This window comes from Pelophylax lessonae, assembly GCF_965119305.1.
Source record: "Pelophylax lessonae genome assembly, chromosome: 2".
In the NCBI taxonomy this organism is placed as follows: Eukaryota; Metazoa; Chordata; class Amphibia; order Anura; family Ranidae; genus Pelophylax; species Pelophylax lessonae.
Window position 1 is genome coordinate 313,172,361 of NC_138769.1, and position 121,426 is coordinate 313,293,786.

General features: G+C 42.4%; 1 protein-coding gene and 1 pseudogene across 2 annotated transcripts; both read right to left on the reverse strand.

The window, feature by feature from the left end:
• Positions 1-13,126: 13,126 nt before the first annotated feature.
• MYO19 (myosin XIX) lies at positions 13,127-100,730 on the reverse strand. Its single transcript, XM_082244793.1, has 23 exons — positions 100,593-100,730; positions 94,216-94,364; positions 87,340-87,453; positions 84,091-84,220; positions 83,649-83,718; positions 81,159-81,261; positions 80,726-80,822; positions 79,791-79,867; positions 77,317-77,407; positions 66,911-67,079; positions 66,015-66,088; positions 65,600-65,721; positions 62,835-62,948; positions 57,495-57,671; positions 53,811-53,957; positions 53,495-53,602; positions 53,257-53,327; positions 35,879-35,988; positions 32,119-32,267; positions 29,912-30,041; positions 29,653-29,738; positions 21,896-22,225; positions 13,127-13,292 (listed from the first exon to the last, which is right to left on the reverse strand). Exons 1-23 carry the CDS (start codon positions 100,720-100,722, stop codon positions 13,173-13,175), a joined length of 2,868 nt encoding a protein of 955 aa, XP_082100919.1. The 5' UTR covers positions 100,723-100,730; the 3' UTR covers positions 13,127-13,172.
• A 6,431-nt stretch (positions 100,731-107,161) lies between these two features.
• On the reverse strand, positions 107,162-108,842 carry LOC309548083 (zinc finger BED domain-containing protein 4-like; annotated as a pseudogene). Its single transcript has 2 exons — positions 108,252-108,842; positions 107,162-107,176 (listed from the first exon to the last, which is right to left on the reverse strand). The product of its transcript is annotated as a zinc finger BED domain-containing protein 4-like (transcript).
• Between the last annotated feature and the right edge of the window lie 12,584 nt (positions 108,843-121,426).

Below are 121,426 nucleotides of genomic sequence, written 5' to 3' on the forward strand. Positions count from 1 at the left end.
GTATATACTGTGCTAGATCAAAGAAAAATAGTGTTTTAATGTTACCAGCTGCCAGCATAAGAAAGTTGTTGTACCTCAACCCAGTAGAATGAAAACAAGAGTATGCAGCGCTTAGTGAAAAACACACAAAAAATATGAGCAATCTATGGTAGGTACATATTGTCACAATATATCAATGTACACTAGAAAAACAGTGAAAGAAGAGTCCGTGAGGAGGAAAAAAACTTCCAACAGGAAGCTCAGGTGATATGTTGAATAGATGTAACCTTCACCAAAACACCCAAAGTAATAGCCTCTTACCAGACTTATATGATCCCCATGACAGAGATCATATAACGCTTGCAACAAGGACTCCTCACACTCCACAGCACTCTTCAATTCCTGTACATGTAAAGGATCACCTCCAGCAAAGAACTGCCTTAGTACCATCAAGCAATATCCTCTCGTGGGAACATATAGTCATGTCACATGTAGGAAAAAGAGACCTCGCATAGTGTAATACATTCAAGATATTGCTTTAATAAGAAGTAGATATTACACTCACATGTGAATCACGATAAATGGGCATCAAGGTATGGTCTTGCGGGGATCTCCAGATGAAATGTGCAGTAGCTGCAGCCCGGTCTCCTGCGTGAAGTGACAGGACACTAAAGGGTGTGCATAAAGCAGACGATCACCGGTCCCCAATGGTTAAGAAGAATATGGAGCTGTGTCTGTCAATGAACGATAGAAAAATTTGATTTTTGATTTGCCATAAAATCCATTTCTCTGATGTTCATTGACGGACACAGCACCCACCCCTCTGTGGAGTTATAATTCTCCTGACACTGCTTGTGACAAAATTGAGTGAGGGAGTATACCCCCTGGGACTGCCCATGGGTGTAGCCAGAATTATTTTCTGCCTTGTGTCCTACTACTGTAGGGGGCAGTATAACCCAATAGTTATGAATATCAGGAGCTGTCAGTCAATGAACATCAAAGAAAATGGATTTTAACCACTTGCCGACCGCCGCAAGTACATATACTGCGGCGGTCAGCCCCCCCTGGGCAAAGTGACGTACCGGTACGTCACTCGCCCGCGAGCCAATAGGGGGCGAACGCGCGCTGCCGGAGGCGCGCTCCCGCTTGTTCACTGGGATCCCCGCGTGAGTGACCGGAGGGGGAGAGGGAGAAAAGCAGGCAGGTGGCTGATGTAAACAAAGCTGCCTGTCATTCTCCCTGATGTAACAGCAGAGATCATACAATCCTGCTATGCAGGATCGTATGTCTCTGTGGTTACATCAAAAGCCACGCCCCTAGGGACACACTTAACCCCTTGTTCACCAATAAAGTTAACCCCTTCCCTGCCAGTGTCATTTTTACAGTAACAGTGCATATGTATAGCACTGATTACTGTAGTAATGTCACTGGTACCCCCAAAAGTGTCAAATGTCAGTCAGGGGTTCGATCTGTCCACCACATCCCGTAAAAAAAAATGGCAGATCGCTGCCATTACTAGTTAAAAAAAAAACAATAAAAAATTACATAAATCTTTCCCTTTTAGTAAACGCAATAACTTTTGCGCAAACCAATCAAAATACGCTTATTGCAATTTTTTTTTTTCTACCAAAAATATGTAGCAGAAAACAAATTGGCCTAAAATGTTAAAACATTTTGATTTTTACTTTTTGTTTTTTGGGGAATTTCATATAAAAAAAATGTGAAAAATGTTGTTTTTTCAAAATTGACGCATTTTTTTGTTTATAGCGCACAAAATAGAAATCGCACAGGTGATTAAATACCACCAAAAGAGAGCTCTGTTTGTGTGGGAAAAAAAGGACGCCAATTTTGTTTGGGTACAGCGTCGCAACAACCGCGCAATTGTCCGTTAAAATCACGCAGTGCAGAATCACAAAATAGGCCCTGGTCTTAGAGCAGCCAAATCCTCCGGGGCTTAGGTGGTTAAGGTAAGTCAAAAATCCTAAACTTTTTTTGCACTGCCATTCAGCCCACGGGATTAATCTCCATCAAAACTATCTGCAAACAACTACCCAGATTTTTCATGCCTTTGGCTGGGAAAACACTCTTCAAAAGTCTGCTCTCTGGCCCTATTGTAGACGCAGGCCCAGACAAAGGTTTTTCTTCCAGCAACCAAACTTGCCTACATGCTGGATGAGGGAGCAGAGGCCCTTTTGGTCAGCAGCATTGTCAGCTTGGGGGGGGAGAGAGAGAATGTTAGATGCACTAGAAGATTTAAAAATACACAAAAAAAACTGAAGCCAAACTCCAATTAACGCTTTTTAAAGAGAAATGTCATTGGTGAAATAATGTTTTTTTTTACGCCAGACCATTACATTTTTGGGGGAGTGGACACCTGGAATTTACAGGTATCCGCTTGACACTTCTGCTTGGATCCCCAGGCTTTCTTAGTAGAAGTTCTCTCACTTTTACACTGGGAAGCAGGCTGTGAAGCAGCAAGGAGTTACAGCCAACTTTCTCTAGTGAACTTTCTGGCGCCAGGGACTTGAAGACTGGTAAAAAATCGGCCCGGGTGAGGATGCAAATGTAAAAAAAATTTTTCCCATACAGCCTGAGGATCCCTATTCGACATTTACAGCAACAGTTTTGTGATAAAGGTTTTACATAAAAGTTGATCATTGTAAGCACACCTGTCAATGTTAAATGGTTTGTCTCTCCAGTCCCAGAGTGTATGAGGACACAGGGCCACGCAATGAGCTTGGAGGAGAAGAAGTTTAACCTTAAGCTGCTTGGGGGTTTTTCACTGTCACGGCGACAAGGATGTGGAACTCTCTTCAACAATTGGTAGTGGCAGCGGGTATTGATAATTTTAAAAGACTCTTAGACGTGCATCTTAAAGAACACAATATACAGGGATATGGAAAATGATTATTAAAACTGACATACCTACAAAGGTTGAACTGGAGGGACTATTGTCTTCATTCAATCTTGCCTACTATGCAACTATATGTAACCCTTTAACTGAACAGCGTTGTGGTTTTTTTTTTTCCAGACATTTGCTGGCTGGATCAGCAGGTGAAAAAAAAATAAATCTAATGCAATCACCACATCTAAAGATTGCTAAACTGCAATATAATTTGCTTTTGGAAAAAAACATTTTTCATAAGAAAAAAAAAAAAATCCATTGAAATTCTGCATGTGGGTCCTGGACATTATGGCCTTGCACTTATGGCACTTTTCCACTGCAAGTACCGGCTCGGCTCTACTCGGCCCGGTTTGCTTTTCCACTGCTGGTACCGCATGGTATAGTGTTGGAACGGTTCGGTATGGTATGGTATAGGTTTGCTTTTCCACTAAAGTAGTACTAAGTTAAGTGGGTGGGCGGGATTATCTGACCAATCAGTGGCTAGTAGTGACTGCATGCAAAGGATTGTGGGATATGGTACCAGTTTGGTACCTGTTGGAACCACAATCGAGTAGGTACTGTTTTTTCAGAGCCGTACCGTACCGTTCGGTTCCATGCAGTGGAAAAGCAAACCTATACCGTACCGTACCATTCCGACCCTATACCATGCGGTACCAGCAGTGGAAAAGCACAAAAGTGTGCCGAACCGGTACGGTTCCATGCAGTGGAAAAGCGCCTTTAGTTTCATTAAAAACCTCTTTAACACAATCCGTTGGCCTGGGGGAAAAAAAAAATAATTTTTTTATCAATCTTCCTATGCTTCTCTCCAGTCAAGCATGGAACTCCCTAACTTGGCAAATTTCCCCAACCTTGGAAATGGAGAGGTTTCTTCTATGCTTGTGGATGGTGTTGATAAGATGCCAGCCTCACAGGCTGGGGAGGAGTGTTACAATCGCTCATGGTTCAAAGAAACCTCGTCCTTAAAGTGTTTACAACAGTAAAGTCAGTCTGTATATGCAGTAAAGCATGCTTGTTATGCTCACTGTGGACCTAAAGGGGGTAATCCTTTGCATTGTGTATAAAGGCTGTTTGATCATGTCTCTTTGATCCTCTTCTTTCACTGTCTCCAATAATAACCTGATATTTAGAGAGCCAGGGAACAGGCTGAACATGCTTAGTTTGGTGTGTATTGCTAGAGTGTTTTTTTTTTCCTTGAGAGAGTGCATGTGATCAGTATAGGGCCAATCAGCACTGTCCAGACATAGGATCAGGGGGAAATGAAAACTCCTACAAGCTTTACTAGGAACTGATACAAGTCACAAGGCTGCAATGTTTTGCTGATGAGAAAATGTATTTATCCATTTATATTTACTAAAATAATTGCATTTCCATGTTCTGTGTACTGTGGGAGACCAGATATAATGAATGCAGGTTCCTGGATTTAGTAACACTTTTAAAGGAAGAAAAACTCCCCATCAACAAGCTGGAGCTCAAAGCAATAAAGCTAGCTCAAATCACTTGCCACCTTGTCAGGTGATACATTCTCCAAGTTCTATCGGATAGATATTCCACGAGTTGGGTTTTCACCCTTATTTGTATTTCATGGCCTGTTGATATTGCTATGGTTGCAGGTAAGTCCAAATTCCTTTTTTTTTTTTTTTTTTTTCTTTTGTCCACTGAGGACCCCAGAAGACTTCCTGAGGGATGGGGTAACAGAGGAAATAATCACTACCATGTGGGGAGTGAAGGCTTACCTGTGTAATCCACTTTAACAGCTACTGTAGCTTAAATTACAGAAATGGTTATTACTTGTTCAGACAGAAAGGTCTCCGAACACACAGTGCTTCACAGTTTGTTGCACATAGGGCTATATAGCTGCAGACTGGTCAGGGTCCCCATGCTGACTCATGTCCACAGCCCTACGTGCCTACAATAAGCATGTGAGCATCAGAACTGTATCACAGAGCAATGGAAAAAGAGGGCCTGGTTTAATAAATTCAAGAATGGTTGGAGGAACATGAGTTCAAGGTGTTAACTCATGGGCCATACACACTATAAGATTTTCTGAAGACTTTTTCCTTTAGGTTTGACCTCATATTATATGGTTTTGGTAAAGCTAAACACTTTCAATTTGTATGCAATCTGGCAGGCCCTTGCACTACATAGAAAAGGTAAATCTGAAGGAAGAAGTCTTCAGAAAATCTTATAGTGTGTATGGCCCTTTAGCCTCCACATTCTCCAGCTCTCAATCCAATCAAGCATGCGTGGAACGTGCTGGAAAAAAAGTCCAATTCATGGAGGTCCCACCTTGCAATTTACAGGACTTGAAGGAATTGCCACTGACAGTTTAGTGCTACATACCACAGCATACCTTCAGAGGTCTAGTGTAGTCCAGGTCTTGCTTGGTTAATGGTGGTGGATCATAATATTATGGCTGCTAGTACTAACAGTTTGTGGAGTAATTAGAAAAATCAAGGGTTTTGCTGAAAAGTCCAAGAGCCATTTATCGATCTATTAGTTTTTACAGGAAAGAATGGAATTTTAATTAAAAAAAAAAAAAAAAAAAAAAGACAGTCTCAAAAACCCCTTCCTTAAAACTAATACCCAAAATAATTCACAATCCAATAATTAAAAAAAAAAAAAAAAAAGAGTAGAACTGTTCCCTAAAACAATTTATTTCAAAAGTTACAGATTAAAATACCATGGTAAACACACAGATACATAAGAAAAGGGAAGAAAAAAAAAAGCACTGCCACATGCACTAGGTTTATTGGGAATTACTATAATACAATGCTCAGCTGCTATTTAATATGTACTGAATGCTGTTCACAGACAGCCTTACAGATCACAGCTCACGCAATTGCATTATTGGTGGTGTAAAAACTATATCCGCTCTAGAGGGACGGAGACCCCCAAAATAGATAGGTACCACATCTCTAGAAACCTATAACTCTGTATAAAATGCCTCTGCATGGTAAACTGGGCACACTTAACCAATCACCATTTTGAAGTTCCTGGTGAAACATAATAGAAATCACCAGGGTATTACATCACACATATATATATTTATTTATTAAACACACAGTGTGTGTGTAGAGATATATATATATATAATTTTATTTATCGTATTTTTGGCATATAACATGCATTTTTTCCCCCTGAAAATATAGTGCAAACAATGGGTGCGTGTTATATGCCGACATGGGGGGGTCAAGGATCAGCAGTCCGGAGGAGAGGTGTCAGGCCAGCCGCCCTGTGTACTCTGCAGTTAAGAAAAAAATCACCCCCAGCCCCTTTTTTATAGATCCTTCCTACATTATATCACTGTCATTTAAAAACCGTGCCTCTGAATACCTTGTTAGCTTCCTTCTATCTGGCCACTCTCTTCCTCCTCTGTGTAGCTTAAGATTGGTGGAGGAGAGCGATCACATGACAGGCCATTAAACGTCACAGGAGAGCAGTCACATGATCGACCATGAAAGAATGGCGCTAAAAAAAGTATTTAGAGGCATCGATTTACAATGACACAAACAATGTAGGAAGCATCTATGAAAAGGGGCTGGCAGTGATTTTTTATTTTAGAGTATGCTGGCAGGGCTGTCCCAGGAGACTGGGGGTCTCCTTGGAATGCATGGGGGCTGTGCAGTGTAAAGGGGGTATGTACTGTGTAATGTAAAGGGGGGCTGTATACTGTTATTTTTAATTGTTTAAAATGTTTCTTTCCTGAAACTTCCTTCTTAAAATGAAGGTGCGTGTTATACACCAATAAACACGGTATTTATTTTTACTTGAGGACAATTTCATAATGATATATTACTGCAGTTGCAGGCTTCATTGTGTGTGCATAAGGTACAAGAGCTTTGTAGAATACAGTAAACCCCCGCTCCATCGCCGTTCAGTTTTTGCGGTCCTGGTATATTGTGTTTTTTTTTTGTAATGTTATTTTACTATATAAATCATTAAAAATTAAATGTTTGTGTTTTCCATAGCTCTTGCTATGTCTAGAAACTCATTTAAACACATAAAAGATACTGAGAAAGTGTGATTAAAGACCTTAAAATGCTTTTACACGTACAGTGACAGTAAAAAAAAAAAAACATGCCTACAATGCATTTGAATAGGGTTTTTCTATTTTGTGGATTTTCACTTTTCGCAGCTGGGTCCGGAATGTAACCCCCGCAATGGAGGGGGGGTTTACTGTATAGGGATAATAAAATAATCACTATAAGCGCTCAACAATTATCTAGTGTTACAGTTTTAGGTTTCAGTTGTCCCAGGATCAGGAATCCCACACAACATAGGGAAAGCAATAGGAGCAAATAACAGTTCATATAAAGTAAGAAATTGTATAATGCAACTATCCATGGAAGGCACTATTGGTGGTTCATCAAGAGCAAAAAATATGTCAGAGCAACAATCTTGTATGCGAAGGTTGAGATTCTATAGTTCAAATAGTCCAGCCAATATACTTGCAGTACGCCACCCAACAAAAGAGGTGTAATACAGACAGCCAATAGCTGGACCAATAATGCTACTCCTCTTATTCCAGTGTTCATAGCATCAACATACAGTTGTATTCAAAATTATTCAACCCCCCAATGCTGTAAAGGGTTTAGGGAATTTAGTGTACATTTGTAATTGTATTCAGAATGAAATCCTACAAGGCTTCTTAAAGAACCATATGCAACTAAAATGACATCAATTGGTTCTGTAATACAGTAGTAAATGTTTATTTTGTGAATTCTTCATTGACACAATTATTCAACCCCTTAAAGACTACTACTCTGAAGAACAGAGGTTCATTGAAGTGTTTTCAATCAGGTATTGAAAACACCTGTGGGTGTCAGGGAGCAGCAATAAAGCCTAATAAGCACCAATTAGGCAGCTTTAAAATGACTGATACTCAGCTCCTTCTAGACATTTACTGGTGTGGTTACAAACATGGTGAAGTCAAGAGAATAGTCCAAGAAGACAAGAGAAGAGGTGATTACTCTTCACAGGAAGGGCAATGGCTATAAGAAGATTGCAAATATGTTAAACATACCAAGAGACACCATAGGAAGCATCATTCGCAAATTCAAGGCAAAGGGCACTGTTGAAACGCTACCTGGTCGTGGCAGAAAGAAGATGCTGACTTCGACTGCTGTGCGCTACCTGAAGCGTAGAGTGGAGAAAAGTCCCCGTGTGACTGCTGAGGAACTGAGAAAAGATTTGTCAGATGTGGGTACTGAAGTTTCTGCTCAGACAATACGGCGCACACTGCGTAATGAAGGCCTCCATGCCAGAACTCCCAGGCGCACCCCCTTGCTGTCTCCAAAGCAAAAGAGGAGTCGACTGCAGTATGCCAAAAGTCATGTGGACAAACCACAGAAGTTTTGGGATAGTGTTCTGTGGACTGATGAAACAAAATTAGAACTGTTTGGGCCCATGGATCAACGCTGTGTTTGGAGGAGGAAGAACAAGGCCTATGAAGAAAAGAACACCTTGCCTACTGTGAAGCATGGCGGGGGGTCAATCATGCTTTGGGGCTGTTTTGCTTCTGCAGGTACAGGGAAGCTTCAGCGTGTGCAAGGTACCATGAATTCTCTTCAGTACCAGGAGATATTGGATGACAATGTGATGCAGTCCGTCACAAACCTGAGGCTTGGGAGACGTTGGACCTTTCAACAGGACAATGATCCCAAGCATACCTCCAAGTCCACTAGAGCATGGTTGCAGATTAAAGGCTGGAACATTTTGGAGTGGCCATCACAGTCACCAGACTTAAATCTGATTGAGGACATCTGGTGGGACTTAAAGAAAGCAGTTGCAGTGCACAAGCCTAAGAATGTGACTGAACTGGAGGCTTTTGCCCATGACGAATGGGCGAAGATACCCGTAGATCGCTGCAAGACACTTGTGTCAAGCTATGCTTCACGTTTAAAAGCCGTTAGTACTTAGTACAACATCCTTTTACAGTTATAAGATTGAATGTCACTTGGGGGTTGAATAAAACTGATAATGATGTGAGCACAGAAAAGACATTTGTGGTTATTTCATTATAAATGTTATGTTATATTTGTCTGACATACACGTGCCTCTTTGATTTGATTGTAAGCAGGATGACTGAATGATCAAAATCAATGTCAAACTGGCCAAAATAATCAATTACAGTGGGGGGTTGAATAATTTTGAATACAACTGTATATATAATACTGAGGTCCATCTGCAAGACGTTACAGAAATTAAGTAATCATCACAGGGCAGTACTGTATATATCCATCTATGCAGCAATGTTGCATGACTGGGATGAGATTCAACATTTCAAATAGTCCAGGCAGGGTATTTAGACAGTAGGTTTCCCAGCAAAAACAATGACAAAGAACCAAGTACAGCCACCCACTTTTTCCCAGAGATCATAGAATTATAAAAAAAAAAAAAAAAAAATGTATGCAAATATATTAAAACAATTTTAAAATATTAATGGGGTCCATCATCCAACTCTTATGGCCCTTTCACATGGGCAGTAAAAACAGGCAGCTGGGCTGCAGTGTTACTTTCAGCTAGTCATCCACCCGATTGCTAACATTACAGCCTGACAGGGATGTACACATGCCAGTGCTGCAGAAATTTTAGCTGTCAAACTTGCCAGTTGTGCCCGATGCTCGGCTTGCGGTGCTATTTCTTTCCCTGCAAAATCTCCTTTAGAAAAGGAATTAGAAAATAAAGCTAAAGAAAAAAAAAAAAAAAGGGGAAAACCAAAAAATCCCAATGTCTTAATTGTACATCACAGGGCACAGCGGACTTGCTATTAAAGGAGTTGTAAAGTCAGAAGGTTTTTAATCCTAATGTATTCTATGCATTAAGATAAAAAGCCTTCGGTGTGCAGCAGTCACCCTCAGCCCAACTAATACTTACCTGAACTCCCTCTCTAGCAAGCAATGTCCACAAGTGTTTCAGCCATCTGGGACTCTCTCTCCTGATTGGCTGAGACACAGCAGCGCCATTGGCTCCCACTGCTGACAATCAAACTCGGCCAATCAGGAGAGAGAGGGAAGAGCCCGAATTGCAGCTCAGTGTCTGAAGGAATACACAGTGCTGCAACTCGGCTCAGGTGCCCCCAAAGCAAGCTGCTTACTGTGGGGGCACTTAACAGAAGGTAGGGGCAAGGAGCACCGACGAGTGACCCAAGAAGAGGAGGATCTGGGCTGCTCTAAGTAAAACCAATGCACAGGGCAAGTAAATAGAACATGTTTTTTATTTTTATAGAAAAAAAAAAGTCACTTTACAAATACTTTAATGTCTTCATGGAATGTCCTAAAGCACTGAACATGAATGGTTGGCAACATAGCAAAAAAATCAAACACACCCAAAACAGAATAGAGGGACCCCATTAAAAAAAAACCTGCAAGACCTTCATTCCAAAGCTGGCCTCCACAGAGGAGTGAACATCTGCCTGTATAACTTAGTAAAAAGAAGACAGGGTTTTAGCCTTGCAAACTTGAACAGAAGTTTAATGCTGAAATGCCCAGGAAGCACTTGTAATTCTGATGCAATGGTCCTTAACTAGGAAAAGGAGGAACTTTGCTCTTGATACCATAGGCCTGAAAATGGAGCTAATGAATACACTTTAAAATAGTAGATCAAGAATCCGCTTTTATCTTTGTGAGGTCCCTCAGGCAGAACCAAAAAGGGGAATCAAACTGTCGACATTCAAAAGGTAAGAACTGCAAACAAACAAAACCCTTTTCACACATCCCTATTAATATATGGCAGATACTAGGGCAAAAAACTGCCACAAACTGCACCAAAATCCCTTTAAACCCAAAGAACACTGCCAAGGTGGGGCTGCCACCTCTCCATTTACACTGAGGCACTTATCAATACATGTTGCAGGGTTATCAGACACTAGTGCAAAACTGAAGCTTAGTTTAGCTGAACTTGGGTTGGGAAGGGGGGGGGGGGGGTGTCAATGACCATTTACATAAAGTAAGCAGCATAACCAAAGTAGTAATTTATAATAAAAAGCCTTTTTGTCCTAGAAAGTACAATTAAGAATTCATGGGTGCGCACAGTTTTGAGGCTTGACATGTTTGGCATTAATTTACTAAATGCAACCTAATCCTTTACATTTTATCAAAAATCATATTATATTGAGTGTGTGTGTGTATTAAAATTAATTACTTGTATTTTTTTACTGAAAATTAGTGTCTAATAAATAGTTGTGCTAATATTGTGTGACATAAAAAAATTGCTACCAACACCATTTTATTCTACAGGGTGTCTGCTTTCAGAAAAATTAGAATTTTATGCAGGTTTCATTTATTCTCCCAGTATAAAATATGCATTCTAATATGTGCAAAAAAAAAAAAAAAAAATGAAAAGACTGTAAAAATGACTGACAAGAACAGAGGTCAAGAAAAAGCTACCAACTGCTCATTGGTTGGATCCTTAAAGGCAGGTGCATTCTCCACTGGTAACTGAATTCTTTAGACGAGACATGGCCAGATCCACCGGGGAAAACAGACCATTTCTGCACACAATTATGCAACTTAGCCTTGTATCCCATTTGTGAGAAAAGAAGATACAAGGCTAAAAACTGCTTGGGGAAGAAGCAAACAACTTATCGTAGTGCAATCTCCATAGAGAAAGAACTGAAACAGTGGGTTCAAAAAGGTAAGTCTTTACGGCCTTAGGATTTTTAAATGATTCAAGAATGGAAACAGCACTAATAGAAGCAACAGGCTAATCCTCTGGTTTTAGAGTGGTGTATAAAAAGGGTCAAACAGTTTCCAATAATTTTGAAGTGGTGGCAATAGACTGCAACCCCTTAGGGGCAAGCTTATCAGTTTTGGATCTGAGCGATTTAAAATCAAGCGGTGTCTGACTGATGGCTCAAGATAGGTGGAGTCAGCAAATTACTAAGTAACATGGATCATAAAAATCTCTCTGCAAGTATACCTGAAGCAGATAGAAGGTGAGCTGGGTATAACCAGGACTGTCCGTCCCATGTCTAGAACCAGACATTTTGTGGCAGTGTAGCTGTAAGGTAATGTATAGGTTTAGGGTATGAAGCAAGGCTTTGAGTACTTATGAAACCCAGTCAGCGAATACTAGGTGAGAGTCAGATGACCGGATGTGACCATAGTCACTGTAAAGTGGGCAGCAGGAACAGTTCAAAGGTCAATGTAGTTCTTTGCATGCAGGATTATCAGCAGGGAGATACTTTATTGATGCTGTATGTGAGAAAAGCGCACAGGACACCACACAGGAGAGGACCTTAGCGCTTTAGTCCCACAGCACTGACCCCTTCTGTGGGAAAATGAGAATAGCAGCAACCAATGAAAACTAGGTAGCTCCCAGTGCTCAGCCCAACTGGCCTGCTCACAAAGCGAGTCTTCAAAGAAAGGGCAAGCACTGAGGCAATGCCAACAGCTTAAAGCCTCGTACACACGCATCGAAAATTGGCAGGGAATTTTCGTCCAACGTCCGATCTGCCGATTTTCGGCTTGTTAGTATGATGCTTCCGACAACCGACTCCGACTTTTCGGCCGAAAAAAATCTGGTGCGCAGACTATAAAATTTTTGTTGGCCAATTTTTGCGCAGTCAGTACAGATTTTAACAGGGAAAAATCTTATGAGCAAGACTGGGCATGCTCAGATAAGAAAGAACACAAAGAAAGCAAACCAACACATGACATCACTTCAGAAGCAGATTTATGTTGGGCGAGAAAATTCGTGTGCAGTCTAGGCACATTCCAACCAACAAAACACAACTCTGGACAAAAGACGGACGATCGGTCGGCCGATAATCGTTGCGTGTGTAGACCTGGAAAGCACTCCAACCCAACAGAACCCAGTCTAAAATAAATCTACAACTTGTGTTTATCATTTAGGCTTTAAAATACAAATATTTATAGGATTATTTATTATAAATATTTATAATCAGCATATCCAATACACATATATATATACAGTATGTATAGCCAGATAGTGTCAAAAGTGTAGTGTTACAAATCAGAGGCAAACAGAATCCTAAACCCAATCCTGCTTTAGTGCCACTAGGGCCAACTCATTTCAGAAGTAATACAGATATGTCAGTGCAAAACACCCACTTATACACAGTTGGGTAAAGACAAATAATACTTACAAGACTGTACTATACATTATCCAATAATAATTATTGCACATCGATCGAAAAAAAATATTAAAATTTGATGTAAAAATAGTGTTGGAAGTCTTTAAAAAAACATGACAAGGAAAAAAAAAAGCACTTGGAAAAAAGAAAAAAAAAAAAAAAAAAACATTAAAATTGTGCTTATATTAGTTTTTATCTGTCAAATTTTTCCAGCAAGATCACATTCAATCCTGATAGGCCGCAGTCAAATGCCTCAGGACATACATTGGCAAAATGCAGTGGTGACTTCTTGCAATGGAACTTGATGGGTCTCTGATGAGAAACAGAAAAAAAAAAAGTTTAGTCATGCCAATTTACAGTAGATTCGGTTAGAATCAACATCATATTTGGCCATACATGTCTATGGTCAGACCACTGGAACTATTAGCACTCATTTTGTACAACAGTCTAAGCTGCTTGAGAATCCTCTCCACTCTAACTGTACATGGGATCAAAGTGCTATGTAACTAGTCAGTAGCAAGTGCATGGACTTGAATCAGTTGCATTAGAACTGCACTGTCTGGCAGGACTAATGGGCCATACACACTATACAATTGTCTTTAGATTTACCAAAACCATATAATATGAGGTCAAATCTAAACACTTAATTTGTATGCAGTCAGGCAGGCCCTTGCACTACATAGTTGAAGGTAAATCTAACCACAAAAGTTGTATAGTGTATATGCAGCTTTAGGCTTTGCAGGCTGAACATTTTTACCATTTATTTGCTATTCATACCATTTCTTTTCTTGTTTATATACATTATCATGGCTTATCTCTACTATGTTTCACGTTCAGCTGACATTCATATTGACCTTAAAACGTTACCTTTATTTAGGGGCCATAGCACATTTGCGATTCGTTTGTTGGTATATTACACCAGCCTCAGGATCTTTATACAGGGCTCTGTACAGTACTACTGTTTCCTTGCATAAGTCAGCAATGGCGCCCTCTGTATCCTAGCAGAACAAGTTTCCTTTATAATTTACACTCAGCCCAAATCCCAAACCTAAACCCAAGCTTTAACCCTAACCCCTACCTTACCTTAAAGGGAACCGCTCATAAGTGAAACAGAAAGGCTGCTATTGCTGAGTTATCTTCTGAATCATTTCTCAGAACTACCTACAGAATGGTAAATTATGTATGCTGTGATTTGTATAGGACACCCTCCCAGTGTTGTATCATTGGGATATAAACCCTACTTTTTCCAATTATCATTTGTTTTTTTTAAATGTTTTATAATAAAAAATAATAAAGTGCATCTGTAAAAAAAAAAAAAAGGAAGCTATTGTGAATACTTGAGAATACAGTCAGTAAATGGTATCCTTGCTAAATTTTAAAGGTTCTTACACTTTGGTCTAGAAGTAGGATGGAGATCTATCAACACTGATGGATCCCCACCTTGTTTCAGTGTATTCAGAAACTGCAAAATCAATTTTTATCTGCAATAACAAAAGGTGAAACCAGCCAGAAGGTTAGCATTTCAAAACCATAGCAATGGCAGGCTCCATACAGTGCCTTGAAAAAATATTCATACCCCTTTCAATTTTCCACATTTTGTCATGTTACAACCAAAAACGTAAATTTATTAATTTGGGATGTTATGTGATAGACCAACACAAAGTGGCACATAATTGTGAAATGGTGAAATAAAGAGAAAATTATAAATGGTTTTCAAGTTTTTTATTGATATTTTCGTAAAGAAGAGACATACAGAGGTATATTGAAACAATGTAATTTATTGCATGTTACATATATCATACAACAAAGATTAAGCAGATGATTATATAACAAAGATTAAGCAGATGATTACATAAAATAAAGAAAAAAAATCAAGAAGAAACAGCAAAAGACATGCTTGAACTTGAACATTAAGTATAGTACTAGGATTGTTTGAGTGGTAGGGGTATTGTCCCTCTCTCTAGACACCCCTTCTGGGAGCAAACTGTGTCGGAGTAGGGGGCAAGGCTGTCACCTTAATGTATACTATTAGTAGATTTTTACAGAGAAGCTGAGGTTTTGTTTAGTGAGGGGTAAGGTTTGTGATGATTATACATAGTAACTGCCTTATATACTGATAATAATCAGAAACATAGATAAGGTCAGCACCCTTGAATTTAAAATAGGCATATAACAAACCTATATTAAGGGTTCTAGCTTATTTGGGGTTTGTTTTTTCAACAAGGGATTTAGGTGGATTTTTGATTCCTTACAGCGTACCAGTCTGTCCAGGATGCCCACAGTAAACCCTCTGAAATAGCAAACATAAGTTCATAAGAACAGTGTGTGTGAGTCAGCTGGATCACCTCATTCATAGGAATGTGGTCTGGGGATCTCCAGTGACGTACTACTGCCAGTTTGGCTGCTAAGAGGATGTGTGTAATCGAAGGACGGAGGTTGGGGTGATATTTATCGATTCCTATGTTCAAAAGTGCCAATTCTGGGTAAGGAGGTATGAGGGTGTTGGTGATTTCAGAGATTAATTGGAAAATAGCCTTCCAATATGAGGTGATTTGGACATAAGTCCATGTAAGGTGATAAAGGTGTCCTGTCTGTCCACACTGACCCCCACCACATCTCCTATGTGCTGGAGGAAAAGGTGTGGATCTGTGTAGGAGTGATTCACCATCTAAGGTTATATTTGAATGAGGGGTCCCAGAGGTTGGAGGATTTGGTTAGTCGTAGGGTTGAGGTTGGTGTTAGGTATAAGTATACTTTGTTATGCACTGCTTTATGTAGGTGGGGGTTATGGATCAGACAGTGGGTTATTTGAAGTAATCCTTGTCAGGGAGGGAGTGAGACTTTTGTAGAGAAGTAAATGGAATGATAAGGTTTCCTACCTATAGGTCAGATATAAACAGTAGACCTTTGTCTTCCCAACATTTTTTGAAAATGCCGGAGATAAGTTGAGATAATTCTGAGTGGTATGGGGAGTTTGGGAGGGTTGTTTCCTAGGGCTGCATTGGAAATGTAGTATTCAAATGCTTTTTTGGAAGCAATGATGGGGGTGAGAGATGAGAGTTTCTTGTGGTAGGTCGGGGAGCTGAGAAGCCAATTTTTTTTGAGTACTTCCAGGAAATTGTAGAGATTCAATATTACTCCATATGCAAGACAGATTCAGTATAAACCATGTTTTTAGCTGGATCATTATAGAAGCTATGTAATAGTCTTTGAAACCGATAAAACCTATTCCGCCTAATGATCGGTGTTTGGTTAGAGAGTGTGGAGGTAATCTAGGTCTTTTTTTGTTCCATACTAAAATTGACCAAGTAAGGATTGTAGGGAGTTGAAGTAGGATTGTGGGATATAAATAGGCAAGGTTCAAAATAGATATAGGAGTTGTGGTAAGTGTATCATTTTAAAAGGTTGCTAATCTATCTCACCAGGATATTGTGAGTTTTGATATCTTTTCTATTTCTTTAGGGAGATTGTCTAGAAAGGTAATGTAGTTGGTTACAAATAGGGATGATACGGATTTGGTTAGTTTAACCCCTAGTTTTAACCCCTAGGTATGATATCAATTTTTCTGCCCAGACATATGGGTAGGTGCTTGCCAGGGTGGTCTGCAAGTTTGCTGGAACCCCTAATTATAGAGTGTTCACCTTATAGTAGGAAACAGAGCTAAATTCTTCTAATGTTTGTTGTACCAAAGCCAGGGAGTGGGAAGGGTTTGTTAAAATGAGAATCACAATCTGCAAATTGATTTTTTTTGTGTTCTACATCACCTAGTTTGAGTCCAGAGATATGTGGGTAAGTTCTAACTTTTTCTGGTAAGGGTTCGTTAATTAAGTTAATTATAAGTGGAGATAGAGGCATCCTTGTCTTGTGCCGGGAAGGGTTTAGATAATATTACAGAGCTGTATACCTGGGCAGAAGGGCATGAGTATAAGGCCATAATAGCCAAGAGAATATGACCTTGAAAGCCAAAATTTATGAAGAGGTTGATCTAAGTAATGCCAGTAGACTCTATTGAATGCCTTCTCTACATCTAAGGAAATAAGCAGAGAAGACATTTCCATTTTCTCAGTGTGATGAATGATATTGATCATTCGTCGTGTGGCTCCTGAAGTCTGGCTTCCTTTAGTAAATTCGACTAGTCAGGATGTAGAAGTGTGGGTAGAATGTCAACTAGTCTATTGGCTACAACTTTGGCATAAAGTTTAGGGTCGTGATTGAGTAGGGAAATAGGTCGGAAATTCTGGGGGTTGGTAGACTCCTTCCCTGACTTCAGTATGGTAATGATCAGAGCTTTTAGCATTTCTTGCGAGAAAGAAGCTGAGGAAGCAGCAGCATTGAACACTTCAGCAATGTGATCTCTGAGAATAGATTTACATTTTTGGTAATATTACCCTACTATGCCATCTGGGGTGGGAGCTTTATTTTTTTTTCTGGAGAGAATCTATTGCAATCTCCACTTCAGAGCTGGCGAATGGGGTGTTAAGGCTTTCCAGTTGGTCTGAGGTTAGTCATGGCAGGCGGACTGATTCCAGGAAGGTTTGGATGCGGGTATTATCAGGATGGATTATTTTGATGTCGTTTTTAAGGTTGTATAGGGAGCTGTAATAAGCACTGAACGCATCTGCTATGTCCGGAGGATCTATTACTTTCGATTTAGTTGTGGGGTGGTAAAAAAATGGTATGGGAGTTTTAGTGCGGAAACCTTGGATTTGGTGGGCCAGGAGCTTCCCTAGTTTGTTCCTGAGGGCATAAAAGCACATTTCAAGTCGCTTTTGTTGTTGGACAACATTTTCTAGGAGGAAGGATCTCAGTTCCAGGTGTAATTTCATCAATTTAGATTTTAGGTCATCAGATGGCAAAGTTTTGTTTAATGAATCTGTGGACTGTATTTCTGTGAGAAGAGAATCTAGGCACTGCTTCGTTCGCTTCTTTTCCCTAGCCCCAAATTTAATGAAGTGACCTCGCATAAAGGCTTATATGTGGCCCACATTGTAGAGGGGTCTTTAAAGGAGTTCACATTGGTTACAAAGAGGTTCTCAAGGTGGGTACAGAGAGATTCCACATATGGAGTGGATTGTAGGATGTTTAAGTGTCACAAGTAAGCGGTAGAAGACAATGTGGAGCCCTCTATGGCATACAAATGGGAGAGTGGTCTGACCATGTCGTGGGAAGTATAGATGAGGACACTTTTTAAAGAGTCAATTGATCTGTGAGAAAGAGGCCTATTCTAGAGTAGGAGCTGTGACGGGGGGGGGGGGGGGTAGTCCAACGGTAGACTGCACCAAATGATCGCTCCTTGTTGAATCTTGGTCTTTTTGTGCAGTTTACGGAAAAAAAGTAGTTGGGTATTTGGGAGCGTAGACAGACACTGTAGTGTAGGGAGCATCTTTTATCATGCAGCGTAGAATAATATAGCGGCCTTCATGATCTGGTATGAATTCTTGTAGTTGGAAGGGTAGAGAGTTGTTGATCGCTAAAGGAACACCTTTCTTTTCACTGGGGCTGATGCTGTGAAGATGGTAGTAAAATTTTTGTTGGTGCATGTAGGTGGGCGGGAGGCTTGAAAGTGGGTTTCTTGTACAAATAGGATAATCACAATGGCTAAATTCCATAGCGACGCTCTTTTTGCAAGATGGTTAAGTCCTTTTGCATTAATTGATAGTAGTTTGATGGTCATGTCTTTGAGGTGTTCCGTTGGTGGTTGTGGCTAAGGGCTGAAGGTTCTCCCGCTTCTGTCATTATGGGTGGCATCTCTATTGGGTGCAGGGAGGAGAGGGTCCCGGGTTGCAGTGCGGTAGACTCAGCTGCGGCGCCATCAAGGATGTGCCTCCTGGCCGGCTAAAACATGAAGGCCGTGAGCTCTCTCGGGAGGTGAGACTCCTTCCTAATCGTCGGCATGATGGCGCTGTGAAGGGGCAAGTGTTGGCGGGTGTTCAGAGAGCTGTGTGTGTCTTGTGGGTGCAGAGAGACTCTAGCTTGTGTCCCATGTGAGGAACTCTGTACTCATGCGTCAATCTTGTCTACGTGTCGGCCACGCCCTCCCGTTTTCAAACTTTATTACAAATAAATATGTGAAAAGGGAGGCGTGCATTTGTATTCAGCCCCCCGATTCAAAACTTTGTAGAACCACCTTTCCCTGCAATTACAGCTGAAAGTCATTTTGGGTATGTCTCTACCAGCTTTGCACATCTAGGAAGTGTACATTTTGCCCATTCGTCTTTGCAAAATAACTCAAGCTCTGTCAGATTGGATGGAAAGCATCTGTGAACAGCAATTTTCAAGTCCTGCCACAGATTATCAAATGGATTTAGGTATGGGCTTTGATTGGGCCATTCTAACACATAAATATGCTTTGATCTAAACCATTCAATTGTAGCGCTGGCTGTATGTTTAGGATCATTGGCCTGCTGGAAGGTGAACAACTACCCCAGTCTCAAGTCTTTTGCAGACTCTAACAGGTTTTCTTTTAAGATTGCCCTGTATTTGGCTCCATCCATCTTTCCATCAACTCTGAACAAGCTGCCCTGTACCTGCTGAAGAAAAGCATCCCCACAACATAATGCTGCCACCACCACCATGTTTCACAGTGGGGATGGTGTGTTCAGGGTGATGTACAGTGTTCGTTTTCCACCACACATAGTGTTTTGCTTTGAAGCCAAAAAGTTCAATTTTGGTCTCATCTGACCTGAGCGTACTAATTAGTTGACTTCTGAAAGCTTTGGTTCCACTAGATTTTAGTTAGGGGTATCAGAATAAAGAGGGCTGAATACAAATGCACGCCACACTTCTCAGATATCTGTTAGGACAATGATAAATGATTTTCAAACACTTCACAATTATATGACACTTTGTATTGGTCGATCACATAAAATCCCCAATAAAATACATATACGTCTTTGGTTGTAACATGACAAAATGTGGAAAATTTCATATGAATATTTTTCAAGGAGTCATTTGAAACCATCAAGAGTGGTGAGTTGTAAAATCAGAAGGTTTTTTTATGTTAATGCATTCTATGCAGCAGCCTCCCTCGGCCCCCCCCCCCTAACACTTACCTGAGGTCCCTCTCTGTCCAGCGATGTCCACGAGTGTCTCAGCCGTCCGAGATTCTCCCTCCTGAATGGCTGAGACACAGCAGTGGTGCCATTGGCTGCCGCTGATGTCAATCATAGTCAGCTAGCCAATCAGGAGAGAAGAGAGAGTTTGGGGCCAGGTCAGGGCTCAGTGTCTGAATGGACACAGGGAGCTGTGACTCGGCTCGGGTGCCCCCCCCCCCCCCCCAGCAAGCTGCTTGCTTTAGGGGCACTCAAAAGGAGGGAGGCGCCAGGATAGCAAAAGAGGGACCAGAGAAGATGAGGATCTGGGCTGCTCTGTGCAAAACCAACTGCACAGAGCAGGTAAGTAGAACATAAAAATGTTTATTTTTATAGGAGAAAAAAAAAAGACTTTACAATCACTTTAGGAGTCTCTGTCACAAAGTTCCTACTTGAAACCATCTTAAAATACAGAAAAAAATAGATTTTTGTGTTGCTATGGGTTTTCTGATCTACCTATGCAACTTGAAATTACAAGCAATGCAAAGGCAACAGGAATTCAACAATTCACATTTCCTATCATCTACCGGCTCCCCCGCCATCTCACTTTGCTCCCTAGATCGGTCCCAGCAAAACCCAGCACTAAAGCCTTGTACACAATCCAATTTTTTTTTTTTCGTTCACCCAAGCGGGTTGAACAGAAAAAAATTTGACCGCTCAGGTCATAGCTGCTGTACTAACAACCTAATATTAGTACAGCGATCTCCCCCGCTGTGCCACAGTGTTCTGTGTCCCCCGACCAGAACACTCTGGTCAGAAAGCCGGTCGGGAGACCTTGTTCAGTCATGACTCTTTGACAGAAGCCGGCCAAACAGCCGTCTTCTGTGGGACCGGCTGCAGTACACACCGACCTAATGTCGCCCAATTTCTTTTGAACCAGCTGATGCGGCCCGACATTCTGTCTGCGTGTACTAGGCTTTAGAGGGCTCAGACAGCTCCAGTGCTTGCAGCAATAACAATCAAAAGGCTCTGCAGCAATGCTGATAAGAGTCTCTGACCCCTGTTAACTTCGCATTGCTTAGAATTTCACAAGAAAAGTGTATATTAAAGAACAAGAGGTGTTACAACTATCTATTTCTGCTGTATTGAAGGGCAGTTTAAAATGAAGAAGTGCAAACTGGTGACAGGATCTCTTTAATCTAGACTTAAAGCGGTAGTAAACTCTGCTTTGTGGTTTTTACCTACAGGTAAGCTTATAATAAAAGCTTACCTATAGGTAAAATCAATATAATAAAACGGTGCACATTTAGGCAATATTTGCTCCTTTGGCAGCAGATGATGTCACCGGCGCATGCGCTCTGAGGGAAAGGCATGCTGTTCCTTCAGAGTGCTGTACCATGGCTGTGACTACCACGCCATCATCTAGACTCGGCCATTCAAGCTGCCAGAGCCCACCAAACGGAAGACCAGGTGAAGATGGAAGCCCTGTGACGGCGACAATGCACCACTTGAGGGCTTTGATCGAAAGTATTTCACAATGTGCTAGTTTGCCATTGTCTTGCAGTGGATTTTTTTTTTTTTTAAATGCCATGGTTTACTACGGCTTTATTTAATGTGCTGCATGAGCTTTCCAGGTCTGTAATTTTCACATGACCGGAATGAGAAACTCCATATTTTTCTTCATACAGGTTTTTTTAAGACACAATTACATTTGATGCCAAGATTATTTAGAAATGCAGTGGTGAAGAGACTGCTCTATGTTACTACCTAAAAGCAGTCTTAAGCGGAGGCAGACTTTTTAAAGCAGAAACCACCTTGTAGAATTTAAACAATTAAAAAAAAAAAAACAAACATACATTTTTATAAAGTGTATAACATTTTTACCTGAGGTAATGCTCGGATGGATGCTATGCCACGTTCGGATTGATTTAACTCTACCTTGTAACCCTTATATTTGTTAAGCACATTTAAGCATGCCAGGAGATTCCGATGCTTGTGAAACCCATCAGCTACCACGGTCTTCCTAATTGGTGGGGCAAGAGACAACACAAAACCAAGATTCCAGGATTGAAACACTTCCTTTGTGATCAATGGGCTGTCTTGCGTGGAATTTTTTATTGAGGTATTGAGAACTAGAGACCCGGATAACAATTGTTCATTTTCCATCTCTGAAATATCATCCAGCTCAATTGCCGCTAAGGCTTCCAGTTTTTCCTAAAGAAAATGCAAGAACATGTCAAAACAAATGCATAATACAGTTATGGCTAAATGAGCCCTTACATCTTAAAGTAGAACGAAAGGTAAAACTTTTTTCTTTTTAGTTTTGGATAGAGTGGAGAGGGATTAGAATGCTTGTCAGTTTTTATTGCTGTCTGCGCCCATGTAAAGAAGATTTATCCTCTCGATTTGTCCCGTTAGGTGTTATCATTGAAAGTGACAAATTTTGGGTTGTCCCCAGAAAAGTAATAGAGGGGAAATCTTCCAATGGAGGCACTAGTTCTGGTGACCTGGGGGTCTCCAAAGAATTCCCTCTCACTTCCTGTGTGGCTATTGGACAGGAAATTAGGGAAATCTCAGCAATGGTGCACAAATGGCGGGAAAAAGAAAATCTGTCAGGGGTTAAAATCCTCCCTTTCTCTATCCAAAATGAATAAAAAAAGTTCTACTTCAAAGCAGTAAAGCTAAGACAGGCTCAACTTTTTTAATGCTATGCAGTCCTATTTAATGGGACATTACACTAATAATTAGGTATAAAGCGAATAAAAGATGATGTCGCTTATAAAATTTGCATATTTGAGTCAAATTTTCTAAACATCTTTCTTAAAAGGAATGTTGCAAGAATTAAATTGATTTGTAGAGCTGAAGTTTTTTTGGCATTTTTTGACAATTACGTTTTCCATATCTACATTGCTGTCATAAAGAAGAACTTCAGGAAGGCATAAACACAGTGGTTTCAAGGGTAGGTGTAATGAGCAATTACAGTGCATCCACGAAAGTATTCACAGCGCTTTACTTTTTCCACATTTTGTTATGTTACAGCCTTCCAAAATGGTCTAAATTCATTATTTTCCTCAAAATTCTACAAACAATACCCCATAATGACAATGTGAAAGGAGTTTGTTTTAAATATTTGCAAACGTAAAAATAAGAAACAAAAAAACAAAAACACACATGTATATAAGTATTAACAGCCTTTGCTCAATACTTTATTGAAGCACCTTTGGCACCAATTACAGCCTCAAGTTTTTTGATGATCTTATAAGCTTGGCACACCTATTTTGGGCAGTTTCTCCCATTCTTTTTTGCAGGACCTCTCAAGCTCCATCAGGTTGGACCAGCTATCGGAGCGTCCATGCACAGCCATTTTCAGAACTCTCCAGAGATGTTCAACCGGGTTCAAGTCTGGGCTCTGACTGGGCCACTCAAGGACATTTACAGAGTTGTCCTGTAGCTACTCCTTTGTTATCTTGGCTGTGTGCTTAGGGACGTTGTCCTGTTGGAAGATAAACCTTCGCCCCAGTCAGGTCCAGAGTGCTCTGGAGCAGGTTTTGATAAAGGATGTCTCTGTACATTGCTGCATTCATCTTTCCCTCTATCTTGACTAGTAGCCTAGTTCCTGCCACTAAAAAACATGCCCACAGCATGATGCTGCCATCACCATGCTTCACTGTAGGGATGGTATTGGCCAGGGGATGGGAGGTGCCTGGTTTCCTTCAGACATGATGCTTGCCATTCAGGCCAAAGAGTTCAAGCTCTGTTTCTTCAGACCAAAGAATTTTGTTTCTCGTGGTCAGAGTCATTCAGGTGCCTTTTGGCAAACTTCAGGCAGGCTGTTATGTGCCTTTTTACTGAGTGACGGCTTCTGTCTGGCTGCAGAGATGGTTTTTCTGCAAGGTTCTCCTCTATCCACAGAGAAATGCTGGAGCTCTGTCAGGTGACCACTGGGTTCCTGGTCACCTCCCTGACTAAGGCCTTTCTCCCCTGATCGCTCAGTTTGGCAGGGTGGCGCTCTCTAGGAAGAGTCCTGGTGGTTCTAAACTTCCATTTACAGGGGATAGAGGCCACTGTGCTCATTAGGACCTTTAATGCTGCAAAAGATTTTCTGTACCCTTACCCAGATCTTTGCTTCAATACAATCATGTCTCCGAGGTCTACAGACAATTCCTTGGCCTTCATGTCTTGGTTTGTGCTCCGACATGCAATGTTAACTGTGGGACCTTATATAGACAGGTGTGTGCCTTTCCAAATCATGTCCAATCAACTGAATTTACCATAGGTGGACTCCAATCAAGTTGTAGAAACATCAAGGATGATCAGTGGAAACAGGATGCACCTGAGCTAAATTTTGAGTGTCATGGCAAACGCTGGGAATTGTTATGTACATGTGATTTTTTTTCCATTTTTTTTATTTTTAATACATTTGCAAAGATTTCAAACAAACTTTCACAATGTCATTATGGGGTATGGTTTGTAGAATTTTTAAAGGAAAATAATGAGTTTAATCCATTTTAGAGTAAGGCTGTAACATAACAAAATGTGGAAAAAGTGAAGCGCTGTGAATACTTTCCGGATGCACTGTATCTCCATGGTGTCCTTCAATTGATATCTCCATGCAAAAAAACAAACAAGCTGCCAGTGGTATTCCTCCAGTTGCCTGCAGCTTTTAATTCCAAATCATTATCTGAACTTCAGTAGTCTGCCTTATATACTGTACAAATAATATAGTTTGATTAGTGTATAGGAACCAGAAGCTTTGGCCAATTGTACACATGCCAATGGCAGCTGGGTTTTTGCAGCAGAATGTCATTTGAATGACATCAAGAAGTGTAAATCGCACATAATATTTACCTCTGAGTGCGTTATTTCTTACACCTTCTCAGACTGCTTTAAAATGATCAGGTCATACGCAATATGCATATTTACCTCCTGTACCTGTAAGCATAATTGTGATAAGATCTGGGAAGGTCCAAACAAGTTTCTCAGTATACAAAAAGAGTAACTTCAAAGATTTTTCACATTTGATAGCTTGGCGCATCCTCCTAAAATTCTGGCAAGCACTTATTCACACTGCTTAGGATTTACATTTTCACTTTAATATTCTGCTTATGCACACATTGTTTGTGCATACCCCAGGTGTGCCTACAGACATCAGAGAATATTTGGGCAATCAGGCCATTTACAGTCATATTGTGGGGGGGGGGGATTTATATGTCCATGGGCCATCATGAATGGCAGCAGACATCCCTGACTAAGCCTTCATATGGGGAGGAGTATAGACTGGCCAGGTTGGAGGAATCAGGCACTAGCTGGTGAAAAACAATCTCTTTTGAGAAGATCTATCCTGACTGATCAATTCCTCCCGGGTTTTGGAGGTCACCACAGTGTTTTCTCATAACTGATAAGTTGCTGATATTTTCTATCTAGGTCAAATAATTTGTGCTGGTTAGTGTGCTTCCTACAATCAGCTTCAAACCCCCCTATAGAAGTTTTTACAATAACTCCCGCCCACCCGAAATTGCACATAATCCTTACATCACTAATGCTTCATGCATCTACTGGGAACAAAAAGAAGCTATGTGTAAGCTCCAAGTAGTGACTTTAAGTATACACAGAGCTACGGATGCTCTCCTATCCATATGAGAGCTGACCACAAAGTACCAAGGGCTTTCATATGGGTGGAAAGGAGAGTGGGACATGCTCCCCTAATTTGGAAGTACCAGGTATTTCACTTTGCTTCTGGTCCAAACAGAATAGTGGAGAGAGGGAAAGACGGGTCAATGTGTGCTTCTGGGGTGGGGGAGAGAGATAAATTACCTGTAACTTTGGGGGGGGGGGGGGACTATTCCTTTTCACATGTACACTGATTTATTCTCAGCTATTCTGTTGAAAAAAAATAGGATTTGACTCTGATATTCATTGACGGACACACCCCCTGATATTCATAACCACTGGGTTATACTGCCTGCTATAGGAGTAGGACACTAGGCAGAAAAATCTGGCTACACCCATGGGCAGTCCCAGGGGGTATACTCCCTCTCTCTGCTATAGCCACTCAGTTTTGTTACAAGCAGTGTCAGGAGAAATATAACTCCACAGAGGGTTGGGTGCTGTGTCCGTCAATAAACATCAGCGAAATGGATTTTATGGTACGTCAAAAATCCCATTTTCTCTTTTGTTCATTGACAGACAGAGCTCCTGATATGCATACCCATTGGGACGTCCCAAAGCAGCGTTAAACTTGAGGGGTGGGAACTTAAAAATAACATTCCCAAGGCTAAACATTAGCCAAGCAGGCAGCAGGAGCTCAACCAAACTGGAGCCCACCTGAAAAAAACAGCATACTCTAAAAGAGGATCAGGTCCTCTTAAATAGCAGCCTGCAAACCTTGGGGCCAAAAGAAGCATCCGCAGATGCCCACATATCCACTTTATAAAAACGTTGTAAAAGTGTGCACCGACGACCAGGGGGCCGCCTTGCAAACCTGCATCACTGACTCCGGATGACGGAAGGCCCAGGAGACAACAAGCGCCCTAGTAGAGTGCACCTTGACAGGGAAAGGAGGAACCTGACCCCTGATGGAATAGGCATGAACCATAGTCTGTCTGATCCATATGGAAATGGTCGCAGATGAAGCGAACAACCCTTTGAGGTCCATCCGTAAGCACAAAGAGAGTCTGACTTTCTGAAAGACTCCGTAGCTGCCAGGTACACCCTAATTGCCCAGACCACATCAAGGCATGCAAGGCAATTTCCTTCAGGTGTTTAGGCCTGGGACACAGGGAAGGCAACACAATATCTTCATTCAAATGAAAATTAGAGACAACCTTTGGAAGGAACGACTGACAGGGGCGAAGAACCACCTTATCCCTGTGAATCACCAGGTAAGGTGAACGACAGGATAACGCTGCCAGTTTAGAGACCCTGCGCACAGAGGTGATGGCCACTAAAAAGGCCACCTTCTGGGACAGCGTAAGCAGGGGAATCCCCCGAATATTTTCAAAGGAAGGCTTCTGTAGAGCTGAGAGCACCAAATTGAGATCCCAAGGCGGCAACGGAGTACGCACTGGAGGGACCAAATGTCGGACACTCTAAAGAAAAGTACGCACCAGGGAGTGTGTGGCTAAAGGTCATTGGAAGAAGACCGCCAAAGCCGACACCTGGCCCTTGATGGTACTCAAGGCCAACTTCTGTTCAACTCTCCCGTTGAAGGTAGGTTAAGATCCGAGCCACCAAGACGGAGCGAGGATGAACCCAAAGCGACTCACACCACGCAATGTACGTCTTCCACGTACAATGGTAAATTTTCCTAGCAAGTAGATTTCCTAGCTGTCAACAGTGACAGAATCACTAATTCAGATAAACCCCTATCCTTCAGCACCTGACATTCAAAAGCCAAGCCGTCAAAAACAGCGACTGTAAACCAGGATGGAAGATCGGTCCTTGGGACAGCAGATCCTCCCTGAGAGATCGTCCAAGTAGCCCAGTACCGCAATCCCCCGTTGGCGTACCAAAGCTCGCACCCAGTCTAACACTTTTGTGAAGACCCGAGGAGCAGAGGAGAGACCAAAGGATAAACGCCACAAACTGATTCAGGTCTTCCTTGAAAAGGAGGATCAGTCAAGGCCTTTATTGAAGTCTGATCCGCAGACCAGCACTTAAGCCAAAAGACACACTGAAGGACCACTGCCAAAACAGAGAGGCGAGCCATCAGGGGAGCCACATTTAAAGAGGCCCCTGGACCAGCTGGTCTGCCAGCTCGGCAAAGGCAGGGGGGAGCTGTTCCCCCCCCCTCCCCTCCAGGTCACGGGGTAAAAGCTTAGCCCACTCGGTTAGAGTTTGCGACGCTAGGGCAATGGTGAATACTGGCCTCATAGCCGAACCAGCCAGAGTGTACATATTGCGGGCCACAGCCTCCTCCTTCCGGTCAGCTGGATCCTTAAAGGCCGGGGACTCTTCAACCGGAATCATGGTTGCCTTGTTTAATCTGGAAACCGGAGGGTACACCACTGGTGGCACAGTCCACTTCTTAAGAAGAGACTCCTCATAGGGGTAACGTCTAGTAAAGTGCTTAGGAACCCCACAGGGACGCTTTGGTCGTCCCCACTCTTTAGCGACAATTCTGTAAAAATAGGCAGGGAAAGGAAACCCCTTTGCCGCTCTGGATGGCTTGTGAGTGCCAAGGGGTACCTGCGCCTCTGTCGCAGCTTCAGCTGTGTCTTCCATCTTTAGGGTCTTACACACAGATACAATCAGTGCATCCACCAGCGCTTTTTCGTGCGCGGTCGCAGATGTGGAGGAATCATCCTCACTATCAGAGCATTCCAGGTGTGTGGTTGCAAACCCAGCAGGGAGACCCACGTCTGCGGCGGCCAAATCAGATTCAGGATCCGATGAGAGAGATGAGGCAGGGGAAGACCGAGGGTGCTTCTTGCTAGCCCGTTGCCCGAAAGCCACCTCCACCCGAGACACAAGGGACTTCAGGACCGCCGTCCTTGCATGGATGGATGGTTGGGACCCGGAGGGACCCGCAGCCTCAGAGAGGTGATCAGATGGGGAAATGTGCCCCAAAGACTCCATGAATCACCAGGGGGACCCCACAAAAGGTGTAAAAGTGACAACCCCCACCGCGCTGGCAGCACCCCCTGGTTGCCAGGCACAAAGCGATACCTCAGCAGAGAAAGAGAGGACCCCACCAGACTCACCACCTGCAGAAGCAAGCACGTGCAGCCACCAGAATAATGCACTACACATGCAGCGATCAGGAAGTAAAATACAGGAGTCAGCACCAGGGGATAAGGAGGGGCTCCCACCACCAACAGGGCTTCACTGTCATGGCCGCTGCTATTTTCAATGGCAAACCACAGCAAAATGGCTGCCAGACTACACAAACATGGCCACTGTGTATAGGAATACATGAGGCATGCAGAGACCCAGGAGGGAGACCAGACCTTAAGGACAGGTCCGGGTAGAATGGGGGGCCCTGGCAGGAGCCCCCACCAGGTACAACACCTCCCGCACACAGTCAATAGTCCGGACGCCGGCAGGGCACCCACCATCGCTAGCAGGCGCCCTACCCCCACCCCAGGAACAGTGGCCAGACCACCCATAGGCGATATCCCAAAGGGGTCTGTAACACTAATATTAGTGAAGATCAAAAGGTGCTGAAAATTGTATATAAATATATAAGAATCTTGATACAACTACAAATAAATAAATCACAATGATGTATCACATCTATAGTAGAGTGCAAATCTGGTCATTCACACTTTAGTCCCCTCCCCTTTTTACAGCCACAAATTTGGTAGTGCATTGGTTTCCTTTACCAAGATGTAACACATGTATACTTCAATTATCTAAAACCATTCCCTTCAGTGGAAATCTGATTTGTGAGACAATGCAGGCTGCCATTGTTGCCCTCCAAATGGTTAGTTACCTGGCAGACATACTATTTCAATGGCTTCACTACTTTTTTAGTAGCTGACTGGTGAAGGCAGAGCTCAAGATCCTAATACATGTTCCAGGTCAGCATGACAGCCAGGCAACTAGCAACAGCAGCCTAAATATTTCTCAGATTCCTTTAACAAATGCAAATGCCTAGTATCATGCAGTGCTAAAACATGTATTTCTAAATCTATTGTTACCTTCCATTTCTTCCATGCCCTTTTAATGACAGCTGCAGCCTGGTGCATTCTTTCAATGTGCTTCCTTGTAAGCCAGCCCCTGGCAACTAGAAAACAATGAAATAAACGTGTGAATGTTGTGCATGCAGCAGAGCCGACTGTGCAGAGAAACTGTCACATAAGCAAAATTCTGTCAGAAAAAAAAAAAAAAAAAAAAAAACAGGCGCCTTTGAGCAATCAGTGTATAAAGACAATATAAAGATCAAGCCCATCATACTACCTGCTTGGATAGCTGTAGCCGCCCGCCTTTGCCTTGCCAGCTTCCTCTGTCTGTATCTTCTCCAGCAGCACTGAATACAGAATGCTCTCTGGGAAAAAGCTTGCTCCCTTTGCTTTTCAAGTATGTCTATCTATTAAATATTAAAAGAAATTATCATAACATGCAAACCAAGGCCTGCGTATGACAGAATCATTTAAAAGTGAGAAGCTAAAAGGTGACTAGTATAATAAAGCAAGATTTACAGACCTTACACTAAAGAACCCATCTCTAAGGAACATATAAAATTCACAATGTGAATCAGTGGTATATATTCATGGGCAGAAAACAAAAAGGAGGAACATTTTTTTCTGATATAGACCCTGCTGTCTTCAGTGGAAATCAGACTCCGTTATTTTTTAAGCTTTGTTTATAGATGATCAGATGTAACTATCCGTAAATGTGTTTTGCTTGCCAATTGATTCCTACTGTGAGCTAAAAGTGGGTTTTGATTAGCAATAGGTAATGCACTGTGGAAAGTTAGGTGTTCAGCAGGATTGACCCTGTCAAAAAAGTCCAGCCATAACTGCCTATATTAGTGAATTTTTGATATTGAGCTTTAAGAAATTATTTGATTAACCTCTTCAAAACCAAAATCAAGAGAATGGTATAGAGCACAGAGGACACTCAAATGATATCTATTTATGACAGGTCAAGCCAATTTCTGGCAAACTTGCCCCCACTGGCAATTACAAAATCACAACTGTTCAGCTAAAACAAGAACATGTACCTGGTCTTTCCTGGAGGGGAAAGAAACTTAAGATATTATATGGTGAGGGTAAGAGGACTAGGGCCACACACACAACCTTTCCAAGAGGAGAAAGACACTTTGGATGTTACATGGTGAGGTTAGAAAGACTAGGGTCATATATATATATATATATATATATATATATATATATATATATATATATATATAACCTTTCCTAGGAGGTAAAACACTTTTATACACTGGGTTAAGATGAGAAAAAAATTACCATGACTCCTAAAGCAGCAGATTGGTATTGCATGATCTTTCTAAGGCCTCATGCACACTGAGCATTTGCGCAGTGTTTGCTTAAAAAAAGCACACGGTAAAAGATGCATACTGCACATGCATTTACGCATGTTCGAATGTTAATGCATTCTACCAGCCAGAATATTTGTTTATTAAAAGCATTAGATAGCATTAATGTTCAAATGCACTTTTTTTTTCTGCTCAAAAGCTCCTCTCCTGAACGTGCGTGTGATGTTTTTTTTTTTTCTTCCTATAAAAACAGACTTTTCTAATTCGCCTATAAACGTCTAGGACAAATAACATAGGACAACATAAAAGGTGCATGTACTGGCAGAAGAAAAACAAGCCAAAGTGGTAAACTGTTTTTTAAGCCCAGTGTGCATGAGACCCGAGTCTTTGGCCTCAACTAAGGTAAAAAACACTGGGGGACTGAATTACCCTTTGGCCTTTAATATCTTCTTTGAAAAGATTTTTCTGTAATATTCCATGCCTTTGCCATATCACACAAGCATTAGGAGAGATGTTTTGCCTAATATCTTTCTACTTTACAACCCTCTATCAAAGAGGCACAAGGATCTTTTGATTTTTATTGGCAATTGTGGTTAGGTGGAACTGAGAACAATTGATTTATTATGGTTCTGGAGTTTCAGAGGGGTAGAGGAAACCAACAAGCCTACTTAAAGATGTGTTGGATTTTAATGACAAGAAAAATCCTAGCACCATTGTACTGGAATTCTCCTGACCTGGCTGCTAGTAAATATAATAAAAATATTGTATAAAAAAAAAAGGTGTCCATTTATTAAGCAGAGATAAAACTACGATCGTAACTATCACGGCTTATCTCCACTGTGCAGTGGTTTATTAAGCTGTGATGAGGAGTGGAGATGATGTTCTCCCCTTCTTATCTCAGCTCATTGAGAAGCTGAAAGTGGTTCCTATACAAACAGCAAGTTTAATAAAAGGTGCAAAGTAAGCACCTCACTGGCTGTTTGTGTAACTTATCTCCCTCCTTGCTTCTCCACCTCAGAGGTGTTGATAGCAGGGAGAGAAGTGGGAAATGGTTATGATGTGAGGAGGAAACAGGTGAATTAGGTCTCTCTCTCTCTCATCTTGGTTTATTAAATGTACACCAAAGTTTATAACAATAAAAAAAAAAAAAAAGTTAGTTTCTTACCACTGTATGTGTCAGGAACACTTTTGTAGTACCACAGTGGGCTAGTGTGTTGGTTGATGTAGTGTCTACATATAATTTTGGCAAAGCAGCTTCCAGGATCTTTTGTGAATTAATTTGCAATTCGTTGCTCCCCTCCTCTAAATCAGGACCTGAAAGAAGCAGAGACCATCTAAGTACTGTATCTTTATATGCTTACTTCTCAGTTTCTGGTGGGACATACGTGAATTGTTTCTTTTGTAAAGCATTTAGCCATTTCAAATCAAACATGGTTAAAGGAAACCTATATTGAGAAATTATAGAGACTGCCATTGCTTACTTCTCTTGTGAAAGGCTAATTTCCTGGCTGTCATGCTGGCTTAGTACATTCTAAATCACTTATTAGAACAAGTATGCAGATTACAAGTACCAATTTCATTCAGATTTTTTCTGACCCGTAGACCTGTTCCAAGTCAGTGTTTTGGAAGCTACTGGAATTTAATAGAAATGGGTTTTGGATCCGAGGAGGTCTGAATTTTTGAGCCATTTTTGAGCCATCACATTGAGCCATCACTGTGGCAAATAGGCTGCTCATACACCATGTCTGCCCTCTACCAAGTTGAGGTGACCTTGGGTTAAACTTGAGGTGTCAAAGGAAGTGGATTGCCAAAAAAGGTAAATCAGGGAGTCAAGTTAAGTGCAATCAAATCACATTTATTAATAGGTCATATACAAAACATTTCAAAGGTTACAGAATCCTGCTTTTTCAGGGATAACATGTAAAATTGCCCATCTGCATTCACACGTTAGCCCTGATTGCCCTGATAAATACAATTGTTTTCACTTGACCAATTAATCTTTCTGGTACTCCTTCTCTTTTGACACTTCAGAACGTACTGAAAACTGAGGCAGCCAGGAAGCTAGTGTTTTAAGAAAGAGGTTTGCAAGGAATGCGCCACATTACTCTCAGTACCAAAAGGTACTTAGCAAGTTTGTGACCCAAAAATACAGGCTGCTCATCTGGAGGGCAATCGTATGAACATTCCAAAGCCTATTTTTTAAATGTATTTTTTATTTTTAATCTGGCCTGATTTATTTGGGTTATTGTACAAAACTAGTCCTAACACTTTTTTTACACTGTATAAACCAATTAGTGCATGTACTGTACACAGCAAATCATTCACAATGTAAATAGTATAGTGTATTTAATGTGTAGAGCAACATACATTTACGATGTATATATTGGGTTGGTAGGTACCTCAAGCCAAGTTATGGTGGGACACATACTTTTGCCCTATAGAGATCAAAACCAACCCCATACATTTACGATGCAACATTGTCAACATAAGTGAGTGTTTTTCAGATGTGTTCCAGTGTCTACTGCATACTATAATAAATACAATGCTGAAAATAGAATATGCTATGGTAAAATAGATAGGAAAAAACCCAAATCCTGTAAGGCAAGCCAAAGATTTACCTCAACTTCATGTCATTTTAAAAAGGCTTGATCCACTCAGGAGGTACACAGGATAGTAACTAGTAAGAGAAGCAGGAACAAAAGAAAATGAAAACAGTAAAGAGAAAGTGACAGAAGACAGTATGATAAGAGAAGTAAAGTCATGAGCATGCAGATTTTACTTTCCGTGTTCGTTGTTTTCGATGCACTAAATAAAGTCATTTGTATCTGGTACAAGACTACCATGTTACAAAAACTGTGTTAGATTTAATACAGAAAAGCATGAATTACATAGGTGTAAGCTCTAAAGATAATGTTTAATTAAACCACAATGCGTTTAAAACTGAAGACCGATATAGAAGTGCCATTTAGTATAGTTCGGTTATCATTAAATTGTATGTCAAGCCAAAATCCTTAATTATAGTTTTGGATAGCGTGGGAAACCCTTGTTGGTTTTTTACTGTTGTTTGAAGCTCAGAGAGATGTAACCTCACTTCCTGTCCTAACGACAAGGTTTTACCAGACAGGAATTAAGGGAAAAAAGGGCACAGACAGAAATAAAAATCTGACAGGGGTTCTTGCCTTTCCCTACTTTACAAAAGGAAAAAACTTTTTTTTCTGTATTGTGGTTGGTGAAGTACTGACTTGCGATCTGTTAAAAACATTGTCAGCAGAACAGAAAATGACAGTATGTTGTAAATCTCTCAAATGGAGCCCCAGATAGCAGTATGAATCTACATGGGTTCCAATTCTTCCCCACTCTATTCAAAACTTCAAAAAAAAAAAAAAGTTTTGGCTGAACACTTTAAAAGAACTATATGCATCTTAAAATTTATAAAGATACGAGTTCCCAAATGTGTCTTATATCCGTTTCCTAAAACTTCTTGCACAGCAAATCTCAGGGAACCCTCATTACCTTGGAAACCCATAGTTATAAGACTTGATTGAGCTGAAAAATAAGAAAAAGCATTTAAAGCTGCAGTTTACTTATTTTTGGCTCCAGCTTTATGCAAGTTGATTACATTTATACAGGAGGGCAGCTTTCACTTACTTTTTACATTTTGTATGTATTTTTATTAGAAAGTTTTTACAGGTTACAATACACAATACATGGTATAGTATTCAGTTTAGAAATCAATCAATACAAGGTTGAGTTAAAGTGATATTAAAAGGCTTTTTTTTTTTTTTTTTTTTAGAACAAAGAAAACTAAACAAGCATGTTATACTTACCTGCTCTGTGCAACGGTTCTACAGAGAGCAGCCTCAATCCTCAACTACTCGGGTCCTCCTCCCTGCTGAGTGCACCTACAGTAAGCCGCACTCTGTGTTCATAAAAACACACAGAACAGGGTTCGGCCCCCGCCTCACTGGCTGTGATTCACACCAGCGGGAGTGGCTCCTGCTGCTGTGTCTCAGCCAATGAGGTGGCAGAACTGGAAGAGCAGTCGCTCTCATGCACATCACTGGATCAGGATCAAGCAAGGGATGGGGGGGGGCAGCAGGGGGAGATGCATACTGAAGATTTTTTACCTTTGTGCATAGAATGCATGAAGGTAAAAAACCTTCAGGCTTTACAACGATTTTAAAGAAAGCCACATACAATATGCACAAGGTTATTAAAGTATCCAACATGAAACATGGTGTTCAAAATGCAAGTAGTACTGGCATTATCCTGGTGCCATGGAGCTATGGTCTTGAAGAGAGTTTTTTTTTTCTTTTTTAGGTGAATGTTTTCCTGACTTATTCACTAAGGAAGTGCACAATACAGTGCAAACGTTACCAAATGCAGTTAAAGTGGAACATCATTCTCTCAGTCAACATTGACTAATTTTAATCCTTATGTTGCTAGCATTAGTAAATAGATAGGAAAGTATATCATATTTTCTAGTTTTAAATGTCTTTTTTTAAATTTCTTAAGTTACTTCCTGATTTCCATGCCAAGGCAAATAATGTCATACATCCCAGTAGTCTTTAGGAGGGGTTCTCTCAGCTAAGTACAACCTCCTGTCTGCATGCCTGACATAAAGCCAGATGTACTCCAGGAAGTAAATGCTACATAAATCATCTGTCCTCTGGCAAGAAATGCTAGGGGAACATTCTCAAAGTTATTTCTCAGCAAAATGGATGGAGACATAGATGGATGTGGGAGTTTGCTTTGAATAATAAAAATGAATTAGAGTTTTTGGTTTGTGGTGCTCAGATACAGTGTAGTTCCGCTTTAAGATAGAATGGCGTTGGTTGCTACAATTTTCCCTTTGTCAGTGTTCTCTAATACTTTACTGCATAAGTCTACCTGACAAACAATTGCATTTTAGTGTGTAATATTACCTCGCCTTTTCTTAGCAGGTGAAAGGCCATTAACGTGGTTCTGCATTTCTGTCCTGTGTTGACTGGGTGCCACCAAACCATAGCGCTCCACAAAACTTTGGAAAGAAATCCTTAGAAAGGAGATTTGTAATAGAATTGTTATTAAATATTTGTGTATTACAATTTCTAAGTATAGTATAAACTGTAGCATAGAGATCTTCTTAGAAAGACAACCACCGCATTGTTGACAACCATCATTTGTCAAAATTAAATGAAATCCTTCTCCATGACTTGGACTATTTTGCCCTTTTATATGTATAAATTCTCTAGCTGTCTCCACACCAATAACAGTATTAACATTCTTCTCTGCATCCATTCCTCTACAAATGCTGGCCTTGTTAAAGCCACTTAAGCATTGAAATATTTTATTTATAATGTTCAGTACTAAAATAAAAGTAAAGATTTTTAAGCAGGTAAATTTGAACTAATCAAGCAAGACAATCTAGATATTCCAACTCATCAGATAGGCTTCACCACGCTGGGCGGAACTCTCCGTCAGAACGAGCAGATGCCGGAGAGTGACAGGAGTGCGAGATGTGAAGGTTTTTACACTGGAGTCCTTAACTGTGAAGCCAATGTTCATCTGTTTTAAATGTAAGTGCATTTTATTTGTGCTGCTAATAAATTGTGAAACATACTACACTATTAGTGATATCTATCTACGGTATCTCACAAAAGTAAATACACCCCTCACATTTTTGTAAATATTTTATTATATTTTTTCATGTGACAACACTAAAGAAATGACACTTTGCTACAATGTAAAAGTACTGAGTGTACAGCTTGTATAACAGTGTAAATTTGATGTCCCTTCAAAATAACTCAACACACCCCCATTAATGTGTAAAAGGCTGGCAACAAAAGTGATTACACCCCTAAATGACAATGTCCAAATTGGGCCCAAAGTGTCAATATTTTGTGTGGCCACCACTATTTTCCAGCACTGCCTTAACCCTCTTGGGCATGGAGTTCACCAGAGCTTCACAAGTTGCCACTGCAGTCCTCTTCCACTCCTCCATGACGACGTCACAGAGCTGGTGGATGTTAGAGACCTTGCGATCCTACACCCTTCGTTTGAGGATTCCCCACAGATGCTCAATAGGGTTTAGGTCTGGAGACATGCTTGGCCAGTCCATCAACTTTACCCTCATTTTCTTTAGCAAGGCAGTGGTCATCTTGGAGGTGTGTTTGGGGTCATTATGTTCGAATACTGCCCTGCGGCTCAGTCTCTGAAGGGCAGGGATCATGCTCTGTTTCAATATGTCACAGTACATGTTGGCATTCATGGCTCCCTCAAACTGTAGCTCCCCAGTGTCAGCAGCACTCATGCAGCCCCAGACCATGACACTCCTACCACCATGCTTGACTGTAGACAAGACACACTTGTCTTTGTACTCCTCACCTGGTTGCCACCACACATGCTTGACACTATCTGAACCAAATACGTTTATCTTTGTCTCATCAGACCACAGGACATGGTTCCAGTAATTCATGTTCTTAGTCTGCTTGTCTTCAGCAAACTGTTTGCGAGCTTTCTTGTGCATTATCTTTAGAAGAGGCTTCCTTCTAGGGTGACAGCCATGCAGACCAATTTGATGCAGTGTGGTCTGAGCGCTGACAGGCTGATCCCCCACCCCTTCAATCTCTGCAGCAATGCTGGCAGCACTCATGTCTATTTCCCAAAGACAACCTCTGGATAGGACGCTAAGCACGTGCACTCAACTTATTTGGTCGACCATGACGAGGCCGGTTTTGAGTGGAATCTGTCCTGTTAAACCACTGTATGGTCTCGGCCACAGTGCTGCAGCTCAATTTCAGGGTCTTGGCAATCCTCTTATAGCCTAGGCCATTTTTATGTAGAGCAAAAAAAATTTTTTCAGATCCTCAGAGTTCTTCGCCATGAGGTGCCGTGTTGAGCTTCCAGTGACCAGTATGAGAGAGTGAGAGCGATAAACACCAACATATAACATGCCTGTTCCCCATTCACACCTGAGACCTTGTAACACTAAAGAGTCACATAACACCAGGGAGGGAAAATGGCTAATTGGGCCCAATATGAACATTTTCACTTAGGGGTGTACTCATTTTTGTTGCCAGGGGGTTTAGACATTAATGGCTGTGTGTTGAGTCATTTTGAGGGGACACACAATTTACACTGTTATACAAGCTGTACACTCACTACTTTACATTGTAGCAAAGTGTCATTTCGTCAGTGTTGTCACATGAAAAGATATAATAAAATATTTACAAAAATTTGGAGGGGTGTACTCACTTTTGCGAGATACTGTATCTCTACTGTGGAGAAAAAAATGTATGCTTGATTTAAGCCTCTTAAAGTGATTTTCTTTTTTTCCCCATTAAATAACAAACCTAACTTATTTGTACTATTGCATATTGTTCAATAGTTTCGGCTTACTGGAAGGGGAGTTGTTTGATAGATTTACACTGGTGAATGGCAGATGGACTTTGCTTTCACACACAGGATTTCACCATGTTTTGAAGTTGATAGTATAAGGGAAAATCACTGGATTGAAATATTGTATCATATGAGAACTTTGAGGTTTTATACCACTAAAAATTAGTGGGATTAATGCAGAAATGTTTTGGTACTGTGGGGAGGTTAATATTTTCTGAACATTTTTAAAGATAACTAAGAAAAGCACTACACACTATATTTTGTCCTGACACCTTTCAACAAAAAGATCCCTTTGATGCTTTGTAAGCTCATTGCAGACCATGTTTTTTGCTGTAAAAGGCAACTGAATAAAAGTCAGAAAAATCCTACTAGAACAGCCAAACTTTATATGGACTTAATCCTAGTCACTTTCATTGATAACAGCCATGTACTGACTACTATTTAAAGGGTAACTCCACTTTTGAGGGGGAAAAAAAATAGTAAAAAAAAAAAAGTAATAAATTATATAGCGTATACAATTGCGACTTAAGAAATATTGTAATTAAATGCTATTAAAAATTACATTTCCTTTTCAATCTGCTGCGCTGTAATTTTCTGTAAAATGCAATGCAATATGGCTACCTGGAGGTGTTCTGTACACAGATCGTATACAGAACGCCCCCAGACACAACATTTCCTGCTTGTGTGATTGGCTCACTGACTTTCCCAAAAGTCTACACTAAAATACAAGCAACCCCTGTAACAAAAATGTAATTTTTGGTGATATACTCCCAATAGGAAATCACGTCTAAAAAGGGATGCAGGCCCAGAAATTTTCCTCATTAGAGGACTGCAGGCGCAGCAGCTGATTGACAATTATGAAACCACTCCCATTAGATTCACTTACCACACTGACAAAAACACACAAGGATTTCTTCAGAATAATAAAAAGGTAGGAATCTGTAACAAAGTTTGTTGAAATCATTGTAATGTACATAGATGACACAGAGGGGAATGTTTTTTTCTCAACAAAAGTGGAGTTACTCTTTAACATCAGTTTAAATGTGATGCTTTAGAACACAGCTATATCCCCAATTATGGGAGTGTGTTTACACCTATGCAACCACATTACTTTTTTTTTTTTCGCCTCTAAACAATATCAGTATGCTTTTAAATTGATTTGCACAGATTGTAGGTCACATTAAAATCTGTAAATTTGCTGCCCCCTCAAAATAACTCAACACACACCCATTAATGTCTAATCAGCTGGCAACAAAAGTGAGTACACCCCTAAGTAACAATGTCCAAATTGGGCCCAATGAGCCATTTTCCCTCCCTGGTGTCATGTGACTCGTTAGTGTTACAAGGTCTCAGGTGTGAATGGGGAGCAGGTGTGTTAAATTTGGGGTTATTGCTCTCACTCTCTCATAATGGTCACTGTAAGTTCAACATGGCACCTCATGGCAAAGAACTCTGAGGATCTGAAAAAAAAAAAAAGCCTGTCAGTTCTCAGACCATATCCTGCACACTGCATCAAATTGGTCTGCATGGCTGTGGTCCAATAAGGCAGTCTCTTCTAAAGATGATGCACAAGAAAGCCCGCAAACAGTTTGCTGAAGACAAGCAGACTAAGGACATGGATTATTCGAACCATGTCATATGGTCTGATGAGACCAAGATAACCTTATTTGGTTCAGATGTGTCAAGTATGATGGTGGGATGGTCATGGTCTGGGGCTGCCGGCACTGGGGAGCTAGTTGTTCATTGAGGGAACCTTGAATGCCAACATGTACTTTGACATACTGAAGCTGAGCATGATCCCCCTCCCTTCGGAGACTGGGCCGCAGGGCAGTATTCCAATGACCCCATAATCCCTATTGAGCATCTGTGGGGCATACTCAAATGGAGGAGGAGCGCAAGGTCTCCAACATCCACCAGCTCCGTGATGTCATCATGGAGGAGTGTAAGAGGACTGCAGTGGCAACCTGTGAAGCTCTGGTGAACTTCATGCCCAAGAGGGTTAAGGCAGTGCTGGAAAATAATGGTGGCCACACAAAATATTGACACTTTGGGCCCAATTTGGACATTTCCACTTAGGGGTGTACTCACTTTTGTTGCCAGCGGTTTAGACAATAATGGCTGTGTGTTGAGTTATTTTGAGGGGACAGCAAATTTACACTGTTATACAAGCTGTACACTCAGTACTTTACATTGTAGCAAAGTGTCATTTCTTCAGAGTTGTCACATGAAAAGATATAATAAAATATTTACAAAATGTGAGGGGTGTACTCACTTTTGTGAGATACTGTATATATTAGTGATCGACCGATATCGTTTTTTCATTGCCGATACGGATATTTTGGTCATCACATATCGTATTGGCCGATATTTTCGTACATTTAAAAAATGTTTTTATTTCTTTACTTCACAGGTACTCATGTGGAGGGACCTAGGGACCCCAAACCCCTACTCTGCACTTAAAAGCATTCAAAACGCCAAGTTTGGCTGTTTTGAATGCTGTCATTTTTTTTTAATCTGGCGCCAGTACCCGGAAGTGATGTCATGACATCACTTCCGGGTTTTTGCATGGAGACCAGTCCCCTTCCGCTCCTTGTAATGACAGCCGAGCGGCTTCTCAGCCGCATCGGTTGTCATTATAAGACAGCTGACTGTCGGCTATGGACGCAGGTACCGGGGTGATGACTCTAGCTGCAGGCATCACTCCAGTACATTCACTTTTCGAAATATCGCAATATCGGTAACCTCGTGGGCAGATTCCGATATATCGGGGAAAGTGCTTATCGGCCCTTGATATATCGGCTTTGCCGATAAATCGGTCGATCCCTAATATACAGCAGCAAGAAAAAGTATGTGAACCCTTTGGAATGATATGGATTGCTGCAGAAATTGGTCATAAAATGTGATCTGATCATTCATCCAAGTCACAACAATAGACAATCACAGTTTGCTTAAACTAATAACTCACAAAGAATGAAATGTTGCCATGTTTTTATTGAACACACCATGTAAACAGTCACAGTGCAGGTGGAAAACGTATGTGAACCCCTAGACTAATGACATCTCCAAGAGCTAATTGGAGTGAGATGTCAGCCAACTGGAGTCCAATCAATGAGATGACATTGGAGGTTTTGGTTACAGCTGCCCTGCCCTATAAAAAACACACATAAGTTCTGGGTTTGCTTTTAACAAGAAGCATTGCCTGATGTGAATGATGCCTCGCACAAAAGAGCTCTCAGAAGACCTACGATTAAGAATTGTTGACTTGCATAAAGCTCGAAAGGGTTATAAAAGTATCTCCAAAAGCCTTACTGTTCATCAGTCCACGGTAAGACAAATGGTCTATAGATGGAGAAAGTTCAGCCATGCTGCTACTATCCCTAGGAGTGGCCGTCCTGTAAAGAGGACTGCAAAAAGGTTTGCTGCACGTTTACAGTTTGCACAAGAGCACCTGGATGTTCCACAGCAGTACTGGCAAAATATTCTGTGGAAAGATGAAACCAAAGTTGATTTGTTGGAAGAAACACACAACACTATGTGTGGCAAAAAAGAGGCACAGCACACCAACATCAAAACCTCATCCCGACTGTGAAGTATGGTGGTGGGGGCATTATGGTTTGGGGATGCTTTGCTGCGTCAGGGCCTGGACAGATTGCTATCATCAAAGGAAAAATTAATTCCCAAGTTTAATCAAGACATTTTGCAGGAGAACTTAAGGCCATCTGTCTACCAGCTGAAGCTCAACAGAAGATGGTTGTTGCAACAGGGCAATGACCCAAAGCATAGAAGTAAATCAACAACAGAATGGCTTAAACAGAAGAAAATACGCCTTCTGAAGTGGCCCAGTCAGAGTCCTGACCTCAACCCTATTGAGATGCTGTGGCATGACCTCAAGAAAGCGATTCACACCAGACATCCCAAGAATATTGCTGAACTGAAACAGTTCTGTAAAGAGGAATGGTCAAGAATTACTCCTGACCATTGTGCACGTCTGATCTGCAACTACAGGAAACGTTTGGTTGAAGTTATTGCTGCCAAAGGTCGTTCAACCAGTTATTAAATCCAAGGGTTCACATACTTTTTCCACCTGCACTGTGAATGTTTACATGGTGTGTTCAATAAAAACATGGCAACATTTCATTCTTTGTGTGTTATTAGTTTAAGCAGACTGTGATTGTCTATTGTTGTGACTTAGATGATTATCAGATCACATTTTATGACCGATTTGTGCAGAAATCCATATCATTCTAAAGGGTTCACATACTTTTTCTTGCAGCTGTGTGTATATATTTATATATATATATATATATATATATATATATATATATATATATATATATATATATATATATACACACACACACACATACACATACACACACAGTGATATATTTCAAGCATTTCTTCTTTTAAATTTTGATGATTTTGGCTTACAGGTAGTGAAAACTCAAAATTCTGTATCTCAGAAAACTAGAATATTACATAAAACCAATAAAAAATAAAAAAAAAAAAGATTTTTAATACCGAAATGTTGGCTTACTGAAAAGTATGTCCAAGTATGCACTTAATACTTGGTGTTAAACAACCCCCAAATTACCCCTTTTTGGAAAGTAGATACTTCAAGCAATTTGCTGAGAGGCATGTTGAGTCCATGGAAAATTTCACCACAAGTTTTGGGAACATGACCATTTTGTTTTTTTTTGTTTTTTTACACAAAGTTGTCACTAAATGATATATTGCTCACACATGCCATGGGTTTATGTAGAATGACACCCCAAAATACATTCTGCTGTTTTTCCCGAGTACAGGTATACCACATATGTGGGACTTTTTGGGAGCCTAGCTGTGTACGGGACCCCGAAAACCAATCCCCGCCTTCAGGTTTTCTAAGGGCGTAAATTGGTTCTTTAACTTCCTCACTACCTATCACAGTTTCAGAGGCCCTGAAATGTAAAGATAGCACAAAACCCCCCCAAATTACCCCATTTAGGAAAGTAGACACTCCAAGCATTTTGCTGAGAGGCATATTGAGTTCATGGAATAATGGGATTTTTGACTTACCGTAAAAATGGATTTTTGTAAAATCTTACCGTAAAATCCTTTTCTCTTAAGCTCATTGACAGACGTAGTCCTTGTTGATTAATAACAACTCGGGTTATACTGCCCTCTACAGGAGTAGGACTAGACAGGAAAGAAAACGTTCTGGCCACACCCTAGGGGCAGTCCCAGAGGGTATATCCTCTCACTTCCTGCTACAGCAAATCAGTTATGTCACAAAGCAGTGTTTAGAGAATTTAACCCAACCCAACTCAAAAACAGAGGGGCGGGTACTATGTCTGTCAATGAGCTTAAGAGAAAAGGATTTTACGGTAAGATTTTACAAAAATCCATTTTTCTCTGTCGCTCATTGACAGACGTAGTCCTCGTTGATTAATAACAACTCGGGACGTCCCAAAGCAGTGCCACAAATGAGGGGTGGGATAACAGAAATCAAAATCCAGAAGGCCCAACCGGAGCCAACCAGAAGCATCAAGGACTCATCGAGCAAAAAGATGAGACCTAAGTGAAAAAACCCAACAAACCCTCGAGGTAGACCAACGGTCTCCTCAAATTGTGGCCCGCAAAACCTTGCGGCCAAATGAGGCATCCGACGATGCCATCACATCAACTTATAAAATTTTGTAAAGGTATGAACCGACGATCAAGTATTCGCCTTGAAAACCTGGACCCCTGACGCCTGATGGCGGTAGGCCCAGGAAGTACTGAGCGCCCGAATAGAGTGCGCCTTAACAGGGAACGGAGGATTCCGACCCTTACATAGAATAAGCCTGTACCACCGTCTGTCTAACCCATTTGGAGATAGTCGCGGCAGACGCAGGCAACCCCTTTCTGGGGCCATCCGTGATCCCAAAAAGTGAATCCGTTTCACGGAACGATTCCGTAGTCTTCAGGTATACCCTGATTGCCCGAACTACATCCAAGGAATGCAACGCACATTCCTGAGGATGATTGGGCTTAGGACACAAGGAAGGTAGCACAATATCTTCATTCAGATGAAAATCTGAAATCACCCTAGGAAGAAAGGATGGCTTCGGATGAAGAACTACCTTATCCCTATTAACCACTAGGTATGGGGAATGGCATGATAATGCAGCCAGTTCTGACACCCTGCGTGCAGAAGTGATAGCCACCAAGAAGGCCACATTCTGGGATAATGTAAGCAAGGGAATCTCCCTGATCTTTTAAAAGGGAGGTTTCTGCAGAACCGACAAAACCAAATTAAGATCCCAGGGCGGTAAGGGCGCGCGCACTGGTGGAGCTAAGTGCCGCACCCCCTGGATGAAATTCCGCACCAAGGAATGAGTAGCCAGCGGCTTCTGAAAGAAGATTGTGAACGCTGAAAACCTGACCCTTGATAGTGCTCAAGGATAGTTTCTGCTCAACCCCCTTTTGCAGAAAAGCCAAAATTCGGGTCACCAAATAGGTACGTGGGGGAAATCCCAACGATTCACACCACACAATAGAAGTCTTCCATGTGCGATAATTTTGCGAATTTGCTAGAAGTCGCTTTCCTTGCTTTAATTAGAGTAGGAATAACTGAAGCTGACAACCCCTTGTCCTTCAGAACCTGGGTCTCAATAGCCAGGCCGTTAAAACCAGCGACTGTAAAGCACGATGGAAGATCCGTCCTTGAGACCGCAGATCCTCCCTGAGAAGAAGTCTCCAAGGAGCGTCTGCGACTAGCCTGCCCAAGTCAGCGTACCCGGCTTGACGAGGCCAGCCCGGAATTACCAGGATAACTGGAGTTCCCTCCACCTCTATCCTGCAGAGAAATCTCAGCAGTAACTTGAGAGGGGGGAAGACATACAGTAGCTGATACTTCCCCTACGGGGCGCTCAGCGCGTCTGCTGCGTCCGCTAGAGGATCGCGGGCGCGAGCCCTGTTGAGCCAACCTGCCAACAGATCCATATCCGGGGTGCCCCAATGAAGGGACAGCTGGTGAAATACCTCTGGATGAAGAGACTATTCCTCTTGATCCAGAATCTGACGGCTGAAATAATCTGCCTGTCCACCCCCGTGATAAATATCGCAGAGAGAACTGGAACAACTGTTCCCCCAATAAAGAATGTTGGCCACTTCTATGGCCGCCAGGGCACTCTTGGTGCCCCTTGGTGATTGACATAAGTCATGACCGTGGCATAGTCCGATTGGATCCGAACCGGACTGCCCTGGAGCTGCTCGGTCCAGTAAATCAGACAAAGTCTGATCGCTCTCAGTTCCAACACCTTTATCGGTAACCTGGAATTTATCAGAAGAAATGACTTCCCCTGGCTGAGCATCGGAGACCGAAGCCACCAGACCAGAGCCTCCCTGGTCTGCTCGCTCAATCGGATCCGATTGTCCAGGGAATCGGGATTCCGATTTCATATGAGAAGAATCTCCTCTTTGGAGAATTTGGGTATGAGACTGGGCAAACGGTACTGCCTCTAAGGAGGCGACCATCAATCCCAGCCAGTTGACGGACAGCAACATCCGAATCATTGACTGAATCTTCTGGAGTTTCTCCGCCTGGAGAAACACTCTTGCCAAGGATGTATCCAAAATTAGGTCCAGATAGTTCAGTCTCCTGGTGGGAACCAGGGATGATCTTTGGGAAAAGCAAAGAAAACGCTGATGTCCTGCAAAGATGGGGATATGAAGATAGGCATCCTAAATGTCTATGGACGCCAGGAAATCCCCCTGATGCAGGGAGGCCACCACTGTATGAATGGACTCCATCTCTTCCGAGACCAGAATTGGACGCACCTAGCCCTTTTTCCTGGGCATTGTGAACAGGTTCGACTCATAGGTGTGCGCAGCCTATTGCATTAGGGTGTGCACCCCAAAGTTTAAATACACATGCATGTGTTTGCCTACATGTACATGGCCCCGATACATTACTCTCCCTGCTGGCAAAGTGAAATAGAAGTGTGTGGCACTTCTCTTATGGCAGAGCAGGTCCGAGGGAGATCTTTCCCATCTCCTAACTGGCAAACAGAGCGATAATGCTAATGTGCCCTAGGTGATTAGGGTGTGCCCGGGCACACCCGACACACCCTGTGCGCACGCCTATGGTTCGACTAGAACTCTTCCAAGGAATGAGAACCACCACTGCTTGTTGCATCAAGCTGTTCCCCGCAAAGCGTTTTAAGCGACCCGGGGATGTCGAATATTGGAAGGGAAGAATCGCACCGGTGGAAGTGATCGAAACTCGATCTTGTATCCCGACCATATGACCTTGCGAACCCCTTTATCCGGGATTCTGGAAAGCCCTGGATCCGAAAACCGGTGAAGACGTCACCCCACCCTAGAGATGGGTGGGGCCCATTCTGTCAATCCAACGAGATAACAGTGGCTTTATTTAGTCTGGAAATCGGTGAGTCCACTATTGGTGGTACCGTCCATCTTTGTAATGAGGGATTCCTCAAAATGATAGCGCCTAGCAATGAGTTTGGAAATAGCAGGGGCTCGTTACGGAAGACCCCATTTGGGCAAGGGAAACCCTTCGCCATTTTGGTAGGTTTGCTAGTACCAAAAAAGGAATACGAGTCTCAGCTACCTCTGCCGGTGTAACCTCAAGATTCAAGGTTTCCTGGCAATGACCAGCTCAGAATCCGTATCTGAAGTATCAGATGACATAGGGGTAGGCGGGAGTCGCTTTTCTTGACCCCCGTCCCTGACAGGCTACCTCCACCCGGGATACCAAAGACTCCAAAACTGCTGATAATGCATCATCACAAGTGGGGTACTGGAGGGTCCTGCGGCCACCCCGAGGGGATCAGGTGGGGATACATGAGTGGCAGGGTTCATGTAACAAGACACTTGCCAGCAAACACAAAAAAAATTGCAAGAAAAAAACATTTTTTTTTTTTAAACTTAGTCCCCCAGCGCAGTAGTGCCCCTCAGTCTACCTGCTTGGACCCCTCAGAAAGAGAGAGAGAGAGACCCCAAGGCTCACCTGATGCACAGAAGTTTCTTATCAACCTGCTTCCAGCACTGTCTGTTACAGACAGGAAGTCTTTGGCTTGCTTTCCCTGGGCCAAGGAGGCGGCTCCGCCCCTTTACACGCCTTCCGGCGCCTCCCAATTACTCCACGAGGTGTTTGGTCACCTCAAACATGGCCGCCCCCATGCTGGAGACACGAGGCTACGCCAATATGGCGGCCTCATGCGATCTGCAGGAAGATGGCGGCGGCCTGTGTAGGATAGCGGCGGCTTGCAAGCGGCCTGCGGGATGTGTGCATTCGGCCTGTGCGGCCTGCGGAAGTGCCTCGGCCTGCGGGAGGCTGTGTGGCCTGTGGAAGTGACCGGCTTTCTGGAGGGATGGCGATCTGTGGCTGCAGTAACTCAGGCATAGGCATCGGCCTGTGTACACACTAGACAGGTAGGATACCTCTATACCTCAATAGTAATGCCTTTTAGTAGTCTGCCACTGACTTCAGTCACCCTTACAGTCATATAGTGACTTTAGATAGTCAGCTCCCAAACCAAGCCTCCTGGTTTCTATTCACAAAAATCACACTCAAATTGGGGGATCTGTGACCTGTTAGAGGGTAGAGGGGAGACCCAGAAAACCGAGTGTCCGACCATCCCAGAGAGGGGCCCGCGTCCACCAACAACCCGACAGGGGGAGAGGGGGAACATTCTACTCACCATACCGGAACCAGGCGGGCGCCAACTCCTGACAGAACCCCTCTCCACCGGGGTGGGGGGGCTGTCGACCAATACGGACGCCGTGACTCTGTAGGTCATTGGCGTCCAGGCGAGACGTTTAACTCGCAGGGTCAGTCCCCGTCCAGTGGGACTATGTCGCGGCCGACCCAGCGCGGAGCTATGGCCTGCACGTGCTCGTAGGCTGAACTGGGGTGACCACTGGATCTCAACATCCAGCCCGTCGCCCAGTTTCAGCGTACTTGCTTGAAGATCTCACAGGAACACTGGAGAAAAAAAGCTGTCTAAAAAAGTATTTCTAAAAAAAAATCTTGCCAGGACCCAAGATCCTAGCAAGGAATCTAGGTCCTTACTCCTAACTAGACAGAAAAAAACTGATTTTCTGTAGCAGGAAGTGAGAGGATATACCCTCTGGGACTACCCCTAGGGTGTGGCCAGAACGTTTTCTTTCCTGTCTAGTCCTACTCCTGTAGAGGACAGTATAACCCGAGTTGTTATTAATCAACGAGGACTACGTCTGTCAATGAGCGACAGAGAAAATCCATTTCTCTGATGTTCATTGACGGACAGTCATCTTCAGGACTATATGGGTTATACTGCCCCCTAGAGGAGTAGGACAGTAGGCAGACAAAAACTTGACTACGCCTACAGGGCAGTCCCAAGGAGTTTTGTTACAAGCAGTGTTAAAGAGAAAAACCCAACTCCATAGAGGGGCGGCTGCTGTGTCCCATCAATGAACATTAGAGAAATTGATTTTACGGTTAGTCAAAAATCCCATTTTCTCTGTTGTTCATTGGTGGATACCGCTCCTCATCTTCATGACTATATGGGACGTCCTAAAGCAGTGTCAAACATGAGGAGTGGGAACAGTAAGAAAAAATCCTTTCCCAAGGCTAAACATAACCCACCAGGAAACATGGAGCTCAACTATCAACAACTGGAGCTCATCTGAAAAAAATATAAAAAAAACACCCTCAAAGAGGACAAGTCCTCTAAACAGCAACCTGCAAAACCTTGCGGCTGAAGGAAGCATCTGCAGATGACAACACATTCACCTTAGAAAACTTTGTGAACGTGTACACAGACGACCAGTTGGCCGCCTTGCAAACCTGCAGCACTGACGCCTGATGATGGAAGGCCCAGGAGGCACCACGCGCCCGAGTAGAGTGCGTCTTAACAGGGAAAGGAAGAACCTGACCCTTAATGGAGTAAGCCTGAACCACAGTCTGTCTGATCCATTTGGAAATGGTCGCAGCAGACACAGCCAGCCCTTTGCGAGGTCCATCCGTGAGGACAAATAGTGAGTCTGACTTTCTAAAAGACTCCGTAGCTGCCAGGTACACCCTTATTGCCCGAACCATATCCAGGGAATGCAGCTTAGGCCTGGGGACGCAACACAATGTCAGAGACGACCTTCAGAAGGAACGAAGGACATAGAGGAAGAACCACCAGGTAAGGTGAACGACAAGACATCCCCACCAGGTCAGACACCCTGCGCGCAGAAGTGATAGCCACCAAAAAGGCCACCTTCTGGGATAACGCAAGCAGGGGAACCTCCCAAATATCTTCAAAAGGAGGCTTCTGGAAAACTACAACACTAAATTGAGGTCTCATGGCAGTGACAGAGACCGCACTGGAGGAGTCAAGTGTCTCACTCCCTGGATAAAAGGAACGCACCAAGGAATGTGTGGCCAAGAAACGTTGAAAGAAAACCGCCAAGGCCGAGACCTAGCCCTTGATGGTACTCAAGGCCAGGCACTGCTCAACCCCTCTTTGGAGGAAAGCCAAGATCAGAGTCACCGAAAAGGAGCGAGGGTGAGCCCTGAGGGATTCACACCACGCAATGCATGTCTTCCAAGTACGATGGTAAATCTTCCTAGAAGTAGATTTTCTAGCTTTTAACAGTGTACAAATCACCGACAAACCTCTATCATTCAGCACCTGGCTTTCAACAGCCAAGCCGTCAAAGCCAGCGACTGTAAAGCAGGATACAAGATTGGCCCATGGGACAGCAGATCTTCCCTGAGAGGAAGTTTCAAAGGGGCATCGGAGACCAGTCGTACCAGATGGGCATATCAAGACCAGCGAGGCCAGTCTCGAGCCACCAGGATTACCGGAATCCCTTCTGCCTCGATCCTGCGTATGAGTTTTGGCAGAAGCTTGAGAGGAGGAAAGGCGTAAATCAGATGATACTGTCTCCAAGGAGCCAATAATGCGTCTGTGGCATCGGCCAGAGGATCCTGAGACCATGCCACAAGCCTCTGCAATTTCCTGTTGAGGCGAGAAGCCAACAGATCCACCTCGGGAGTACCCCACCGGAGACACAACTGATGAAACACGTCCGGATGAAGTGACCATTCCCCCCTGGTTCAACGCCTGTCGACTGCGGTAATCCGCCTGCCAATTTTCCACCCCTGGAATATGTACAGCAGAGAGGGCTGGAACGAATCGTTCTGCCCACCTGAGAATGCCGGTTACTACCAGAGCCGCCAGGACACTTCTTGTGCCCCCTTGGTGATTGACATATGCCACGGCCGTGGCATTGTCTGATTGAATCCGTACCAGACACCCCTGGAGATGACTTGTCCAATGAGCCAGACAAAGTCTGATCACTTGGAGTTCCAGTACATTGTTCAGTAGCCTGGACTCTTCCGGTGTTCAGACCCCCTGAGCACATTCTGTGCCAAGGACAGGAGCCAGCGCGGATTTCTTGAAATTTATGCTCCAACCGAACTCTTGTAGAGTCCTGACCGTGATCTCCAAACAGGAGATTGTCCAGGTACCCTAGTACCGCAATCCCCTGCTGGCATAGCAATGCAATACTGGAGCTAGAACATTGGTAAACACTCTGGGAGCAGAGGTGAGAACAAAGGGTAACGCCACAAATTGATACTGTTCCTCTGCTACTGCAAAGCCAAGAAACCACCAGTGTCCAGCGTAAATAGGGATGTGTAGATATGCGTCCTTGATATCTATGGAGGCTAAGAACTCTCCCTGATGAAGAGACGCCACTGTGCAGATGAATTCCATCCGAAACCTCTGTACTCGCACAAAGCAACTCAGAGCCTAGAGATCCAGAATGGGATGCACCTTGCCCTCCTTTCAGGGTACTGTGAATAGGTTTGATTAAAACCCTTGAAATTGTTCCTGAGATAGAACCGGTACAATCACTCCTTGCGAAAGCAAATCTTGTACCGCCCCACGCAGGTCCCGTAACCGGACTGGGGATAATTGTAGATTGGACAGGAAGAACCTGTCCAACGGATGAGACCGGAATTTGATCTTGTACCCTGATGGGATCAGTTTGTGAACCCACTTGTCCTGAATCAAGGAAGTCCAAGGTTCCTGAAAGAAACAAAGACATCCCCCCACCCCAGAATCGGGTGAGGGCGCCCCTTCATGCAGCTGAGGACTTGTCGGCAGGTCCATATTTTCCAGACTTAGTCTTTCCCGACAATGGCTTCTTGGGACCCCCAGAAGACCTGAACAATTTTAATTTCTCTTGCGACCCGGAGGCACGAGAAAGACGTTTATGAGCATTAAAGAAAGGCCCCCGCCTTGTACGTGACGCCTTACCTTTAGAAAATTGGGGCAGATTAGTGCTTTTACTCCCCGTGATACCTTTGATCAACTCGTCCAGTGAGGATATAAACAGCCTCTCCCCTGTACACGGAAGATCAGCCACAGCCTTTTTGAAGCCTGTTCAGCCGACCAGCATTTCAGCCATACCAAGCGCCTAATCGCAATCCCCACTGCTGACGTTCTGGCCTCGAATGGAGCTGAATCCAGGGACGTATCACTCATGAATACCAGAGCTTGAGCCAACTGGTCCAGTAATTCCAGGACCGCAGGGGGAGCCATGCAGTTTCCAAGTTACTTTTAAGTAACTTCACCCATTCAGTAGTGGTCTGCGCCACCAGAACATTCACAAAGGTATCCCCGTGGCGCGCCATGCAGTCTCCAGGACCCCCAAAAGGGGTCCCAAAACAATAGGCATCTAAAAGTCCCTGACCAGGGACCCAATCAGGACAATCCACCCCCCTGAAAAAAGCATCATAACAACCGCATTATTACCCCCCCCCCCCCCCCAAGGTGAAAACCTGCTGGGGGTAGGAGAATGCCAAAGGGGTATCCATATATGTCCTCTGAGGTGCCAGGGAACTGAGGGAGCCCCTAAGGTCCGACCGTTATAGGGAGGGCCCACGGCCGCCCCGATACCTCCAGAGTTTTTGGGGGTCAATATTTACTCACCATACCACGGTACTAGGTGGGCGCCACTCCGAGACAGATCCCCTCCCACCCGGGATGGGGGTGCTGTCAGGCAAGGGGAAGCTGCGACTCTGGGCGTTCCAGGTCGTGTGAGTCCCAGTGAGACTGTCCACTCGCAGGTTCGTCCCCATCCATGGGGGCACTGTCGTGGCGAGGCCTAGTTCTGGACTATAACCTGCTCATGCTCGATGGCCAGGCTGGGAGACCTTAAGGATCTAGATTATCCAGTGCACAAACCACAGCTGGCTGTTGCTTGTAGTTCATCAGACCAAAGTCCCAACAGGGCTAGGTCCTATTCCTAACACTAGGCAGAACAAACTGATTAATGATAGCAGAGTGTGAGGGGTTATGCCTGCAGGGAGGACAGCCCCCATAGGTGTGGTTAAGCCTTTTGCCTGCCTACTGTCTATTCCTGATGGGAGGAGCATAACCCTACTAGTGATGAAGATGGAGCTGCATCCGTTAATGAAAGATAGATGATAGAGAAATCTTTTTTTTCTTTTTTTTTTTTTAATTGGTCTTATATAATATTCAAATTTTCTGGGATACTGAATTTTGGGTTCTCACTAGCTGTAAGCCATAATTATCAAAATTAAAAGAAAACATGCTTGAAATGTATCACTCTATGTGTAACACCTCTATATAAAATATGTTTCACTTTTTGAATTAAATTACTGAAATAAATTCACTTTATGATATTTTAATTTTATGAGATGCACCTGTACAGGCAGTGCTGGATTTTCTTCCTAAAATGCCCAGAATGCTTTTCAAGCTGAGCCGTGTATCAACCATGAAATAAAACCTTTCTAAAAAAGTAATAAAAGTAAAAACTGTAAAAGACAAGACATCAGTTCGTAAAAATTGGAAACCTTCAAAAAATAATGAAAATAAAAATGTACCAAGAACCATTTTAGTTTTCTTTTACACCTGTAGGAAAAAGTTTATACCTGATAGGAAAGCCTGCTGCACTTATGTTAATAGTTTCCACAATGCCACAAGCTTCTAGCTGACTAAGAACCTGCAATAAAACCATAATAATTAAGATTATGCCACAGGAAAGAAACCTGCTACCAGTCTTTAATACAAAGCATGAAATTCTCTGGCAGGTGCCACATTATATTTGAAATAGGATGTATGGAATTCATGATTTGAAAGACTGCTTCTTAAAAAATGGGTATAGCATACCTCTTCCTTTCGAAAATCCAGTGCTCTGCAGCCCATGTTTGGCTTAATACATCGAATATAGTGTGGGGTTGTATTGTGCAAAATGTGCATCAAGCTTTCAAGCGATCCCTTGAAATAAAATAGACACAGTATTGGTGGTGACCTAGAGGGCTATGTAATGTATAAGAACCAAAATGGCAATTGTTTTTCACTAGCTAGTCACATTTCCTACAGATATTTAAGTCACTCTCGAAGCGCTATAATGCATATACTAACTATGCGACTTGTACTATCATTCCCAGTATAGGTCAGACTAAATAACATTAGTGCAACATACCTTAAATTTAGAGACAACCGTTGTAGGTAACGTCCTGCTGTATGTGGTAGTATCAGGTGGTTTATTGTTTTCCATTGGGAATAGCTTTTGAAGCAGGCTGTCTGTGGACTCTTGTAGAAGCTGGATAAGTTCTGGGGGAACAGGATCCTAAATGGGAAATAAAAAATAAAAAAAATTTCAACATCAAAACAACCATATAGTAGTCAGAGTCCAAACAATTACCAGTTTCCGAGGCGCTTTGGTGAGAAAGAATTGACCTGGTCCTTGGTCACTCTGTTGCCTATGGAACAATACTTTTTTTTTTTTTTTTTTCCCTTTTTCCCAAATGATAAACTAGAAAACTCACTCATGCAGCGAGAATCAGTTTAGACAAGGTTACTTATGCTCTGGTTTTGCTTAAACATAAGTGGTCTACACCATTTCAAATGAGATGACGTGGCAAATGCTCCAGCTTTCAGTTATACGCCTGGCACCACAGTGAACTTAGAGAACTACTTTATGCAGAAAAAGTATTTCTGTGCATTGTATACAATTTTATGCTTTTTAAAGCCCCGTACACACGTACCGATCGTCGGCCGAACGATCAGCCGTCTTTTGTCCAGGGCTGTCTTGTCTGTTGAAAACTGCAAAAGACTGCACACGAATTTTGTCGGCCAACAACAGCCGACTGCAGAAGTGATGTCATGTGATGGTTAACTTTCCTTGTCTTTTTTCTTTTCTGAGCATGCCCAGTCATGCTAATCTGCTGTCTGTCGGCCGAAATCTGTACTGACTGGCGAACAATCGGCCGTTCTGGTGACGGCCAACAAAAATTTTAATGCCTGCACGACAGATTCTGTTCGGCCGAAAATGCGCTGTCGGCTGTCGGAAGCATCATACTAACAAGCTGACAATCGGCCGACCGAATATTTGCGGCCGACAATCGCTAAGTGTGTACGGGGCTTAAGAGATAGGAGGGTTGTTAGAATATGGGCAAGGAGTGCAATTTTATCAACGAGTGACAATTATCATAATTACCGCCAGAAACAGGAAAAGACTTTCACGGTATAAGGAATGCCCATTGTGAATACCTTTTTATGAGACAATACCCACTCTGCAAGTTTTACTTTATGTTCTGCAAGGTATTTGTCTTGTCCTAGCTTTTGGAAGGGACTCCTAAATTTGTTTAGCTTTGCCCTAAGTTGAAATAGAAGGATACTGTCTCAATGAAGAGGTGTCTAGGTTACCTCCGGCACCCATTCTGATTTTCTATTTTATAATTCCTGTGCATGAAAAACAGAATCTGAATGGTTGCAAGGGTAAATGCACACGGCCTATTTTGAATAAATAAGACTCTTGGTAACTTCAAAAATTCATGAAATATAGCACTTTTATTCGCCCCACCAATTTGAAAGATACAGTGGTCCTTTTTTTTTTTATTTTCTTTTTTTGAGAGAACAGCAAGCTAGCCAATACTCTTTAGTTTACAGTGCAAATAGGGAGCATTGTATGATCAATCAGTTTCCTTCAAACATTAACAAGTAGCAGTAGCAGAGGCTGGAAGTTGCAGAATAGCAACCTACTATGTCTTATGGACCCAATGTAGTTCATTGAAATCTCTCTGCTTGTGATGTACCTTTTAACCAGGGGTATTAAATTCAAAAATTCAGGGAGGTCCGAATCGCATGTTTGTCCACATATCACAGCCCCCTCTCTCCTCTTGCATCAATAATAACAATAATCCCATTGTTACTCCATTGTCATCTGCCCCCTTTACAGTAGTGTTCTGAAGACCCCCCCCCTCCCAAAACCACTCACAGCACTGTCCTCTGCCCTGCTCACATTACCCCCACGGCAGTGTACTCTGCCCCTCTCACATCACTTCCTATAGAAGCATCCTCTGCCCCCTTCACATCACCCCCCCCCCCACACCCAGACACAGCGCTGTCCCCCACAGCAGTGTCCTCTGCCCATCTCACATCACCCCTACAGTAGTGTCCCCTGCCCTACTCACATCATCACCCACAGTAGGGTTCTCCTGTGCCCCCTTCACATCATCCCCCTTTACATTAGCTCCTCAACAGCACTGCTCCCCTACACCCCCCACCAGTGCTCTCTGTTCTTTTACATCACCCCCCCCCCCCCTCCACACAGTAGGGTCCCCTGCCCTACTCACATCATCACCCACAGTAGGGTTCTCCTGTGCCCCCTTCACATCACCCCCCTTTACATTAGCTCCTCAACAGCACTGCTCCCCTACACCCCCCACCAGTGCTCTCTGTTCTTTTACATCACCAACCCCTTCACACAGTAGGGCTCTCTGTCCCTCCACCCCCCCCCCACATACACACACAGATAACTCTCTATTGATCACATATCAAGCATCCCCAGCTCCCCCACCCTTCAATGTCAGGTCCTCTGAAGTTAACTGCATATTAAGAAGCTGGTGATTGATTGTTAGGACCGCTCTCTGTCCTAGCAACCAATCATCTAATAGTTAATATGCAAAGTTATCTCGGGGAGCTCCTGCCCTCCTTGCAGTGTTACTGCAGTGTTTGCAGTGTTACTGTGCTTCTTAATCTTGATCTGTCCCTCCTCCTGCTCTACTCTCTACTGCAATAGTGACAGTGGTAGAGTCTGAAGGAAGAAAAAGGCTCCTAAATGGCGCCAATTGTGGGTCTGAATGGGACAGTGACTCGGTACGGGTCCATAACGTGGTCTGACATTTAGTGATGCCTGCTCTAAACTGTGTGGCAGTAGGATACTCTGTAGGTTAGAGACTGTTCTTGCTCCAATGGCGCAAGTGAATCAATTACTGCTTGTCATGTTTGCAAACATTATGTACAAACTATGCTTCTGAATTTTTGTGGTGATATTATATGGTTAAAGGGTTAAAAGGGATTGTAAAGTCTAATTTTTTTTTCCAATAAAAATAATAAACATGTTATGTTATGCTTACCTGCTCTGTGCAGTTGGTTTTGCACAGAGCAGCCCCGATCCTCCTCTTCTCAGGTCCCTCTTCATCTCTCCTGGCCCCTCCCTCCCTTTGAGCGCCCCCACAGCAAGCAGCTTGTTATGGGGGCACTCGAGCCGAGTCACAGCTCCCTGTATCCATTCAGATATGGAGCTGCGGTTTGGCCGTACCCCCTCTCTCTCCTCATTGGCTAACTGACTGATTGACAGCAGTGGGATCCAATGGCGCTGCTGCTGTGTCTTAGCCAATGAGGAGGGGAGTCCTGGATGGCGGAGACAGTTGTGGACATCTCTGAATCGAGAGAGGGCTCAGGTAAGCATTAGGGGGGACTTCTGCACACTGAAGGTTTTTCATCCTAATGCATAAAATGCATTAAGATAAAAAAAAACCTGACTTTACAACCCCTTTAAAAGTTACTAAAATCTCTTCCACACATTTTACAATGTTCAAATCTAGGTTTTAGCTTATCCAGCACTATTCTGGTTACAAACAACGTAGAAGACAACATAGCATAGATCGTACAAAGCAAATTTAAAAAAAGTTCAATAACTAAAAGTTCCTTGGAAGCAAGCAATTATAAAAAGGTCAGTGAGTGCATCTAGTTGTTGCCTTGAAGCTGAAAAATATGAAAAGAGGTCAAGGTCCACAGCATATTTTCACCAGTGAATTGTCATATACCAGCAATATTATTCTAAATACATATATACAGTACATATACACGAGTTAAGCACCTTGTTCTTTTCCACCATATCTTCAATCTGGTAAGTCACTTTCCCAGCATAGTGAGATACAATAAAATTAGGTTTTCCACTAAATTTATCCCTTCCAAAACACTTATTGAGGGAAAGGGATTTTTCAAACCGAGACTGCAGCTGGCTGGTGTCTGAAGATCGATTCAAACGACATTCCTACAAAGAAATATCAAATTAAGATATTAATCAATACTGTATACATTTCAGTAGACAGGGAAGAAGAAAATGGAACCAAGAGAGGGGAATAACCATCTCAGCCTCCTTTATATAAACTGACTTTATTAGCATACCACGAGACAATAATAGAATTCAGTTCATTACAACATCATTAAATTATAACCCCACATATTAGTAAGACAAATATTTAGGGATCAACACCCTAGACAATTTAAAAACATAGAATACCCTCTTCTCTCTTTTTTCTGCTCCTTGGTACTGATATTTTTCCCTTTTTCCTACTGTTCTCCTGTTGTACTAGCTTGCTTTTCTTTTTAACACTTCCACACTGAGGGTGTTCTCCACTGCACCAAAAAGAGCACAGTGGACAGTTACATAGTTAGTCAGGGTGAAAAAAGACCATCTAGTTCAGCTTGCAGAGGCGGAGCAGCCTGACGTCATGGGTTGCCATGGCGTCGGCGACTCTGGTCTGATAGCGTCCCCGGTTACTAGGTGATCACCGGCCGCATTGCGCATGAGCGACTGACAATTGCGGTTTTGATTGGATTAGGTTTGATTGCCTGGCAAATCCCTCTATACCAGTGTTAATTTCGTCTACTAAAACCGACTAAAATGTTTTCGTCTACTAAATTAACACAATTTTAGTCGACTAAAATACGACTAAAACTAAAACAATTCAGATGACTAAAATAAGACTAAAACTAAAATGGCATTTTAGTCAAAAGACTAACTAAAACTAAATTGAAATTTGCTGCCAAAATTAACACTGGTGCATGCTCAAAGCTTAATACCATAAATAATATCATATTCGATTTTTCACTCCAGGACCAGCAGTAGTATATAATGAGTTTGGAAATTGTAGAGAAATGCTTAAACAATGCATTACAAACTACAATTGAACTACACCCATTCGATTATAGATGACTGAAATGTAGGACGTTTTAGTCGACTGAAATGTAGGACGTTTTAGTCGACTAAAATGTAGGACGTTTTAGTCGACTAAAATGTAGGACGTTTTAGTCGACTAAAATGTAGGACGTTTTAGTCGACTAAAATTTAGGACGTGTTAGTCGACTAAAATGTAGGACGTTTTAGTCGACTAAAATGTAGGACGTTTTAGTCGACTAAATACGACTAAAACCAAAACACTTGCAGAAGACTAAAATGGGACTAAAACTAAAATGCCATTTTAGTCCTAAGACTAAAACTAAATTGAAATTTGCTGGCAAAATTAACACTGCTCTATACTGTGCACTGGTCTCATTTCAAAGCCCTAAATGCAACATCTGTCTGCTCCTTTGTTCCTCAGCTATCAGCATGAATCACTTCTGACAAGTTTTCCTGACACCAAGAACAAAATTGTGAAAGGGGAAGGACCTCCAGCAGATTGACAGCCTCAGCTCTGTTTCTGTGTGAAAGGGGGGTGGGTCTCTTCCCTTCAATCAGCTCTTAGGGCTCTCCCCACTGAGCTCTGCAGAGTGGGACTTCAGCTCCCCGCTGCCTTTTTTTCCTGACAGCTCAGATAACCTTTATAAATTCAGGACTTTGAACAGATGTAGAAAAGAGAAGACTGCAAATAAACAAGTATAAAATTGTGCTGGACGATTTGTTTAATCTCTGTGTATCACCTAAAGAGAGTAGGTAAATGGGTACCTGGGTAAGCGCCGGTTCACATACACGCTACTTCCCGGGGCGACCTCCGAGATCGCGGTGCGAGCAGCGCGCCGCGACCTCGGAGCGGCCGCCACGGACTTCATAACATTGAAGTCTATGGCGGTCGCCTCCTGGTCGCCCCAAAGAAGCTCCGGACCCTTTTTCTAAGTCGGAGCGACTTGTGTCGCTCCTATTAGAACGGGTGCGCAGCTTCCCTATGGGAGGCGACCTGCGGCGACCTGTGAGGCGACCAGGTCGCCTCACAGGTCGCCTTAGTGTGAACGGGGGCTAAATGTAAGGGTTTATGACCACTTTCATGGCATCACCAATATTTATGTGATAAAGCTTATTTAGGCAATATTAAAGCCAGTGCTTAAATATCACATACAGAGGGGAAAATAATATGATCTCCTGCATATTTGTAAGTTTGCCCACTTATAAAGAAAAGAAGGGTCTAGAATTTTTATCATAGGTGTATTTTAAACAATAGAATTGTCAAAGGATGTCAGGGACAAGAATGTAGCAAACAACTGAATCACCCAAGCGCTAACTCCAATGGGAATAGTAGGTGTGCTGCTCTCCTCAGGTGGGGAACTCCAATCAGAAGTGCATAGGAAAGAAAAAAGGAGGTACAAACACCTAGTGCATTACCCTTGGACACCTTTAAAACTTTTTGTTAAAATGCCAAAAACATACTCACGAACATGAAGAGCAAAAATTGCATTGAATGAATCCACCACATGTGGAGGTGTTCATCCCTGTAATTGGACCGCCGACGCGTTTTGGGAGACATGCTCCCTTCCTCAGAGCTAGTCCACCTTTCAGCAGTCAGATTTATACTGGATGTGCCAAGTGTGCCGACACCAGTCCCTCCCCCTCCCACCCCATGTGCACTGGGCGGGGCCAATAAGTAACCAGATCCCCAAGCAGTAAAAAAAAAAAGATGTCCAAGGGTAATGCACTAGGTGTTTGCGCCTCCTTTTTTCTTTCCTATGCACAAGAATGTAGACCTGCACAGGGCTGGAATGGGCTACAAGACCATCAGCAAGAAGCTTGGGGAGAAGGAGACAACTGTTGGATCGATTATTCACAAATGGAAGAAATACAAAAAAAACATCAATTGCCTTGGTCCGGAGCGCTATGCAAGATTTGATCTTATGGGGTAAGGATGATCATGAGAAAAGAGAGGGATCAGCCCAGAACTACAGAGGAGCTTGTGAACCATCTCAAGGCAGTTGGGACCACAGTCACCAAACAAACCATTGCTAACACAATACGCCACCATGGATTGAAATCCTGCAGCGCCTGCAAGGTCCCCCTCCTCAAAAAGGCACATGTACAGGCCTGTCTGACGTTTGCTAATAAACATTTAAATGATTCAAAGAAGGATTGGGAGAAATTGCTGTGGTCAGATGAGAGCAAAATTGAGCTCTTTGGCAATAACTCTTCTTGCTATGTTTGGAGGAGAAAAAATGCTGACTGTGACCCTAAGAACACCATCCCTACAGTCAAGCATGGAGTTGGAAACATTATGCTTTGGGGCGTTTCTCTGCTAAAGGAACAGGCCGACTTTGCCGCACTGAGGGGCCAATGGACAGGGCCATGTATTGTAAAATCTTGGATGAGAACCTTCTTCGCTCTGCCAGAACACTTAAGATGGGTCGTGGATGGGTCTTCCAGCATGACAATGACCCAAAACATACCGCCAAGGCAACAAAGAAGTGGGTCGAAAGAAGCACATTAAGGTTATGGAGTGGCCTAGCCAGTCTCCACACATTAATCCTATAGAAAATGTATGGCGGGAGCTAAAACTTTGAGTTGCCAAACAACACCCAAGAAACTTTAAGGATTTAGAGAAGATCTGTAAAGAACAGTGAACCAAAATCCCTCCTGAGATGTGTGCAAACCTGGTCACCAACTACAAGAAATGTCCTACCTTTGTGCTTGCCAACAAAGGTTTCTCCACTAAGTATTAAAGCGGAGTTCCATCCAAAAGTGGAACTTCCCCTTTAGGTGGTCCTAACCCCCTGACATGCCACATTTGGCATGTCATTTTTTGGGGGGGGGGGGGGAGCGGGTACCTAGTTTTGACAGGTACCCGCTCCCACTTCTGCTCGGAGCGCCGCGGCGCCCTGAGCGGAAGTTCTCCTCTCCCCCTCCCTCCCTGCAATCTTCTGGGACATGTCAGAGGTCCCAGAAGATTGCCGGCCAATCACGGCGCGCAGCGCGACTCGCGCATGCGCAGTGGGTACCCGGCTGTGAAGCCGCAAACTGTCACAGCCGGGTGCCCACAGCAGTGATGCCGGCGCCGAGGGAGAGGATCGAGGCTTCGGGCGGCCGCATCGCTGGACCGTTGGACAGGTGAGTGAAATGGCTGGAACTCCGCTTTAAGTCATGTTTTGCTTGGGGATCACATATTTTACTCACTGAACTGCAACTCAGTTTATAACATTTGTATTATTTCTGCACGATTCTGGATAAAATAAGAATCAGGATTTTTTTTTTTTTTTGAGAAGATCACGATTCTTGGCATAACATCTTTTACATTATACAAAAAAATATAAAACGTTACAATCTCGTTTTTTTTTTTTTTGAAATTCATTAAAGTGTATTTTTTCCCCAAAAACTGCATTTGAAAGACTTTTGCGCAAATACAGTGTGACATAAAAAGATCGCAACGATCGCCATTTAATTCTATGGTCTCTGCTAAAAAAAAAAGAAAAATATATATATATATATCTCACGTCCAAGAATTAGATGGTGACCCATCCTGGATGGTGACTAAACAAAGATGGTGCTGTAATTCTGGGAGACAAAAGCAGTCGGAGGCATTGATTTTTTTTTGAGAGTTAATAGATGCCAGGAAGTATTACACTTACACATTACTTAGCATGGAGGCACTAAAAAAAAAAAAAAAAAAAAACACGGAGGTCCAACTTTAGAAACATGTTAACCTAATATTTTTTATTCCTAGTGTGTGCCTGCTGTACTATGTACTTGTAAAAAAAAAATGTATTCTGTGGTCTTTATATTGCTAGCTTCATATTTGAAATACCTGGTGTTCCTGCCAGTGCCTCCGCTTCCCAATAAAAACTGACCATGCTAGACATGAGAGCAAAGCATGGTAATTTTTCTGTGCTGAGAACTCCGCCTGCTCTCCTCCAATAATCAGACAGGTGCTCATATGAGACACACACACACTGGACAGTTAAGTGTGCTGCTTTTTCTTCCCCCTTGCTCTCGGAGTTCCTTATGCAGCAGAGAACAGATTATCTGAGCGCTTAAAAAAAGTTATTGATAAAACGTATATTTAAACACACACACATGCGATTTGCCTTTCATTTCTATTTCAAACTGAATGGGTTGTTTTACAAGGTGAAGATTTACCTATACTTTAGCACCAAGAGGGTGCAAGTAATAGCATGAACGTTCTATAGTGATGCTGTTTGCTCAGACAAATTACTGAGAAAATTGACTTGTAACACATACCTCATTAATTAAAGAGAATATACTAACTGGACCTCCTTCTATAAGATCTACACAGTCCTGGTTGTCTTGATAACTTATAAAAGACCATTCCAGCCCCTCTGCTGCATATTCATCCTACAGGAAAAAGACATTGAATTGTGAGCTTTAAACAGGATAAAAGTTTGACTTAAATAAGCAATAGCTAGATAATGTAAATATTCTCATTGGGCATTCTGTCAGCAAGATGTGATATTCAGGTTATAGTTCTAACAGAAGAAAACAACGTGTTCGGCCTTCCAAACTTTAAAAAAGTCCCCAGTATTTAATCAAGATAGCCAAGCCAACAAATGTCCCCTTTTAGCGCACAAAGTTTACAGGTAGACACTACCCTTCACCACCAAGGAGCCTTGGCATTAGGGCATGGCTTAACAGCCTTATTCAAGAAAAAATGTTAAGTGCATCAACATATGGCAACCAATCAGAATCCTTGTACTTCTATCTTCAGCTGAGAAAATTCTGATATGCTGCTAATGGCTACAGCTAAAACTAGTACTTAAAGGGTTACTAAAGGACATTTAAAAAACTTCATACACACACACACACACACTCACTTACCTGCTCTGTGCAGCCTCCTCTTCTCAGGTCCCCCGCTTGGGCTGCCTGTGCCTCCTCATCAATGTCTACCTCCATAGCAAGTGCTTGGGCCATTGAGCTAGAAAACCTTTGGCCTTTACAACCATTTTAAAGTAGATCAGATCTAAACCCAATCATCCAATCTCTTATGAGCTTTAACATGTTATTGTACTTTCAAAAGTGGTTTTCAATTTACTAAAATCTGCAGCTTCAATTAGAATACCTGGTGGTCCTACTATTTAGTTTCTTGATCAGGCACTTCCTGTTATAGGGTGACAACTGGCTCCCAACTGCGCTTTTGCATTGGCACTCTGTCTCACGTGTTTCCAATGGAGACAAGTGGCTGTGCCAACACACATTGTGCAGACCACTATTATCATTTCAGGAAATGTCCAGAGCAGAGAAGTGCAGCCAAAGTATGAGTGAGTGCAGGTAGACCGGAAGTAAATAAAAGACTGGAGAGGGATCATCACCATAAAAAGGTGAAAAAAGTATTTTATGGAAAAAACATAGCAAAAGCTTATGATACACTGGTTTATCAAAGTAAATCTTGTCCAGTTAGGGTTTGGATCTACTTTAGCAGTAACTACTTCTAAAATGGAACTAAACCCGTCAAATTCAACTTACCAAAACAGTTAGGCCTGGTTTGTACAATCACATCTGTTCCCGAACCTGCAACCACCAAAACGTGCAGTTTAAAAATGCCCCGGGCTGCCATTCATTCTTCATGGCATCCCCACTCATCTAAAAATGCAGTGCATTTGTGGGTACCGCCAGAAAATGGTGCAGAAAACTTTTTCCTGCATGGAATGCAGGCACAGCCGCCCATTCAAATGAATGGGCGGCTGTGCCCACGCAAACACGGCCCGCAGACCCATAATAGTGTGTACCAGGCCTTACATTCAAGGCATACTGTGAATGATGACATCTTTACAACTGAACTGTCAAGCCATCTAATGGCTGATGTCATAAGCATAAGCAGCACCATGGCAACTGCAGATCTAATAGAGGCCAAGAGGGCAGCTTCCTTGGCTGTAAAGGAATTGGGGGTTTAGTTCTGCTTTAACCTTAAACTGTTTAAAAGTCTTTTCAGTTACATTTTCTGTCCTTGCTGAGGGGACTGCATACTGAGAATTCTCTGTAATATCTATGAACGATCCATTGCAAGTGTAGCTTTTTTTTACTGCTGGTTATACTGATTTGAGTAATTGTCATTTTCAAAAAGAAGAAAAAAAAAAATTATGGTTTTACAATTATTTGGTTTTAGCCATTACCACAGGTAAAATACTTTATTTGTGTATTCTCCATATCTCCCGTATAAAAAGGGAGAACCCACTTGCTATGCTACGATTATTTCTTCATCATTTAGAGCAAATCAAAGACTTTACATTGTTTGTCCATTTTTTTTAATTGCTCTAGATTTAAAAAAATCAGCTTATCAATCTCAATTAGTAAAAATTTGCTTCATAAAAAAACAGTACATAATAAAGAAGTTGTAGAGGCAAGACATTTTTACCTTAATGTATTCCCTACATGAAGGTAAAAATTGGGATTTACTAAAGGCAAATCCACTGTGCACTACAAGTGAGCTGCAAGGGCAGTCGCTGTAGATCTGAGAAGGGGCATGCAAGGAAAAAATAAAATAAATAAATTTTGCTTGCAAGTGATTTGATGATAGAAATCAGCTGATCTTCCACTCAGATCTACAGTGACTGCACTTCCAACTGCACTTGTGGATTTGCCTCTAGTAAATAAATCCCAGTGTCTCAGTATTTTTATAGTTCCATTTAAATACCTACCTGAGCCCTCACACGATCCAATGCTGTGCCCATCTGTAGCGGCTTTCTCCTCTCTCCCTGCATTCACAGGACAGAGAGGCAGTAGAGGGAGCGATTGACTCCTGCCAATCGAATCCTGTGAGCAGTGGGTAGGTGGCAGAGTTCATTAATGCTCTGTGTGTCTATAAAAGACACAGCCCGACTCGAATTGAGCCTGCATGTGCACCCACACAGGGAGCAGCTTTCTATGGTGGCACACAGAGAAGAGGAGGAGCCAAGAGCGTCGGCAGAAGACTACAGTAAAGAGGGTTCGGGCCACAGATACCAACAAAAATTTGAGTTTCAAGAATCTGGACAACAATAAATAAAATATACCTGTTGAATTTTTAGGTAGTGGGTCACAAAATGCTGCTGAAGCTTCTCATTGGCATAGTTTATACACAATTGCTCCAAGTTGTTTTGTGGAAAAGATTCAAATCCATAAACATCCAATAAACCTGGGAAAGGAAAAAAGGGAACACATTTTCTAAACAGATACAGATATGCACATGCATATGAATATTTCATATTTCAAAAACTGCTGACAACCAAGTTATCCTGATACAATTATCGTGATATCCTAAAAAAAAAGGGCATAAATCTGTAAATAAACTACTGCTACACAGGTGTATACAGAAATTATTTCAGACATACTAGTGTTCTGTGTACATGGACAACCACTGATTCTAATATTTGTATTTGGCACTTCCATTTTCTTGAAAGCAATATTAACAAACATATTTATAAATACCAATAAAATTGCTCCAATTAGTTGACCCATCACAAATGCTTGCGTTTATTACGGTCACCAGCCAGTCAAATAATCTGCAATGAAAGGGACAGGTTAAATTAATAAATGGTTTGGCACAAAAGGCTATTAAAGGTACCCGTACTCATTCATAAAACAAGGTCCTGGTGGAAGCAGCCTTTCCCAGTCTTAGTGTGCCTTATAGTAGTAATTTAATGTAATGGCTGTTTCCATTAGACTTTATTTAATCAGGTTTTTCCTTCCCGAGAGACTCACTTTAAAATACTGGCACTACAAATCAACTCCAGGCTTGTGCTGCAAGAATATAAAGGGTTCTTTTTCAGCTTTACAACTTCAGAAAATTGAGGTCAGCACAGAAAATTGAGGTGTACACCTTAAAGACAATGGGCTGTATGCACTCATTTTCTAAGCACCAACTAAAAAACAGTGTTAACAGTACTGTTGCCTGCAAAATGTATTTTCAGTATGATGTGCTTTGTTTTTCTGCCTGTAGAGAGCTATTGACTGTCAGTCACTGGGGCACTGGGTTGTGGAGGGGGCGGGAGAGGCTGGTTCAGGCTCTCGGTGGCATGCTTAGAGACTGAGTCCGCTGGCGGTACAGGCATCTGGGCGCATCCCGACTGTAATGTAGGGATCTTTCCCAAGCCTGGACTGTCTGAGTGACGTCTGCCGACAACGGACTTTAGCCCACTGTTGGCTGAAAACGGGTCACAGGAGTGCAGAACGAACTGCACTCCTGTGATTTATAAGATAAGTAGGGCCAAATCAGATTGGCTATACTTATCCTTTAAAGATCAATTCTTTCTTTAGACATGTTCATTCACAATCTCCAGTATATTCAGAATGTCCATATTCAGCTCCTCTGTTTAGTACCTTACCTGGCATAGATAGATTTGGCTAAACAATCTCTTCGCGAGTCACACTCTGCCTTCTTGCAGGGTTTCTTTAATGCTTGCTGTTTTCCCGCTATTATAGTACGGTAGCAGAGCCTGTCCAGCAGGTGCTCAGCAGGAATCTTCAGCAGATTTGAAGTAGAGTAAAGGAACACTAAAATACAGTTATGTGTACAGATAGTTAACAAGCATTCCTAATGATTCTATGCATCTCAATAAAAATAAAAAAGGTTACATGTGTGCTTTACTTTTATGGCAGCTTTTAATGTTAACCCCTTCCCACCCAGCATTCCTTTTGTAGGGTCTGTATGCCCCGGGCGATCACAATTTATTACTGTGCTGGGAGTGCGCAGTGAGCATTCTCACAGCATGAAAAGCTCCGCCGTCAAATGACAAATATGTGCAGTGTGTGGGTGTTAAAGCATACCCTCCATGCCACCACAGACATGCATTATGTGGGCAGGAAGAAGTTACATTGTTTTTTTAACAATTTTTTTTTTACATGCATTAAAAACCGGGGCAACAAAATCAAGTTGATGCGTACAAACAGCTTTTATGCCATAATAATGGGTAATAAAAGATCAGTGGATGACTAGGCTAGGCATGATTCTATTTAGGCAAAAATGGATGTGTGTGTTTTTTTTTTTAAGCGTTTCTGTCTGTGCAGTGCCTTCTGGGCTTTCTAAAAGAGAGTCCAACACTAGCTTTGCATCGGCTTACATTTCTGTACATATAAATTAATGTGGAAAACACTATCAATTTCCCTTTATCAATATTTTATTACTGTGGTTGAATCATCAGATTTTGGTGCTGTACAATAGTTGATCACCCAGTGTTCCATTACCACCACTTAAAAATTGGATAGAGAAAACAGAAAGGATTTATAACTATAAAGTATTACATAGTTACATAGTTACATAGTTAGTGAGGTTGAAAAAAGACACAAGTCCATCCAGTTCAACCCATGATGCGTGTGTGTTTGCTTTTAACCGTACATTGTGTACCCCTGTATGTTGTGGTCTTTAAGGTGTACATCTAATAGTTTTTTGAAACTATCTATGCTCCCCGCTGATACGACTGCTTGTGGAAGAGAATTCCACATCCTTACCGCTCTTACAGTGAAGAACCCCTTACGCACTTTAAGGTTAAACCGCCTTTCCTCAAGTTTTAGTGAGTGGCCACGTGTCTTATTGTATTCCCTTTCTCTGAATAGTTTGTTCCTTATGCTAGGGTCGCCAGTACAGTATTTGTACATTGATATCATATCCCCCCTCAATCGTCTCTTCTCCAGAGAGAATAGGTTCAGTGCTTGTAGTCTTTCCTCATAGCCGATGTCCTCCATTCCCCTAATTATTTTTGTTGCCCTCCTCTGGACTTTCTCCAGTTCCAGCACATCCTTCCTGCGGACCGGTGCCCAGAACTGGACAGCATACTCCAGATGTGGCCGGACCAGAGTCTTGTAGAGCGGGAGAATAATCTCTTTATTTCTGGAGTGAATCCCCCTTTTTATACATCCCAGTATTCTGTTGGCTTTGCTTGCGGCGGCTTGGCATTGCATGCCACTGCCAAGCCTGTTGTCTACCAGTACCCCCAAGTCCTTTTCCATCCTAGACTCACCCAGAGGTTCACCCCCTAGTGAATAGCTTGCTTTCTGGTTTCTGGCACCCAAGTGCATTACTTTACATTTTTCTACATTAAACCTCATCTGCCATGTGGTTGCCCACCCCGTTATTTTGTTCAGGTCTGCTTGCAAGATTTCCACATCCTGCATAGAAGATATTGGCATGCCTAATTTAGTATCATCTGCAAATACTGAGATTGTACTAGATATCCCCTCCTCTAGATCATTTATGAATAAATTAAACAGGATTGGTCCCAGGACAGAACCCTGGGGGACCCCACTTTCCACACCCGCCCAATCCGAGTACTCCCCATTAATCACCACCCTCTGGACTCTCCCCTGGAGCCAGGTCTCTATCCAGGTACTCACCTTATGATCCATACCTACCTTCCTTAGTTTGTACAGTAAGCGTTTGTGAGGAACGGTGTCAAAGGCCTTTGCGAAGTCCAGATACACCACATCCACAGGCTTACCTTTATCTAGGTGGCAGCTCACTTCATCGTAGAAGGTTAACAGATTGGTTTGGCACGAACGATTTTTCATGAATCCATGCTGATTTCTACTTATAATACCATTTTCATTACTAAAGTCTTGTATGTGGTCCCTTATCATCCCCTCCAAAATTTTGCAGACTACTGATGTTAGGCTGACCGGCCTATAGTTACCCGGGATATATCTCGGCCCCTTTTTAAATATTGGTACCACGTTGGCTTTTTTCCAATCAGCTGGCACCATACCCGTCTGTAAACTATCCTTAAAGATCAAGAATAATGGTCTGGCAATCACCTGGCTGAGCTCATTAAGAACCCTCGGGTGCAAGCCATCCGGTCCCGGGGATTTATTTATGTTAAGTTTCTCTAGTTTAGCTCTAAGTCTATCCTCTGTTAGCCATGGCGGCACTTCCTGAGGTGTATTATTTAGTTCGGCCTTACAAGCGGGTTTCGTGTAGCCCCCCGATTCCTTTGTGAAGACTGAAGAAAAGAAATTATTTAACACTTCCGCCTTTTCTCTGTCCTCAGTGGCCATTTTTCCTTTATCATCTTTTATGGGGCCAATGTGCTCTGGCCTGGCTTTCTTACTGTTTATATACTTAAAGAACTTCTTGGGGTTCTTTTTGCTCTCCTCCGCTATATGTCTCTCGTGTTCTATTTTAGCCGCCCTGATTTCATCTTTACATTTCTTATTACACTCTTTGTAGTGCTTAAATGCTGCCAATGACCCCTCAGTCTTGTATTTTTTGAAGACCTTTTCTTTAGCTCTAATATACATTTTAATGTTGGTGTTTAGCCACCCAGGGTTTAGTTTTGTTCTTTTAAATTTATTTCCCTGTGGAATGCACTGGCCCACTCCCTTGTTAAGTATGCTCTTGAAGCACTCCCATTTTTCCTCCGTGTTCTTTGTTCCCAGGGTTCTATCCCATTTGATATTTTCTAGCAGCGAGCGCAGTTTAGGGAAATTGGCTCTTGTGAAATTCAGCGTCCTTATATTACCCTTGTGTTTCCTATTACTGTAATTAATACTGAAACCAATTGACCTATGGTCACTGTTCCCTAAGTTGTCCCGTATTTCTATATCCGTGATCAGGTCTGTATTGTTGGTAATCAGTAGGTCAAGTACCGCATTGCTTCTTGTCGGTGCATTCACCATCTGACCCATGAAATTGTCCTGCAAAACATTTAGGAACTGCCGAGCCTTGGCTGAGTGTGCGGTTCCTTCTGCCCAGTCTATATCTGGATAATTAAAGTCCCCCATTATAATGACATTTCCCATCCTTGCTGCCAATCCTATCTGTAACATGAGGTCCGCCTCACCCTCCTCCCTCTGGTTGGGGGGCCTATAGCATACGCCCAATATTACCTTCCCCGCCGTGCCTTCCCTTTGAAGCTCTACCCATAGGGATTCTGCCTCGTCCATAGCTCCATTATTAATATCATCCCTCATATTTACCTGTATACTGTTCTTAATATACAAACATACCCCTCCCCCTTTTTTACTTTCTCTATCTCTGCGATAAAGGGAATACCCCTGAATGGACGCCATCCAGTCATGAGAGCTGTCAAACCAAGTCTCAGTTATCCCCACAAAATCTAAGTCCTCCTCAAATATCAGCAGCTCCAGCTCTCCCATCTTGTTGGCCAGGCTTTTGGCATTGGTATACAAACCTCGTAATTTTGATCGGTTATATTTATCCTCTTTTGATGTTTTTAGGCTGCTCTCTTGATTTTTCCCCGTACCCACCCTGGGTATAGGAGCTCCGCACACCCTATCGCTAATGCCCCCATTTCTGCCCTCTGAAACTTGCTTTCCACTGGGTAATTCTACATCTGTACCCTCCCCCCCATTCCCTAGTTTAAAAGCCCCTCTAACTTTTCGGCCATCCTCGCACCCAGTACGGCTGCACCCACCCCATTTAGGTGCAATCCGTCCCTACCAAAGAGCCGGTGACCGACTGAGAAGTCGGCCCAGTTCTCCAGGAACCCGAAACCCTCCTTACTACACCAGCTCCTCAGCCACTCGTTAACTTCCCTAATCTCCCGCTGCCTCTCTGGTGTGGCTCGAGGTACAGGTAGTATTTCGGAAAATATTACCTTGGAGGTCCTAGTCCTCAACTTAGCGCCTAAGTCCCTGAAATCGTTTAGGACTCTCCGTCTTCCTCTGCCTATGTCATTGGTACCCACGTGTACCATGACAGCTGGGTCTTCCCCAGCCCCACCCAATAATCTGTCCACCCGATCCGCTATGTGCCGAACCCGAGCGCCCGGCAAACAACAGACTGTTCGGCGCACACGGTCTTGGTCACAGATTACACTGTCTGCCCTTCTAATAATTGAGTCCCCTACCACCAGCACCTGTCTTTCCTTTCCCTTTCTCCCAGCCTCACTGGAGGAGTTCTTCCCCTGGCAGCTAGGGGCGTCGCTCTGCTCCAGCAATGCTGGTCCCTGACTGGTTTCCCCAACATCACTCAACGGGGCGAATCTGTTGGGGTGCTCCAGCCCAGGATCAGCCTCCTTGCCTTGTTCCCTTCTACCCCTCCTAACTGTCACCCCTCTACTCTGCTCTGATGCCTGCACCTCCGATACTCCGCCCACCTCTGTGCAGACCCCTGCCTGCACCTGATTGGTACAATCCTGGCTCTCCTCCGGCATGGACATTCGTCTCAGTGTTGCCAGCTGCTTCCCTAGATTCAGGACCTGAGCTTCCAGGGAAGCAACGTGCTCACATTTTGCACATTTGTATTCGCCTTCGATCACATGATCGAGGAACGCATACATATCACAAGATGTACACCGAGTCGCATCTCCACACCCGCCGGGCATTGTACCTACTATCTAATCTAATGGGGATTCAGTAATTTAAGCCTATCCTATGTGGCTATTTCCTGGCTTCCTAACGCTACCTTCTCACCCTCTGGTATTCCGCTCCACTCACTTGACACTCAGTTGCACAACACTCACAATCTCACAGCCAGGTCAGACGCACAACACTGAGTCGCACCGCCCGGTCAGACGCACAACCCTCAGTCGCACAGCCCGGTCAGACGCACAACACTAAGTCGCACAGCCCAGTCAGACGCACAACACTAAGTCGCACAGCCCGGTCAGACGCACAACACTAAGTCGCACAGCCCGGTCAGACGCACAACACTAAGTCGCACAGCCCGGTCAGACGCACAACACTAAGTCGCACAGCCCGGTCAGACGCACAACACTAAGTCGCACAGCCCAGTCAGACGCACAACACTAAGTCGCACAGCCCGGTCAGACGCACAACACTAAGTCGCACAGCCCGGTCAGACGCACAACGCTGAGTCGCACAGCCCGGTCAGACGCACAACACCGAGTCGCACAGCCCGGTCAGACGCACAACACCGAGTCGCACAGCCCAGTCAGATGCACAACGCCGAGTCGCACAGCCCGGTCAGACGCACAACACTAAGTCGCACAGCCCGGTCAGACGCACAACACCGAGTCGCACAGCCCGGTCAGACGCACAACACCGAGTCGCACAGCCCGGTCAGACGCACAACACCGAGTCGCACAGCCCGGTCAGACGCACAACACCGAGTCGCACAGCCCGGTCAGACGCACAACACCGAGTCGCACAGCCCGGTCAGACGCACAACGCCGAGTCGCACAGCCCGGTCAGACGCACAACACCGAGTCGCACAGCCCAGTCAGATGCACAACGCTGAGTCGCACAGCCCGGTCAGACGCACAACGCTGAGTCGCACAGCCTGGTCAGACGCACAACACCAAGTCGCACAGCCCGGTCAGACGCACAACACTGAGTCGCACAGCCCGGTCAGACGCACCACGCTGAGTCGCACAGCCCGGTCAGACGCACAATGCTGAGTCGCACAGCCCGGTCAGACGCACAACACTAAGTCGCACAGCCCGGTCAGACGCACAACACCGAGTCGCACAGCCCGGTCAGACGCACAACACTGAGTCTCACAGCCCGGTCAGACGCACAACACTGAGTCGCACAGCCCGGTCAGACGCACAACCCCTATCGCACAGCCCGGTCAGACGCACAACCCCGAGTCGCACAGCCCGGTCAGACGCACAACCCCGAGTCGCACAGCCCGGTCAGACGCACAACGCTCAGGTAGTAACAGGTACTCCCAGATACTCAGGTACTCACAGATACTCAGGTACTCACAGGTACTCACAGATACTCAGGTACTCACAGATACTCAGGTACTCACAGGTACTCCCAGATACTCAGGTACTCACAGGTACTCAGGTACTCACAGGTACTCAGGTACTCACAGGTACTCAGGTACTCAGGTACTCACAGATACTCCCAGATACTCAGGTACTCACAGGTACTCACAGGTACTCACAGGTACTCAGGTACTCACAGATACTCCCAGATACTCAGGTACTCACAGATACTCCCAGATACTCAGGTACTCACAGATACTCAGGTACTCACAGGTACTCCCAAATACTCAGGTACTCACAGATACTCACAGGTACTCACAGATACTCAGGTAGTAACAGGTACTCACAGGTACTACACTACACCCTCAGTCAGTGTACAATCTCAGTCACCAGTCTTACTTACCTAGTGTATGTCCCTTTAAGTCTGACTCTAGCAGTTCCTGGCTTTTTTTTTTTTTTTTCCCTCAGACGGTCAGTCTCCGCTCTGCACCCGCCTCCCTCTGTCACTTCCCGGTCAGCCTTTGCTCCGCTAGTCTCCTCTGCTCCCTCTCTGTCAGGGGGGGGGGGGGGGGGTCCGCACCACTCGCCGCCCGCCGCAAAAAAAAAAAAAAAAAAAAAAAAAAGGGGGGGGGGGGTTTACTGTACCGCTCGCCACCCGCGATAAGAGAGGGGGGGGTCCCGACCCGCTTGCCGCTCGCTTGCCGCTCGCTTCTGGGGGGGGGGGGGGGGTTCGAGCGGTACAACCTCTCACAAGACTTACTTTTGCTAAAGAGGAAAGAAATACAAACCCCCGGGGCAACAGTTGGTAACTCCTTTCCAACCCTAAAAGGGAACCCTGATCAATTCCCTGGATCAAAATACCCCCATGCTTATTCTTTAGTATTTAAGCTGCGGATACCATTAGCTTAAAGTGTTTTTTTTTTGTTTTTTTTTTAATTTTTTTGTTTTTTTTCTAGTGTAACAAAGAAGCTCCTGTAATGTATGAATAACAGCACAGTGCTTGTGCTATGTAATTTGGTTCCTTTTAGCACCTGAAAAACCTGGCTGATCTTGCCTGGTTCTGCCTTCCACCACGTACACTGACCACTGTTTACCATAGCTGCTAAGCCCTGACACTGTGGTAAGTTTACGTGCCTCCTCCCCCCTCCCCTCCCTGCCTGTCAGCTCTGTGTCAGGGCCTGCCCGCCCTCCCCTCCTGCTGCTAAAATAAGTTAGTATTATGAAAAACAGGGGATTGAATGATAATTACTAAGTGCCCTGTATATGTGCCTTATTAAAAATATGCTATTCTTTACCGGATTTCCTAGCGCCTCTCATGTGACCGGCTGGCTCTCTCCTCTTTCCTACTGACGTCAGCGGGGGATTCTCAACCACTCATGCTCTAGCGATCAGATCGGGAGAGGGGGGGAGACAGCCAGTCACGTGAGTGCCGAGCGGCGCTAGGAAATAAGGTATAGAACAGCATATTTTTAATAAGGTACATATACAGGGCACTTAGTATTATGAAAGACAGAGGATTGTGTAATAATTACTAAGTAGGTTTACAACCACATTAAGTCATCTAGCCCTTAAATTCCATTACCGATTTTGCCATTACAACCTTATGCAGTTAAGTATTTCATCATTTAATTACTTCTGCTGAAAAGAACCCCAAAAAAGACAATTACATTATCCTTATATACAACTGTTATTATTTGCCATTTGCACATTCTGTGGGATAAAATGTTAAAAACAAACTATAGGCAAACAGCTAAATATTGAATTATTCAAAGAAATGCCAGCAAAGGCCAAGCATGGATGCTGAGTAAATAGCTTTGTCGCTCTGCTCCCATTTTCCTTTGCACTGCAATATAACTGATTGGCTATTTGTGTCATGTCTGCCTCCCCCTACCTCAGCTCTGCTGTGTATTAGCCTACAAAAAACGAATACCAAGTCAAAATTCAGATACTTACACCGCTTGTATTAAAGAAAAAAAAAAAAAAAAACACGTCATGTGTGCCATTTATATCTGGAGTTCATTATTTTTGCCAGATCTTTATCCTGATCTTGGATATATTTAACCACTTAAAGCCTAAGGGTTCCTTAGTGCGAGAGTTCCGTCTGATGAATGAAAAATGGGCAAACAGATCACCATACACTTACATCCTTGTCCACAGGAAACAGACCTAAATAGATGTAAGTGAACAAACTGACCATTTTTGAATAGGTTGTTAGGAGCCTAACGACCAGTGACTCATCCCTGCTGTCAGCAGAATCTCTTAAGGGAGTCACGTGGTGAGACAATACGCGTGGAGCGGTTGCTGGGTAACGCGACAGCTGAACCGGAAGTGACGTGGGAGCCGTGGCCCGGCAGTCTTTCAAAAATGCAATTTTTACTAAAATAAAGCGGTTTTAAAAGCTAGTACACCATGTGGGGTCCTTGTTTTTTCTGAGCTGTTTACAGAGCACAGAGGAACGCTGACCCAAGGTCTTTAAAGAACTGCGTACTTGATTAATGCAAAATGATCCAGAGGCTTTGATTCTTGCAAAGGAAAATGCTGTGGATATTGTTGGAGGCAATACTGGATTGATCCCCAGTGAGAAAAAAGTGCACTCCTAAAATCCTTTAGGTTCATGAGCTGAGGTGAGCGCATAAATAGTGGTGGTAGGTAATCACTATAGGAAGAGGGAAGGCACAAGTAAAAAGTTTACATGGTGCAAGGCAGTCACTGAAGATTTATTCGCAGAAAACACCAAATATAGACTGTTCTAAAAATCACTGTTATAGTGTTATTTGCTTTGGACTATATTGCGCATTTTGTTTGATATATTTATACGCTCTTGTAGGATTTAGATTTGTTTTTAGTAATTTGAGTGGATAAGAGTAGTGCAGTGTTTGCACATGCACATTTTTTGCTTGAGGGGTGCAGGCGTACACTACATATTTTTTAGGGAGGTTGGCGCAACATATTTGTGTGTAAATGGGAAACACAAAAATAATTTTATTCACTGGCACTTTGTGTGAATGGTATATGTTTGCGCCCACCAGTTTATTTACCTATTATTTATTGATTATATAGGCATTGGTAGGGGGAGAGTGGATTTGTTCTAAAATAATATTCTAGCTGTCAGCAGCATGGATTAGTCATTGGTTGTGTCAGCACCCATCGACTTGAATGGAACTTGGATGTAAACAGATGTAAATGGTTTACACCCGTTTGCCCACAGGAATGCATTGCTGTGCGTTTTTCATCCATCAACAAAATTAATGAAGAACGGCTCATGTGAAAGGACCCTAAGTGCAGCCAAAAGCAAAAACTGAAAAGGGATTTAACTTATGGTGAGTAGAATGTTCATATTATTGATATGGGTCAACAAAAATCATCAACATAAATGTATAGTGCTGTCCCTTTAAGAGTGATATCTTAACAACAGTGCAAAAACTAAACCCACACACAATATTTTATCAAACAAATCACATTTAAAGTGACAGTACCATATATTTGATATAATATTGCGAGTTGGGTTAGTTTTTGCACGGTTGTGAGAATATCACTCTTAAAGGGACAGCACTATACAATTACATAGTTACTAGTTAGTCAGGTTGAAAAACAACACCAGTCCATCTAGCTCAACCAATTTATGTTGATAATTTTTGTTGACACATTTTATAGACCATCAAATATAAAAGTGCTGCGCTTGCTGTAATAAAACCTAATGGTTAAGTGCAATACAGTACATACTGTATATGTTGATAATTATTGTTCGATGATTTAATCTTAACTTTAGCTTCATCATTGCTATACAGTAAGAAAATGTTTCAAGTCTCAGAAGAGATTTTAATTTTCTATTTAACCCCTTAAAAACCTTTGTCCACCAGATATGCCCTAACCTTTTCCTCCCTCTTTTCCTTAAACTCATTTAGTATGATACAATATGGTAGTTGCTGGTAAAATGAACAGCTGTCCTAACCAACTGAATACAAGGGCAAACTGTAGACCATTTAGATCTGCTCTTGTAGGTTTCATTTACATTTATTCTGCCTAGGCATGCACATCATTTTGAGAAAGTTGTAAACTCTTTGGAGCTGAAAGTATTTTTTAAGTAAAAAAAATTAACTGACCTTTAGCATTGCTTAAAACTTCACATGGCTGGCTTTCATCCAGAGAATCACAAAAGCTGACATTCCCCAGATGCAAAAGACCTGATAAAATCTGTCATAAAATGGAACAATACAGGTGAGATGGGAGCCATATAACAAAGATAATACACATCTTATTCACACCATCCTAGCTAGTCTATTTATTGTTAATATCACATATTATCAAGAATACAGTAGTAGGAGGAGTAAGTTTTGGTAGAAGCACCCAAACAGAGCCTAGGACTATGGCCAGAAAATCTCCAGAAACTGGCCAAACTCCTCTTCAATTCAGACTGGCCCTTTAATCTTTCCTAAAGGAAATATGTTGGCTGCCATTGCCAACATACTTTTGAAAATACTTCTTGCCTGGCTATTTATGGTGTCACCGATTTTCAGGTGACTGACCCGAAACAGGCATGCAGCAAAAGAACTATGTACTTATTAAGGTCAGATGTTCAAAGTGGCAAATTTATTTCTGTGAAAAAATAGCAAAAAAACTGGTGTTTTTGCACATACAGGCCAATCAGAATAGTTTCATAGATTAAAAGGGTGACTTGTTGCTATTGCCAACAGCTGCAAAGTTTGCATTTCTTTTCTTTATTTTTAATATATAATTCCAAAGTAATGAAGCCAATAAATGACATACAACATATAACATGACAGGCAGGCAAGTTGATTTTTTAATGGAAAGTCAATAATAGCAGCTCAAATATCTTTAAAAAGACAGGTTTACTTGGGTTTTGGCCCAGTTTGAGTTACAGAAGGAGAGTAAGGCCCCTTTCACACTTATGCGACCTAAAAGTCGGGCAATTTTGCCACAATTTTGACTGGTTTTTAAACAATGCCTGTGTAATCTTGAAGTCTATGGACCTCAAAAAACAGCAAAGTCGGACCAAAGTAGTGCAGGGTCTACTTTGAAGTGGTTGCGACTTGAAGTTGCACAGATATGAACGGTACTCATTGGAAATCATAGAGTACGACTTGCACTCTCAAGTCGCACAAGTGTGAAAGGGGCCATAGCTGATTAAAACAAAGTAAAGCATTGGTTTATTAAAAAATAGGGGTATATTTCGGATTTAAAAATATTGTAATGGAGACCTAATTATTTCTCTATGCTGTGGCCTATTGTGCATCAAGAAAAAAAATTTCACCCACAAATTATTACATGAGGAATTCATCTGGACTTTTATTTTGGATTTGTGTGTAGAACTAAAAGGCAAAACATTTTTTTCAGGTTTTTTTGCCATCAGTGTACCATTGGGAAGATTTCCCTTCATTTCCTGACCCATAGCCAAAACAAAAAGTGAGAAGAAATCCCCCCAGAGTGAGGGAATCCCTGGTTATCATCAGAACTATTGTCTCTCTTTTAGACCATTTCCCCCTCTACTACTACAGTTCTCGGGACAACCCAAAATGTCAGATTTTCTTCACTTTCATAGAGAGGGTGGATCTCCCTAACATGAGCAAAGGCAGAAATAAGAACCTGACAGGTGATCTAATCCCTTCCTTGTCCGAAACTAAAGAATACAAAAAGGGTTTTGCCTTTAGGCCCCTTTCACACAGGGCGGACTCAGTAAAGCCAATCTGCCTGCTCATTGGGGGATCTCTCTGCTGATCCTAGCTAAGCAGGCAGATGACAGGTCCGTATATGATCCACTATGCAGAATGGACACAGACACAGCCCCCTCTTCTCTATAGAGCAGTCGGATAGAAATGGACTGCCTGCACCCTTATCCTAACAAATGGGTAAAGATCTCAAAGCTTAGGTGCTACATTGTATGTTAATGGAATGTTACAGTGTATGTCTGGAACAGGCTCATTTTTTTGGCTTCTAAATGGGTGGGTAACCATGGCCCAAGTCTTCTCTCCCTCCCTTCCTCCCTATTTCTTTATACTGTACTAATTCAGGTGATAGCCCTTCCCTTTTCCTTATCCCTAACCCCACCTCACTGGGACAGGTTTTTTTACTCCAGTTTTTGTAACATGCTTTAAACAGTCTACGACTTTTACATGTAGCCATTACCTATAATGCTGGTTATCATATCTGTGCCTAAACCCACTCAGTTTGATCTTTGTTGTAAAGGGTTTGAAAACTGTGAAGGGCTCTGTAATATTTTTTTCTTTTAACCAAATCCCATAAAGAAATCTGTCCCTCAGTTGGTCTAAAAGAATGATCAATTTGAATGATAAATGTATAAAGTTAGTGGGGCTAAAATTACATGTGTTCACTTTAAGAAGGCAATGCTGTACTGTAAAGTACTATATACTATGGTATATTGTACTGCTCAATCAAAGGACATATACACAAATTAGTCAGGCAGATGTTCCTGTCATCGCAATGGTCTTTTCCTTATATGCACAGACATGCAGGTCCATTATTTTAGTGTATTATTTCTAAATAAAATAACATCACAGCATTAAATATGTGAGAAAGGTGCAAGATTGTTGTAACTGACCTTAAATATGTTACTCTGTTTTGATGGATCAATTCCCAAATGTGTCATTGCATTTTTAGTGACTTTAAAGCAATCCTCTAGATAAAATAAAAGTAAAAAAAAAACAAACAAAAATTGAATTGAACTAAAAAAAGCAGCAATTTTCAGTTTTATGTAAACTTCCTAAGAACAAAAGAAATAATGCTAAACTAAAACAAGACATATCTCCTGCCACTAGCAAAGTAATTTAACAGCAGTAGTTCCATATTTTTAAATATGCACATTTTGTGTATATTTACAGTACAGCAATCAAGTATCACAAATGATTTTCATGATAATTCACAAAGGACTTCTTTGCAGCAGTAACATCCATTTTGCCAATCATCACAAAAAAAAAAAAAAAAATCCACCTTCTGAAAGTAATGCCTAGTACACACTATCAGTTCATTTTTGTTCAAACCAGCAGACTGGAAAAAAAAAAAAACACTAAGGAGCTTGCTGTACTACCTATCTGATGTCTTCCTAATGAGCCATTATGTTCTGACAGGGGGACACCCCCCCTCCCCCCGTAAGTGCTCATTAGATCGGCAGATGTTTTTGGGTCATGCCCCACATGGGCCGAACGTCGGTTAGTTTCTGCTGAACCAGCCATTACCAGTTGATATTTTGCCCGTGTGTACCAGGCTTAAGGATGGCTGTATGAAGTGTATCTGAATAACTTGGACCACCATCCAGCTTACAGATAGCTATCTCACAATGGTGCAAGTAAGGGCATAAAAGAAAGGTTTGAATATATCCTAATTAAATGTGAGAAGAGGGAAGGAAAAGGGTGAAAAACTGCCTGATCCTTATGCAAAACCAAGTAAGGAGGTATCAGAAAGACAGTAGCCATTTCCAGCATTATTTAAGTTGACATAATGGTTTAAAGCTCAGGTCATGAAACCAACTGCTCTTACCCTCAAGGTTCTTATCAGAATTTGGGAGCCAAGAGAACTGTGCATTTTCTGGGAGATCCCATTCATCTCTTTCATTTGGAGAAGCACCTTTGAAAATCTGAAAATAAATAAGTAATTACCAGATGTTACAAAATCACTCTTGATTTGGAAAACTAAAGAAGCAAAACAAAAAAAAAAAAATAATTTTATAAATAGGAACTGAAACAAAAAGATCCTTAGACATTTAAGAATGTGTCTGTGCTGTGGCTAAAAACCAGAGCGCAGTTCTCATTTTTTTTTTCTTTTTTTTTTTAGGACACAATGGAACACAAAAAAAAAAAAAAACTGGTAAAGGTACTGCAAGCAATATATACACTTTTCCATAAACCCAACTAAAATTATTCTTTTTTTTTTTATAAATAGAATATTAGGAAAGATTTTTTTCTTGACACACCTGATAAAATATATGGAAATTTCTTTCTGAAGGAGCTTGATGAGCTACACGTGTCTTCTCAAGAAGGTAAGTCTGGATAGAAGCACCAGTGATTTGCTGAGTTCTAAAATTGAGGAAATGAAAAGAAAACAAAAAGTCAACTTGCTCAAGCATAATGCTACTGATTTTAATGTTAAAATACACAAACGTAAATAATCTTCCCACCAACTGTTACCCAAAAAAAAAAAAAAACTAAAAATTTGGTGCAGCTGTGCATGGTAGCCAATCAGCTTCAAACTTTAGCTTGTTCAATTAAGCTTTGACAAAGAAACATGGAAGCCAATAAGTTTATATGCATAGCTAGACCAGATTTTGCACTCTCTAGTGTTATTAAAACATGTTGGGGATCTGCAAAACATATTAAGACTGCAATTCTGCAAACAGTTACACTATATTGAACACGAAAAGCACTTAATAATCCACATTAAAATGCACAAAGGAAATGTCAGATATTAGAGGCTGTTGATCCTGGTGTGATTAGGTTAAATCTTTTTTTTTTTCACCAACAAAAGGGAAAAAAAATTAAAAAAAAAAAAAAAAAAAGAGTCTGGTTCTTCTTTCTGGCAGGACCAGCACAAGAAAAGATTGTGTAAAATGAGCATGAGGTGTGGCCACCAACCCCTACATACAATGGTGGGTGGGGACAATTAGACTAAATTGTTCCTGTTGTCACAATAAAGTCTTTAAAAACATTCAAGCACCTGCTCTACCATCAACTGTTACAGTTTGCTATCAATGTTTTGGCCTTTTTCCGATACCGGATGCACTTCAAAGAAGTAATAGCATCAGGTTTGCAGGGATAAGGCCACTGAAGTAAGGTAGATTTACACTCCACCCCTGCACTTTTCATTTCACCCTAAAGCTTCTTTTTGATGCGTATAATAACACATTTCCTAAATCGTACATCACAGGACACAAAGCAGCCATATTCATTACTATCTGGGTTATACGCAACATATAGGTGAATGGACACTGGCAACCAATAAAGACAGGAAGTCCCCCTCTATATAACCCCTTCTATATAGGAAGTACCTCGGTTTTTTCTCCAGTGTCTTAAAGGTGATGGTCAAGGTTGGAGAAGCTCTCCATGTTTTTTTCAAAGAAGAAGAAAGAAGATTATGCCACAAACCCCAATCAAGATCTGTGATCTATGGGGATTAGCAATCAGATCCCTACAAAAGTAGAAGACTAAAAAGGATGGTACCGGAGCCTCGGTAAAGGAAGAAGAACGAGGTTTTTGTATGTAATTTGACCTTTTTGGGCACTGGACTTTGGGATCTGGACCCTTGGTAAGACCAACCCCAAAGGCATTCTGGCAGAGTGCTCTACAGGTCCAAGGGAGTGGCCCCTTAAAAAACAAGGGGACCTAGTGCTTGAAGGTCGACAAATGACAGAAACCTGATGGGTGAAGATTGGATTCTTGTTCTAAGCAGAATTCTGCGGCAAGAATTGTAATTTAAGTTTAAAAATATTTGTAAAAAATAATTTTATGCACTGTTCCCTTCTGAGTTTCAGATACAGAGTGCCATGGTTAGGTCTCCACCTAAAACAGTAAGTGTATCAGCTGTGACAAAGCGTACCTTGTTTGCGTACATTCTGCTCTCACCCCTAAAGATTGGCGTGCAGCTTTTCGCCTGGGCGCAGACGCGCCCGTGCAATCGTCCCCTCTGTGTCTCCAGGTCAGAGAGCACCCTTGATGGTATCCATGTGGCGAAGAATTGTACGCATGCGAATATTCGCCATTTACAGGCATAAGCATGTACATGGAGCCGGGAGGGGGCGTGTCATGACACAATTGGCGTGCACGTTGATGTGGACATGCACGCAGTAACAAACGCGAACGGTGCGACTTTTAAGGAAGTGTTTTCAGCGCTCAAACTTCTGTCAGAGGCTGGAGGGGATGCAGAGCAGCAGCAGCTGGGTGCGTGAGTCACTGTGGGTAAATGTTTATAGGCACGGACACGGACAGGTTCTGTTACTTTGAAATAAGCAGTGCTGTGTGTGATAAGCTGAATAGCTTGGCACAAGGCTTGAGTACACTAAAGTTAGTACCTCAAGTTTTCTTGCCTGGAGAAATGTCCTCTCGAAAGAGGAGTGGGTGGGGCACAGCTGGAAGGGGCACTAGTGTGCCGCTGTCAGGATTAGAAGATCCTAGCCGTGCTTCCTCCTATACTTTTTTAGCCTGTAAACTCTCCTCCTCTAATACGCCTGTAAAAGCTTGTGTGTGCATGCATGGCCACACAAGCTAACAAAGAGGTACTTTTACAAAAAGAAAAAAAAAAAAAAAAAACACACACACACACAGCAAATGCCTTTAAGAGCCTTTTTTTTGATTACTGTGTACATGAGCCCTTACATGTTACACCCCAAACACGGGTGCAATATTTAACATGTTTAAAAGGTGAACTTATCCTTTAACACTAAAAAAAAATTATTTGACGATACTTTTACCTGCTTAACTGTAGTTGAATGTATTTTCCAAATCGACTACTGTTGTTGTTCCTTAAAGTGCAGGCATTACCTGGACATAAAAGAGGTAGGAGACATGCAATTTTAGTAATTTTTTTCACTGTAAAGTCAATCTCAAGATCATGCAATAAGTGGCATTAGGATATTCATTTAACATTGTGAAGCCTTTACTACGACGTACAGTTGACTGGAATGTTCTGCTTTTTTTGAGGTCGATTTTTAAATTTGCTTTCTTTTCCCCCACAAATATGGAGGTACTATATAATGATTGCTGTATCATCATAGTGTGAAAATCAAGATAATACTGCAATCTGAATTAAAATGTTTGTTCAGACTCCTGCAGTATCTATATTAAGGTAACATGGACATATAAAGCATAATAAACTGGGTAGTACTAAAAATATGAAAAGATATGAACACTTACCAAATGCTTCCATTAAGGGATTAGAATCAAGAACTCGGCTTTCTATTCTCTCCACTGTCTGACTGGACCACTGTGAATTACTAGCAGCCACTGTGGCATAAAACTTCATTAGGCAACGTGAACTCCATGTCTAAAAAGAGAGAAGCATCTGTTTAATCAAAGTATCAGAAATGAAATATGTGATTTTATTAATATTTTTTTCTTACAATGGGCCACAGTATTTAAAACACTTAGACAGGACAAGTTTTGTTTTGGGAGGCCGCACTAGTATGTTCCCCCCAGAAGCGTGCCTCGTGCACACCCCCAGGTTCGCACAGCAGCTTGATTTGTGACCAGATCATCGATAACAGTACCAGTCCCCTGTGTTTGGCCCTGGTACCATGTCCAGTAGTAAACAATGGCTTTTATTCACAATGCTATTGCTTACTACTGTACTGGGGCCAATCACAGCTATAGTATTACAATTGTAAACAATGGAATCATAAATGGATGTCAAAACAGTTAAAATGATTGCTTATGCAGTGATCATCACTGTAATAAGCAATCAATCAGTGTAAAAAAAAATTCTAATTACCCCCAGAGCAGTACAGTGTCACTTTGGTAACACTGCACTGCTTTGGAGACAGTATGTAAAAAAAAAAAAAAAAATTATAAAAAGATTTTTTTATTTTTTTTTTTTTAAATACGGTTACCAGAGCAAGTGCAGAGTCAGCAGGGTAATATTGAACTGCTCTGGTAATGATCATGTACAATGTCTGGCTGCTTTGATACTACTGTAGGTCAGTGCCTACAGCCATTGTCTCCGATCAAACAGACTAGTGCTGCCAGTCAGTGTCCCTAATTATCACCGTCCACTTTCAGTGTCCTTAATCACCACCACACCAGTCCCAGTGTTCCCGATATTCGACACACCAGTCATATTGTCCCTGATCACTGTCACACCAGTTACAGTATCCCTGACTCCTGCCACACCAATCATATTGTCCTTGATCCCTGCCACACCAGTATGACACCGGATGAATTTATGCCAGCAACAGTATTCCTTTTCACTGCCACACCAGTCACAGCATCACCACACTAGTGTAAGCTAGCGCCATTGTCTCTGATGGTCACCACACCAGTGCCAGTGCCTCCAGACCAGTGTAGGTCAGAAACAGTGTTCCTGATTCTTGCAACACCAGTGCAGCGTTGCTTTTGCCTGCTGCCTGTACTAACCTTGGCCTATTTATTGAATATTTAAATAATATTCACTGATTTTGGGTTATTTTTACCAAACAATTGTAGCATAATACATTTTGGCCTAAATGTATAAAGAAAGATTATTAATACATTTTAAAACGCTTATATAGCAAGTAAATAACCCCAGTGGTGATTAGATACCACGAAAAAAAAAAAAAAAAAAAACGTCTCAAAAAATTATTAAAATCTCATTACAGTGTTGCAATTACTGAATAAATATCTTTCCAAGCGTGGCAGCAGTGAAAGCTGGAAAACTGCCTGGGCAGGAAGGGGTTGAAAGTGTCTGGTCTTGAGGTGGTTTAAGAAGGACTCCAAACGTTAAAGACCATTACACGGGGGTAATGTAGGTGTAATTACAACATATATGCATTACATTTATCTTGTGCCACCTTTTTACCTTGTTCACAATTTATTGGTGCTTCAACTTTTGTGCTCAAGTCAGCACCATGCAGTGCACTGCTCAGTAGGCAGCCAGCAAAATCCTCAGACTTCTATGGAGGGTGTTTTTTTTTTTTTTTTTTTTTTTTTTTTGGGGGGGGGGGGGGGAGGGGGGGGAACAACTAGATCTTGGCATTGGCAGTTCATTGCACTGGTAGCAAGAGATTTGTGGTCCTCAGTACAAGCTAAATGCTTTTCTATTACAAGCTGATTTCAAACTTCAAGGCAGCCACCATTCAAACAATAATGCGGTCCTGGAATTAGCATGCGGACATTGACAGCCTCCTTTAGGAAAATATTTTGTGAAATGACAGATCTCTTTGTCATAAGAGAAACACAATGGCTGCCATTTAGGATCTCCTTGTGATGATGCTTGCTGGCGATTATCCTGACCCACTGACTTTTTAACCATTTAAGCCCCGGAAGATTTTACCCCCTTCCTGACCAGGGCCTATTTTGCGATTCGGCACTGCGTGAATCGGAAATCGTTAACTGCGTTTAACGGACAATTGCGCGGTCGTGCGACGCTGTACCCAAATGAAATTGACGTCCTTTTTTTCCCACAAACAGAGCTTTCTTTTGGTGGTATTTGATCGCTATAAACAAAAAAAGGAGCGACAATTTTGCAAAAATAACAATATTTTTCACATTTTTTATATGAAATTCCCCCCAAAAAATGTAAAAAAATCAAAATTTAACATTTTAGGCCAATTTGTTTTCTGCTACATATGTTTGGTAAAAAAAAAAAAAAAAAAAAAAAAATCGCAAAAAGGCGTATTTTGATTGGTTTGCGCAAAAGTTATTGCGTTTACTAACTAAGGGAAAGATTGTTGTCATTTTTATTGTTTTTTTTTTTTTAACGAGTAATGGCGGCGATCTGCGTTTTTTTTTGCAGGACTGCGACATTGCGGCGGACAGATCGGACCCTTGACTGACATTTTTGACACTTTTGGGGTTACCAGTGACATTACTACAGTAATCAGTGCTATACATATGCACTGTTACTGTAAAAATTACACTGGGAGGGAAGGGGTTAACTTTATTGGAGAGGGAGGGGTTAAGTGTGTCCCTAGGGGCGTGCTAACTGTGATTAGATGTGGCTGTGTGTGTAACAGCAGAGATCAACGGTCCTACATAGCAGGACCGTATGATCTGTGCTGTTACACAGGGGAGAATGACAGGCGGCTGTGTTAACATTAGCCACCTGCCTTTCTCCCGTTGTAACCTACGATCGCGAGTGATGTCCGCCGGTCACTCGCGCGCGGCGGGGGGGTCCGTGATCGAGCGGGAGCACGCCTAGAGCCTCACAGGCAAGGGACGTACCCATACGTCACTTTGCCTGTGAGGGGCTGACTGCCGCCGTATATAGTCGCGCAGCAGTCGGCAAGTGGTAAAATAGCCGGTAACAACTATGAAGATCAGAAAAGTAGAAGAGAAGTCAGAAGTCCTCATCTGGATGCTTATTACTAGATCAGCGATTCAAAAGCACCAAGTGTGACAGCCAGGAACTAGCAATAGAGATAGATCTACTTTGTTTTTTATAAATCACTAGAACAAACGTTTGGCTCTTACCTTTCCAGCCCCGCTTTCCCCACTGACAATTATAGATTGGTTTACTGGTTGAAGCTGACACTGTACATTTCTGTAGGCTTGTTCGGCAACTGTGAAGATGTGTGGCTTATAGTTCTAAAAGATTGAGCAAAATACAATAAAATAGTTCATACTTTATTTATCCAGTACAATCATCCAAAATGCAGCAAATATTATACTAGTTTATCATTTGTCAACAGTCACTATTCCTTCATTAATTGTAAAGCTGATGCAATGAAACAATGCAATGCCCCCTGAGTGCTTAAGAAATACCTGGTTCTTCAGGAGATATAGTAACATGCAATACCGCCCTCAGCCTTTCACAATACAGCAACCTGTACCTATTGCCTGGATAAAGGTTAGGGATATACCTACCTGCAAACCTTTGACTTTCTCTATATTGAAACTTAAAGTGTTTTGTTACCCCCAACACATTCCTGATAGGTCTATGTTGTATTATGTACTTGTGTTAAAAAGGTATCCTGTTCTCTTTGTATTTCTTCCTTTGTGTGAAATACCTGGTGATTCTTCCAGTCTCCCTGTTCTTATTTCAAACTCATCCTGGGACATGGAAGCACATTCATCCCAGTGTGATCAGTTTCCTAGCAGTGCTGAAAGAACAGACTGCCTGTCCTCCAATGGCCAAGACTTGTGCTGACACGTCCTCCTCGCCTCCTTTCACAGCTCTTCACTTGGAAGATCAGTGCATTGCGCGCTCTGCCTCATGCTGACACCACCTGCAGTCTCCACCCCCACCTCTCCAAGCCCCTGCTGAGAACAGAGATCATGTACCACTTACAGACAAAAAAAAAAAAAAAAAAGGATTTATAATGTGTGTGTGTGTAGTACTTAAAGTGTCCGCCCTTTTCTTTTTTAACTCTATTAACCACTTGACCTCCAGAAAAGATACCCCCCCCCTTCATGACCAGGCCATTATTTGCAATACAGCACTGCGTTACTTTAACCACTAATTGTGCGGTCATGCGACGCTGTACCCAAATAAAATTTCTTCATCATTTTAGGTCAATATGTATTCTGCTACATATTTTTGGTAAAAAAAATCCCAATAAGTGTGTTTTAATTGGTTTGCGCAAAAGTTATAGCCTCTACAAACTACAGGATATATTTATGGATTTATTTATTTTTTGCTAGTAATGACTTATAGTGGGACTGCGATATTTCAGCAGAAAAATTGGACACCTGACACTTTGAGGAACCAGTGACACTAATCCAGTGATCAGACCTAAAATATATGCACTGCCACTGTACTAATGACACTGGCTGGGAAGGGGTTAACATCAGGGGTGACCAAAGAGCTAACGGTGTGCCTAGTCAGTGCTTGTGTACAGCGTGGGAGGTACTTTTACTGGGGGGAGGGCATTAAACCATGTTTCTTCTTTGCAGGAACACAGGATTAATGCCTTCCCTACTGACAGAACAGCAAGCCACATTGTTTATATAGGCAGTTTGCCATTCTAGCTCTCTACCTGATGATCGGCGGGTGCCGGCTGACATCAAGTCCACAGTAACCGCAGATCAGCTCCCGCTGTGTATAACCACTGCAGTAATGGGTCGCCGGTGGCGCGCATGCGTGAAGAAAGAAGAGAGAAGAAGAAACTTTTTGAAGACCCATCGTATGTAAATACAGTGCCTTGCAAAAGTATTCGGCCCCCTTGAACTTTGAGACCTTTTGCCACATTTCAGGCTTCAAACATAAGGATATAAAACTGTAATTTTTTGTGAGGAATCAACAACAAGTGGGACACAATCATGAAGTGGAACGAAATTTATTTGATATTTCAAACTTTGTTAAATAAAAAAACTGAAAAATTGGGCGTGCAAAATTATTCAGCCCCTTTACTTTCAGTGCAGCAAACTCTCTCCAGAAGTTCAATGAAGATCTCTGAATGATCCAATGTTGACCTAAATGACTAATGATGATAAATAGAATCCACCTGTGTGTAATCAAGTCTCCGTATAAATGCACCTGCACTGGGATAGTCTCAGAGGTCCGTTTAAAGCGCAGAGAGCATCACGAAGAACAAGGAACACACCAGGCAGGTCCGAGATACTGTTGTGGAGAAGTTTAAAGCTGGATTTGGATACAAAAAGATTTCCCAAGCTTTAAACATCCCAAGGAGCACTGTGCAAGCGATAATATTGAAATGGAAGGAGTATCAGACCACTGCAAATCTACGAAGACCTGGCCGTCCCTCTAAACTTTCAGCTCATACAAGGAGAAGACTGATCAGAGATGCAGCCAAGAGGCCCATGATCACTCTGGATGAACTGCAGAGATCTACAGCTGAGGTGGGAGACTCTGTCCATAGGACAACAATCAGTCTTTTACTGCACAAATCTGGCCTTTATGGAAGAGTGGCAAGAAGAAAGCCATTTCTTAAAGATTTTAAATAAAAAGTGTCGTTTAAAGTTTGCCACAAGCCACCTGGGAGACACACCAAACATGTGGAAGAAGGTGCTCTGGTCAAATGAAACCAAAATCAAACTTTTTGGCAACAATGCAAAACGTTATGTTTGGCGTAAAAGCAACACAGCTAATCACCCTGAACACACCATCCCCACTGTCAAACATGGTGGTGGCAGCATCATGGTTTGGGCCTGCTTTACTTCAGCAGGGACAGGGAAGATGGTTAAAATTGATGGGAAAGTGGATGGAGCCAAATATAGGACCATTCTGGAAGAAAACCTGATGGGAGTCTGCAAAAGACCTGAGACTGGGACAGAGATTTGTCTTCCAACAAGACAATGAACCAAAACATAAAGCAAAATCTACAATGGAATGGTTCACAAATAAACATTTCCAGGTGTTAGAATGGCCAAGTCAAAGTCCAGACCTGAATCCAATCGAGAATCTGTGGAAAACTGCTGTTCACAAACGCTCTCCATCCAACCTCACTGAGCTCGAGCGGTTTTGCAAGGAGGAATGGGCAAAAATTTCAGTCTCTCGATGTGCAAAACTGATAGAGACATACCCCAAGAGACTTACAGCTGTAATCGCAGCAAAAGATGGCGCTACAAAGTATTAACTTAAGGGGGCTTAATAATTTTGCAAGCCCAATTTTCCAGTTTTTTGTTAAAAAAGTTTGAAATATCCAATAAATTTCGTTCCACTTCATGATTGTGTCCCACTTGTTGTTGATTGTTCAAAAAAAATTACAGTTTTATATCTTTATGTTTGAAGCCTGAAATGTGGCAAAAAGGTCGCAAAGTTCAAGGGGGCCAAATACTTTTGCAAGGCACTGTATACATATACATACATACATACACACACTGTACATAGCCATGAGGTGCCATGTTGAACTTCTAGTGACCAGTATGAGAGTAATAACATCAAATTTAACAGCTTGACATCAATTTTCCCGTAGTTAGTAGACGTGACAACTTTTGCGCAAACCAATCAAAATACGCTTATTGCAATTTTTTTTTTTAAATATGTAGCAGAAAACAAATTGGCCTAAAATGTTAAAATTTAGATTTTTTTTTTTTTTGGCAGCTGTGAGTGAGCAGAGAACAGCTTTGTAAGAATTATTTCTGTATATTATTTATGTTCTTTATATATTATTATATGTGTTCTGTATAGTTTGACCTGTTTAGTTGCCTGGGTCCAGAGGAAGCCAAACCTTTGGTAAAACACTTTGACCTTACAGGCACTAGGAGAACCTCTCTCACCTATACTGGACTGTTACCATGACTGTATAGGAGTATTCATCGGGCGGTCATTCACATTAAGAGGATTTAACTTCCCCAAAACATGTGCAACTATTATTCTTTTTATTCTTTTTTAACATTGTAAAAAAAAAAAAAAAAAAAAAGGCTATAATTTTATCTTTTTGGTTTTTGTCTCATATGCTGTGCTGCTATAGTCCTCATTCATAGGCAACAGAAATCTTTTTTCAGGTAAATAAAGTAGATATTTTCTGCAAATGTAACAATAAGGCTCCATGCACACAGGGCGTCATAAAAACGTGCTCCAAAGCTGTTTACATAACGCCGGGAAACAGCAGCTGTAAAAACGTGCTTTCAGTAGCTTTTTCTACTAGCGTTATTGCACGTTTGGCCACAGTAGCTGTTAGCAGCGTTTTTTTCTGCCTCCATTCAAAATCAATGGTTCCCTATGGGAGCCTATTGATTTGAATGGAAGTCACACCGCAGGTCGGATCGGGGTGATCCGACTTGCGGTGCGACCTGCACTGTGAGAATCTTGAGGGGGAACTCCACGCCAAAATGGGGAAAAAAACGGCGTGGGGTTCCCCCCCAGGTTCCAAACCAGGCCCTTCGGATCTGGTATGGAATTTGAGGGTAGCCCCGCGCCGAAAAAACGGCGTGGGGTCCCCCCCAAAATCCATACCAGACCCTTATCCGAGCATGCAGTCCGGCATGCCAGGAAAGGGGAGGGGACGAGCGAGCGGCCCCACCCCCCCTGGATCATACCAGGCCACACGCCCTCAACATGGGGGGGTGTGGGTGCTTTGGGGCAGGGGGGGCTCTGCACCCCGCACCTCAAAGCACCTTGCCCCCATGTTGATGAGGACAAGGGCCTCATCCCCACAACCCTGGCCGGTGGTTGTGGGGGTCTGCGGGCAGGGGGCTCATCGGAATCTGGAAGCCCCCTTTAACAAGGGGGCCCCCGATCCCGGACCCCCTCCCTATGTGAATGGGTATGGGGTACACTGTACCCCTACTCATTCACCCCATAAAAAGCAGTGTATGGAAATAACGACAGGAGACGTTTTGGAAAATTTATTAAAAATCTTCATCCGACTCTTGTCCTCTCCGGGGGTCTTCTCCTCTCCGAGGGTCTTCTGCTCTTTTGCTGTCCGCCCTTCTTGTCTTGTCTTCTCCTCTCCGGGGTCTTCTGCTGTCTTCTGCTCTTTTGCTGTCCGCCCTTCTTGTCTTCTCCTCTCCGGGGGTCTTCTGCTGTCTTCTCCTCTCCGGGGGTCTTCTGCTGTCCGCCCTTCTGCTGTCCAATCTTCTTGTCTTCTCCTCTCCGGTCTTCTGCTCTTTTGCTGTCGGCTGTCGGCTGTCCTTCTTCCTCCGGTCCTCCTCCTCCGACGTCTTCAGCGATTATGCCGGCCTCTGGTCTCTGCAGCTTATTATATAGCCATTAGGGGCGTGGTCGCCAGATGACGTCATCGGGAGACCACGCCCCCTTGTGTCACAGATGACGTCATCTGTGACACAAGGGGGCGTGGTCTCCAGATGACGTCATCTGGCGACCACGCCCCTAATGGCTATATAATAAGCTGCAGAGACCAGAGGCCGGCATAATCGCTGAAGACGTCGGAGGAGGAGGACCGGAGGAAGAAGGACAGCCGACAGCAAAAGAGCAGAAGACTGGAGAGGAGAAGACAAGAAGATTGGACAGCAGAAGGGCGGACAGCAGAAGACCCCCGGAGAGGAGAAGACAGCAGAAGACCCCCGGAGAGGAGAAGACAAGAAGGGCGGACAGCAAAAGAGCAGAAGACAGCAGAAGACCCCGGAGAGGAGAAGACAAGAAGGGCGGACAGCAAAAGAGCAGAAGACCCTCGGAGAGGAGAAGACCCCCGGAGAGGACAAGAGCCGGATGAAGATTTTTAATACATTTTCCAAAACGTCTCCTGTCGTTATTTCCATACACTGCATTTTATGGGGTGAATGAGTAGGGGTACAGTGTACCCCATACCCATTCACATAGGGAGGGGGTCCGGGATCGGGGGCCCCCTTGTTAAAGGGGGCTTCCAGATTCCGATGAGCCCCCTGCCCGCAGACCCCCACAACCACCGGCCAGGGTTGTGGGGATGAGGCCCTTGTCCTCATCAACATGGGGGCAAGGTGCTTTGAGGTGCGGGGTGCAGAGCCCCCCCTGCCCCAAAGCACCCACACCCCCCCATGTTGAGGGCGTGTGGCCTGGTATGATCCAGGGGGGGTGGGGCCGCTCACTCGTCCCCTCCCCTTTCCTGGCATGCCGGACTGCATGCTCGGATAAGGGTCTGGTATGGATTTTGGGGGGGACCGCACGCCGTTTTTTCGGCGCGGGGCTACCCTCAAATTCCATACCAGATCCGAAGGGCCTGGTTTGGAACCTGGGGGGGAACACCACGCCGTTTTTTTTCCCCATTTTGGCGTGGAGTTCCCCCTCAAGATTCTCACAGTGCAGGTCGCACCGCAAGTCGGATCACCCCGATACGACCTGCGGTGTGACTTCCATTCAAATCAATAGGCTCCCATAGGGAACCATTGATTTTGAATGGAAGAAAAAAAACGTATAACGTGGCTTAACGCACGTTAAGCAACGTTATGGAGCCTTATGGAGCCTTTAGCAGCGTCAGACGTTTTTTGCAGCTTGACGCTGGAGCTCCTGAACCCACAGTTCCTGGGATTTTTTTGGAGCTGTAAAACGCCTATGCCACTTGGAGCTCCTAAAAGCTCTATGTGTGCATGAGGCCATAGAATAACATGGATGGGCGTTCTGCAGCTGCAAAAAAAAACGTCTGACGCTGCTAACAGCAGCTGTAAAAACGTCCAGTGTGCATGAGGCCTAAATCAAAGGACAGTGCAGAAGCCTACATGCTCCAAATATATTACATGCTAGTTTAGAGTTGTATAAATTACCATACTGCAATGCAGCCATGAAAGTAGATAGATCGTTTCCCAACACAAACATGAATAACACAGAAACGTTTTAACAATTAATTAAAAACGAGTAGAGAACTATGGCTAAAGGCATTGCCAGCCAGCCATAGGGAGACTTAGCCCATTCTACTTCACCTATAAATAAAACAAGACAAGACTTTTGGGTGGATAAGTTCTTTAAAATCAGTTGCTGTAAGGAATAAAAAAAAGTGGATTTATAATTACCTGAGGCTGAGGTGCACTGTGATACTGCTTCATGACTTCATTACTGTACAATTTATTTACTGGCTGAAAAGGATTAACTGCAATAACTGTACACCCAGCATTGGTATAGAACAGTTCTGCTGCATATCTTGCTTGAAGACATTTCAATACTGAAAGAAAACACAAGTCTCTAAAAAAAAAAAACCTTTAAAATATACATTACAGTAGTTCACCAGCAAGAGAAAATCATCTTCATCCCAGTCTAGCCATGTTCACAGTGACATAAAAATTGTTGATTTCTATGGGGAATGTAGGTAGCAGGGACCATTTGCAAAACCAGATCTGATTAGTTTGTTCCTGCTGCAAATCGGTACCACAGCAGGCACCATATGGTCACTCATCAATTAATTCAGTAGTTCAAACGGAGGTAAAAGTTAGGCCCCTTTCACACTTGTGGACCGTTCAGATCCGCCTGTCAGTTTTTCAGGCGGATCTGAACGGATGTCCCTTGCATCTCTATGGGGCAACGGATGTCAGCGGAGACATGTCCGCTGAAAATCGATCCGATCCTTCAAATCCGGGCGGATGGAAACCCTATTTTCCATCTGTCTGGCGAATCGGATCAGATGAGAACGGCCAGGCAGTCCGTTCCCATTCCCCCATAGAGAACAGCGGGGACCTGACAGCTCTGTCTCTGCACACAGCGTGGCGACAGAGCTGCCATCCGCCTGCTCAGTGGGGGATCAGCGGATCGATCCCCCGTTGAGATAAACGGAGTCCGCCGACAGAGCGGCAAGTTTGAAAGGGGCCTTAAAGTATAAATAAAGGCAATGATTTCCCTTAATTTGCAGGGATGTCCTCTCACATCCGGTTTGGCTATCGGCCAGAAAGTGAAGGGAAATCTCTGCATTGGGGTACAGATGTCGAAAACAAATCTGACAGGGGTTATAACTTATAACCCTCCCTTGCTCTATCCAAAATGAAAAAAAAAAAAGTTTTGTCTATAGTTCTACTTTAAGGTTTTGTCTAAAAGAAGAAATATCTGTGTTGCCTACAGCTAACACATTTTTCCATTCCTTTACATGTTAAACTTATGCCCATTTTTATGAAACTAGCTGTGCTTGGTATTAATAGAATAAAATTAATAAACCATACTTTTTATAAAACACTGCTCAAAAACGAGATCAAGAAATACAAAGTAACAATATTGTTACACTGTATTTATTCTATTACATTCAACTGCAGATCAAAGGAGTGACATATGATTCCAGTTAAAGTGACCTCACCAGTTAAAAAAATAAAATAGATTTTAAAAATAAATAGAAAAATTTGTTTCTAGTTCACCCCTTATTAACCCTTGGTTTACCGTAATGAACTCCTTTTTCCCTCTCCTCCCCTTAATTTTTTTCTGCCTATTTCCATTTTTTTAACCATTAATATTTTTCAGTTTTTGTTTTTTTCTTTTTTTTTATCCGACACAAAAAAAAACATATTATATTTTAGGTGTGTGTGTATATATATATATATATATATATATATATATATATATATATATATATATATATATATATATATATATATATATATATATATATATATACACACACACACACACATATACATACATACACACACACACACACACACACATTTCGTTTACCCAATTATGTTTTTTGTCAATGGATTCCATGCAAAAATGTAATAGTATTTCTTTTAAAACAATATCACCAAACATTACAGTTTATGTTTGTTTAGTGCATTTTACAGCGCATCCGGAAAGTATTCACAGCTCTTTACTTTTCCAAATTTTGTTATGTTACAGCCTTATTCCAAAATGGATTAAATTCATTATTTTCCTTACAAATTCTACATACGATACCCCATAATGACAACGTGAAAGAGGTTTGTTTGAAATCTTTACAAATTTATAAAAAAAAAAAAAAAAACTATATATTATATTATATATATATATATATATATATATATATATATATATATACACATACATACATACATATACATACATATATATATATATATATATCACATGTACATAAGTATTCACAGCCTTTGCCATGACACTCAAAACTGAGATCAAGTGCATCCTGTTTCCACTCATCATCCTTGAGAGGTTTCTACAACTTGATTGGAGTCCACCTGTGGTAAATTCAGTTGATTGGACAGGATTTGGAAAGGCACACACCTGTCTATATAAAAGGTCCCACAGTTAACAGTGCATGTCAGAGTACAAACCAAACCAAGAAGTCTAAAGCCCCGTACACACGTACCGATGGTCGGCATACAAATGTTCCTCTTTTCTCCCCGGGATGTCGGTGTCTGCTGAAAAGTGCAAAGACAGCACAAGGACAGCACAAGAATTTTGTCCGCCGACTGCAGAAGTGATGTCATGTAATGGTTAACTTTCCCTGTGTTTTCTATTTTCTGAGCATGCCCAGTCTTGCAAATCTGCGGTCTGTCGGCCGAATTGTGTACTGACAGGCGAACAATCGTCCGTTCTGGTGTCGGCATACAAAAATTTTCATGTTTGCAAGAAAGACTTTTGTCCGCGGATTGTGCGCAGACATCTGTCGGAGGCACCATACTAACACGCGTACAATCGGCAGATCCTTCGTCCACCGACGTTTGTATGCCGACGATCGGTACGTGTGTACGGGCCTTAAGGGATTGTATCGAGGCACAGATTTGGGGAAGGGTACAGAAAAAATTCTGCAGCATTGAAGGTTCCAATGAGCACAGTGGCCTCCATCATCTGTAAATGTAAGAAGTTTGGAACCACCAGGACTCTTCCTAGAGCAGGTCACGCAGCCAAACTGAGCGATCGGGGTAAAAGGGCCTTAGTCAGAGAGGTGACCAAGAACCCGATGGGGACTCTGACAGAGCTCAAGCATTTCTCTGTGGAGAGAGGAGAACCTTCCAGAAGAACAACCATCTCTGCAGCACTCTACCAATCAGGCCTGTTTGATAGAGTGGCCAGAGAGAAGCCACTCCTCAGTAAAAGGCACATGACAGCCTGCCTGGAGTTTGCCAAAAGGCACCTGAAGGACTTTCAGACCATGCGAAGCAAAATTCTCTGGTCTGATGAAACAAAGATTGAACTCTTTGGACTAAATGGCAAGCATCATGTCTGGAGGAAACCAGGCACCGCTCATAACCTGGGCAATAACATCCCTAAAGTGAAGCATGGTGGTGGCAGCATCATGCTGTGGGGATTTTCTTCAGCAGCAGGAACTGGAGGACTAGTCAGGATCGAGGGAAAGATGAAGATAACAATGTACGGAGACATTCTTGATGAAAACCTGCTCCAAAGCGCTATGGACCTCAGACTTGGGTAAAGGTTCATCTTTCAACAGGACAATGACCCTAAGCACAGAGCCAAGATAACAAAGAAGTGGCTAGGGGACAACTGTGTGAATGTCCTTAAGTGGCCCAACCAGAGCCCAGCCTTGAACATCTCTGGAAAGATCTAAAATGCACCAATGCTCCTCATCCAACTTGATGAAGCTTGAGAGGTCCTGCAAAGAAGAATGGCAGAATCTGCCCAAAAATAGGTGTGCCAAGCTTGTAGCATCATACTCAAAAAAGACTTGAGGTTGTAATTAGTGCCAAAGGTGATTCCAAAAGTAGCAAAGGCTGTGAATACTTATGTACATGTGATTTTTTTTCGTTTTTTATTTTTAATAAATTTGCAAAAATGTAAAAAACAAAAAAACAAAAAAAAAAAAAACTTCTTTTATGTTGTCATTATGGTTTGTAGAATTTTGATGAAAAAAATGAATTTAATCTAATTTGGAATAAGGCTGTAACATAATGTGAAAAAGTAAAGCGCTGTGAATACTTTCCGGATGCACTGTAGTGCACACCGAAATTGCACAGGAAATCACATTCCTGTGCTATGCAGCATGATGAGATTTTCCCTCCATTTATTTGAATGTGCTGAAATTGCAGTGGATCGCAGCAAAAGTAGTGCTTGCACTGCTTTTAAAAATTCACTGCAACCCGATTGCATGGTATTGCGATAGCATGTGATCCGGCGCAGGCAAATGCACCATCTGCATTTGAGGTGTCATTAGGAATCTACTGGCACCTGCAGCAGTTTGCACACCCAGTGCATTTGGAATTACATGCACAGAATGTTTCCCACGCCGTGTTCCGGTGTGAACGAGCCCTTAACCACTTGCCGACTGCGCACAGTATATTTACTGCGGCAGTCGGCCCCGGCCAGGCAGAGTGACGTAGGTCTACGTCACTCGCCTGTCACTCCTTCTAGAGCCAATAGCGGGCGGGCGCGCGCCCGCTGAGGCGGGCGGGCGCGCGCCCGCTGAGGCGCGCGCCCGCTGAGGCGCGCGCCCACCTCGGCTCGTTCACGGAGGAGTGCGGGAGTGTGACTGGCGGACCCGATATCCGCCGGTCACACTACGATCGCCGGTACAGCCGGAGAAAGACAGAGCGGCTTATGTAAACAAGCCGCCTGTCTGTTCTCCCTGTGTAAAAGTGAAGATCTGACAGTTCTACTATGTAGAACTGTTGATCTTTGTTTTTACACTAGTAGACCTGTCCCTGCACAGTTAGAATCACGCCCCTAGGACACACTTAACCCCTCCCTGTCCAATAAAGTTAACCCCTTCCCTGCCAGTGTCATTTTTGCAGTAACAGTGCATATATATAGCACTGATTACTGCAGTAATGTCACTGGTACCCCCAAAAGTGTCAAAAATGTCAGTCAAGGGTCCGATCTGTCCGCCGCAATGTCGCAGTACCGCAAAAAAAAACGCAGATCGCCGCCATTACTCGTTAAAAAAAAAAAACACCAAAAATGACAAAAATCTTTCCCTTTGTTAGTAAACGCGATAACTTTTGCGCAAACCAATCAAAATACGCTTTTTGCGATTTTTTTTACCAAACATAGGTAGCGTAAAACAAATTGGCCGGAAATGTTAAAAAATTTTGATTTTTACATTTTTTTGGGGGGGAATTTCATATAAAAAAAAGTGAAAAATATTGTTGTTTTTGCAAAAATTACGCTCTTTTTTTGTTTATAGCGCGTGATCAAAAAATCGCACAGGTGATCAAATACCACCAAAAGAAAGCTCTGTTTGTGGGAAAAAAAGGACGTGAAATTCGTTTAGGTACAGCGTCGCACGACCGCGCAATTGTCCGTTAAAGTCACGCAGTAAAAAAATCGCAAAAAAACCCCTGGTCTTTTAGCAGGAAAATCCTCCGGTGGTAAAGTGGTTAAAGAATGTTAGAACATTTCATATTCTAGATGCCTGTTGTACCATGTACTTGTGTTAAAAAGTAACCTGCTGTTTTTGCATTTCTTTCTTTATGTGGAATACCTGGTGCTCCTGCCAGTCCTTTGTTTTCCTATTGCAAACGAACCACGCTAGGCATGACAGTACATCCATCTCAGCATGACCAGTTTTTGTGGCTATGCTGGGAGAACAGCCTGCTTGTCCCCCAATTCTCCCCCCTCCACACACAAATAGCCAATCGCTGGGAAGATCAGTGTACTACCCTCCCTCTGCCTCTTGCCGACACACTCCTCTGCAGTCTCCATTCTTAGTTATTTACTGATTTATTTTGGGTACTTTTATAGCACCACCAACTTGTGCAGCGCTTTACATATAGATTGTACATTTACATCAGTCCCTGCCCTCAAGGAGCTTACAATCTAAAAAGGTCCTTAAGGCACATTTACATACTAGAGCCAATTTAAAGTTGGAGTAAACTCCCATCTCTGAATTTTACCTACAGGTAAGCCTGTAAGGCTTACCTATAGCTACTGTAAAGATCTCCTAAACGTGCACTGTTTAGGAAATATTTATGGTGCATTCAGCCAATGACATCACTGATGCCATTCGGGCTGTTCCTTCAGAGTCCTGTGGCGTAAATGGCGGCTTCAATGCGCATGCGTGGCAGTGACATCATCACGGCTCTGACCAGTCACACAGCCGGAGTCGAGAAACCTAGAAGGAAGACTGAGTGAAGATGGGAGCTGGAAGTGCTTAGTTTTCAGGGAAGTTTAACATATCAATAGCAACCACCTCTTGCTTTTGATATAGAGATGAGGGGAGAAGGTGGTGTTCTGTAGTCCTGCAGGGAAACCTAAACAGGGATGACAACACAGCCCTGGATTTCAGTGCAGCCGTGGTAGTGCTGTTATCGCACTACTGGTACCTAGGAGCTCACTAGATTGCTAGCAAGATCAAAAATTATTTTTTAGTACTTGCAATGTTTTAAATGGGATATCACTCGGAGTAATAAAGTGAATGTTTGCAGAGATGTACTGAATGTTATTTTATCTTCTTAGTTTGCCCAGACATACTACACATTTTGCATGTCTGTATTACTACATTATTAAAACATGAATGTTTTACCTGTTTTAGTGGTCACAGGGTTTACTTTGGTAAGGTCATCATAGGTGTAAAGCTCTTTTTCATCAATTAAAAATGCATTTATTTCTTCCCCAAACGATTCATTGAGATGGACAGGGATGGATGGTTTCATGTCTCCATTGGGCTACAAAAATAAATAAATACATACATAAATAATCAAATGAATGTAGAAATAAAAATGTAATTCTTTAGACTATAGTAGATGTCATTTTTCCTCAGTCTATCTCCAATTACTACTCCTATACCTGAATATCTTTGTCCATCTATGCTTGTTTTTTAACCACAAGACATCCAATTACCAGAATTACAGCATTGACCACATTAACAGCAGTTTGTACAAATAAAATGCTTTTACATTTGATGGTACTACAAGTGTGATAGCTTTGTAAATAATATCCATCATTTACCGACGACCCCCCTATTACATGATCTACCGGTAATACTTATACTTAGGTTACCTTGGAGATATTATACCCGGCGTATAAGACGACCTCCCATTTTTGGGGGATTTTTTTGATGTTCAAAAGTAGTCATACGCCAGAAAATACAGTATATATTCCCATAATGCCAAAGCTTAAAAAACTCCTCACTGGAAAGAATAGATATTTTAAAGTTTGTAAGTTAACCTTCTAAACCAATCAACTGAATTTCCACTTAGCAATCTCGTATCTACTGTGCCCCCATGAAAACAATTTACCACCTCAGCAGATTGTGCATGTATGGTGTGAAGATACGTTATTGGTTACCAGCATTAGTTTGAGCTGTCAAGCAATTTGAGAGGAGGGGGGAGGGAGGAGGAGCCACATCTCAAAAGTGAAAGCGAATTTTTGTTAGTGAGCCCTTATGGACTATAGACACCAAAGTACACAAAAGTCTCAAAGTATAAATTTTATTGCAAATTGATTAAAGCATAGTGGTGTAAATTAAAATTCACACAATAGCATACTACTCCAAATAAGGCATAGCCTTCAACAAAACAACCAACAAAGCCCCAACATAACTATAATCAATGCGCCAGTGAATTGTGGCCATCAGTGTCTGGACGGGCTCAGTGTTTGAGGTTGGGGCAGATTGGAGCTCTACATGTTTTGCACCAAAGTGCTTCTTCAGGAGCTTAAAGTAAGTTATAGTATAGGTTAACGTGTGAAGGAGTCAATGTAGTAGCTTTAAAAACAATCAGAGGAGGATACAGTGCTACAGGGACCCCAAATCCTGGTAGCCCTTGGCAGGAACTGTGCTGCCTTAATTACTTGGAGCTTCCAAAGACGTCAACGTAATGACGAAACATGTCAAGTTGTGGATTATAGCCGTGGAACGCACGCCGGGTGTCGGACCGTACTCCAGGAAGAAACAAACTTTGCATCCTGAAGAGCTCGGTGTACCCTCCATCCGGTAATGGTGCATTCCGCTGTCTAGCTACATGTTGCCGTTAGGGCATTGATACATTGTTGGTTACATGCTTTTAAATTAATTTAATAAATGGATTAGACATATGAAAAATACTACACCATGAGAAGTCCCTTGTTTTTGCTTTAATACCCACCCCGAGATATACAGGTCACCCCGATACCCAGGAGAGTGGACAAGAGTGTACCCTAACATTGGAATACTTAAACAAGCGTTATATGATCCAGGTTGCCATATGGTAACAGGGATCAACTACATCTGGTAAGCTTTAACTCCGGCCATCCCTGCACGAGTGACTAGAAGATACTCACCATCACTGCTCCCCTGCATGGTTGGGATTATTTCACTGGGACATTATAGGTTATATATGCACTGGACTTTGAGTGAATAACCTGAGTTGCACGGAGCACAGAAGCACTTTATTGGAAAATTCTGCACGATTATTTATGATTATTTATTTTTATTTATTTCTGTAAAGGGTTGGTATGTCACAAAAAAGCTCTAATATTTGAGAATTGCACAGTATTGTATTTGAGTCTTAGCATTTGGATATATGGTTCATAAAAAAGGGGGTGACCTCTCATTTTTCACTAGGGCACTTTAAAACGCACAGGAGTATTATTTTATATTAGTCACGAATGCACTTTATTGTATGGTAGGATTTTGCGCTGCTAGAATTGAGGTCGTAAACTTCCAGATGAGAACACAGTGTGATCAGTTTTCTAGCTGTGCTGGGAGCTAATCCAATGATACAATTTTTTTTATTTTTTTATATAAAAAGGAGGGGGGGGGGGGAATTTATAATGTTTTTATATTTTGCCTTTCATTCTGATTTTTAACTGAACGTGTTTTATAAAAGGTGAGAATTTACATAAACTTTAAAGTGGACCTACTTTGTCAAATGGCTGAAACCATATTTTTAGGGTCAGGATCTTCTTTTTAGACCAAAAATGACTCCCCTGGATCTTATGGTCACATCAGTCCATTTTTTTTGTTCAACCTAGTGGGCGAGGCGCTCGCTGTACTTATTTTTCGATGATAGTACAACGGGCAGGGCGGGTAACAAGGCATGTGACGTCATCGCGCTGGAGGACGCAGCGGCCATCTTCTTGGAAGGAAACCACCTATGCACACTTAAGTAATCCTGAATTATGAGAGTGCATGTATTTTTGTTTTAATAAATTATGGTTGATTTACATACTGCACTATGAGCTCTCTTTTTCCCCTTTGGGGCCATCTTTAAGGATCATGATTCATCTGTCCACTATCCTGTGTGTTTACTGATCATCGGTGGAAACTCAGGGATAATCTGGAGTCAGCGTGTGGGATTGTCGTCTGGTCTAGTCTTTACAGTCTGATGGTAAGGGTCAGTTTTTTTGGTGCTATTGGTGGTGGGGACACCTTTTTCCAATCCAGCCAGACCACCTTTGTAGCATGGACACTTACTGATACAACCAGCAGGACTATATGCAGACTCTCTTTTTTGGATATTTATACTTTGGCACTTTAGCGCTGCACCCATTCTTTTAACGATCTCCACCGCTAAGCTATTGTGTTCTGACAGGGGGACGCCCCCCTGCCAGAACACACTGGTCAACGCTCACAGAACACACCAGGCAGCGCTGGAGACACGGGGCTGCAAGCGCTGATCCGATGCTGATCGGCAGCTGTTTTTCCAGAATGCTCGTCAGGCCGGCTTCTATCGGGCAGGCTGTTGTACATACTGGCCAAATGTTGGATGGTTTCTGTTGAACCAGGCAATACTGGCTGATAGTGGGCCAGTGTGTACCAGAAATAATACAGTGCAGTAATTTAACATTCTATGCTGTGTGTACACATGCTGATCTCAAATTCTCAAATGCTTCTTCCTGCCTGCAGCTAACATGTTCACTCGATTTTCTAATTGTTAGCGAGGTCAAATCGATAGTCATTTTATACTGTAGTAAAATTCAAGGGAGTAGAGTGGATTATTTTTCTAGAACAGATTTCTAACAGTATATGTTGTTCTGTTTGGGAAATTGCATCTGTTCCAAAAGAAAATGCTAAAAGCAAACAATTTGAAATCACTTTCTAATGATGCTCATCAAGTTGTCGAATGTACTGAGAAAAATCTACTAGTGTATGGCCGGCCTTAGCATTTCACTAGAGTTCAAGGCCTGCTTTTATATTAGATCATGTATTGTTGCTTTACATAGTGATATTATGGCAATGTAGTAGTTAATGGGATATTCACTGCAGGTGAATCAATCACTAGTGTAAAACACATGCCCCGGGGAGATTTACCTGCAGTAAGGCCCCTTTCACACAGGCTTTCCGATCAGGTCCGGTTTTTCAGGCGGACCTCATTGGATCCTCCATTCACCCCTATGGAGTAGCGGATGTCAGCGGTGACATGTCTGCTGACACCTAATCCGATCCCGTCTGTGAAATCCAGACGGATGGAAACCCAATTTTCCATCCGTCTGGAGGATAGGATCGGATGAAAACCGACAGGCGGTCCGTTTTCAACCGATCTCCCATACAGGAGAGAGAGGGGATCTTAAAAGTCTATCTCAGCACAGTGAGCGGAGACGGACCTGTCATCCACTTGCTTATCGGGGATCGGCGGAGCAAAACGGAGTCCGTCGGGCGGAAAGCCTGTGTGAAAAGGACCCTATTTTTTTTTTTCAGGGTTTATTTTACAATTTTCCAAAAAACAGTCCAACAGAGATTCTATGCATTATACAGAGGTAGATGCATATGGGGATAGAGAACACAAGGATCAGTACAAAGCCAATAAGTAACCAACGTGCTGAAATGAGAGGATTGCTTCCCCCTCCGGGAGGTATAATACACAATGTTGTTAGGGCCGCAACTGGCCCAAAAAAATAGCACTACCATCTGTTGTATCTACAGATTAAGTGAAACAAGACAACCAACCATCCTAGCACATATACATGATACACAAAACATTTACACACCACCCTCCACACCTCCCAATGCTCCCACCGGGGGAGATGAGAAACTACCTTTTAGATGGTATTACCCAGAGGACTCGTCTCGACCATACTCTAGTCATTACGTGTATTGAGATAATGGAGAATCTTTCGAAAAGGAATGCGCAATATCCAACCAGGACTGCCAGATCTTAGAGAACTTATTAGGGCAAGCCTTATATATCAACTTATAAAATCGGTATGTCTCAGTTCACCAGACTATAAAAATGTTGTACCCTAGGTTTCTTAGCAGAATCAATTTCCTAGCATAGAATAACAACACACGGATTAATGTTCTAGCATGTGTCCGATGAACAAGTCATTGAGGATACCCAACAGTCAAACTTACGGGGTATGAGGCACAGGCAGATGAAGTGTGTTGTTGAAAAAAAGCAAATACTGTTATTTGAGGTCCAGAACATATGTAAAAGATCCGCTCCCAAACAACCACATCGGGGGCAAGCAGTCACAGGGTCAACGCCCATGCGAACCAACTTCTTAGGGGATCAACTCCGTCCGCTCATCTCCGTTGTGCCAGGTGGAAGGGGTCAATCCCAGCAGCCTGCACGCGTGAATAAATGGTAGTAACTAGTTTAGTTATGTCGGGGCAAGAGGACCCTAAATGTTTGGTGAAGGTCATAAATTACTGCTTAACCACTTTACCACCGGAGGATTTTGCCGTCTTCCGTCCAGGCCACTTTTTGCGATTCGGCGCTGTGCGACTTCAACTGACAATTGCGCGGTCGTGCGACGCCGTACCCAAACGAAATTTACGTCCTTTTTTTCCCACAAACAGAGCTTTCTTTTGGTGGTATTTGATCACCTGTGCGATTTTTACTTTTTGCGCTATAAACAAAAAAAGAGCGTTTATTTTGAAAAAATAACAATATTTTTAACATTTTTTTATATGAAATTCCCCCCAAAAAAGATGTAAAAACCAATTTTTTTAAAAATTTTTGGCCAATTTGTTTTATGCTACATATGTTTGGTAAAAAAAAATCGCAATAAGCGTATTTTGATTGGTTTGCGCAAAAGTTATTGCGTTTACTAACAAAGGGAAAGATTTCTGTCATTTTTGGTGTTTTTTTTTTAACGCGTAATGGCGGCGATCTGCGATTTTTTTTGCGGGACTGCGACATTGCGGCGGACAGACCGGACCCCTGACTGACATTTTTGACACTTTTGGGGGTACCAGTGACATTACTGCAGTAATCAGTGCTATAAATATGCACTGTTACTGTAAAAATGACACTGGCAGGGAAGGGGTTAATTTTATTGGAGAGGGAGGGGTTAATGTATGCCTGGTGCTTACTGACGTGTAGGGGGGGAGGTGACTGAGTGAGTCATGGACAGATCGGATGTCCAGCTATGCTGAACAGTCCGATCTGTCACTCCCTGTCACTATGGAGATCCGCCCGCTGTGTTTACACACAGCGGGCGGATCTCCAGACTCGATCCCCGACGATCGGGTAAGAGCAGCGGCGATCGCCGCTGCTCCTCCCCTGGCCCGACTCCCGCTGTGAATGAAAACAGCGGGAGCGAGCCTCCGGCGGCGCGCAAGCGCCGCCCAGAAGGGGGAGTGTCCAATCACGTTAATACTACGTGGCTGGACGATAACGAACCACTCTGCCGCAGTAGTATTACTGTGAGCGGTTGTAGAGTGGTTAATAAATAGATATACTGTATGTTTGGAATTTATTCAAGTAGACTTGAAAATTTTACAACAGGTTCACCTCAACTCATGCATAAAAAAAAAAAAAAAAAAAAAAAAAAAAAAAAGGGAGGTCAACCACTACTGAGCACATAAAGCAGGTAATCTTAACATTCAATGCAGGGGAATCTTCCTTGTGCATGTGTTAAAAAATGGCAGTGACTGATCCACCACCAGTGAATGTGTGATGGAATGTCACCTTCACTGCTTTACACATGCTCTTTTGTGCTTTCCGCTTACAAAGACATTTACAAGTTTCACTCCTAACTGAAAAATGCAGCACAAACAGGTAGGACCAGTTCAAATGTTGGCAAATTTCCAAGCTGAGACAGTGGCAAAGAAACTTTTAAATAAAGCAATTAAAAAGTTCAAAACTGTCTTTTTCTATTAATCTATGCTGATTCCAAAAAACTTTAAATAAAATAAATGGTAACAGATATTCCACACCTGAAGCTAGATTACCATGTTGTAAACTGATAAAAACAAAAACGGTAAATTATTTTAGGTTCATGAATAAAACAACAAAGTGGGTTTGCTATCTAAATTTTCATCAAGGAATATGGGTATATGGCCAGCGGTTACCCATTTCATCTCATAGGGTCTGCATGCGGGACAAACAGCGAATTCCTAGTAAATTGTAGTTCAGTTAATCACCCCCTTCAAGCACCCAATGACCCTTTCAATAAACCCAAATTAAAAAAAAAACATATATAATATTTTTCTTTAATTTGCAATCCCCAGTTTCTATAAGAAAAGCAAGCGTAATGGAAGCGTTGCGTATTTTATATATAATTATTGTTGCTCTTAAAAGGCAGTAATTAAACAAATTACATAGTATAAGTATAAACTCTGTTAATGGCACAGTGGATGGTACTGCTGGCTCTGTATTTAGAGAGCCATTACATGCTTGCCGTTAATTTTTTTATATTCCCTTAAGCCCCGTGTGGTCTCCAAAATACTGTCTGGTTATCCACCAATAAGTGACAACAGGACTGAATTCTGGAATTTTCTGTCTCAGCAGCAGTTAAACATGCATTTTTAACTTTTATTGTTCTATATACAGTGCATCCGGAAAGTATTCACAGTGCTTCACTTTATTCCACATTTTGTTATGTTACAGCCCTATTCCAAAATGGATAAAATTCATTATTTTCTTCAAAATTCTACAAACAATAACCCATATGAAGTTTCTCTTCTGTCCGTTGTCTTTTTGGACATTTTTCTCCTGCATCCTGCTCTTCCACATTAGAAACCTTCTCTTCTTGACTTTTCTTTTCGGCAGGAGGAACCTACTGGACCTTCTGTCAGCCATTGTTTTGCCTTGGCCAATACATCAGAAGAGAAAGGATGGTTCTTGTATCGAGGATCCACAAAGACATGCAAGCACAACATTTTTATTCTCTTCATGCTTCTCAAAACGTTTGGCGAGGCTGTCCCTCATGGCCTGCCTACATGTTTTAATGCCACGTGTGTTGGTCCTTCATTCTGTTGAAGAAGCATCTTCAGCATTCTCACACATGGGATCACAGATGAGTCGTAATGACTCACCTCTAGTGTCACTTCCTCTATGGGGAGGAGGGTCTCAATGACATTGGCTACAATGTCCCACTGATCAGCAGTAGGACAAGAATGTCCTCCAAGTCCATATTCACCTGAATATATGGTAAGAGCTTGCTTCTGCTCAAGCATTCTTTGCAGCATGTGAAGTATTGAGTTCAATCGTGTTGGAACAGCCTGAATTAAGTCGTTTTTAGGTAGGCCAAGGTCTTCCTGATTGCACCTCAGTCGCTGCTTGGCAAGGATTGAATGGTGGAAATGGCCTGCGCACTTCTTCAGCATGCCAATTATGTCAAGCAAAGCTTTCTAGTTTGACAGACCATTATTTACCACAAGTTGGAGGGTGTGTGCCATCCAACTGAGGTCTGACACTTCAGCAAGTCTCATACCTTTAACCATGTTCGCTCCGCTGTCTCGAAGAATAAGCATCACTCAGTCTTTGGTGATTCCCCATTCTTATAGCATGCCTGGAAACATTTCTCTAATGTAATCCCCAGTGTGGGATCCTTGCATCACTTTTGTATTCAACACCAAATGCCTTCTTGTCCATCCACGGTCAATGAAGTGGCATGTAAGACTCATTCGTGATTCTGTTTATCCTGAGTCAGTCGTGAATGAGAGTGAGGGGCCAGCATTCTCTGCTTGCAGCATAGCCTTTACTTTCTCAATGACCTTTTGGTGAATCTTTTCCAGCATTTCAGTCCGATAAAATTTGTCACTCTTCAGTGTGTACCTTGGCTCAACTATGGATATCAACCGCTTAAATCCAGAGTCAGACACTATTGTAAATGGCTGGTTATCATTCACCATCATCTCTATGATTATTCTGTCCAGCAGTTGGGATCTTCCATCAGATTTTAGCCACCTGTTTTTTTTCTGAAACATATCTGTTATTGTTGCCTGGGATAGTGAGGTTTCACCTTGTGATTCATTTTGTTTTTTTCTGTGCTGCATGACATAATTCAACATGATGAACTCTTGGCCCCAAAGATTTGACGTATTTTTGGTTTTTGCAGTTATTGATCCCATGCTTACATTGTTTTTGCTTTATATATTTAAAGCACAACTTTACAGAAACAGACCTTTGTGCTCTTATCTCTTGTGGTTGACATATCATGTTAGAATTTGGTAGCCAGACAGTCCAGGACCAATATGCAGCTTTTAAAAGACAAGTTATTGCATTTATAAAAACAGAAAGGCCTCATAGGAGTTAAAGTGGTTGTAAACCCTTACAAATAAACTGAATTGACTAGCCTTAGGTGATACATAGAGATAAAGCAAATCCCCCTATAATTTGTACCTGTTTATCTGCTGTACTTTCTTCCCTATTGCCATTCAAAGTGTACCTTTCACACAGCATTCCTGACCTTTAGAAGGCAGGGATCGGATGTCACACACTGCACAGCACAGAGCTGAGTGTAATCTGAGACCTGAGTGGAGGGAATAAACACCCCACTCTACACAGTCTCATAGGGAAACTTGCATAAATAGGGCTGTCAATCCCCTGCTGTGTGCTCAAGGGGAAGCATGTCATCTCTAAGGATTTGGTGTTATGATAAATGATCAGAAGCGGCTCATGCAGAAAGAAGATAGAAATGATACTTGGTGCTTTGGATTAAGGCATTAATCCAAGGATTAAGTACACACTATAGAAGGATATGCTTTGTTAATTTCTCATTCAATGGTTTACAACCACTTTAAAAGCTAGGCTCCAGCTGTCATTATTTTGCATGCTGACAACCTGGTCCCCAAGAAAACACCTTTTAAAATTAACCAATGTAATTTCCTGAAATATTTCCTAATACTAAATTGCTACAAATGAAACCCAGTTTGAAGAGACAGCTATTTTTCTAAAATGCTAAAGTGGTGGGAATGTTTATATTATATATACATACATACATACACACACACACACACACACACACACACATATATAGTTTCTGTTTTCATTATATAATATTTAAAAAAGAGTAAACACATTTGGGTGATAATAAATGGCTTCAGCCAAACACTAACCATGAGTGAAAGAAAAGTTTTTGTTTTTTATCATCCATATTCTCTGAAAAATAAATCATAAATTCTGCCAGGGTATGTAAACCTATGAGCACAACTGTATATAGCTCAGTGTATGTCACACACAGGAGTGATGTTTACAAGTTGTCCATAAATCAAGTGGAGAGCAGGGCAGTTCCATTTGTTTGTCCAAATTATAGATTTTCAGCCCCCTCATGTTTTCTGAACATATACCAGCGGTGAATGGGCAGTAAGGCCCCTTTCACACTTGTGCAGCTTGCCCTGCAATTTGGGACTGCAAAGTCGCATGACAAGTTGTACTCCATGATTTACAATGAGTACCGTCTTCAAAGAAGTCGCAATGACTTCAAAGAAGTCCCTGCGGGCCGATTTTGAAGCGTTTTGAGGTCCATAGCATAGGAATTGCTTCAAGTCCAGTCAAAATCGCGGCAATAAAAATTGCGGTAAAATTGCGTGACTTTTAGACCGCATAAGTGTGAAAGGGGCCTAACCAGGAATACACAGTTCTGTGAATGGCCAAGGGGGGCATACAAATGACAATCCCTTTTTTGTATAACAGCTGCAGGTAGAGCGAGAGCAGGTACAGTGAGACTGTACCATCTGGGTAACTAAAATATGTGATATCAAAAAAAGACAGAGCAGTGATCCAGCCATGAAAAAAAAAAAAAAAAAAAAAAAAAAAGAGTCCGGAGTTCTGCTTTAAGTTCTTTCTCAAATCAGGACAAGTGCTGTTGAAGTTTTCAAATGGCCTATCTGTCCTAAGCAAAAAGAAAAGACACACTTTCATCAGAGATTGATTTCGGAGATATGATCACATGAGAAACTTGCATTCATCATAATAGTTACATGCTGTTACACCTCATATGAATAATAATTCTGAAAAAGTACTGTATCCTTGAATGCTTGCACTATAAAGAAAGGTGAAAGATACTGTAAATAAACAGGGGTAATGCCAGTCTACAGCACTATTTGCATTGTACAGATTAGATGTGAAGTTAGCTGGTAATGCAACCTTATCTGCAATGTCAAATTAAAACAGGACCAGGAATGGGCATATGATTCTGAATCTCCAGTTTGAAACAGTTAAAATACTGCAGTCCTACCCCTCTTCATCTAGTTTCGACTGATGTTTGGATATACAATTGCTGGGTTGCTTTATTCTTTTTCTATGCTCGCTAGGATTTCGGGAACGATCGACTCAGGCGAAAAGGGCTATACTGTAGTCACAAAGTCCCTAGCTGGTACGGGAGTGTCTGAAAGAATGGGAATTCATTCAGGATAGCAGCCCTCTTTACACTTCCCAATAGGAAATCATGTCTAAAAGGGAAAACCCTGCCACTTTTCTCATTAGAGCCCTGCAGGTGCAGCAGCTGATTGATAATTTTGAAACCACTCCCATTAGATTCACTTTCCACATGGACACAGACAAACAGTGATTTCTTCAGAATAACAAAAAGATAGAAATCTGCAACAGTTTGTTAAAATCCTTGCAAGGTACATGGGTCACCTAGAGGGGAATGTTTTTTTCCTCTCAACAAAAGGAGGAGTTACTCTTTAAGAGGCCAACACATAGCAAAGCATAACCAAGCAGCTAAATTTGTACACATTAAAAAAAATAAAAAAAAAATAAAAAATAGAAAATTCACTCTTTGGCATCTAAATGTTGCGTTAGACAAGACTGAATAAGATTCCTTCTGAAAACGAAAAGAAAAGCAACAAACCTATATTGCACTGCAAAATTATTTACAGAAAAAATACATTATATTAGGGATTCTTACAAACAGGCTATATGTTGGAAAATTGGATTTGTTAAACATACCTGTAAGATCCTTTTCTTTGTGTACAGGAGATAGTGTCCAATCACCTGAAGGTGAACCTGACAAATCCACTCAAAGCTTTAGACTCTACCTCATAACTCCTCCCACCATGTGATCCTCAATTTTTTACTGTAACTAGTGATGAAGGACCAACAGCATAGAGGGGACGGTCCTGTATCCTATATTTACTTCAAGAAAACGATTTTACAGGTGTGTAAATAATCCCATTTTCTTTATTGTACAGTGCAGGACGATGTTTAACCATAACAGAAGAAAAGTACCAAAGCAGTCAGTCATCGGGGAAGAGGGGGGGGGGGTGGAGGAGGATTTGTAACTAATAGGTACCACTAAATTGAGCTAACACCACCCTTTAAAAAGAGCTCAAGGGACTGCTGAAGTTAGACAAAAAGCCTTCTCATAACGATGATTGCCTACTGACGAAACACGTTGGAAGGGGCCTGTCATCACACCCGCCAGATAATCAGCAGTTTTTCACTTAGTGATCCAGTCCCTATTGTGTGAGTGCAATACATTTTAATATAAACAGATCAGTCTTTTGCAGTTCTAAACTTTTTATTTTTTTTGCCCGATGTAAAAACCCTTTGTGGCTTCTGACTATGAGTGATCATATTGAAGGGGTTTGAAGGCCTTGATACCATCCTTCTTGCCATTGAGCAATATTTGATCACTTAGGCCAGGTTCACATTGAACCACTAGTGCTTGGGTAGATACAAGCCATGTACTGTTGCTGGGGATTTTATTTAAATTGCAAAGCATTGACCAAATACCTCAAAAGCTAATTTAGCTAAAGGGTGATGTTAAGGTTTATTAATGACAAGCCAAGAGGTATAATAACTAGGTCATAATTTCAGGTTTACCTTGTGTTAAAGCTGTATAAAATTGACAGGACATTTCAGAAAAGAAATTCCTAGCTAGGTGTTTAGACAAGTCTAGACAATTGGTAAAATATACATCATGCTAGCCATAAAACAAGACCTGGCATGAGCTCCTAATGTGTCTATTTCAACAATATACAATGTGTACTTGAATAAAGTTGGCTATAGACTCATCCTGCCACTGCATTGACATCTATCTGTCTTCATAGCTATTGCCAAGTTGCTGACACTTTTTTCATGCAGTCATGCAACATATTCATCAGCATGCGCACAGGTGGATTTCTTATTTCTTAGTGTGACCCACTGTTAATTTCTAGGCATACAGTACCTTACTCACATATCAATCAAAAATAGAGAATAGTCTGTAGTCAGTTTAAAGAAAACCTGTTATAGACTGAGGTTCATTTTCTGACAAAAGCCCATTCATAACTTGTTAAAGCAGCCATCTCAGCCAGAAGAACACACTGATTACGGTTAGTGGCTTTAGCCACTGGCAATAATTGCATGAAAAATCCGACAGGCTGGTTGTACCCAAGTTGATCGATTGATCAACTTGGGTACAATCAGCCTGCTCTTACATGGTTCAAATTTCCGCCAGGCCAAGATGCGAACCATCTATGATCGGCCTTGCATCCTGACACTTCTGCTCTGATAAGGAAAGATTATCACCTGGAGGTCAATGCAGTTGTAAGCTGAAAACACACAGCATTATGTAGACTGAGTGGAGTCAGCCCTGCTCAGTTGTCTTCATGGCTACCAGGGCAGATAAAAATCTGATTTTTTAAAATTAAATCAGATTTTTTTTTTCATTTTTATCAAAATTTTGTTATAAAATGCTTTTGGAGTTAAAAAAAAAAAAAAAAAATACTAAAAGATAGTTTTCTATTTAAAGTGGAGTTCCACCCATTTTTGGAACTTTAGATCTATGTAATCCCCTTTAAAATGGCTTTTACCAATGGAAACTTTTTTTTTTTTTTGCTAGTAAATACCTTAATTTCGGCTTTATTCCTCCTCTCCTCACTTCCTGGTCCGATCGGCGATGGCGTCATTCGGCGATCCGCAGTGTCTGCTGGGATGTATTCTATTCCAGAAATCTCGCAGTAGCTGTATCTGTACTGAGCCGTGCCTGCCCCGCCTCCTCTCATTGAGTTGCATTGTATGAATGTATTAAGGCTGTTCTCTGCCCCGCCTCCGCCCCCTCTCAATTGAGTTATTGCAATACAACTCAATGAGAGGAGGCGGGGCGGACGCGGGGCAGAGAACAGCCTTAATACATTCATACAATGCAACTCAATGAGAGGAGGCGGGGCGGAGGCGGGGCAGGCACGGCTCAGTACAGATACAGCTACTGCGAGATTTCTGGAATAGAATACATCCCAGCAGACACTGCGGATCGCCGAATGACGTCATCGCCGATCGGACCAGGAAGTGAGGAGAGGAGGAATAAAGCCGAAATTAAGGTATTTACTAGCAAAAAAAAAAAAAAGTAAAAGCCGTTTTAAACCTATTCCAACCTATTAAAAATGGGTGGAACTCCGCTTTAAGATACATTATTAATGGGATTTTTGGAAGAACTTACCGTAAAATCCTTTTCTCGAGTCCATTGACAGATGCAGCTCTCATACTTCTTAGCCATTGAGTTATGCTTCCCCCTGCAATGGCTAAGAAGTATGAGAGCTACGTCTGTCAATGGACGATAGAGAAAACAGGATATTTGTAAGAACTTACCGTAAAATCCTTTTTTCTTGAGTCCATTGACAGACGCAGCTCTCATACTTCTTATCTTTTGCGGGGCAGCATAACCCAATGGATAAGAAGTATGAGAACTGCGTCTGTCAATGGACAATAGAGAAAATTTAGTTTATTCAGCATGAAATGGAGCTTAGTTATGTAGCATGAGGCTGTACATTCTACAATATTTACATTTTTGGTAAACTGATTTAATGAATCCAAGCTCTGCAAGCTAAGATCACATGCACTGCATTGATGCATTCACACAATTTCACACTAACTACCAGCAAGAATGAGTCCTTACATTTAAAGAGCACCTGTCATTTCAGATCCATCATGGCAGTACCTGTTAGTGAGCATCCGCTCACCTGCTGCCGCCACCACGTCCCCCACCTTGTTGTGTCACTGCCACATCCCCAGCTGTTCCATTAAAGTGAATGGGGCTGTCGGTGAGTCAACAGCGGGTCAGAGGAGGAGCTGCTGCAGGACAGAGATGACAAATGTTCTTAAAAAATTCAAATTTAAAAAAAATCGAGTGGATTTAAATCAAGCCTTTTTACTAGTGATTTAAATAAACTCCACCTTGATGGCTACTATATAGACAAAAATTATTCTGTAGTCCAAGATAAGAACTAGGAGGGTTTATTCGCCATATTAAGCTAACACAAGACATAGGGCAGCTCTGAAATTTCTGAAATGATTAATAGGTATTTTTTGTACTTGTCAAACAGATGTAACTAAACACTGTCAATGATATTTTGAAGCAGTGGCGGCCGGCCGATAGGGGGCGCAGGGGCGCCGCCCCCCCCCCCAAAAAAAAAAAAAAAAATCAATTTTTAGCCCACTAGGGGCACCGGACTCACTGGTGGCTATGGGGGGGGGGGTTTCCACCCGGCAGAGGCGCCGATTGGCGGCCTTCTGGGGGGTGACCTGCGCGCAGAGCACTGCGCTCCGACACTCCCCCTTTTGTGATGTCCTGGATCATGATTGGTCCAGACTCCAGCCTGGACCAATCATGATTCAGGACATCCCTGCTGACCTCGTTGGGGGCGGTGCCGGTGCGTGCATCAGTCACTCACCGTCACCGCCCGGTCACCTTCCCGCCGCCGCAAGTGAAGAGGAGTCTCGAGGAGAGGAGAAGCCGGCGCCGCTCACCTTCCCGCCGCAGAACGAAGCCGCTCACCTTCCCGCGGCAGAACGAAGAGGAGAGGGAGAAGCCGCTACCCTTCCCGCCGCCGAGGAGGAGAGGAGCAGCCGCTGTGGAGTCAGCGAGCCAGCCCAGGAGAGCAGGTAAGCGATTGAAGCCGCTACAGCAATGCCATGACCTGTGACATGCCTATACCATCATCTGTGCCATGCCTGTACCATCACTTGTGCCAAGACCTGTGCCATGCCTATACCATCTCCTGTACCATGACCAGTGACATGCCTGTACCATCACCTGTGCCATGCCTATACCATCACCTGTGCCATGCCTATACCACCGATATCGGCTTTGCCGATAATCAGTCAATCTCTACTTATTTCTATTACAAGGGATGTTTATATTCCTTGTAATAGGAATAAAAGTGATCACATTTTTCTTTTTAAAAAAAGGACAGTGTAAAAAAAAATAAAGATAAAAAAAAAAAAAAAAAAAAAAAAAGAATTAAAGCGTCCCGTCCCCGTTATCTCGCGCGCAGATGTGAACGCATACCTTAGTCACGCCCACTTATGTAAACAATGCAAACTAGACCTCCTCTAACTCTAAACTGGTAACCTGTAGAAATTTTTAAAAAGTGTATCGCCTATGGGGATTTTTAAGTATCAATAATTGTCGCCATCCCATGAGCGTGCGCAATTTTGAAGCATGACATGTTGGGTATCTTTTTTCCAAAAAAATTGCGTTTGTAAGACCGCTTTGCAAATACGGTTTGAAAAACTATTGCACCGATCTCCATTTTATTCTCTATGGCCTCTGCTAAAATAAATAAAAAGATAAATTATATATATTATATACACATACATATATAATGTTTGGGGGTTCCAAGTAATTTTCTAGCAAAACAATTGATTTTAACTCGTAAACAAGTGTCAGAAAAGGGCCCAGTCCAAAAGGGATTAATTTACTCTAATCAGCCTTATGAACTCCTTATTCGTCTCCATTTAATTATTATTTTCCTGCTGACTTTTTACAAAAAAAATTTACTTCTGTTTTATAAACTATAATACATTTTAAAAAAAAGTTTTTTTTTTTTTGCTTTGTTCATTATTATTTTTACACATTTCACATAAAAAAAAAGGCCCCAATATAACTTAATGGTCTTTTTTAATTTTAGAATGCATTTACATTACATTTCTCTAAATTAGATTGAAGCAAAGCATTTTAGGTCTTGTTTTATTGCCATCTTGTTTGATAACCTAATGTCCAGGTTGTAAATCTTTGAAATAAAAAAAAGTTCTTCAGAATCGTGATCTTTATTCTAAGCAAAAAAATTGCAATTATTTTATCCAGAATCGTGCAGCTCTAGCGTCAGCATACCAAGACATTTTGGACAATTTCATGCTCCCAACTTTGTGGGAACAGTTTGGGGATGACACCTCCTATTCCAACATGACTGCGTACCACTGCACAAAGCAAGGTCCATAAAGATAGAAAACCTTTGGGATGAATTAGAGCGGAAACTGCAAGCCAGGCCTTCTCAACCACATCAGTGCCTAACCTCACATATGCGCTTCTGGAAGAATGGTCAAACATTCCCATAGATGTTTACTTTTAAAAAAACATTCCCATAGACACACGACTAAACCTTGTGGACAGCCTTCCCAGAAGAGTTGAAGCTGTTATAGTTGCAAAGGGTGGGCCAACTCAATATTGAACCCTACAGGCTAAAACAGGGAGGTCAGTAAAGTTAACCACTTGCCGACCGCCGCACGCCGATCTACGTCGGCGGTCAGCCCCTCACAGGCAAAGTGACGTAGGGCTACGTCACTAGCTTGTGAGGGTCTAGGGAGCGAGCGCGCGCCGCCGGAGGCGCGCTCCCGCTCCCGCGTGGTCACGGACCACCCCCCCGCGCGTGTGACCGGCGGACCCGATGTCCGCCGGCCACTCTGCGATCGGCGGGGGAGAGGGAGAAAGTCAGGCAGCTTGTGTAAACAAGCTGCCTGTCATTCTCCCCTCTGTATGAGAGCTGATCATATGGATCTACTATGTAGATCCGTTGATCACTCTGCATACAGCTGAAGCCACAGCCAATCACAGTAAGAATCACGCCCCTAGGGACACACACAGCCCCTCCCTCTCAAATAAAGTTAACCCCTTCACTACCAGTGTATTTTTACAGTAACAGTGCATATATATAGCACTGATTACTGTAGTAATGTCACTGGTAACCCCAAAAGTGTCAAAAATGTCAGTCAAGGGTCCGATCTGTCCGCCCCAATGTCGCAGTACCGCAAAAAAATCGCAGATCGCCGCCATTACGCGTTAAAAAAAAAAAAAATCTTTCCCTTAGTTAGTAAAACGCAATAACTTTTGCGCAAACCAATCAAAATACGCTTTTTGCGATTTTTTTTACCAAACATAGGTAGCATAAAACAAATTGGCCTAAAATGTTAAAAAATTTTGATTTTTACATTTTTTTGGGGGGGAATTTCATATAAAAAAAAGGGAAAAATATTGCTATTTTTGCAAAATTGACGCTCTTTTTTTGTTTATAGCGCGTGATCAAAAAATCGCACAGGTGATCAAATACCGCCAAAAGAAAGCTCTGTTTGTGGGAAAAAAAGGACGCCAAATTCGTTTAGGTACAGCGTCGCACGACCGCGCAATTGTCCATTAAAGTCACGCAGTGCCGAATCGCAAAATAGCCCCTGGTCGTTTAGCAGCCAAATCCTCCGGGGCTTAAGTGGTTAATGTGCGTGTAAAGGCAGGTGTCCCAAAACCTTTGGTAATCTAGTGAATCCTTTGTACAGGAAGCAGTGCCTACACATTCACACTCTGGAAGGGATTTCTGCAATCTGGACGTGTATTCTAGGGGTATATGTCTCGGCCAAGTCTTTCTACAGCTACATTCTTTTCTCAGCCTGAATAGAAGAGATTGCTGTAGTTTATGGCACAATTACACCTGTACTCTGGCTGCATAGAGGCATTGCTGGAATTACTTTGCTGCAAACACAAATGTTACCAGTTCATTTCAAATCTGTTCAGGTTCTTCTACCCATGATCCAAGATCCATAAAATATTGGCTCTCTTTCAGAAATGCCGTCATCCCACTGCTTTGTAAAAGGCAAATGCTAGCCGTATTTTTTGTTCTTAGATTTTGGTAGGGATTTATTGCTACCTGGGACACCATTGGACTTTTTAAGTGTCCCTCTTGTGGAGTCTCAACCTCACCATCTGTAGTATGTATGTATGTATGTATGTATGTATGTATGTATGTATGTATGTATGTATGTATATACATATATACACACACACATACATACACACAAACACACACAGTATCTCACAAGAGTACACCCCTCACATTTTGTAAATATTTTATTATATCTGTTCATGTGACAACACTGAAGAAATGGCACTTTGGTACAATGTAAAGTAGTGAGTGAGTGTACAGTTTGTATAACAGTGTAAATTTGCCATCCCCTCAAAATAACTCAACACACAGCCATTAATGTCTAAACTGCTGGCAACAAAAGTGAGAACACCTCTTAGTGAAAATGTCCAAATTGGGCCCAATTAGGCATTTTCCCTCCCAGGTGTCATGGTACTCGTTAATGTTTCAAGGTCTCAGGTGTGAATGGGGAGCAGGTGTGTTCAATTTGGTGTGATCGCTCTCACTCTCTCATACTGGTCACTGGAAGTTCACCATGGCACCTCATGGCAAAGAACTCTGAGGATCTGAAAAAAAAAAAAAAAAAAGAATCGTTGCTCTATATAAAGATGGCCTAGGCATTAAGAAGATTGCCAAGACCCTGAAACTGAACTGCAGCAAGGTGGCCAAGACCATAGAGCGGTTTAAGAGGACAGTAAAAAATACACTAAAACGTAGTTTTAGTGCAAACTAAATAAATTACCCAATTTTTGGGTAAAATAAAAGCCAAAGGTGTACCATGTAAAAAGATAACCAACATGTCAGACCATAAAATTTGTGTGTGCCTGTGAAATTTTAAATAGGCAACAATTCTCAAAGCTCCGTATAGGTCATCAGTTTAGTATTACGGAGGAGGTCTGGTGCTAGAAACATTTATCCCACTCCAGCGTGCGTGGTGATATGCAACATCTGTATCGCAATCCACATGCGTAGGCGCCCCCAATGTGTGTGTTTACGTTTGTTCGTGTATATTTGCGAGGGCCTCAATTTTTTTTATTTTTGGGGGGACAACAAGGAGGGGAGGAGTGTTGGACGTGCGTTCGCTCTTCTGCCTCCCCTCTACTTGGTGACACCTGCTATGCCAGTCCTGGGCCCACAGATGGGCAAGTGGAGCCAGGTATACATAGCGGGGTGTGTGTGTGGAAGCAATCGGGCCACAGTGCAGCCGACTGAATGCTTCCATCTGACAGGCAGGAGCCTGCTTGGCGGTAGCCACTGGAATGGTGTGTGAAATCCCTCATTGTACGTCAGGCATGTCCAACCTGTGGCCCGGAGCCACAGGCAATGTGGCCCACTGGCCACTGAATCTCCCGCCTTCACAATTTTTTTTTCCTTTTTCTGTCAGGCAAGCGGCACGGCCACAGCCGCTAACTAGCTGACGGCGCTGATGCATTCTGGGAGTTGTAGTCCACGGCCGTGCTCAATCTCCCGGTGGGTGGAGACTTGAGAGCAGCGTAGCCAGCCAGGAAACTACAAATTCCCAGATCTTGGAGGCAGGCAGAGGCAGGGAGCGCTAGGGAGTCAGGACACATGTGACTTGATTTAGGCTGCAGGGCTGAGCACTGGCACATTTACTTGACCCCAGGACAGAAGCATCAACCCCCCTCCCCCAGAACTGGAGGAGGCCATGCAGGGACCTGCTGAGCTGGCAGCTGCCATTGCTGAGGTGAGACACTGACACCCCCAGCTGACCCCAACATCCTATCTATATAACCCCCGTTTATCCTGCCCCAGTGCCCACCCAGTAACCCCAAAATAGCCTTCAATACTGTGGGTCCTGCTGGCTGCTGGCCTGTGGGTCCTGCTGGCTCCTGGCCATGGCCTATGGCCCACAAACGCGGCAGCATTTTATTACTTATTACTTACTTATATACCTTAACTTTATTACTTATATACCTTAACTATAGTATATATTTTATATGCGGCCCGAGAAAATTTCTCTACACTCAATGTGGCCCAGAGAAGCCAAAATGTTGGACACCCATGCTGTACGTCGTACAGATCTGGCAGTGAAAGGGATAAAAAGGTGTTTCCAGAGCGGAAACAGGGGACAAATCTTCGAATGGAAACTTGTTCTAGTGAGAATTGTCTAATGTTTAGAACACGATATGAAAATCGGACAAAAAATATCACTTTCGGCAGCTTTCGAGAGCCAATCACGACAGTTTATGTGAAAATATCAGCAAGCAACAATTTTCATGTAATTCATATAAAATTTGTACGTACAAAACAAAAAAAAAAAAAAAAAAACACAGACGATCATTTGTCCGATATTCTTAACATATCACACTGCCATATGCGATATGCTGGGGGTGTCAATTCAAAGTTAACGA

Excerpts from the sequence above, each read along its gene's own strand:
- MYO19 (XM_082244793.1), bottom strand. The coding sequence starts at position 100,722 with ATGAAACCATCCATCCCTGTCCATCTCAATGAATCGTTTGGGGAAGAA. Across the intron at positions 83,719-84,090 it reads TCCCTTAATGGAAGCATTTG|GTAATGCCTGCACTTTAAGG; the intron begins GTAAGTGTTCAT and ends TTTTATGTCCAG. Across the intron at positions 62,949-65,599 it reads ACTACCTAAAAATTCAACAG|GATGAATATGCAGCAGAGGG; the intron begins GTATATTTTATT and ends TTTTTCCTGTAG.